Genomic DNA, 144179 nt, shown 5'->3' on the forward strand with positions numbered 1-144179 from the left:
AACAGTTTTCTTTTGGCAAAATGAAGATCATTTCTCATTTATTAAGTTCTGAAGTGATGGTGACAGCAGAAATTTGCTAAAAGTTGGGTACAATAATACTTTCTCTACTTCAGTACAGAGTATCAAGAGCATAGGATAGTGTGAAAGAGTAAAACTTTAACCACTACTTAGCATCTCAAAGTGAGTGATTATAATAGCAGGTTTTGTTTGCATTCAATGACTACAAATTATAAGTAATTAATAAATAATTATATTATGTTTATTCTGTTTCATTTTATAGCTACTCTCTATAACTTGTTCTAGCTTTTAATCTTCTTTCAGAAAGAAACCAGCTCCCAAAAGAAGTGGACACATATCTTTTTGGATTTTTGCTACCATCTTGTGTGAACTATTGTTTTGCCTGTGAAGAAAATTGTAGAACAAGGGAAGAACAAGAGTCTGACAAAACATCAAATTTCCTATAAACATAGTGAAAAAAATAGGCAAGAAGCTACAAGGGAAAAAAAGACCCAAACACCTTTGTCTAATTCTGTCTCTTTTTCCTAAGTCACAATATGTACTTATTATTTTCAAGGAACTCACAGAGCTCCTCAACCTCAGAATGCATTTCCAGGAAAAGCTCCTTAAAACCTCAAGCTGACCTGAAAGCTGAATACAAAAGGCAATCCAGAGTACTAAGAAAGAGAAGGTATTTCCAGCTTCTGTAATAGGTACAGAAGCTCTGCTGCTTTCTGGACATTTTATGCCTTACCAGATTGCCATCCAGCTGTTCCTGAGGACTTCCCCCAATATATTTTCACTGCATATACATGACATCTCATATGCCTGTCCATGCTTGGGGTATGTATACAGCAAACATTGCCAAAGGGTCAGGCAGTACACAACTCAATATGATTTGAGTTATCCTGCGGATTTTTCCCCCAGGATGAGTCTTATTCATCTATTTTGATTCCAGCATTTCCCAAATAACTTCTGTGCTTCATGCTTAGTCTCTACCTGGCCTGCGCCTGGCATTTCGATTATCCTGGTTACATTTTGATTAACAGGACTACATTGTGTTTTTGCTTCAGAAATTAGGCTAAATTTTCATGACTTCTCACTCCTAATAGTTTGTGGGAGATTACACTGAGATGTCACTTCTTTCCCATCAGCCTGAGCAGCCCTGTAAGGCACCTCCACATCACCATCCATGGATTGTCCCTTGGAGATTGACCATCAGCCGCCAAAGCCTTTTGCCCTACCTTGAGTTTTCTCTTTCTCTAACTTACAGCTCACACTGTAAAGGAAACTCTTAAGACCTGGACAAAAACAACTGTCCTCCCTGATGTTCCTGAGAGTGGTACAGCTGTTCTACAATTCTAAGAGAAATTCCTGTGGCCAGGTGAGAGAGGAGAAACCAGAGAGTAAAGTGTCACCTTACAGGGAAGGTACCATTTACCCTATCAGCTTCATGTTTCTAGAGTTAAATTCCATTTAACAAGGAAAGCCTTACGCAAAATAAGGAAGTCTTGTGGATTGACCCCCAACACAGCAGAGAGGCTGAGCAGGATGCTGCCAGTTCTCATGCTTCATTAACAAGCTTATTGTTTATACTCTGCTAAGGTACACCTCAACAATCCTGACTGTATGCCCTGGATTAGCCATGGAGCTGTCAGTAAATTAATCACAAGAGTGGAGTTTGCACAGGAGTAATAGAGAAGTTAATTTCATTACTACTCATTTTTTAATATTGATCACTCCTTGGGAAAGTAAATTCAACCAAAAAAATCATATTTCTGGAGGCCCGGCCAACATTTTAGTGACAAGAGTTTGTAAGATAGGGGGAAGGGGGGAGGGGGTCTGGGTTTCTTTTTTTTAAATGAGTTGACTATTATTATTAGATTATTCCGTGGTAACAGTTATACTGATTTACATCCTTTTGCAAGAGTAACCAGCAGGATGTGTAATCAGGAGGAAGAGTGTCTTGTGACACTTGCTTTTAATCATCCTTATAGGGCATGACTGAGCAAGTTATGACAAGCAGGCTGTCTTCTGGACAGTACTCCTCCAGGAAGAAATTGAAAGTTAAACTGAAAATACAGCTTGTGTTACTACTGAGTTATAAATGTATGCAAAGAGTCATTTCTAGCTCAATGCTTTAGTAGCTGACAAATTTCTTTTATGAGCAAGAACTGGCAAGAAGTATTGAGCAGGGAACCTGACAGAAGACAGGTGCTTAATCTGCCAGAAAAAAAAAAAATGAATCTAGTTTAATCCTTGTTATTTGTTTTACAAGCCGCAAAATGTTACATTGCAAAAGCCCAAGAGGGTAAACTGATCTCTTAGCAGTTGCCTAGTAAAGGTAGAAAATCTTCATCCATTCAATCTAGATAATCTATTCATTCAAATACCTTTCCAAGCTGACTACTCTAATATTCAACTTTCTCTTCATTTGGTAGGGAAAAACAATTAAAAAATCTCCATGTTACCATACATTTTGCATGTTTTTCTCCTGTGTGTTACTTGCTCTTTTGTTTGCCTCTACCAGACAGCCTGTGTTGGTTGTTCAGTGTGCTCAGCTTCCTAGCATGGTGTGCTCAGCTCAGAGGATAGTTTGCAGAGAGGAATGCCAATTAAAAGTACTTATTAAATAATAAAAAATCCAAAAACATTGAGCATTTTGACAACAGCCATGAAGTCAGTTTTTCAGGAAGCCTTCAGTTCCCTTAAAAATAGAATATTTAAACAAAGTCCACATACAATTTTATAGGACTGAGATTAGCAACTTAAGGCAGTTATCTTGCCAGTTCTCATCCTAAATCACAGTACTCAGCAGCTATGTATCTGATTTTTAGAGTAATACTAATATTACTTCATGTATTAATTTATTCATACATCATAATGTGCAGTAAATGCTAGGCTTCTGAGGCACAAGTCTTTGGAGAACTAAGGACATGTCACCTTCTCCTTAGTATTTTCTCTTGTGATAACCTGCAGCTGGAATGAGTAATTGTGAGAGCAAGAGGGAGGGGTCACACTAATGATAAAGAGGACAGCTCTCTGGGGAGGACAGAGACATTCTTTCCATGCCTCTGCTGGACAGTGCCTAGTGCAGTGTGCTTGCAGAGTCCCAGACCAAATTTCAAGCTGTGCACCTCGAGGGGAAGCCTGATTGCAACACCACAGCCTGCCTGCCTTGCAGAGCTCAGGAAGAACAGCTAGTGACAGACATTGGGAAGAGTAATCTGACCTACTAATGCACCTTACAGGACTCTAAATTATCTGCAATTGCAGAGGGGAATAAAGGATTTTGGATACTCCTGTGAACAAGTCAATAACAGTCTCTGCTCAATACATGGCATTGATCAAAAGAATGAATGTTAGGATGCAAACAGAGTGATGTTAAAAACAGTATTGAAAGTGAACACCATTGATGAAAATCAATGAGAGAGCTTCCTCTGAACCACTGTTCAGTGCTGACCATTTCTGGCAAACAGTTTACAAACAGACAACAAAAATGAAGAGATGCTTGGGTAAACATCAATTATGTAGTGAGTTAAATGACTGAGACAGTTCAGCTTTGAGAGGTACTATTTAGGGTGCCATGAATAATACATTCACTAAATTGAATGTATGGAGAGCTGGGGATTTCTAACAACCTGGTTCCAGTAGAAAATATGAATTGGTCAAAACAGAGGTATTCTGGCAGAATGTACCATTTCAAAAATAATTTCAAAGGAATTACAGCCAATGTTACTCCTTGTCAAGGACTTTTCTCCCTTTAGAAAACTGATTTGTTTCCTCCAAGTGGGCTATCTGAGATCCCAACTTTCTGTGGCAGATGTTTGTCACAGACCTCCTCGGACACAGAGCAAGTGATAATTTATCTTCAAGACTCCAGAGCAAATCCACTTTGTAGGGACAACCAAGAATTTAAAACTCAACATTTCCAGTGCTCTGGAAGCTCCAGATGCAATAACACCGGGCTCGTAGAAAGGCAGAAAATCCTAAATCTCCCCAAGTTGAATTGTTCTGGATTTCACGAGTATGAGCTGACCTCACAATACCCTCCATTTTTTATTTAGCATGCTCCTCTTCATAAATGAAACCAGAAGGCACACACAGAGGAATCCAAGAGGAACCAAAGTGTACAGGCACTGGGCCACCATCCTCCACAGTCTCTCCTGAGCAGCATTTCAGTTGGACAATGACAAAGTCATGGGGCTAATTTTTGGCAGAAGACCTCCACTGTGCCCTTCCACCTCCAGAGGTTATCCTGTACTCATTGCAGGTCATCCCTTCTCCTTATGAAAATGTTGCCCCACAAGTTGGACATTGCATCATATCCTAAACATGGTCAACTAAGTTGGATACCCTGTCTTAGGAAATAAATAGGTACAACAGGTGGGACTTCCACCTCATGAAGCAGTGTTGTCCTGCAAGTGTTTCTTCAATGCTTCCCACAATAATCTTTAACATGTTTTTACCAGGCACTGAAATGAAATTTCTGATGTCCTTCTTCTTGCCCTTTCTGAAAATCAGGACAACGTTCTCCAGCTTCCTGTCAGCTGGGACCTCTCCGGATTTCCAAGACTGCTTAAAATATCATCAGTCTTTCAGCTCAGGGCACTGAGACTTCCATCGTCTATCATCCATGTTGAAGACAGAGGTAAAGAATGCATTAAACACCTCTGCCTTGTCTCTGTCCCTATTTGTAAGACAGCCATCCTCATCTTATAATGGGATGATGTTATTTTTACGCTGCCCTTTGCCACTAATATATTTGCAAAAAACTCTCTTTTTATTGTGCCCCACAGTTCTGACCAGCTTCATCTCCAACTGAACTTTAGCCAAGTGATTTTTTTCCCCTACAGCAGCAAGCAGCATCTCTGTATTCTTCCCATGTCACCTGACCTGTCTTCCCCTGGGTATACACCTTCTTTTATTTCCAAATGAAATCTCTGTTCAGCCAAGCTGGCCTTCTGCCTCATATACTTGACTTATGACATTTGGGAATAGCCTGCTCCTGTGCTCTTAGGAGGTAGTTTAAAAAGTGAGCAGCACTGATGGATCTCTGAAAAATCATTTGCACCTGAAAAAACATTTTCCCAGGGGATTTCAGTCACTAATTCTCTGAGCAGGCTGAAGTCATTTCACCTCATGTCCAAGTCCAGGGCTGAAGTTTTGCTGGCACTTTTCCTCCTGTCAACAGAGATTTTAATCTTGATCACTTTGTGGTCGCTGTGGCCAAGACAGCCTCCAATCTTCACTTCTTTTACAAGATCCACTCTGTTGACAAGCGGTAGATGAAGAAGGGCATCTGCACCTTTCTGAGTCAGCTCCCTTAGGACTTGTTCCATAAAGTTGTCATCCAGGTGTTTTAGGAATCTTCTGGCCCAGAATGTGTTCCCAGCTAATTTCTGGCAAGTTGAAATCCTCCATAAGGACAAGGGCAGTTGCCTTGGAAGTGTTCCTTAGTTGCTCAAAGAATCATTGTTGGTGTCACTATCCCGGCTGGGAGGCCTATAGCAGACTTTCACACTGACATCCGCATTATTTATTTGCTCCTTGATTCTTACTCAGAGCATCTCAACTGTGCCATTGCCAACTGTGAGTTCAATACATTCTGTCCCATCTATTACATACAAAGCCACTCCCACCTCCTCTGCTCTCTCTAGGACATTTAACTATCTAACAGGGCACTTCAGTCACAGGATTCATCCCACCAGGTTTCAGTTATGCCAGTAATACCAAATCTCTGGGACTGAGTCAAAGCATCCCGGTTTTCTTCTTCATGTCCTGTGTATTACTGTAGAAACATATAATATGTGGTACACTATTGTCAACACCTCCTGAAGGTAGATTGAGGGATCCCATTAGAAGTGGCTTCCTTAAGCTCCTCAAGTTTTGACACACCATCCCATTGTTCATCACTTGGAAGCCTGGTTTTCTCTCTCTCCCTCCCAAGATAGCTTAAAGTCTACCAGCAAACTCCAGTGGGTCCTGTGTACACTTAAAAAAATGTATATATCCATATATATATATATATATATATATATATATACACACACATGCACATATATTTACACACACACATATTTATATATTTATATACACACATACATACATATGTATATATATACACACACAATCAGGAAGAAGTCTTTTCAGGACATTAGCTCTTTGCTACCATCTCCCTGGAGTTTACTTAGGAAAGGGGGTTTTCTGAAGACCAGTTCTGTTGAGAGGCACATCTCAAATTCTTCAGAGAAGCATGATATGACCTGGTAAGCAAAAACCTATTACCATTTTATGTAATATAAAAAGTGGCTACTAGTCTATTGAAGTAAATATTAGATGCTGCTATGTCTTGGCTTTTAAATAAAGATAGCATGTACCATCCTAGGGATTTTAAAATAGTGGCTTTAAAACAGCTTTTTTCAGCAAACCAAATGTTGGATCCATCATGTTAGAATAAAGGGAGGAGAGTCTGCTGTGAAACCCTGAGGTGTGTCACTTTAAAATAGTGCAGAGCACTCTAGGGCAAATAAAACAACAGTCAATCAATAGAGTTCATCTATTTTGGCTACTTATTTTACAGAAACTTCAGTTCAAGCCATGCTGGTAGTTTTTCTATTGCCTTAAATCAAACAGCAGGTATCTGTGGCCTGAAGTTTAGGAATGCTAAACATCTGCCAGTTTCCAGACTTGAAACATTGCAGCTGCCTTATCTGAAGGATATTTTACAGTTAGTGTATCAGGAATCTCAGTGCTATTGTTATGTGGCATTTTCACTATGAAATACATCATTATAATTTCACAAAATGTTAAACAGTTCCCTCTCAAAAGTTTTATTTTCATATTTTTCAATTCCTTATATTGGACAATAAAATACAGCAGCACACAATTCAGTTTTACTTTTTAATAGACTCAAGACTTCTCTTGACAGCTGGCAGTACCAGTGAGTAGTTCAGCAGTCCATTCATCCAAATTTACTGGCACTATTCTTGCTGACATGTGCTTTGGCCTATGAAAAAGACCTACAGATGTAAACATAATGGAATAAAACTAATAATCCCCCAAAAAGTAAATTCTGAATGTTAATGGTCTGGTAGTTATAAGCACAAACTATTAGAGACTTCTGTCTTCCCTTCATCATCAGATACTCCCAATGCCAAGCAGAACAAAGGTTTTGATTGGCACTGGACACACAAAAGAGCTGGTGCAAATCACATTTTACGTAACTTGCAACTGATTGTTGCATTTCCATAATTTATTGCTCCTTCTACAGTTCTCCAGTATATTTTCTCAGTTCGCAAATTTTTCTTTTGAAGTCTTGCAGCATTTCACATCCTCATCTATCTCCAAGAGAAATATCAATTTGACAGGCTGTAATGCATATTGCAATGAAAAGCTTGGAAGCCACTCTGTTGTGATCAATCAAGATATGTTTGAATCTAAGAATAACAGTAATTGTGTGGAAATCATAAGGATTACTGTGGGTTTTGTTAGAGTATGTTGTATTTGGTGCACATTCAGTGAGGATCTGTAATCTTCAAAAGGTGCCTTGAAGATTGTCCCAGGGGGCAGAATGAGTTGTGAAGACATAAGAAGCACATTCTATCCTTAAACTGGAAATCCATCAATAAACCTGGGACTCTGTGATCTTGGTAGTTTTTAAGAACCTTTATGATTCTAGGATCATGGATGAACAGCAACAACAAGGATACTAATCTCTGAAGACATTACTTTTGCCCAGGGAAAGAAAAAAGTGGCATAAACCCCCCAAAAGTGTATTTTGTGTCTGTTCTTAAACAAACGAAGGAGTTTTGGATGTCACCTTACCTTCTCAAATGACCCTATCAATTTAGTATCTAGTCTTGCCTAACAGCCTTTTCCTTAGGAAGTAAAAAAAGAAAAAAGGGAGCAGGATTTTAAGCATAATAGTAATGCTCTCAGGTGCCTCAAATCTTACATATCACAGGAGCATGTTTCTATCAGTATTTCCACTTGCAAAATGTCCCAAATATGAAAAGCAAAGGCATTTAAGAACATCTAAAATGTTTCCAGACTGGAAAGACTGAAGGAAACTCTCAGTCTGGGAACATCTTTTTCAAAGACTTCTCAGTTTCTCTGAGAAGAAGCTTGTGGTGAGAACTTCTCAGAACAGGAGATAACAGGAAACACCTTTTGGAAAACGGGTAGAATGAGAGAGAAGTAGGGTTATAACACCACTCTATATTATGAGGAAAAACAAAATGCTGTTTAGCAATTTTGGATTTAGGTTGTTGTAGTTCTCCCCCGAGCTGGCCATAAGAAGACTACTGTGGCCTTTTCTCTGAACGTAAACGTGTGCAGAACACCGCGGCGAGGCTCTACAAAGCCCTCGAGAGCAGGAACCCAGCGCACGCCGAGGAAGGGAACTGCAGGGCGTCGTTCAAATCCATTCCTGGGACTGCACCGCCCCCCGGTGGCCTCACACACAGTTAAAGAATTGACAGACCCGCTTGCTTTTTAAAAATAAATTTATGTATTTACATAACGTACTGCTGTACAAGGGAGCTTTTATCAGAAAATATCTCTATTAGGGGAAAAATGTAAAAATAATTAGTTTTAAACAATGTCTACAATTGCCAGGGACATTTTACTCCATTTATATTTCACAAAATAGCCAATGTTTTTCTTGTTCAGGTGCTAACTTGAGATGGACTTTCCTACCTTAATTAAGAAACAGAATATTTAAAATCTCAGTGCTTCTGAGATTAATGCTGGGAGTTAATGGCATTAGTTTAGCCATGCAGGTTTGTTAAGGAATGCAGGATCTCAGACTAGAAGCTTTGCAAACTTTTGTCAAAATAACAGGTGGTAGCACTGTTATTCTATTTACTAAGGAATATGATTCACCTAGATTAGATTTCTGATGTGCTTTTAGAAGCACCATCTGGAAAAACATTAGCATGTTTTTACATGTCTAGAGTGAAAGCAACAAATCACTTATTTCCCCTAGGCCTTCCAATTCAGCAGCAGATGATGGCCACACATACTTAATACCATGGCAAGTTCAACTCTGCTTTAGTGGCCTTCTGCTTCTGATCTTTGGCTCATTATCTCAGAGCTTATTTTCAACTGCTATAAGTGTAAATCAATGGCGAGGTCTGTCATGCAATGATTATGTGAAAGTGCAGAAATGCAAACAGTCTGCATAAAATGCTGAATATTCTGTTTCATTTGACTCCTCTCTGGGGCTTTAATGACAGAGAAAAGCAGAAAAGATGAAAAAGTATAACAGGGAAAGTGTCTGTTATCTGGAAAACAAATAGGTAATTGCATTATTTTAGAGAATCTTAGTGTCTTTGAAGCTGTTAAAGGGAAATCTTAATTAAGGATTTGATCACACAAAGCACTTGATCCCTAAATGTTCCTCTGTTTTCTGTCAAGAGCAGCTAACATCTCACAGGAACTGTAAATATCTTGCTGAGCTTTATATTTAATGTGCAATGCTTAGGTATTTTTTGTTATCTGTGAATTTCTTGGGTTGAGCAAGTGATGACTAAAAGAACAGTATTTGCAATTTCTCTTTAGGAAGCTCCAGTGAAATGAGTACTGAAGGTGTGATTCCACAAAAATTGAGGATCAGCCCAGTATTACCCTCATGGCCACATAATTTTCTTCCTGCATTTCCTTGTCTTTCTCTTGAGAGGAGCCTGACACTTAGCCCAACCATCTGCTGGGATATTAATATCTTAAGAAGCTAGATTTTTTTTTTTTTTTTGCCTTTTGCTTGTTGTGTTGGTTTTTCTGGGTGGGGAGGTGGGTTAAATTGTTATCAGGAGATGCCTTGTTCTTTATGATCCCAGTCAGGAAGGTGCTCAGATTCTATAAAGGACCTCTTAAGATCCTGATTTTTTGAGACCACACTAAAAAGAAAAGGAAGATAGTAGAGTTAACCATATGACCCTTCACATGCTGGGAGCCCCAAGCTGAATGGGCCTCTGACCACATCCCAGCACACCCTACAGATTCCATCCATGGGAAATTATCCCATTTTGGTCACTGGAACTCTTAGAAGAGTTTCCCAAAGAAGCCAGCTCTATTCCTCATTTCTACTGTCAAACAGAAAGGATGGCCATTTGAGAACTTGCTACACTGCTAAACAAAGCTGAGGTCCAGCAGGGAGTGTAATCACCTACACCAAGCAGGAGTTGCTGATTTTCTCCTGTGGTAAGGGATCTGTGTGGCACAAGCCAAGAGGCAGCACATGCAGCATAGCACAGCCTGAACTTACACATCCATATAGTTAACAATATGTTACTATAATTGTATATATGGTTAACAATATTAACCACTTGCACAAATTAAATATTGCAATCCTTTTTAACTGAATGCTAAAATCAAACCAGCATATCAACATTTGCCCATGTCCATTTATGGTCTTATCAAATACTCTAAATTGTGGAGACATTGGACAAATAGCAAATGTAAAATCTAAATTTCTTTTATGTTAAAAAAGGGAAATTAAAAGCCTTTATCAACAAATTAAAAAAATAACTTCATACAACAGCTCTCTGAATTGAGATTTTAAATTGCCTTGGCCAGACAACATGTGAAATGTGGCTGCAAGGCCCAATGTGCTACATTTTAGAACACCAGTGTCTAATTAGAGGTGGAGGGAACATTTCCAACACACCTACTCTTTGATTTTAAAAAGATGCTTCCTGTTTTTTACAATTTTACTTAGCTAAACCAGATCCTCTAGGTTTTTCTATTCTTCTCTCAGTTAAGAAAAGTGATGCATAACTGCATACATATCTATAATCAGTACAGCATGTTCTAATTTAAATTATTAAAAATTAATTTCCAAATAAAATAAAAATGACATCACTATTGAGATAATCAAGTAGGGCAGAGAAACATATGACTGCATTTCTCATAGAACAGCAGAACGATTTCAGCTAGAGGTACCCTGGAAGGTAACTGATCCAGCCTCATGTGATAAGCAGTCACAGAGGAAAAGGCTCCCAGGTGGCAAAATGCTTTCATTCTCCCAGTTACAGGTGCCATCGAGATAAATACTGGATCCCTAGTGTTACAGAAAGAAATTTGAAGGGCTCTCTTCAAAAATTGATTATGTCCTAAGAATGACCAAGGGTTAGGTAAATGCAAAAATCTGGAAAAAAACATCTGAGAAAGAGATACAAAGTCATGTATATGCAACACTTCAGTATGCAGTTTGTTTCCCCAGAAAGCAATACAAAAGTACCCTTCTTATCAGCCTTCCTCTCAGTCTTTATACAACTCTTCATATTTTAGTTTGAACCACACGCAAATACATATCTCAGTTAATTCTGAGAGTTTTCTTGTGAATTTCATTTGGTTCATAACATAGTTCTGCTACTCCGCTAAAATTGCAAAATCTCAAGATCAAATTCAGATTGAGTCCCCCCCCAAACATCTGGAAAACCAGCTAAACCATCTAGGAATCTGGCTTTTGTACCAGCAAAACACATTCTAGAATGCATTGCACTATTGCTGTTTACATTAAAAGTCCTCTGAAACTGCTAAGTATAACTGGTAGTATTTATTCGTATTAGGAATTATGCCTTAAAACATCTATCAAATAAAAGAGGGACTGACTCTGCTTAGGGATTCTTTTCTCTGTGAACTATTGCTATTCATCTATGGTGTAGAGCTGTAGTCTGCAAAAATAACTTCAACTGCCAAATTTTTATAGCAGATTAAACTTAGTGAATATAGATTTTTATATGTCACCATGTAGAGCATACTTTTAAGAATTTTTAACCAGTTTTGAAACACTAGAGTGTGCTTCCTTCCTGAATCTTCTTTTTGGAATCTGCAGTTTCTTCATGTTTGGATAGTCCAGTTGATAATTTCTTTATTTCCCTTTAGATGTTTCTTTTTCTCCCTTTTTATTCACTTGCATGTCTTCTTTACTCTGCTGTCAAAACAGATATACACAAAATTCTGTGCATAATTTCTTAGATTATAACTACTCGTATAACTAGTATGCTCCTTCAGAAACATTTTAAGTAAAATTTCAACATGACAACCAGATAAAGGTTCTAATCTCAGCTTTCAAGGCAGCTGTAAAATGTATGAAGCATCTTTAGGGAATCTTGCAAACATTTTATAACCTGAGTCCTTTCATGGATTCAGACCTCAGCTGGTTATTGTTCAGTCACTGCTGAAGTTCCCTGAACAATTCAACAGAAAAACAGATAGATCAAACTCACATGATCTCTGTTGTGTTTGTCTGGTGCTAGAATCCAAAACCTGCCTTTTGTAGCACTTTACTTTAGAGTACACATTTTGCTTTCATAGAAGTATTATTGTTAAAAAAATTAGAATTCACAAGTTATTCAGGCAAAGTTACATGACTGAAAAGAAATAAAACTATTAACTGCTCTTCCAGCTACTCAGCATTGATTAGAATCTTGCAGGTTTTGAATGAGGAATCATTACAAGCATTTTTACATTTTCTAGGTGGGCAGAGACATGCCAATTCTCCTAGAAAGGCTGAATTGTAACCATTTCTATCAGTTACCTGAGTGGTTATTTTAAATTTAGAGAATGGCTTTGCTTGCGGATTTCTTTTCCTCCAAGCTGGTGAATTAGAAGATCCTGAGGTATATTTGCCTGCAAGAAAAACATACACATTGTTTCCTAATTTCAGCCAAAATTACAGGAAATACTCCCTTTAGTCTGATATGTAAATTAAATATTACATTGGCTGAAGTTTCAGTGAATGCATCAGATGAGTCAGACATCGCATCTGAAATACAAGCTAGTATTAAAGACTCTCTCTAGAATTTTAAAGATAATTTACACTATTGTAGCATTTCCATGAGGCTCATGTGATCTTCCAAATGAGGAGATTCTGCTATGGACATCCTTGGTTTTAACAAAGGAAGTGTTCCTGGGCTGAAGACCTTCCCAAAGACATCAATAGCTTCTGTTTTATCCCTGCTTGTGAAAGCCTTATATACAAGGCTATATTATGTTTTTGTGCTAGACAGTTGATTGTGTCTCAGAATATGCTGCTTAATCACAAACCATTTTCTAAAAAAAAATTAAAAATTAATATTATTAACATTCTTCTTTTAATTTCATCTTAATGTGATTAAAGTTATTAATTTCACAATAATCCTACATTGTTAGTTTACACAATGTGTAAATATTACCACAGTTTTCTGTTTGTGTCCAAAATCTCCTATTAGGGTCAGGCTGATTCTTTTGTTTGGAGCCTTTCTGACTATAGGACTCAGGTACCGCTGGAAAGAAAGGCAGAAAAAAAATGTTAATGATTGTTCTTATGGCAAAATACGGATTCCCATTTTTTCAAAAACGTTTTATCCTTTTACAACCTCAGAATTTAATAAAATGCATTCTTCACATAAAGAATGTTCTCTCTATAGTCCCTATACCACCTTGTTCACATTTAACAAAAGCAAACATTCAAAGTAAAAAGAAAAAATACACAAATATTTGTCCTCAAGATAAAGCACTAATGCTGGAATTTGTTTCACTTTATTCACCTTAAAGTAGGCATTACCCTGTCCGAAGGAGATCCCTGTGAATAGAAATTAAGAGAGAGGTTCCTCAAAATGGAGAATGAACCCAGCTTAAGGGAAATGACTGAAACTGGCAAGACAAAATAATTTTTTTTTATTTCTGATTATTTAAATTATTTACCTCTAAATCTGTTGACAAAGTGACAAATGGAAAAACAAATTATGCAGAGAAACCATGGACACAGAAACTGAAAATTCAAATAAACTTCAAATGATGCACTAGATTGGGTGAGGCTATATATATATTAGCAAGATAAAAACAAAGCAAAAGGTATAATCAATCTAAAGCTGGATGCCAGAAAGAAAGATGCAAGGCTCAGAATCCCACCTGTAGGTTTCTTGTCAAATTAATGACATAGCATGTACCATCAAGAAGACAGCAGAGTAAGAGGAAGGAAAGTACCATCCTTCATAAACAGCAGAAAGAGTAGATTCAGTCCTCTGTCCAACACAATTAATGTGAAAAAAATCATACCAGTGTTAAACACAAAGATTTACACTGCATTTAAATTCATAACAGAAGTGTGAATAACACCCAAACCCTTGTTTATTCAAGACAAAAAATGATCCTAAATAATGAAAATTGAAAAGCAAATCATGACTTGAAAAGCAAGGCCATTCGTTCATACCCTACTGGGAAAAATAAGGTTCAACAGGAAACATTTCTTGAGACACAACTGAAATGCTACTTCAAAAAATACTTCTACTATAAGTACTCAGAATAAAATAAGGCCTTAACAGTGGAGTTTTCAAGGTTTATTAAATACTTGAAAAGAATAAGTCACGTAAAACATGCTGTAAAAAGTGGTATGCACTATATTTGTGCACCACCACTTCATTGCATCCATGAATTCCTGTTGTAAAGATGGCTCAATTATTGCTCACGAATATTCTGTCTGACAAACTGTAAACTTTATAAATCTTTACATTTCTGTCTATGGATATGGCTGAAATCTACTTGTGAAATTTATGCTTGATCAAATTTACTCATGCCTGTATTCAGGCATAAATAACTTATTTACCTGCAGGGACCCAATTGAATGCAGCACAACATAGACAGGCATTTTAAGAATTCTGTGCACACAAGAACCCACCTGTAGATCCACTGAATTTCGGTTTTTGAGTGACAGTCCGGTAGACTACATAAGCTGATCGTCGAGGTTCTGGAGAATTTAAATTAGTGTACCTTCCAGTCTCTCTCCCATATGGACTGGAAGAAGCAGTTTCATCATCCTTACTTTGACCCCTTTGTTGATAGCTTGGTTTTATTTTGGGGTCTGGAGTGTGAATTCCTAAAAGTGAAAGCACAACTAAAAAGGTTGTCCTATTATTCAAAATCTTACATAGTACAGGCAGCTGGAGACTGAACAAGATTTATAAAATGTTCTTTGTAGAGAGACCAATCCAAGCATAGGCTGTCCATATTTGACACTAAGAACAGAAATTTACTTGGTAGTGATAAATCATCTCACAGTTTAGTAAACAGAATTGAATAAGCTGATAATTTTTTCAAAATACCCTTTCCAGTTACTGCATTAGCTGAATTTCTTCGCTCCTCAGAAATCCTTTTATTTTCCTTTACTTCCTTACAGTGGTGGCTCTTCATCAGTTCAGTGTGGTTTGTTTCTGAGGGATTAAAATAACACGTACTCATTTTTTTAGAAAGCACAAAAATCTTCATAGCCAAAAATACTGTGGTGTTTTGAAAACAAAATCTCCTACTTCATAAATAGCTCCCTTTAGGTGGAACATGGTTTCACATGTAAATTATTTAAAAAGTGTCATTCCCCAGAAGGAAAGCAAAAGTGTCTATATTTCTTCTAGTAGAAGAAATCTTGAAGGCCAATTCAAAAATAACTCTAAATGCAAAATTCAGAACTTTTCTCTACACTGTATAGCTGGGGACCTCTGAAACACCCATGGCTGAGCCCATAGAGACCAGTCCAAGCACTTCAAAGGATGCTTGGCTGAACTGTGAATGACTTCTGCCTGTAGCATCTGGATACACCCAGGATATGTGCTGAGCATGAACACAATAAAATACTACAAATGATGGAGATAAATTTGCAACAGCGTTGGTTGCATAACTAAGCCCATTTCAAACTCCAAACAGAACTTCACAAGGAAAGTTGCATTGTGAAGTAACCACAGTGCTCTTCTCCTGGCTCTGCTACTCTTTGGGAAGATGGGGCTTTGTTCTTCCTTTTTCTCCTGCTAATGTAAATGAGCACTTTTGGTTCCTCTCAGGCCTTTCAGGCCAAAATGCAGCAGAAATGCTCTACTTGTACTTCAGTTTATGGGGTAGTTTAAAGACAAAAATCTGTCCTTTTTTTCCCTTTTATTCTAAAACTGCAAAGAAATAACTGAATAACAATCTACTCACAAGAACATATTCTACATTGACAAATATATTCTGGAACTCTCCCGTGGAAAGGATTAAACTTATTAAGGTATTTTGGTGTAGGTATTTTAGTTTGCTGTATGTGACTAGTTTTTGATAAACACACTTTATCACAAGTGTTATGCTCTTTCCTTAACTACATTTTACTAGTTATACTAAGTCCTGTGTTCTGTGAGATACTATCTACAATCAAATCTGTTTTACTTGTCTGAAGTGGAAAGTGCACAGCACTCCCCATGATCTAATGTGAGCATCAAAGACCTTAGTAACTCGGGGACTCATAATTGAATCTATCAGAGGATGCAAACTGGCAGAAAGAAGCAGAATTAAACCATAACATACAACAACTGCTGTCATCCTGCAGTGAAAGAAATCACACTGTTCATGCCAATTTCACTTCAGATTGGCTTTACACAAAATATATAATGTTCACCACACCTGCAGAGGAAAAAAGCCATCTAATCTAAAAATCTGCAAATATATAGTAATGAAGTACCTTTCACATTGGAATACTTTGATGTAATTGGTCCTTTTTCCCGAGGCAGTGTCTCAAATCTGTTCCCATCAACAAATGTGCTCCTCTGCATGACAGAACCACCACCTCCTGTAGGAAAGGAGTGTCACAAAGTTATCTGTACTCGAGAGCACCCTGAGAAACATGAAAAAAGCAGAGTCTGCTTCTTAAATGGCATGTTTTTAGCAGAAGTGAGTAGAAGCCAAATAGCTGATTTGGATAAGGCCCACAAAAATTAGAGAAAACAGTCTGCTAAACAGAGCTGTTAGATAGTCTCTTAAAAGCTTTAAATAAATATAATTGTTAACAGAGCGATTAATTAATTCAACAACTATTGAATTGTTGCTCAGTGGTAACTTTTTCTACAGACATAAAGAATATCTAAAAAGGAAGATACTTTTGTACATAAAGGTCACAGGAAAAGATGCAGAATGTGAGATACATTTCTATTGTGCAATAGTTCTGGAGCTAGAAGACGCATACCAGTTTGCTCCAAGCTAAAACAAGCAGCCCTAGCATGGTATTGCACTATTTTGCATTGCCAAACTAAGACGGAAAAAAGAATACTACAATTATTACTATTTTTATTATTAAAAAGCATTTATGAAAAAAATGGATTGAATACCACTAAGTATTAAGCAAATTCAAGGACAATGGGGCATTCTTCAAATTTAATGGCATGATTCAATTCTGAACTCAGTTGGTCAAAACACTGTGTCTTCTTTAAGGTCAACCAAGTTTATGCAGTGGGATCAGATCCTGTTAAAGTTGCAGGGATTGCAGCTTTGTTATTTTTCTGTTGGATAACTGAAAAACACAAAGCTTATTCATCTTAACTATGGATAGTCTTACAAAAGTAACAGTTTTTGAAAGCATTTTGACTTCAGTCACAGAATCACAGTCACAGAATATTCTGAGTTGGAAGGAACTCACAAGGATCATCAAGTCCCGCTCTTAAACAAATGGCCCATACAGGGATCAAATCTACATCCTTGGCATTACAAGCACCAGGCTATAACCAGCTTGTCAGCATCTCTATATTCGCTTTTTCATAACTCCACAGAACCCTTTCTTACCCAAAATAAACTGTAATCTGCATAAACAATTTTTTCCAGTGCAATCTTAAAATAAACATAATATATACTCATAAGCAATGTGTTTTATTGTTATAATTAATGATTCAGCATGAGAAGGAGTGTCTAGAACATAAAGAACATGTAACAACTCAAATGCAAAATGGGCAAGTTTAATGTATGCATATTTAGTTATTTTATTTACCACATGACGTTCAACAATGAGAATTTCATGATACAGTGTACCTCCATTGTCAAAGCGTTTATGATCTGTTCTGGGAATACTCTCTATTGATACTCTCCTGTCTGAATTCTCTTTTTCTTTTCTTGTATTATTAAATCTTGTAGGAATTGTGTTACCATCACCTGGAAAGGCAACAGAAAGAATGTTTAGTTGTGTGTAAGCACAGATAATGGCACTGACATTCTCTTCCTCCCACCCCTATGAGCCATTGATTATTTTAGTGCAATTTCTCTTAACATCTCATTTCATAACCTTCTTTCATTTTTATTATTAGAATCCTGTCTAGTGTAGCTGATATCTATCTTTCATGCTCTGTAAGAAAATATCATAATTCATAGACTAAAGAAGACTATGGCTCCAAAGTAAAGACCCAGCTATAAATTACCTGCTTATTCATGAGCTCTCACTACCCATGAATTATATTTATTAACCCTATCTAATTCCATTTATGGCTTTTTCAGGATGCATGTCATCATAGTACCTGAAGCCTCAGAGAACTCAACTGAAAAACTGTTTTGGGGAAACATATCTATCTTTTTCTCTTAATGTATCTAACAATAAATAAAGACAATTCTTAAAAGGCGTGTTCACACATTTATCACTGAGTCTCTCATCTATACACTAAATATATCTATGTATTTCTTAGAAATAATTTATCAAAACTATTTTAATAACAAACATTTCAAATGTAGAAATTATAAGGGAATAATAAACGAAAAACCATATGAACTGGGGTAAATGTTTATAAATTTGCATTCCTTTGACCTTAATTATGTTGGATAGTTGAGAATTCAAAACAAAATGTAACCCTTCTGTTCTTCTCTTTAAACAAGACAATTCAAGGAGATATTTAAATTTATTTATGGAAAAGTTTGATTTAACACTACATTTTGATATCAAGACACCCCATATAGCCAGCAGAGATCATGGAGCACCTCTGGAAAAGCAGCTCATCTCACCCTTTGGCACTGCCTGGTGATTCAATAAAAAGGAGATTCACTGGCGTTCCTGTGCCTCTCCATTTACACCAAGAGAGCCTAGATGAGAAATTTAAACTACATTCCTAAACTTAGGATGGTTAGACTACATACATCTTTATCATGAAATTATACTAAATACCTATGTTGTGTATGTCAGGAAAGTACAGACGGGGTTAACAGCCCATTTCTACCTTTTCCATCCACAATTGATGCAGGTCATCAGCACGAGTATGACTATATATATGGCAGAAAAGAATAAAGTATTTTTGGAATTTGCTGACAAGTGCAAATATGTTTTTTGTAATATTTTATTTTCACTAAATTTAAGAAGTGAGAAGGAAGTGTGAACTATGTAGTAGTTTCTCTCAGTTACAGCAATTTTAGAAGGGGCAAATACAGTCTAAAGAAATCAAAATACTTGCCTTTCTGCAAGTTTTGTTCAGTAGTTTCCAAGGGTAATAACTCATCTTGCCACGGTGAAGACACAGTTTTTGTCGATTGGTGTTTGTAAGGGTTCTGAATCCCATAATACTCTCCTACACATCCCAATAGGGAAAAAAAAAATCCCCAAAGTTTACTGTATTGGAAGCATTGTTTTTAAGGAAAGAATTATTAATTTCATATTTACCAGATTTATAGCATATATCCCTTATCGCTCTTTCCTCTTCAATATCTGTAACAGTCTTAGGCATCCAGTTAGAAACATCTGCAGGAAATATTTGCAAAAGATTACAAGATAACTACACAAAGACCTTCAATAATTCTTAATAATATAATATGATACTGACTTTAATTTTTGTCATTGGTTATTTTTGGTCTTGACTGCAGCTTATGCTTCTGGACTGAAAAATGATTACTTTATATTAGGTGTTTTCAAGTGCAATGGGGATTGCAGTTAAAACACATTTTAATAAGCAAATATTTGTCAATTCAAAAGGATTCAAAAATATCTCCAACAATCATTTTCAAAATAATCTTTCATTTATACCCACAAGGAAATCAGATTCAACATGTCACCAGAGAGTGCTTGTCACAAAACCTCTGCCCTGCACTATCCTGTACGGCCTGTCGGCAGAGCTGGTGAAGTGAGTGCTCCAGATCTCTCTCACTTAAGGCTATGAAGATTAGCAAAGTCCTACTTTCTATATTGTTTAAGTGGCATACTCAGGCTGAAACCAAGTCAGGAAACACTAACAGGCTGCTCTACTAGCCAACCTGATGGGAAGTGGAAAAGTGTAAAGTGGGTTGGGGCAGCACAGTAATTTGCTGAAGGCATGCATGAAAGGAGGTCATTCTCTCACTTTTTACTCTCCAGGAATGTGTCATTTGCTCCATCCCTATGAATCTCTTAGAGATAAGTGAGATACAGTCAATGGTTTAACTATACTAACATATATGGATATATACATATATATGTAAATATATCTATAAAAAGATTTAGTTTAACTAGTGAAGAGTTTTGCATCAATTCTCTTTGCTAGATTTAAGAATAAATTTGTCTAAAAAGTAAGACTGCCTACAGAGTTTGGTAAATCAGCTGAAAAAATTACTTAAGGTGAAGTCACACAACTATCTTTTGTAAAAAAACTTGTGACTTCACCTTCACTGACGAGTGCATACAGCTCTTCTTCAAAAATTTGTTTCCCAGAAACGAAGTACTCATAAGCTTGTAATTTCATCCCAAAATTTTGAAGAGTTTTTGATGGCCATTTGAATTGGATCACAGGAGTTAGAAAATACTGCCTTGCTCACATCTGGTGACTATCAGTTTCAACAATTTAAAGATTAGCTGAAAACTATTTCAAAAAACTTTTCAACAATTCTTTCCTAAAAATGTAATGGTAATTATAAAAAAATCAGTTTTGAAGTACATTGCAAGAGCTGACAAAACCCATTCAAATTGCTTATAAAAGAAAAAAACTGCTTACAGTTGTCTTCCTCATCATCCTCTTCATCATCCTCTTCATCATCCTCTTCATCACTGAGGTTTATAATCAGAGGAGGGTGAATTGGTACTAAAACATTCTCTTGATTTCTGAGTGAGTCCTGACGATGGGCTGGATGCAGAATACCTCCTTGGACATCCTGTTTCAATAGGGCATCTGCGGACAAGAACATTAGATTTCCTTTTTAGAAGGAAACTAAAGTATCACATCCAGGTTGACACCAGCTGGCATATTTCTGAAAACATTATCAGGATTGGGCATTATCTTGTGGAGAGGTTGTGGAGAGCACCTTCCAACTCCAGAAAGTATGAAAAACACAGGCACCAGCTCCTCTGAACAGACACGGGCACTGCTGAATACAGACTTTTGAAAAGAGGAACATTTTCATCACTGAGCTATTTTAAAAACTTGAAAACATGCTGTATCAATCTCTACAGCATCCATTTTGAAGAACTTAGCAATGCTAAGCATAGGATTGCTCATTTTAAATTTGAAGACTTTTTTCATATCAAACTAAATCTCAAATCTCATTACTAGGTAGAAAATGTAGATTTTGTGAGGGAATGTGAAGTTCATGAAAATAATTAACATTTAATCAGAAAAAAATCAGAAAATATATTATTTTCCTAAGGAATTTATCTCCACACATTATATTTTCAGCAAAATGGCTTTAGTACTGGGATAACACATTCCAAGAGCCAGGAAATACAATGGGCTAAAAAGAAAAATGATGAAAATTTACAAGTCTATGGGTATTTTTTAAATCTGACTGATTTGCAACCATAGTATTCTGTGCATTATATTAAAAATATTGAAGTTTGATCTATTTTCCAGTCTGAAAGTAAGTGTGGGCGTTTTTCTATTATTCCAGTTGTTTTTATTCTTATGTATCTCTTGCTTGACTATGAGCAGCATCTATATCATGTTAAACCTTTTCTTATAACATGACTGCAATTCAGATTAGTTGCATCTCATGTAAGAGATGTGTAAGATACAACACTAACTTGATGGAGCATTTTTTCACTGTTCAGAACAGGCTATTTTTAGCTCCAGGTAGAATAAGCCAAATCAAACATAAATTAGTTGAACAAGATTTTTAAGTATAAGAATAAACAAAAATTACACAAAACAAAACAAAATTAAATAAACCAAAATAAAATAAAATAAAATAAAATAAATAAAATAAATAAAATAAAAAGCAGGTTTAGTATTTGAAATGCTATTGTGGTATTGTGGCACACACAGGCTTTGAACGTGTATATATTTCAGTAGAAAGTAAAAGGATTTGGTCTGTTTTCTAGCTGTGATTGTCGGACGTGACTCTTACACAGGACATGCTTGCCCACACTGCCTTTAGGTACAGTCTCTGGCTTGCAGAACAGCCAAAAACATGCCTGTGCTGTGCAAGTGCTCCACATGCCCTGATGTGACAGGCTACATTTTCCTGGGGCAATTTCAGGAGCACCGGGTTTCATGGTGACTTGCTCTCCTCACTCCTGCTTCCAGCATCTGTCTGTTCTTTGCCCTGGGTCTTATCTTGTTTCCAGGCTCCAGCTGTCTACCAGGATTTCTGGTAGTTAAGAGCTCCCCTTAGAAATGGATGAGGGGAAAAAAACGAGCTTGTAATGGTGGAGTCTTCCACAAATAAGAGTGCTGCATCACACAATATTACTCTATTACTATTACACGTAACCAATGTTCAAGCCTGATATTTTTATTCAAAACAACAAACTGAAAATACGTCTGCACAAACAGCTCCATAATCTGATGTTATGTCTACAGGGGGCATCTCTTCCATACATGTTGTGCTCTATCAACAGATATGTGTCCCTACCAACCTCCTCCTCCCACCACACACTACTTTTATTTCTCTTAAATTATTACCTCCATACTAACCATCTGAACTACTAGAGAGATTTAATCTATCAGAAATTCAAGTTAAGCAACATTTTTATTCCATGGGTCTCAGCAACCTAAATGTGACTTCATCTTTTATATCCCTAATGGGTATGAAGATTCATAATACTACAGCTAAAATTATTCACGTGGCAATCTTATTCCTTTCTTTCCCTTAAACTTCCTGGGATATCAGATCATACCTGATTGATTCACCATGGTGCATTTCTTGACTTTACTATATATTACATAAGGAGGGACATTTTTTTCCTATTTCATTACTCTAATGAACAAATTGTTGAGAAAATATTTTTACTCACTGTTACTAGGTGGCAAATAAAGTCCATTTATATTACGGGGCTTTCTGTGAAAGAAGTCACAGCTTATCCTCCTACAGCCTACGGGCTCCGTCTCCCAGAAACAGGAGAACTTGCTGTAGCTTTGCTGCAGGAGAAAAGAGTTTTCAGGCGTTGTAAATATAACAATCAAAATGGAATAAATGGATTAGTACATGCTGTGTGAACAAAGGATTGAATATATGACAGTTCACACTACTATAAACACATAGACCAAGATTTTATGGGACCACATTCTTATAGTTTACAGCATTTCAAATTATCTTTTTATTACTTTTATCATAAGGTCTAGATAGCTCTAAAGTGATTGAGTTAGGTCAATTGTGTTTGGTGATGTAAAATTGTTTCTGGGATAGAATAGGGGTAAGACAGTCTAATTGGTTTACTGCAGACTTTTCATGAGCTGCTGGGAAGAAAAAAAGTCTCTTAAGTAATTTAAATGACATGTGACTAAGTTTACTTTTTTGTACAGTGGAAAAATCAGGTTAATCTCCAATGAAATGTGCTGTACAAGTGCAAATATTGCACTAGTACTGCCTGACTATTAAAGGACAAAAATCTATGGGAAAAGATGGGGCAAGAAACAAAACCCAGAAAGATTCCCAACAAAAACTGAAAAAAATGTGGGACTTCATGTTGGCACTGCTACTATTACACTGCTCACACGACAGTGTGAGCATCAGCTTCAGCTGTTTTTAAAGATGACAAACAAAAACCTAATGGGAATAATAGACTGTCTACATGGATTTGTTTAATTATTGTTTTTTTTACTCATACATATACTGCTGCTGTCCCTCTATTGATCAATGTGGCTCTAGCTAAAAAGTCTGCACAATATTACAGAGATAGTAAGTATTTTAAAAACATGAGTCACTTCTGTTAGTCATACATAAAATTACTGTTCCACATCTGTCTTGTCAGATTTCACAGTTTTTAGCATAATTTCTGATGATGAAACTCACTTATCCTTATAACCTGAGGTATCTTTCTCAAACATATAATAATCTTGTAATTCCCAAGAGGCAAGTGCTCACAAGCTTTACACTGAATATGTAAACTCAGGTTCATATCCTGCATGTGACTGGCATCCTACCTGAGAACTGTAAATGCCAGGTTGGGGGTTATTTCTGAATGAGTTTCTGAGTAATTTTTTAAATGAAAACAAGGCCATACTTGCAAATATTGGAATATTTGGAAGTAGGTTTCTCCCAGTCCAGACATTAACAGCTATGTCTAAGAGCAGCATCTCCAAAAACGTTTGGATTGTAGTCAGTACAATTGGGCCACCCCCTGAGACACAAAGCCCATCTCCCAGGCATTAACACCTAACTCCCTGACTCTTAAAATGGATGGAATAACCAAGATCCCTAAACCCATCCCTGGATTTTACCAGCTAGAATGTAAGTACTTCTTTGAATTAAAACTATCAGCAGTCAGGCAAATCATCTTATCTCGAAAGCAGTTTTCTTCCAAATGCCACACCTTCAGACGAAATAAAAGTCAGTGGATAGTGTAGCTAAAACAAGAAATAGTTGAATGAAGCATGTGGTACCTTCTCCATGTGGTTGAACTGTTGAACTGAACTGAGAGCAGTTGTTAGCCAGGATGGAATGTTACATTTTAACAGTTGCCAACTGCTCCTCCAGCTTGGGACATCAGCATCATGCTGCTACATGACCTGTCCAGGATGAACATCTTCCTTTCTCTCTACTGCATCCAGTAAAATATAGAATATCAGATTGTTACAAAGAGTCGTCCATTCTGGTGCTTTTTTAATATCAAATGGAATAAACCAATTTAGTGAAGCTTAAAGAATACCCAACCTCTTGCTGATGCAACTGTGGTCGTAAATCTTTGATACCACAGATACCACAGCCTGCTGGGCAACAACAGTCAGAGGGAGGAGTGAAAATATGTGTGTGAGAAAGAAACCTCGGACACCAAGGTCAGGGAAGAAGAAGGGGGAGAAGGTGTGCGGACACCAGGGCAGAGATTCCCCTGCAGCCCGTGATGAAGGTTATGGCGAGGCAGCTGTGCCCCTGCAGCCCATGATGACCCACGGTGCAGCAGAGATGGCCCTGCAGACAGTGGGGGCCCCAGCCAAGGCAGGTGGGTGCAGCCAAAGGAGGCTGTGACCCCATGAGGCGGCCGTGCTGGAGCAGCTTTCTGGCAGGACCTATAGACCCAGGCGTCTATAGGAGTCTACTCTCGCAGGAGCCGGCGCTGGGGAAAGCAGAACTGCCCCCGCTCGGGCCGGGCCGGGCCGGGCCAGCGGAACCTGGTGTCGGAGGCGGCCCCTCCCCGCGCAGCCGCAGCAGCAGCCGCAGCAGAGGCCGCGGCGGACTCCATTTTCCGTGGTGCAGCGCGGGCGGGCTGGCGCAGGCGCGGCGCGGGCGCGGGCGGCCGGGGCCATGAGGCGGAGGGGCGCGGTGCAGCGCAAGGTGCCGTGTCTGTTCGTCACCGAGGTGAAGGACGAGCCCTCGGCCAAGCGGGAGCGACAGGTGGCTGGGGCGGTACCGGGACGGGAGGACGGGGGGCAGGCAGGTGGGGCTGAGGCCCGTACCGAGCCCAGAAGAAATCACTGGGCCGAGGCTTGTAACAGCGGGCACCGTGTCAGAGCCCCCGGCCACAGCCGAGTGGCGAGAAGGTCGGCTGGGGATTTAAGGGATCCCCACGGGAGAGGATTGCATAGAGTTTTCCCACTGAAATGCAGGGGAGAAGGGCTGTCTAAGTGCCGTGTCAGCTCAGCCCCACGCTTTTCCAGGCAAGTGCATACAGGTGTTCGCCCTGATGCTGTGTTTGCTTTTTCTAAGTGAAGGCCACTCCAGCATGACAGCACAGGGAGTTTATGAAACCATCCTGCCATTCCCACCTGTGAGTCTCGCAGGAAGAAAAATGAGCTTGTAAGCATTTTTTTTTTAGTATGTTTATTTTTGTTTTGTTGTTTTTTCCCTTGGTTGTTGTATTCTTTTTGGAATGTTAGGCTTATGACAGAAGAAAAATGAGACTGTGAGATGCGGACAGATTGGGGCAGCACTCACCTGTCTAGCTGCAGACCTCCAGCTTGTGTTCCCTGATTTTAGTAACAGCTGTGTGGTGAACTTGAACACAGCTCTGGGTGACCTTCTCCCATTGCTGATAGGTTTCTGGATGAAAGAGCTGAAACGGTTGCCAAAACGGCTGTAACATAATTGTTCAACTCAGAGTTAAACCATCTCACTTATGGTAATGTAAGGTTACCTCTCTACACTGGTGATTCTACACAGAGAAAAACCTAACAGGGTATTAGTTCTGGAACTGGCACATGCTATTTTTGTTTGGTTGGTTTTTATTTTCTTTTTCTTTTTTTTTGTTGCTGCTTTGATTGAGTTTTTGTTTTGGTTTTTTGAAGTTCATTCAGGGATAAAACATGGTTAATGACTGGTAGGGAAGAAAGGGGTTGGTAGTGGTGGTAAAACCAATGGGAATGTTTTCTCACTACCCTGAAAATTTTAATGTCACCTTCATATATGCTGTTTGTTATGGGTTATAGTTATATAACTATAATGTGAAGCAGTTATGTCATGTAGCACAGGTTCTCATTTTATGAATTCCACATTCTGTTTCAAGACTTCTGCAGGACAAGGACTTGCTTTGTGTTTTGCTAGCAGAAAAAGTCCAGATTAAAAGACAAAGTTGACTGGGGAGAGAAGAGGGAGGTGTGATGATTATAGAGAAGAGGATTTGAATCCAAACACAACTGACTGCATGTTTGCAGTGAAGCTGTTAGAGAAGCTGTACAGAAGTCCTAGAAGTTGTACTAGGTGGCTGTTTAAGATCCACAGATCATGTATTTCTTAGCTCTTTTGAAGCACCAAAGAGTTTCTACATCACTTGATACTAAGCGTTTCTTACCAGGATGCTTTTGCCACCTTGCAAAAGCACACCTGCTCTGTGTATTGCACTAACACAGTGCTATTGACTTTCATCTCCAAACTGAAAGCTGGGGAAAGCTAATTGTGAGGAATTTCTGGTGCCACCCTAATGCAGGAAGGCAGATCTCAAAATTCTGTAGTGTTGGACTGGAACTCTTCCAGTGTATATGCCCTGTTTAAAGTGGAAAGCAAAGTCATCTCTACATAATAATCAAGAATGGGAAGGGAGAGACTTGACCAAGTTTGCCGTGTTTCTTCTGTCTTAGACTGCTTTGCAAACTATCAAGTTTTGAATAAACTATTAGAAATCAGCTCTCTAATATGTAATACTTATAGAGCTGGATTTATAGAGGCCAACTTTAAGGAACAAGAATCTGTATGAGAGCAAGGCAGTAACATAGCCACTTGTCTTCTTTTCAGCCATTTAAAGTTTTGGCAACTGACACTATAACTGGAAAGGCATTAGAGGCAGATGTACACAATGCAGTTCCTACTGAAAAGGTGGATGGAACCTGCTGTTATGTTACAACATATAAAGGTAATAAGGACAATCAATTTGCAGATTTCTCATGATGACTAGAACTCGTTTTACTTAGTTTTCACTTTTTTGTATGATTTATTTACAGCTGTTGTGAATTCAAGTGTCACTAAGCATCTTCACCACAAAGTAATAGCTACCATAGACATAGAAGGTGTTTCTAAAGTTGTTCTAGCATTTACTCTCTTAAATACATGAAGTATGATTTAAGTGAATATGAACATCCAGGAACTATTCCAGTTTTTAAACTTGCTGTTAGTAAGTAGTTCTTGCAAACTGGGTCATGTATAATAGAGTGTCCAATTTTATAGAAGTACAAAGGTTGGGAGGAAATGAGAAGACTGTGGTTCATTGACTTACTGGGTATTATACCTTCACCTACAGTTGTAAGGAAACTATATTATGCTAGGCAAGACTGTACATAGATTTGGAAATTCACATAGTGTACTTTGAATTTAAATAGTGGGTGGCTTTGCTTATAAAATTTCTCTAGTGGCAAATGGGAATTCCTATCTTGCCTGTTATGTACTTTCATTACTTGGATTTCAGTATTCCACAGGGTATAGTCACCTCATTAAAGTGCTGGTTTTATCTTTGGAAACTCCTAGGACAACCCTACCTATGGGCCAGATTGGATAGAAAACCCACCAAACAAGGTGAAAAAAGGTTTAAACGATTCTTGTATTCATTGGAAGATTGCAAAGGTTGGTGAAGATTTCTTTCCTTCCTTTTGACAATGTAAGTTATCCAGTTATCCAGTTAGAAAAACAACTAGTGAAATAATAATTTGTCCTGCTCCAGATTTTTTTACATCATCCTTTACATTGAAGAACTTTAAACTGGAATAGGTAGCTATTTTTTAATCTTAATTTTTGAACCTTTAAAGTTCTTAAAGGCCAAATGCATCTTGAACCTAATTGTAGACCACTTAAGTGTGACAGAGGTTGGTGTTTGTACAAAGTAACTGGGACTACTGTCTGTAAAACAAGGTTTAGATCAATGGTATTTTGATAATTGCACTGAAAGACAACTGAAGCAAAGTTGGTCAACAGTTTGCCAAAAACTAAATGTTGCATTTATATGTCTAGAATTTGTTTGGAATGTTGAAGAGGATTTCAAGCCTGTTCCAGATACCTGGATTCCAGCAAAGGACATAGAGTTCTCTAATGGCAATCCTTTGCCTGATGAAAATGGACATATGCCAGGTACCTATGATGCACCACAGGTAAAACTGGGAAATGTTGTTTGTGATTTTCTGAAGTGAATTAGAATTAGTTCCAGAGTTAAAAACAGTAGTCAGCATATTCAGAAAAAATAAAATTGGAATGTCATTCATTCACTATCCACAGAGGCTTTGTCCTTTTGACACGTGGAAATAATTGAAGTTTGCTGTACAAACCTTTGGCTGAAGGCATAATTGTCAGATTTGCATTCTTTTGAGATACAACAGTTTTTCTGATGTAGTTAACTGTAGGGTTTTTTAAATGCATGCAACAGGTTCTAGTATGCATTTAATAACTTCAGCTATTTACTTTAGTAAAATGTAGTGTTTTCTCACAGGTTGGGTGCCCGTGGAGAAGAACAGTAAGCAGTATTGCTGGCACTCATCTGTTGTAAATTATGAGGCTGGAATAGCACTGGTATTGAAACACCATGCTGACCCAGGGCTTCTGGAAATCAGTCCCGTGCCATTATCAGAAATTTTAGAACAAACATTGGAGCTTATTGGGACTAATATCAATGCAAATCCATATGGTAAGTTTATATGGTCTGTTCTTAAATACTTTTTTTTCTTGAGTGGTATTTTTGACTGAAATCAGTGCATTTTCTCTCTCTAAGATTTTTAAAAGAGTTTTCCAGTAGCAGCGTTCTTAGAAAGGAGAGAAAGGGCTGGCTGAAGGAACTCTCACCCAGAAATACTCACTTTAGAAAGCTGAGTTGTCATGGAACTAGTTATGGCTGTTAAACCTCAGTTACTATAAAAATGCATTGTTTTGTCTTTCAAAAAATATTTTGACTAGAAAAACTGTTGTAAATTTAGTAAAAATCTTTACTAGTATTTTAATAGTTAAGTATTTTCCTACTATTAAAATACTAACTAGTAAATTTTTTAAGTTTATTTCTTAGAGCTTTCACTTTTTTACATGCTCTGTTGATGAACTGAAGTAGAGAACTTTATTCAACCATTTTTTACAGCCCATAAAGTTTGTAAAAGTTGCAATTTTTAAATTACGAAATAGGAATATTTTTAAGGAAATGTAATTTAGGCTAAATTTTGGTTGTGCCTTCTTCCTTTAAAGGCCTTGTAATGAGAAACCAATTATGTATGAGCACAAGTGAGTTCTAACTTCTGTGCTTTGCTGTTAGGATAACTTATGAGGATGGATAGGAAAAATAGTCCTTACCTGGTCATAAGCATTTCCTCGGTATGTACAAGAATTGCAACAAAAATTCTAATAGCTCTGTTGTTAAATGAAGATTTATGTTAACATGAAAAGGCAATGCAGTTGTTAACAGTGCAGTTTTAAGTATTCATGAGAAGATATGCCAGGTTTTCCAGAACTAAAGTGTTTGTGAAGGGTTTAGCTTTATGGTGACTGAGGAGGTAACCACAAGGAAAAAAAAAAAGACAACTATATAAATTTGTGTCATGCTTATTTTATACAAAGGAGGAGGTTTTTGCAAATGTAAATTAAAATGTGAGGAGAGACAGCTGCATTTGGTGTTTAAAAATGTAATTAACTGTTCTGTTGAAGACAGGACAATGTCTGCAATAACAAAAGTGAGGAAACACAGTAACTAGGGTGAAGGTATGTTTCTTTAAATGCAGGATTAGGAAGCAAGAAGCACCCTGTACATCTTCTAGTCCCACATGGAGCGTTTGAAATAAAGAATCCACCTGCTTTGAAGCAAAATGACATACTGGCTTGGTTTGAAAGCTGCACAGAGGGTAAAGTTGAAGGAATTGTGTGGCACTGCCATGATGGGTGTTTAATCAAGGTAAGTTATGTGGATGGACATGTGGAAAGCACTGGAGTAATTCATAAAATGTGAAGTACTGTATTCATTTTTTGTCTTTTTTTCTAAATCTTCTCCAACAAATGATAGTAGAATTAGTAAAGCCACTGAAATAATATGATGACAGCATAACATAATGAACTTTTTCTTTCCCAACATGCTAATAAAGTAATTGAGAACATATTTTCTTGCTCTGTATAGAAATCATTAGTTTTAAAGCTTAAGTCTTGTATTTAAAAAATAAGTTCTTGTAATGTTGACTAAGAGAACAAGTATTATTAATGTGATTTTTGATTGATTAACAGGTTTGTATTAGTTCTGAACTGGAGGATGCCTTGGTTCTAGCTTGCCTTTTGCACTTACTTGTTCATGTTACAGAGATAAGTTATTAATGGTTTTAATTGCCCTGATGCAGAGGATCCTAGAATTCACAAACACCCACACACTTCCCACGCTGGGAATTGTTGCTCTACTTTATCAAAATGGCTGAACTGATCTTCTTTCCTTTTCTTTTAGCTCCATCGCCACCATCTTGGTTTACCTTGGCCACTTGCAGAGACGTACCTGAATTCTCAGCCTGTTGTAGTTTCTTTTAATAGAACTAAGTATGACTATGACTTTGAACCAAAGAGTTTGTTTCACCAATTTTCAGTGTTGGATGGGCAAAGATTTGACAGACTCAAAGATATCAAGTTTGATGCTTGAAATTATTTTTTTAAGTTAATTATTCTATGTCCTGCATTCCTCTTACTTGTGTCTATCACAGAAATCTTCATGAATGCTCTTCTAGCTTGGGCAACAGCCCAGGTACTACTGTATAATTTTGACTAATTTTAATAACGGAGATCTCACAGCCAGAGCAGAGATCCAGCTTCCAGCATGTTTATTTTATGAAAAATCCTTAACTTTTGTACCTATTCCTGGAATGGGAAACTGTTAGTATTAAGTGTAGGAAGCATGTTTTCTTCCACTGGCTGGTCCTAAAAGCTTTACTAAGGAATGCAATCAACTGGAAAGGTTACAGAGGTTGTGCTTCTACAAATGTAATTATTATGATACTATTATATGTAGGTTTGAGACTTACTTCAGGTGGGACCAGAATTAGTCCTAAAATTTGACTTGTTTTTATACTTGTAACAGTTTCTTATGGGGGAAAACTTCCTAATATAATTTAACTGTACATCTGCAGCATTATGCTATTATTTAAAAACCCAATAAATCTATATACTACACGCACTTGCACTATTTTGGGACAAAAAGAGTAATAGAAAATATGCTAGTTTTATTTTGGAGAGCCTGGTAAGTGGAGAGAGACATGACTTGGCTTAGTAATTCCCATTTACAACTGGGTCTCTATTAGGAAACTTCCTATTAAGTAAGATAAAGTGTATAAATAATAAAGGTGAGACTGAATGATCATTTGAGTTGGCTTTATTTCATCTCTGCTATAAAAGTATAAATACAGCAATATAAAATAAACAAAATGAAAAATCAACTATGTACAAAAATACCAGTGGTTTGGGTGAAATACTATAGCTTCATTTTCAGTTCTTTGTTCTTGCATTTTTCAACATTGAGGTAAAAATAAGCAGGGATGTAAGAACATACATCAAGCATACTGACCCCGAGTTCAGAGTTAAACATTATGGTTGCACAAGACAACAAGAGCAAATCACACATTCTTACTCATCTGGGACTTAGCATACTTAGTATGCTGACAGCTTAAAGGTTTATTAACTTTTAACAGAAGCCCAAGATTTCAATTTCACCTGACATCTTATTACCCAAATTAACTGTTCTAAATTAAAATATATTATTGCACAGGAGCTGAGAGAGATAAAACTCCTGTTTTGCCTGTTGTATATAAATACTGGCCTTTACCTGTTGAATAAGCCAATTCTGCACTCTTTAAGTGCATGCAAACTAACATAACTTTAACAGACTTGTATAATTCCAAGATAAACACAGATGAATTTATTTATTGCATCAATGATGAGGATACTGAACACTACCCTAATCTACAGAAATGTTACCTGGGCTATCTTCAATGCCAAACTCTGCATAAAGCTGCTTCAATCTCTCTTCTAAGATAATATTTTTTTTTACTTCTTCCTTGTAGTTATATTTTAGATCCTCCAGTTCTTCAAAAAAGGAAGGGTTATAGGTTTCTAGTTCTCTTCTCAGCTCTTTTGTCTCTTCCTATTGAAAAGAAGGAAGGAGAACCAGAAGTTTGTTAATACCACACAACACTTTGTTATGCCTTTTTTTTTTGAGGGATTATATGATAAGAGAAGAAGGATCTTGCTAGAAGCAAAAAACTACCCATAAACAGCACCCTCACTAAAAAAAAAATAGGCTTTGTAAAATGTTTAGAAAATGGCTTTGTCATTAAATATTAATTTAGCTATTAAACAACTCTTTCTAGCTAACTATGATTTTGCTTATTATCTTACCAAGGATGAATCCTTTCAGCTCACCTTTAATTGCTGTTTTTCAAGCTCTGAAACGTGCAGCTGTGACCGGAGGTCATCTAATTCTGTCGTTAGTTTTTCAGTTTTATCCTCTGCAGTTTCATTATGTCCTGCAAAAATAATGATTTTTTAATGAAATTTTAAGTAGTGAAAACCCATGGCACAAATAATTGTTTCAGTAATTCTGCATCTCCTGAAAGCTGAAACAGTTAAATAAAACCAACTGGGATTACCAAACATTGAAGTCACCTGGGCTTTTCTTGTACCAGTTAGGCAGTGGTGTTAAGTTCTTGTGATTGAATGCAGTAGCGCAGCGTCCAGTCTGTTAGCACACCTTTGAGAAATACAACACCCACACTTCCTCTGAATTAAATGGAGGAAGTTTGGAACAACCGTAAGGATCTTGTTGCATGTATTCGTAATTTCAATAGGGTTTTTTCCTCCAGTCCTATGGCAGCGTGCTGCCACATAGTGCTCTGCTTTTGCCGTGGGACTGATGCCTGCTACGTCCTCAATCGTTCACAGAGCAGGTAACAAGAAATAAACACTCATTCTCTAGCATCTTGGAACCCATAGCAAAAGGTGCAGCAAAGAGGATTTCAGTGAATGACTGAATAAAGCAAGTGGGGACAGGAGCTATACACTTCTTATTGTGAGGGGAAAATCATACAAGATTTACAGCCTCTTGCTCAATTATGGAGATTTTTACTGAAAATTCTCTTCAAATACCTTGTATATATATGTACTGAAAAATCCAGTACCTTAATCTAACTCAGTTCACGTGACTTCAGCACTGATCTACTTTAAATAATTCTGAAGATTTATTATCACTTTGCACACACAATTAAGTAAAAGTAGTTTTAGACCCTAAATACAAGAAGATCTTTATTTTTAGGTATTGAAAATTATTACCAGCTGCAGGACCTTCATTTTTAGAGGTGTGTCTTTTGTTCTTATAATTCTCCATCTGGTGCACTAGTTCTGCCTTTTCTTTCTCTAAACGATTATTAGTTAATCTGGAATATAAAGAAATTTAAGGGGTTTTTTTTTGTTATTAAAATATTTTAAAACATAAAATATTTAACTAAAAATTGCAGTGGCCATTTCCTGATCTTATTTCATGTATGTGGGCTGAGGTATTTAGTTAGTTTGGAAGTATGTTACCTTAAAAGCTGAAGCTCCTTGATTATATTTTGCTCTGTCTCCGCACCTTCAGGAAGATGTTTAAGATGCTCCATCTTAAAAGAAAAGAAAGTTTTACTCTTGAAAACAGTATCCGTGGCAATGCAATTCAGACACAGTTCTCTTGGATACAAGATTTAAAAAAGAATGAAAATAATACTAAGGATGTAACTGAACATTAAGCTATCAGAAAAAAGAAAATTGTTCATTTACAGTTTCCACATGCAAAGCTTAGTCTTGATAGCCTTTCCAAAGTTAGTAAAGATCATTGCTACGTGTTTCATTAAGGGTGAAGAAAAAAAGTATTTAGAAGTTAGATACACAAAAAAAGTTGAATACGTAGCTACACCAGTATACTGTATACATATGCTTAGGGAACTCATATGCCTCAATCATTGAAATGCTTTAAAAATATTACTGATGTGCTTATTGGCATACCTGGGTGTCCCAGTTAATTTTTGAAAGATTGTATGAAAACCCTGTGATTTTGCAATGACAACCCCAGTGAGGGTACACTGACTAGGGGTGACCTGCAATTAAATTAGAAGAGGTCCCTGACCAGAGAGGGAGGGAGCCTCTGAAAGAGATGCCTGGTAAAGATGCAGGAGCATAATAGTGGTTTAAAGATGCAATTATATACAGTTAATGAATGCAGTGGCAGTTCATGAACTTGCATGAGGCTACTGGCATTGAGAGGTTTTTGTTCTGTTCCTACCTAACATGGTAAGGATTTGGGTGATGTTTTTTTTTTTACACAACCAGGCCCCGGTTTTTGAGACTAGTTAACTTTGATGGCATCCCTTCATCAGTACTTGAGACATAAAAGAAACTGGAAAGCATGCTGCTCCCTGAGTAATACCATAAAATTAAAGACTTCTCTCTCTGTGTTAAACTTGCTGCTGGTATATACTTCATGTTAATAACAATGATGTAAGAAAAGGAAAAACAAGGAAAAATAACAAAGTAATTGTTTTACAGGAATCAATTCCAAGTTCTATTGATTGAACACATCTACCTTCTTACATTATATATATATATATATATATATATATATATATAAACACACATATATATATACACATATACATATATACACACATATATATACACATATACATATATATACATATATATATATGACTTCCCAAATTGGAAGTTTTGTATTTGATACCTTATACTGAGAAGGGCCAGTACAAGGTGTCTGGGGAAGAAAATCGTTTGCATATACATAAATGAGAAGATGGAAGCTGATGTAGGGGCAATTCTAGGACTGCACCTCTGTACTTAAAAGCCAAAATGTGATACATCTTTTCAAAGGTACCTTGAGTTTAAAATTCATCAACTCTTCCACATGTACAATAGTACTTATAAGACTTCTGTAGACTGCATGCAAGAGGCCAGACTCAAAACAGAAATGAGAATCCTGTTTAGGATAGTGAACTCAGTACTCTCCTGCCCCCCACCAAAAAAAAAACAAACTAGAGGGAATAGGGAAGTGTCTGCAGCAACCTCACTGCAGAACAAGCTGGAAAGATTTTAAGACCTTTTGAAGCATCCATCTAGAGGCTTTCATGTGATCGCTGAAACTGTAATAAAAAACCCTACAGAAGAACATAGTAGAAAAAGAATAGTTTTCATCAAACTGCAAGTCAAGAATATTTACTGATAATACGTGATAAACCTCATTAATTGGCTAAAATATGTGAATATAGCAACTATGAAAAAAAAAACCTGCAAAATAAAGGATTAGAGAAAAAACAAGTATTCTGCCACTACAGACATTACAAAGACAAATTAAGCATTCTATATTCAGAGTGATGTAGCTAAATTTTACTCACTTGTTCTTTCAGGTCTTGCAAATTTTTATCAGCTTTGTGTTCACGTTCTGTTGCTTCCTGAAGCAGCCGTTTAAGGTTAGCAATGCTTTGGGTTTTTTTAGCAATATCTATTTCCATTTCCTTCAACTTAGTTTCCTGCATTCTGGCAGCATTTTTATTTAGAAAAAATAAGAGCAAAAGTTTATACTTTTTATGCAGAAACAGAGATTAAAATATCTTTAGGAGAATAAATGCTGTAAAATACACCCTAAAATATGTTTGGGGTATTTGCTTTGAAATAACCACTGGCCTTATAAACAGTTTGCTGAAGGAAACATGAGAAACCCATCTTGAATCTTAGAATAAAGGCTTTTCTAGATATTACACTTCTGTAGTTCTCTGTTTCTACACTTTTTACTAAAAGAGGGCAGGAATATTTTTATGCTATTGCACATAAACCCCAAACACCTGCTGCTAAAAGGATCCATGTTACTGATGTAGGATGTACATACACCAGTTGGGTTTAACTTCAGTGTTGTGTCTTTGAAAGTATTTTTCTAATCATTTAGTAATTTATGGAAAATAATGTACTAAGAAAAGTGCTAACAAAGATGCAGAAGATGAAGACTCCAAGGCCAAAACTATTCTGCAGTAAACCGTTTAGAATATGAAATGTTGGAAGGTACCTCTAGAGGTCACGTAGCCCAGTTTCCCATCTGAATCCATCTGGATTTTTGGATAGCAATACACTGTCCAACAACCTGCTACCTGCCCAAGAGTCTTCTGAAGGGTCACTAGGGTGACACCCCTTGTCTGCCCTATGAAACACTGTTACCATGTATATGCACTGGTAGATGTGCTGGTGAGGTGGGTAGCATGTTGAAGTTCCCCAAGCAGCTCCTCTAGGTTAGTAAGGTCATTATGTTATTAACTTACTTTAAATTAATGTTAAAGTAAATGCAAACAGAAGGCTTTATTCACAGAAGTTGAAATAGGCAAATACAATTGAATATGACCATGTATTTTGTATCTCTCTCAACTAAATAGAACCGAGTAGAAATGTTTTTCAGAAGAGGTGAAGAACAAGAATAAATGTATGAATAGTGCTGAGCCAATGTGCCAGCTGTTAAGGGCCTACCATCTTCACTGCATCCTCATATCCTCTCTCTGCTGTGGCCATCAGCTACTTCTGTCCTGCAGTCAGTTTTGCCCTCCTTCCTTAGACAAATAATGGCTGTCATCTGGCCTTGCACAGAGACATTTTACCTCACTGGATAGCTCGGGGGAAGGTTAAAAAAACCCCAAATGACTTCTTGAAGTCTCAGTGAAGAAATGGCTCAGCAGTGTGTCAGAGTAGCGCTAGACTCCCCAAGGGATCCTGTGGGAGTGCAAGACCAGGAAGAGAGTAAAATCTTGGACGTCAACAGTGATCTGACTTAAGATGAAATTAGACAAGTCTCTCTCCTGTCCAGCTGATTTCCTGCCTAACAAGTTTACTGTCAGAGGTTCTGATTTTGTAGATACCTTCCATTTCCGTTTATTAGAGTACTTTGCAACACATCAACTTGTCTCACCCTGAAGTCATCCAAGAGTCCAGGACTAAGTATTTCTTACCTAAAATTTGCTCTCTGCCATCCTTATGCAGGACACGGGTTGTTTCATTTCTCTTAATAGCATAAGCATTGTATCATTTTTCTGTCCTTTTATTACATTCACAATTCCTACCTTGTTACAATGGACTTCCAGCTTCTGCTGTCAGCTCCATCAAGTTGGGTCTCAGCCAAATTTAGCTTCTTAATGGTTTCCTCCAGCTGTACATTTAACTTCTCATTTAATATCTCCAAGTTATTCTTCTCTATTCGTACCTTCTCTCCACTGTCAGCTTCCTATAGTTCAATAAAAGCAAAGCTCTATGGAATACTTAACCTCAAATGAAGCATGGAATTTTCTCAAATGATGGTGAGATAGGGTCAGTGCTGGTGTAAATGCGAACTGCATCCAACTACAAATTCCAAATTTGATCTTGGGCTAGTCCTTGGATATCTCCTCTCCACACATAGTGAAATAAATCTGTCATGGCAATATCTGTGTTATATCAACCATTACGAAAAATAAAAACCATATACTTAACCAGTGCCTAGTGAAAATAAAGGGATGCATAAAAATGATCATACCTTTTTCAGTTCTTTACGCAGTCTCTCATTTTCAGTAATGAGTTTTTCCATTCCTTTGGTTTTAGATTCATAACGCACACTCAGCTGGCCCTCCAGATCAAGTTTAATTTTTTCCATTTCAGACTAAAGATCAAACAGTTTATTAAAACACATTTACATTGCTTAGTAGAAGATTTCAATTTCCATTTTTAAAGAACAGAATAGTTACAGCTACTTAGCACAGTGAACATTTCATCACATAGTTAAATATATCCTTAAGGTACAAAATACCTGAAACAGTGCCGTATGTTATGCTAAAATGAAGTTCTGCCCTTCTGTTCTATATATTTCATATATTTCATATCTGGCATTTTCAAAACAGGCTTGCTACTCCACTTTGTTACTAACTTGCATATAAAATAAGTATTACCTAAACAGAGTTACTGGAGAAAAATCTGTACCTTTAGCCTCTCATTTTCCTGCTCGAGACCAAGTAATTTCTCATTAGAAGCCATAGCTGGAGTTTTTTTCAGTTCTTCGTTTTCTCTTTGGACTCTCTCTACAACCTTTTTCATCAAACCAATTGTTTTTTCCAGTTCTGGGACCGTCTTTCCACTTCTACCAGCCTACAGAGGAGCAAAGGAAAAAAGTAAAAATTGTTCACATTAACATTCTGAGATATTCCTAATCTTACTTTATTGCTTATTTTCCCATTGCAATTCATATTTATAGAATGAAAGATGCTTTATTTTGATACGACTTGAACCCTAGAATTTCTTGCTTACTTTCCTCTCCAAAACAACTAATCATTTATTAATCCCCCAAGTCAACAAATTAACTCTTTCATTTTCTATGTTACCCTGAAGAGCTGCAGTTAAGTCTCAAAATCTTCTGCACTTGTGAACTAAACTGAAACGTTAGGAAAATGAATCAAAGAAGTGTATATTTTATTTAGCTTTTCTTGTAGAAGAAATCCACAATCCAACAGACCACCCAACTGCTTAAATGCTAAAACTGTTGGGGGAAAATGGCTGGGAGCTTGAGGGAAGAAAAGAGGGCCCTTTTTTAGCAGTCCTTCTTCCACTGAATTAAAGTGACAGGAAGAACTATATATTAAAGCATAAGTAGATCTCCCTTTCCAAGGGCATATATTCTTCTCTCAAAATGATAAATAAATCACTGGGGGGAAATACTGTAATTTCTCTATTTTTCTTCTTTCACTACATTAATTAATGAGTTAGAAAATCTATTAGGGAGTCTTCAAATCTATGTATTTTCTCATCCCCTTTGTAGCAATTTCCTCAGCAATCATCATTTAAAAGATGCTGCTGATTCTAGTTCTGGGTCCATAAGGTACCTCATAAGGAAAAGAGGGAGGATTTTACTCCCAGGAGATCTACAGAAATGTATATAATAATCAAACTTCAGGAGTAAAAACTACTTATTTTTCTTCTCTAAAATAATTGGAGGGTTTAGGAGGTTTGTGTTGGTACACAGCAGAGTTAAATAAAAACCTGTCACAGCTTGCTGCCTGTGAATGGAGAAAGATGCAGAATTTGCTGTCTCCTCAGAACCTTTGTGTGAAACAGTTGTATAAACTGAATTTTCTTGTCAAAGAATACCACTGCATAAGAGAGACAGGTACACAAGCAGTTCATGCAAAGCATGAGTAAAAGAATGAAAAGCATCTGATCTTTTCCAGGTACCCCGAGGCAGAATTCATTCTCCTTGTATGCTGAGCTACAAAGAGCTACAAAGGCACTTAGGAGATTTATTACTTCAGTTTTCTTTAGAAGGTTGCACAAATAGTTGCTAAGTGAGCAGAGCAGACACACTGCTGAGTACTTTTTTCCTTTTAACTTTGGAAATATTGTTCTATTAAGGTAGCTGACAGTAGCTAGGGTAAAATTTAGCTGTGTCACCTTCCATAGTACAACAAACAAGAACTTTCACTAACAGTAACTTACCCTTTCTACATCTGCATTAAATAATTTACATAAACATATGATACAATTGTCACTATTATGGCTGTAACTGCTATTTATTGTACAAATATGCTTCTGAAGGTAACTAATCCAAATGACAAAATAAGGCCATGATAATGTACATATTTAATAGTTTAGTTCTAGTCCTAATGGTCCTGTTAATGTCATTAATTCATCACAGCATTTTGTCAGTAAAATAAACGATGTTTGGTTTTGGTTGATTCCAAATGATTTCGCTTCAATAAGACTTTGCTTTTTTTTGTATTTTGTTTTCATTTACTTATGATTAAAAATGCTGTTAGAATACTCACCCCTCTAATGCTGCCCAGCTTTCGTTCAGCTTCTGATTTCTCTTTTTTGAGAAGTTCACACATTTCTTTTAAGTCATCTACTTGGTTCTAAAAGCAAAACAAAACAAAACAAACAAAAAAAAAAACCCCAACAACAAAAAAACAACGTAGTAAACAACTTAGATCACAAATGGAGGTGAAAAACTGGTGAACAAAATTCCAGTGGTTTTACTTTGAGAAATTTAAGAGAAAGCAACTTCCTATCTCAATGACATTTTTCATTATTTCTACCAGCTATTCAACCTTCTCAGCTTCTGTAAAATCATGGAAAATTTACAGTATGTACAGAAAAAAAATCCACTTCTTTTTAAGCAGTTCTCTGAGCTGTGTGAGGGTAAAGGGGACTAAGGTAAGAAGATGTTACCTTTAGTCTTGGCAAATCTTTATTGGCCTGCTCTAGTTGGAATCTTAGCTCAATATTTTCAGAAGACAATCTTAAATTTTCCTTTAAAACTTCTTGTTCTCTTCGATACTGATCATTTGATCCTGTTCCTGATGTCTTGAGAAAAGAGGGGAAAAATTATTATGAAGAGTTAATATATTAATTCAATACAACTTTCAGTTGTAGCTGATTAAGAGCAATAGAGAACTAGTATTTTTCACAGAAATGAAACAAGAGAGTATTATTACCAGTTGTTGATCTAATCTAACACCTTCCCTTGCATTTCTTAAACTTGCTTAACCTTTAAGGGAAGTTTACAAATCAGTATAAACCAGTAAAAATTTCATCAAACCAAAATTACTTCTCAAACTCTTCTGTAGAAGTAAACCTCAAAGCTAAAGAAGCTAATGGATGAAGCAAGCTGTGACACTGTACATGGGAACAGCACCTAATTTTAAAGGCATAGTCTGATAGTTTTTAAGTAGTATATACATAAGAAATTTGAATTATGTCAAACGGACCAGAGAGCAAGTCAGGAACAGTAGTATGTAAATCTCAGTTAATCTGTTAGTTCCCAAAATCTTAAGTCTTTATTCATGGAAGATATGATTTCAACTATACAAAGATGGTTTTGCATACTTTATAGTGCCAATTGAAATCATAGCAATACAGTTAATTATAATGCCTGACTAGTAAAGAGTAAAACATTTTAATAATTTAATAATTAGTGGTTTTTAATTATGTAATTTGGGAATTAACTGTATGATTCATTACTTTATCACTAATTAGAAGAAACAAATATTTGCTTTATTAAAGTTTTTTTTTTTCCTTTTTTAGTGTAAATAAGAATATATCATAAGTCTCTTAAAGAATGAAGGACATCAATTTGCTCCATATATCTTTAGGCTTTTTTGTAAACTCTCTGGATCAAAATTTTAGAATTGACAGTAGTTTACTTATGAACTGACATGCATGTCTATCATCAAAGCATAAGGTTTTCTTTATGGACCATTTGGCAATTGCTTCAATATCCCTGCAGACCATGCATAGGAAAACACTGCTTTATCAAGATCAAACGATTCTATTTCTACATCATTTGTACTGAAGAAATGCTAGAGGGCCACTACAATATCAAACCTCGGGCATTTCACAAAATTCTGGGGTAGTTTCAACCCCTTCTGTACTGATTTGGTCATCTTCCTGTTTATTCTCTGAAGTGTGTTGATTAATTTCATTATTCTTATTTCTTTTCTCTGCTTCACAGTCATTAGCTTGATTAGGGGGTTCCCCGAAATCAGACTGATTGCAGCTCATTTTGTCAGTAGCAGGCTCTTCTACACATTCTTCTTCATCCACATTTGATTGCTTGAAGATTTCTTGCTTCCTCTCTTCTTCTCCACATTTCTCATTAACTTTTCCATTTTCAGGTTGGGTTATATTTTCTTCTTTTTCACTGCAGTTCTCTTTACCAGCTTCAGCTATCATTTTGGTTTTCAGTCCTTCCCTAGAATTATCTGTATCCTTGTATTGCTCACTGTCTTCAGGGTGCTGTTCAGGAGACACTTCTCTGCTTACATCTGCAGCAGCCTCCTGGCCTTCATTATGAATGATGCATGTTTGCATGTGTGTGTCCTCATCTACTTCACTGCCATCAGTAACTCTATTATTAGTCTGATATTTGATTTCATCCCTATTTGAAATAGATTTCTTGCGAAGGAAATTCAGATACTTTTGTTTACTGACAGTGATAGGAACAGACTTGGTCAGTTCAGTTTGGTCACATGTACTCTGAGTCAAGTTGAAGATAGAGTGAAGCATGAAAGAAAAGCAGAACACAGTAAAAGAAAACAGGAAATAAAGGAAACTAGAATGTACTGTTAAGTTTATTCTTGAAAGATTAAGAAAATGTAATAATGCAAAATTTGCAATATAATCAGCCTTGTAAAAATCAAAGCTCAATAAAAATACCTAATATAACTGAAATGAAGCTCAATATTTCCCCAAACTCTGTGCCTCTTACATTTTTAATCAATATATAATATAAAAGTAGTCTCTCAGTTGCAGACTCATATTTAAAAATACATTTTCCTTATCTCTCCACATATGCTAAGATGCTGAATATTCCAGCATCTACCTGTAGGACACAGAAACTTTAAGTTTTGGGGATTTGGTATTCTTTTGTGTTTGGTTTGTTGGGTTTTATAAAACCACTAAAAGCTGATTATTTAATATCCTGTTGTAGAATACTGTCATTTAAGTAAAATCAGCTAAGTGACATAGAATACCAAATAGAAAACAAATACTTTTCACAAGTAGTACTTTCCACATTCCAGGTAATATCGCCACATTGTTAACTTACCAAGGGTCTCAAAAATGTGTCTCTTGAACATTGTCTCTGCAATGCATGAAGCTTTTCCTGGAGATACTGATTTTTGAAGTGCAAATCTTCTACAACAGAGTCTCGTGGGATTGCTTGCAGTGTTCTACATCAAAAAATACATCAAGCCAAAACAAACTAATGGCTATTAACGCAGAAAAACATCCCTTAAGGTAATAGCACCATGAAATTCTCTATTTCTACACTGGATTTTCCCATTGTTTCTAAGCTAGTTATTCTAAATCAATGTTGGCCATATTTCAATTAATCCAAATGAATGGAAGATACTTGTTTTGGCAAAAGGAATCTGCTCTTTTCAGATGTGCACAGTTTCTATTACTCAAGTACATTATCCACTGTGATAGTGGATACTCCGGTTAAGAATACACTTCCTAACTCCACTTAGCAGTTCCAGTAACTTTCACCAACTCTAAACTGTAGTTAAATTTTTCACAATAGGAGCCATATATTTTTCGTACTATTTAGCTTTTTAGAAGAATGAGCCAATGCTGCATGTTCTCTGAACATGCACAACTGCTCCCAAATCCTTTTATTTTGCTCATCGCAGACTCCAAGAAGAAAATTCCTGTTTCTTTTTCTCCTTCTTGAATTATAGTTTGCCTATTAGGGGCCATCTCATTCCACATATTTGTTTACTAATTTAGATTTCTCACTTTTTATATTATTTTGAGAAGTCTCTCACCTCATGTGTGCAACTTCATTTTCTAACTCTAGATTCTGTTTTCTGAGTTCTTCCACTTCTTTTTCAGTTTCTGTGGCTCTTACTCCAACAACACGGTCAACAGTGACACCAGTAGTTTTCAGTTTCTTCTGTAGAGCAATTTTCTCTTTTTCAGTCCTGCAACATCCAGTAAATTTACATTTTAAAGCTTATTTGCTATCTTGCTTTCTTGAGGAGAAAATATTTTCTGTCTTAAAGAATCCACATTTGCATTTTATCTGCTCACTGAACCACACTCCCTCTTCTGTTTAATGAGGTTACTGTATAGACTGTAAAGCCTTACCAAAATCCCAACTCAAAGCCCAAAAAACCCAATGGACATTAAGTCAGTATCATGCATGTCATAAACCACTTGTTGGTCTTGCCGATGTTCTAGATGAAATTCAGGCAAGGCTTGATAAGAATAAAAGCCATTTTGAAGCAGTAATTTTCAAATCACTGAACTGTGATTTTCAAATTACAATTTAGTAACAGCTACAATCACCACCTCATCCTTTATCAGTAAAATATTGCCATTACTTCACTGAAGTAAGCATAACATCTGCAGAGGGTATGGACATATGGTTGTTTTCTGAAAAGGCTTCCAAATCATAATCCTAGAACTGTCATTACTGCAGTAACACTACGAGTATCCACTCTAGCAACCTGATTATTAAATACTACCACTGTGAGAAACAGCCTGTCTTCACAAAGCTGTCATTTGCTTTATGAGAATAATAGAATGCTGAAACAGGAAGCATAATAAAGGGCTAAAATTAATCTCAAGACACTTTATTTTAAGAAAGGTAATTGGCTTCCACAAGGGAAAGGACACTAGAGGAGTTAGTAGCCTGCTGCTTGAAACTTAACTAATCCTTTTAGTCTCAACAGCAATATCAAATTCTCATCATCAATCTTATAAACATAATAAACTGCAATAATTACTGTATGTCAAACATATCTGGATTTCCCCTATGTCATCACTTTGTAGCTGAATCAATTAAAACCAACTCACTTTGTATAAATTTCCTTCAATGTATTCAGCTGTTTGGAGAAAGCATCTGCTTCTTTTTCCTTTTCTTTTAGTTTGTTCCGCAATCCTTCCATTTTGATTTGCCATTTTTTACCCTCATCCCATCTAATTATTTCTTCCTTGGAGGTCTGTGAAGAACATAAATAGATTATGTATTTCCCTTTGATTTCTTCTCTTAAAGCAAAACAAGCAAACACTGGAAAACTAAGAATGATATATTCTTCATTCATCAATTTAAACTAGGAAGCCATAGCAGGCATGTATTATTTGTCATAGCTAAGTAGTAGGTTCAGTTGGATACACTGTTGTGATTGGTGGATAAAGCTAATCCAGTTGATTGCTCCTACCAAATTCTTCTTTAGCTTTTAATATTCATTTTACAAAAAAAGGAGTGAAGCATTTTATGAAATTAGGCGCTAGTGCAATGTGTCCTTTTATTTCAAATTACACAATATTTACAACAAAGTAGGTTTTTCATATGGCAATTTACAACAGATCTGTCTTCTACAACTCACCAGGGGCTTGGATGCCCCTGCTGCACAGCTTCTTCTCCTACAAGAAATGGAATCCCCACTTAAGAGTTAACAACTCAATAACTATAAATTACATACTGGTTAAAACCTGCACCTATATGATCACAAATGGCTACTGAAAAATCAGTCAATATTCCTATAAGAAATTTTTTTTGTTTAACCCCAAATTTTTGGGGGGTTTTCTTTGTTTATTTTTAGTTGGAATTTTTCCTTCTCTGGTTATTCCCTGTACTTCGTTTTCTGTTTCTGTTCTAAACAGTTACTGCTATGAAGTGATGGAATGAAAGGAAAATCTTGGAAAACAGGAAAAATGCATGACAAGAATGAAAAAAAAAAATACCTCTAGAAACAAAGCTACAGGTATTTAAAACATTTCAAATTAATTGAAAGCATAGGTGCAGTCCTAGAATAACACTTAACATCATACATAGTCTGACTCTCATTACACAAGTATGCTACAATACTCCAGTATACTTTATTGTTAATATGAAAAGCCACTAATTAGTTACTTACATAGTAACAAGGAAGAAACCAGCAAAAATCTTATAAATGAACACAACTCTAATCACTCAGAACTTCTTGTATGTGGAAATCACAATTATCAAGAATAATCATTTATAGAGGCATCATTCCTTTTAAGATTCACCCTTTTGCTCCTCAGTATTTTATGCTTTTACTATTGCATTGATTTCACAAAAGCACATTTGGCAGAACTTATGTAATCAAGTTCACCACTACCTAAAAAATCTTTATTTTCTAAGATTTTGTAGAATTAAACATCAATTAGAAAAAGGCAGGAAAACATTAAGATAACCCTACTAAGTAACAAGATCAGTAGCAAAGAGTATGAGAAACATGAGAAGATGCAGCCATGAAACCGCTTTTTTTCTGATCAAGTTTGGCTGTTAAGTTTTAGAAGAAATAGGGAGAGGTGAACATCCTTGGCCAAAGCTGATGAGCTCTTTCAAAGCCATGATATAAATATCACATACCTTCTCTTCTCTTAGACTCTTTTTTTCTGTTTCTTCACACTTTTTCTCAAGTTCACTTTCCAACTTTTTAATTTTTTTCTGTAGCACATCTATCAGATTGTGTTCATCAGCTTTGCTCTGAAAAATTACAAATTTTTGCAGCTTCAAGTTTAGTGACTACTGAGATTTTTTCCTCCAGTCAAAAAATAAGGATTTTAATTTCAAATTGGTCAAATTAGTTTAAAACCTAAACAATCTTTTTAAATTCTCTTTAAATTATTGTGGTATTGGAATGTAATTTTTCCCTCTGAACTGAATAATCATCTGCAAGTAGCTGAATTTTAAAAAATAGATGGATGATTCTTATGTAAATCCCTTACTTTTCTTCTAAAAGGGGAAATGAGGACAGCCAGGAAGAAGACAAAATACCATTTTTCCAAGAAGCTATGAAAGTGGTTATTCAACTCCTCAGACTCTTTCAAACATATTTCAAGAAGCACATAACTTTTTTTTAGCTGAGGCAAAGAAACAAGCTAGTAGCTTGTTTCCCAGCTGATGAGCAAAAAAAAAATATAAATTTAATCAAGTGTAAGATACTTAAATCTTTCATCTCCCCAAACCAACTCATCTATACAGAAAGCTGACCAAGATCAAACATAGTTTGAAAAGTCACTTCTACCTGAATGCTACTGCTTAGCCTCCTAATCCGGTTCTTCAGTTCTTCATTTTCTTTTTCTATTTCATTTTTTTCCTTCGATATTTTAGCAAAGGCTTTTTCTTTTTTCTGAAGCTCTTGGTTTAACCCATCTCTTTCATCAGTCAACGAAGTTTCCTTGTTTTTACTTATTTTAAGGTTATCTGTAAGTTTTGTAATCTGATTATTCAATTCCTCTATCTGTGTCTAGAAGAAAACAAAAAAGTCAGCAAAGGCCCCAAATCAGGTTGATCAACGTCACAACAAAGCAATACAATGACATTACCTGGTACTCACCGTAAGCCCCTTTGTTTCTCTGTCAACAATCTCCTGGACATTCATATAAGCCTCTTTTTGTGATGCAGCAGAAATAATTTGCTGTTCAGCATTGGCAGTCATTTCTGCTCGGAGTTCTAGAAGTGCTTTACTCAAAGCCTGAAAATAATTAATTCATTGTTTTTGTAAGCAAAGATGCTGCTACAAAACAAGAAAAGGCAATTGTATTTTACTTTGGCATATTATGCAGTTATATTGTACCTCCTCCTCTGCTATACAAAGAATTCTGAAGTATTACAGAAGATTTAGTATTTAAGTGACATAGAGATTAATTTTTGTTGACTAACTTTGTGCTGGTTCTCTTTTATGGCCAACTGGCTCTTCAGCTGTTCCACCAGGTTTTTCATTGTTGCTGTGGGTGCTCTATTATTTGCTTCTTTCTGGACTTCTAGTTCAGCTTTAACATTTGCTAATTCCTTCTCCTTCTGAGATAATATTTTCCTCAGTTCATTTGCTTCTTCTTTTATTTGTTCCATATCAACTGTGTGCTTTTCTTGAAGCCTAATTTAAAAAGGGCATTAATAGGGTACAGTGTAAGAATTAAGTTAGCAAACTCTAAATAAATCACAAAGAACACAGTATTTTATTTTTATTATTATTAAAGAAAAAGACACTTAGATTTGGAAACAGCAAAGAAAGACTGACTCAACAAGGGCAGCCCCCATTTAATAAGAGAATTACTCATGAAAGTCAGCAAAATTACATTACAGCATTGTTCATTTTCATACCTGGCCCTTACAGGTAAAGAAAGCATCACTTTTTTATTTCTTTTAAACATAGGTTAAATGTTCATGAGTTTAAACTTGTTCAGCAGCAAACCCAGACAGATGTGTCATGGGGAGAAAAATGACAGGACACAAGCCAGCAAGTAATACAGTAACTTAAAAAGAACTTTCTTTTTCACTAAATGGCACAAAGCTAACAACTAAACAGCATTTTTCCAAGCCACAGTATTAGCCCCAGTAAAGGGCAACAGATTAAAAATAATTTTAGATTGCCAATTATACTGATGTTTTTGAGATTTTTTTCAGCTAAAGTAAGCAAAAACATGTAGTTATTCCTGTAGCAGCAATACATAATCACTCCAATTGTGACTTATGTTAATAGTTTAAAAACTTACTGGGCTCTGATTGTCTCAAACTCATTGATTTTCAGTACAGTAATTTGTTTTTGTTTCTCCAAATCAGATGATGTTTTCTTTAATTTTCCAACAAGTGAAGCAAGAGAATTATCCTGTTCTGCTACAGTTTGCTCTAAGTGATGAAAATATTTGCTGTTGGATAGGGACATAGAAGTCTTTTTCCCTAATTCCTGTAAAACAAAACAAATGCAAGTGATAAAACATTTTCAGCTTTAAGCAAAAGATGAGCATTACTGATGCATTTTAAACTAATTCTTAAATATAATCAAGCATTAATAGCTTTATTTACTGAGATGTGATTCTTAATTCACACAGAAACAATTCAGGCTAATTTGAAAAGAGCTTTGTACATCTAATGATCAACAGAACACAGCAGAATACAGGCTTCACCTTATCATAAAGTGCAGAGATAAATTTTGAATTAAAATATAACTCTCTCCCCTAGAATTCTTCATAAATTAAAATGATATGCAAAATCTCATATATACTGAGGTGCTAATGATGTTTTTTTACACTTGACTTCTAATGCCTCTCACGTGAAATCTCTCAAAAACAATACAACAATTATATATCAATCAATTTCATTTTTCCTGTCATCAGCTATTACTAACTTTTGACTGCAAAACTGCTCTTTCTTTATTGCTATAAAGTAAAAAATATAGGAACAAGTTCACTAATTCTACAAATACACAACTCACCAAAGCAGTCTCTTTGAATTTATTAAGGGAATTGTCAGTGTACAAATCTAACTTCTGGTGTAGAACTCTTATGTCTTCCTCATGCTTCTTTGCTATTTCCTCTTGTTCCTGTTGAAAATAAAACTCTAGTGATGTACACTATCACAGAAAGTCATGGAACAGCAGTGCCTCCAAGTTATTTGCTCAATCATTGCTCAATATTACTGCCCAGATTTTCCTCTAATTTTGTAAGTTTTGAAAATGCTTTTTTTTTCTAGCTATAATCAGTGATTTTCTTTTTTCCTTTTTACACTACTGGGGGGAAAAATATCAACTCTTGCAGTTGTAAGCTATGTAGCAAGTACTACAATACAATACAACAATACAGAAGCTGGAGAACAAAACAGTTGGTGTTGGTCTTCACAAACTGTGACTATCAGTATGGACAGTAATAACGGTACCAGGTACATTTTGAGTGCAGATACGAAATCAGCCTTATACTTTGGACAATGGTGTGATCCCATGGATGGAATGCTAGCACACAGAGCACATCAGGCTCATTTTAAGACTGCATCTTCTGTTTTTTTTCCAAACGAAACCCCTTGATTTGTCCCAAAGGAAACAGCTACATGTGTAAACTAAAGCACACTAAGCGAATATGATAGAAAGCGTGCTTTGGAAATCTGTTTCTGATCCACACTAAAACCGCTGCATGTTTGAAGCACCTCTTTGACAAAACGTTTATGCTTTAAAATATGCTTTATGCATATAATATGTATTATGCTTAAATAATACAAAGTGTACTTAGACACACTGGTTATGCTTTTAAAATGCTTTAGTTTAAAATATACTTTAAGAAGAATGTTATCCATTAAGTGTATGTCTTTCTTTTACTTTCCAAATTCACTATCAGATGCAATCCAGAGATCTGCCACAAATACTGAAAAATCCCAAAGAAATATACAAAATATACTGAGATCACTTCAGCAGAATTTTAATTTTCTTCATGTCACACTGCTTTAATTCCTAGACAGACATTACATACATAACTTCTTGACTAAGGCAACCTACTATTCTAAAAAGCTGAAAAATTCTATATGAACTTTCCATACATAAAGTAAGCAACCGTTTCTGTTCTCTGTGATATCAGAAACTTTTATTTTAGATTTCACTAGCAATGAGAAAACAAAGAATCAACTAAAACAACTTCAAAATGGAAGAAATTTCAGAAGAATTTTAACTACCTCTCTTGCTTTAGCAAGCATATGTTGGTATCTTTTTAACACTTCCTCCTTTTGATTTAATCTTGCTTGCATATTTGCAATGGTTTGATGAGCAATTTTAATGGCATGATGGTACTCTGAGTAATCTTCTTGTTTGCTTAATTCAGCCATTATTTTCTCTTCTGATGTTGCAGGTAATCGAAGTCTTAATTCATTTATAACCTTTTCTCTTGATATAACATTTTGTTCAGCTTTCCACAGAGCGATCTCCTTTTCTTTTAATTTCTGTAACAAAAGGCAATTTCTGCATTTCCAGAATTCAAACACTGCAAAAAGATCTTACTTTTCAAGAAATGTACCAGAAAGATTTGTCTAAAGGTACTTATAAACACAAAATGCTTTGTACTGGGGTTCTGTCTGTATGGAATTACTACTACATCAGTATATACCAGAATATCACAACTGTGTCTTTATGTATTATTTGCTTGGCACAATACACTTAATGCTGTCCCACCAAATGAAGAAGCTGGTGTTTTACAAATTATTTAAGAGCTACAAAATACCTTCTTTAGCAGAGTAGCAATTTAACAACCCAAGATAAATGTATTTTGTAGCACTTGCTAAAATTAACTAGGAATAGTCAACTGAATTTTCTACAGCAAGAGGCATCTTACCCTACTAAATGGATGAGTAAAAACATTAGAAAATTCTCCTCTATGATTTGTTCCAATGGAAAAAATACTTCATTTTATTCATGGTGTGATTACATTATTTACATTTTCTGAGTGTTAAATATGTCTAAATGACATTTTAAAAAGGATATTTTTCATGAAAAGGAAAGTAAAAGAGCATGGAAACAAAAAAATTGTCACTTAAACTTATAATTTATACATTAAATTACCTCCTCCAGTGATCTGCAGGTTGCCCTAGTTTCCAGGATTGTTCGAGTATGTTCCTGAATCTTTCGTAAAGCAAACTCAAGTTGTTGTGGGATTGGCAAACTAGGGTCTGGAACTGAGCCTGTAGCCTCTTCTAACTGCACAGAAAGATTCATATTAATGAAATCTGACAGCTCTGAAAAACATGCTTATGTGTTTGCTTTTAGTGCACATACCTCTAAAGTTGTACTAAGTACTTCAGTTTGTTGATGATCATACTGGTCTAACTGGCGCTGAAGTTCTACTTCTCTCTGGTCCCAAGCCATTTGCCTTTCTTCATGAGTCTGTAACAAACGTTTGATAGAAGTAGTTTATTTATTGAAGGCAATGGGAATTTTATAGACAAATTCAACTGAAAAAACAGTAACCAAAATGTAAAACACTCAAACGGGCTATTAAAAAGGATTATGAAACCAAGATATAAATACCTGTGTTAAAAAGTTATTAGAAAGTCACTAGTAAAATAAGGAATAGGATATTTTTTCAATAGCATGCAGGAATACATACCTTGTTTTGCTGTACAATTTCTTCTTCCAGGTTACTGATTGTACATTCATATTCAGAAATTATATTATGCAAATACTTCACCTCTTCTTTTTGCTTGACTAATTCTCGACTGAGTTTAAGTTCCTGCAGATGGAGTTCCTCCATTTTCATGTGCCATTCAATTACCTTGCAATGAATAACACATATATTATAATTTACCACAGGCCAACTAGATGCGGCTTCACTCTTTGGCTTTGAGGCAGGATGGAACTTCTCAAACTAACTGGAAGACAGAAGTTCTGCCTTTTTATGCTCTTCACTTTTCTTGAGTGAGGAATCATGACAAGAGTGTGAAACTGCAAGGGGAATGACTGGTAAGTGCAGCAGCCAACTGGAGAGGCAACAGGTTCCCCTTACACTGACGAAAGTGCATTGCAAGCAGTTCTCAAATGACCCAAGTTATACCTTGGGTATCTATCCAGATTGAACAGAAGAAGTATGCAAGAAGTTTGGTTTGTATTTTCTAAAAGAGCAAGAGAATTCAAAACCATTAAAAAGCGCATGTATCCAAAAAATGCACATGTACATGGAAATAACAGACATACTTATGTCAAAATGCTCTAGAAAAATACTTGAAAACTGACTTAAAACTGAAACATGCCCAGAGCATTACAACTGTTGCTTACATGCAGACAACTTCACAACAGATACAATCATATTATATAACATACACTGATCTTGAAGAGAAGTGAGAAAGCCTTCTTAAGATTTCAGGGTGACATTGCTTATAGTTGCAAAATACACTTAAGCAGAATTACATGACCAGAGCAACATTTCTAACTATGCTGTCTAAATTACTGCCCCTGGATTTTTTTTGTAAAAAGACGTGGATCTGGAGCGAAGATTTCACTGCAATCTCATGGAACAAAACTTCAGAATGCTGCTCTGTATTTAATTTAATTATTTAATTGCATTCATAACTTAATTCAATTTAATATAGCCACATTTATAGTTAGCATCTAGCTCCTATGTGCCTTAATTGGGCACAAAAGATTACTGGTACATATAACTGCACTGACTTCTACAGAAAACAAAATATGATACCTGTCATATTACAACAGTGTATTTTGAAATCAGTAAATTTTACATTAAAACATGTATTTAGAGAACTAACTGAACTGAAACTTAACTTGAATGCAGATCGGATAAGCAAAGCCATTCAGTGCTATAAAATCACAAACCTTTTGAGCTCCTCTTGTATCCTTCAACGCACCTACTAATTCTTCTAAACTTTTCAGTTTCAACTCCAGCTCTGATGCTCTGTTTTCCGCATTTCGGCGCTCCTGCTGGGCATGCTGAACTTCTTCCAAGATCTTCAGTTTGTCATTCTGTAGCTGAATCATTGTTTTAGAGAACTTCTCTTGCTGTGCTAGAGGCAGAGCACCACTAAATTGTCGCCGCAAAGACTGAACCGTCTGTTGCAGATGTTTGGCTCTGTTTCTTCCTTCAAGTCGGGCAAAATATAAGGCTTGATCTCTCTCATCAAGCTTCTGCTCTAAACGTAGATTATGGATCTCCATCTTCTGTAGTTTCAATTTAAACTTCTCCAATTTGCTTACAGCAACAGATTCACTACCTTGAATGGCTATGATATCTTGATGCAGTTTTGCAATAATTGCTTTGTCATCTGACTGTGCCTAAGAACAAAATTGGTAGAACAAATTTATTTGTCATTTTAACACAGAATATGTTAACACAGTTTATATATAAACAAACGCTTTTTTTATGGATACGTATTATATATTGCATACATTTTACCCCACAGAGAAGAGTAAGAATCAGCCTCTAATAGGCTTTTATTTTTTCCACTATTGTTTCTACAGGCACATTTTAGAAGTATACCTTTTCAGATACTGATCTTAAAAATGGTCTCTTTCCAAAAATACCAGAAACTGAGGAAAAAATGTGCACCTTAGAAAATATGGTAAAAGCTGACACAAGTGGTAGATCTAAGGTCTCAAACCCTTCTATAACATGAAACCAAATTCCAATAAATTGTTTTAGCTAATAACAAAACAAAATAGTAAGCCTAATAGTAAACATTGCAAATATTCAATATTTACAAGTAATTTCTCGCATTGTAAAAAACGAAAAGACTTTCCTCAAGGAAAAATGAGTTTTTCCTTGACCATGTATAAATGATACAGGAATGTATCTAGTACAAAATAGTATCTAAACAACATGGAAAAAGGTCAGCATCTGTAATAGCTGCACAGCTAGAAATGGAATAAATGGAGAAGGAAATAATTAACATAATACAGAACTTTTGAAAGGGTATGGGCACTACAAGGACTAGCTTGCTAAGATTCTTCTGAAATACTTTTTCAGTCTCACTCCAAGGAAAGAAGACTCTAAACTGCAGTTTTAATAAAGACTGAATTTTACCTGATAATCTAAAATTTGCATTCTAAGATATTCCACTTCTTTATCTCTGTATTGCTGGCGTGCCTCCAGAGCTTCAACTTGTGTTTGTGCTACATCAGAGAGTTCTCTTAACCTTCCAGGAAAAACAAGAGTATTGTGTCACTTGAAACCACTGTATAACTTATTCAGTTTTTCTATGTAGAAGATACTAAGAACAGATACTTAGTATGTTTCCTCATACCAAAACATTTGGATTTCATTCTTTTCAGCACACTCTTCTCTACTACTTAAGAGATCTGGTTAAGAAAATTCTTCTGTATTGCCTCTCATCTTTTTCACAGGATATTACACAGAAGTTTGCTAGCAGTAACCTACTCCAGGAGAACAATGCCATGGGTTTTTTACCTGAACTAAGCATCTCTGTTTTCTATTACTGTCCTACTTCAGGATATAAATACTCAACATTTTTTACATGCTCAAAACGTTTCATTCTCAATTACCTTCTCTGCTTCCCCAAATCTAATAACTTATCTGCAGTGCCAAAAACCATTGCAAGTATCCCTATAGATTTTGCTGGTTTAGGCATATAACAGGATTACATTAATTAAGACAAACTCGAAGACAAATGTTCATATCAACATATCAAAAAAACCTTAGTTTTCCAATTTATGCAAAGTTAATCTTTTCTAAGTAAATGGAAAACCTTCCACCTACGGTACCTTAATCTTTGACATAGGAGTCTTTCAAAGAAAGAATTGCATTCCAATTAGTTCTATGAGATTTTCATACTCGGACTGGGGGTTGTGGCACAGAAACAAAATCAACCGTAATTAGTGTACAAATACTACTGTAAGTATCTAATTGCAAATTAACCTATCTATCCAGGCCAACACTTAATTCCTTGTTCAAATTAAAATGAAACAAATTGCATTCTTTATAGTCAGGAATTAAATGCTTCATTTTCAATGCCAAATTTGGCATGTAAATATCCTCAAAAAACCAGGCACTGAAAATTGGATGTATGTGATACAGAAGTCGTGCATTATGTAAGACTAGTATGCCTGAATTTTCACACATTTCTGAACATACTGAGTTCAAAGTTTGTAACTTCAAGACTTACTTTGATACTTCAATCTTGAGCTCCATCTCACGCTTCTCTAGGTCCATAATTTGTCGTCTATCTGCATCACTTACTGCCTTACTTACACTCTTTGACAGTTCATCTCTTAATTCCTGTTCCACTTTCTGTGCCTCAAGATTGATTTTGGTGAGCTTAAAAAAATCAAAACCAGAAACAAACAAACAAAATGGTATCCTAAGCACACAATTGCTCAAACTCTGCAATGAAATACCAGCACCAAAAGTATTTTTTCTTTTTCAGTCATTACAAAACATAGTTCAGCTGGAATGAGCTTGTGTTCAAAAGCCAGTTTCCCTTACTCTCTGCTTAAACATCTTTTTGTCTGCAGGATTCCATGCACATAGGAATGGATACACAATTTGGCACAGAAAAGGACTCTAAACTAAACATAGTTCTTTTTAGTGAATTTTCTTGAAACTATTACTGCTGTAACTTGCTCCAAAACTAAAATGAAAAAAAAAAAAAAAATTAAACGTAAACACTTCTGGAAATAAAAGTCTTACATATTTATATAGTGCCTTTTATATCAGCTTTGGTAACACAAATAGAGGTTATAAATGCCACGACTGACAATAATAATGTTCTATTATTCTTTCTAAAAAACTTTTCTTAATTATGTGATATTCTTTCAAACAGCCTGATTTTTCAAATGGATTATCAAATACCAAGTAACCAATATTTCAATTCGAACCAAAAATCATTAAATTAGATAATCTTAATCTTTCATAATCCTAACACAGATAAATACCAGGATTTAGTTAGTATATACAGTTGTGGCCCATTATTCTCATACCACTTCTTCTTAATAAAATAACTGATTTCCTAAACAAACAAAAAGAAGTCCAGGGTATCTTCACGTAACTGGAAAACTCAAAGTAGAATGCTGAAGTTGATTTATGACTTAAAAGGATATATAGTAGACTTCTAGTTACCAGTTCTTAAACTGGTATCACAACTTTCATGAATTACATCCGCACAATCTTGTTATCTCTTTCTCAAACAAAAAAAGCAATTATACCAGGTTAGGAGGTACTGACAACAGGAGTATAAGAAACAGAAAATCTATGTCCTGGAATTACAGAAATGGGGCAAAAAAAGGGATACAGAAGTACCAGTAAGAAAAAAAATGGCATTAGGAGCTCATCAACTCAGAATGAAGGAACACCATCAGATCTAAAAGTATCACAAGACAAATAATATATACAAAAAATAATATGAAAAACACGACAGAAGGGTGCATTACCTAAAGCATTTCTTATAGAAATAAAAGAACCATCCCATCAGAAAAGTCTTTAGCAATGCTGCTGCTGAGAAGCTTTATACACTTTCAGTTACTCCATGTCCCAGATTAAATCAAATCAAAACTATGGAACAAACTACTAAAACAGAGAAACAGGAAGTCACACAGCAGAAATCTAAAATAGTTGGACTACACTCTACCAAAGGACAAGAAGTGGAAATTAATACAATCTCTCAGCATTCCTACCAATTATTCTCTTTCTGCCCTCGTGCAAATCTGTGAATTCCTATAAATAAATTTATTGTAGAAACTATAATAAAGTCTCCTGCTACTAAAAAAAATTAAGTTTCTTTGAAAAATTAACCTACAAATAGTGTGGACAAAAAAATAGAAGACTGAAAGGACAGGAATACTAATAAGGTTCATCAGCTTTGATGTTACATGACTTCTAGTTCTTTATTACAGACAATGGGTGGCATAGGACACAGCCAGTCTGTAACAGAATCACAACACTATCATTTGTACAAGGGATGTAAAGTTCTAACCTTTTTATCAATAATTGGTAAATTATAAGGAAAAAAATCACAAGGAAAAGATCATATGGATAAGACAAAAGAAATAACATGGTCAGAACATACCTTTTTCTTGCCGTCTGCTAGCAAAACTAGGAAACTATCTGTCAAGATACTCATCATGTTTTATTATTAACTAACTTTTAAAATAAACTACTGACAAATTAATTAGTTTTATATTTACCAATGTCTTGCATATGCAAAACTGCAGCTCTTAAAGCCTGCAAAACTATTTTTTGTATCATAAGCTTATTTATACACTTATTTACTGACACAAATTGATATTATTGATATAAGAAATTTTTGAAAAGCTCAAAAATATGCTTTTAAGATGTGTAAAAATTAGGTTGTTAAATCTCAGAAGATTTACCTCAGCAAATTTTGTTTCCAGTTCAAAATTACGTTCTTCTATTTGCTTTACAGTGCACCTTAAATGTTCATACATTCGTTGTGAATGTTCTGCTCTCTGTCTTTCGTTTAGTTCCTTCATTTCCAACATTGTGATTTTCTTAGAAATGGACAAAATTTCACTGTTGGTTATTGCTTTTGTGGCTTTGTCCATGGCATTGTCACCCCCTACAAGAAAAAGTACTTAAATTAAGAAATACACAAACAGATTCAACTATAAAAATTATTTCCACCATGAAACCAAACATGAGTTTTGCTTTATCTGTGTAAAGTAAACTTTATCATAACATCTGTGCTACTTTTTTTTTTTTAATTGGAGGCATGGTTATCTTGCCTTTACTACATGTTTGAAAAGTATGTAATTTGAATAAAATACTACTATCAATTATGGATGCATGTATCTGCTACCGTGTTTATTGAGACAGATAACTATTTTCAATGCAGCCTTTCACCTTATGCTTAATACAACTGGCAAACCTTCAGGAAATTTAATTTAAAATCCGTAAAAGAAACAGGGTAAATGAGTTCTTCCTGAACAACTGGAATGAAATCTAAATAAAGAAACCCCAGCTATTAAGAAAGAATACTTTGTTACAAGGCATGAAACCAGCATAAAGACATTACTTTCTTAACAGCTTCTGAAACACTATGACTGACAATCAAGTTAAAACATATTAAGAAAAAAATTTCAGGTCATGTTGTGTTAAAGGCTTTTAAACCCCTGACCCAGTAACCCAAGAAAGTCAAGGAGGAAGAGTTTCCAGAGAAAAATACCAAACCTGGTTTTAGTCAAATGAAATGTACAAACAAAAAAAATCAGCACAAAAATGGAGATCGTTACTGAAAGACATAATGCAGTTATGATTTTTTAAATTTATATTTGTTATTTTAAGCCACATCAATTTTAAAATATTTAAAGTATTACTTTTGCACAGGATATACGATTTGGTGGTTTAATGTTGCAATATAACTTTCATACTTGCCCAGTTCAGTCATCTGCTCCCAAGCTTGTTCTACCGTGTGAAGTTTTTCTTTCGTGATCTCCAGTTCCTTATTCAATGAATTTATCTGTGCTTTCAAGGATTCATTCTCACGCTATATGACAAAAAAGTTGCAACGTAACAGCAAACTACTTAATTGTAGCAGAATTCATGTCTAGTATCTATGACATCTTTCAGATTAACAGACTTTACGTATGTGCAACCCATAACTGACATATATGGCAACAGAAGAGTAGATGTCTGTAAAGTGCATATGTTTTGTAAGTGCAAAAATGTTAGCCTTTGTCCTCTGTATATTACTGTCACAGCTAGTAATACTGTGAATATTTATTACCAGCGACTGTGATGCCTACAGCATCTAGAATTAGATGAGAAAATCTTTATCATACTAAGCACTTCATTAACAGTGGGAAAGAAGTACTTCTGGAGGATTACTTCATCCCACAAAGAAAACTTCACCTTGCATATAAATGCCTATTTGAGACAGATCACACATTTCTTTTAGTTCTTTTAAGTATCCAGTATGATGCCAAATGTTACTTTTGTAAATGCTCCTTCACTCCTCCAAATAGAAAAATAAATTTCCACATTAACCAATAAAATGAATTGAATGCTTCATATTAATTTTCAATTTTTAGTTTTCTGGACATGTTTTTAGTTGATAAATTATTCTCCAGCTCTATGAAGTTGCTGAAATAGGCAATGCAAATTTTCATACATGTAAAATTCCATTATATAGACATAGGAGTCCTTCACTCTTTATCACCCATGAAAAGCGTCTTGAGAAGAAACTCCCCTCTACTTCTGAATAAAAGTTCACAGGAGTAGTTAAATATTTACATTGCCTACAATATTTTGCAAGCACATTATAAAGGCTTCTTTTATGGAAGTAAAATTCCAATGCTTTACTCTTTTTAGAACCAAACATTTCATTCCTGTGAAAGCTAGGAATTAGTAAGAGCACAATACTTTCAGAGAAAGCTTTGAAAGTGTTTCCATTCATACTACTTTCCTTATGACTTCCAAAACTGAAGATGATAGCAAATATTCCTTCTGCCAGCCTTGTTCTAGTAATAAAAGAACTAAAAACAGTTTCTGAGAGAACATATCCAAAGCTTAAAGAGCAAACAAACAAAAAAAACCCAAAGAACCAAACCAAAATGCTTTTCTGCCCATTTTTTTCCCCTTAGGGTTAAAATATAACATAAACATTACCTCCATGTGTTCCATGTTTGTTGTCCGTTGCACAAGTAAATTATCTTTTTGTAACATCTCTCTGTATTTAGCAGTTAATGCATTGTACTGCTTATTGGCTACCTCTAGCTCAGACAATGGCACACTACCATCCAGCACTTTTTGCAGAGCTGCAATCTTAAAGCAAGCCATTTCCTGTGAAAATAATCAACACAATAAGTTACTAAGGTCAGCTAGAAATTTAAATAGAAAAATTACTCCACAAAAAGAGTAATACTTAATATAGTGCTTTAGATGTTAGTTTATTTCTCTAAATTACTGTTCATCTTTAAAAAACACCCACAATAAACGTTGACAAAACTCTGATATTTCAACTCTCTAGGTAATTTTATCAATAGCTGCCTCTCAAGGCACGGTCAAAAAATATCTTACTAAATTAATACAGGCCCCAGTAACCTGCAAGACCAAAAGGTAAGATTTGGTTTCATACAATGATCATAGAACCATAGGATGGTTTGGGTTGGAAGGGCACCTTGAAGACCATCTAGTTCCAAACCAGCCTGCCATGGCGGGGGACACCCTCTACTGGACCAGGTTGTTCAGAGCCCCAACCAGCCTGGCCTTGAATGCTTCTGGGGATGGGGCATCCAAAACTGCTCCAGGCAACCTGTGCCACTGCCTCACCACCCTCACAGCTAAGAATTTATTCCTAATATCTAATCTAAATCTACTCTCTTTGGGTTTGAAGCCAGTCCCCCTTGTCGTGTCACCATACACCCTCGTCAAAAGTCTTTCTATATATTTCTTGTAGGCTCCCTTCAGATACTGGAAGGTGAGATTTACCTCACTCAGAGGCTTCCTCGTTTCCAGTCTGAATAATCCCATTTCTCTCAGCCTTTCCTCATACCAGTCACACTGCTTTGGATGCAGCCCAGGGCACGTTTGGTTTTCTGGGCTGTGAGTGCCCATGGCTGGGTCATGTCCAGCCCCTCATCCACCTGCACCCCCAAGTCCTTCTCAGCAGGGCTGTTCTCCATCTGTTCATCCCCCAGCCTGGATTGGTACCAGGGGTTGCCTTGATCCAGGTGCAGCACCTTGCACTTGTTCTTGTTAAACCACATGAGATTCCCATGGACCCACTTCTTGAGTTTGTCCAGGTCACAGTACTTATATAAATAAGAAGAGTATTTCGATAAGATTTATAACAGCAATTAACAAGCTTTTAGGAAATGTATTCAAGAAACTAGTAATAACTCCATTTAGAAACAAAGGGTAGTTCCTTCCAAACTGTAAAAAGAAAAAGGTGTGCTATTGCTGCTACAAACTATACCTTGAATCGTTGCAAGTTTCCAATCTTCCCTGTAACTGCAGTCTCCATATGTGCTATTTCACCCTTTAGTTTCTCATTTTCTTTTCTGAGGTGCTGTTCCATTTCAAGTAAAGTGGTGCACTGCCTTGTTAGTGATTTTTCATTAACTCGTAAAACAGTTATTTTTCTATTATTTTCTGCAAGTAGTTTCTTTGTTTCATCGGGATCCATCTGAAGTGCATCGAGTAAATTCTGTAAAAACATTTTTTAACAAGACCCTTGTACAGAAATATGGTAAAGCATAACTACATACACAAGATTTCTTGTATATTTTTTAATCTAGCTGGAAAAAATTCTATTAATATGTCTGAAATAATTTATTTTTGCTAATAAAATATATACACAGACTCAACATATGCTTAAACATGCAATATTCTACAAAAAAGATGAATCTTCAAAACCAGAAGCTAAGTACACTTGACTAACTGGGTTTTTAATTAATGCTGACACTTTCAAAATTTAGAACAAGAATGGTTCTCTGCATTCACTGTCATCAGTTTCTTATTTATACAAAATTAAAAAATGCACTGTAACAACTTTCTAAACAAAACAGAAGTCCTGTGGTTCCAAACAAACCCTAATAACATCCTGCTTTGAAGACCAAACCTGTACTTGTCAAGTAACCACAGGATCCCCTCTATAGTAACATTTATGTGTTTGTGTGCACACAGGTGTTTGCATGCATGTGTAAATCCCAGGAGGGGCAGTGCTGGGGAGAGCAAACTACGGCACTTCAGGTCACAGAAGTCACATGAGCTTTAGCTTTGCTGTCACACACACCAGCTTGTCTAGGAGACAGGTAGTAGAAATAGGAGCTGTTAGAACTCAGCTGTCTAAACATACAGTTACTTTCAATGCCCTGTGGTATTGAATAATATTGAATATTCAATACCCTGTGTCTGTTTCTCTAAAAGAATGTATGTGGCTGACGTGCTTTCGGTTAAATTTTGCAAAGTTTGGAGCCCAAAGACAACCATAGCCATTTAAAACTGCACTATGTCTGTGCTTAGACACCTGCATCAATTCCAGGAACTTCTGAATACCACCAACAGTTTTCATATTGTAATGTTGAATTCAGACTTGGTGGAAGTAAACCAAAATAGGAAGATAAATTCTGTTTCCTTTTGTTTCTGAAACACTTACTCATATACAGTTATTCATTAATAGTTATATATAATAAGGTGCAACTGAAAGTAATAACCTTAACTCTTGGTGTAAACGAATGTGTTTTCCAAGGGCTTGTTTGCGTGCTCCTCATCCCAGCCAAACAGCTTGGGTAACAACTGCTGCTCAGAGAGCAGTGTGAGTGTAAATATGTGTGTGAACAAAATACCCAAGACTGCCTCAGAAGGCACCTGTTCAAAACTGATCATCTTAAAGAGAAAGACCACCATTAACCAAACCGAATAGCAACCATAAAACCAGAAACTTCAAATAAAGATGTTGTCACCTTGAAAACTGGCATAAAAAAAGCACAAAAACTTCTAACAGCAGGGGCAGAAAGGGTTATAATGCAGAAGTCATAAACTAGTTCAGCTTCAGATACTTCTCCACTGTCCCTGCATCTTCTGTGAATGATTCTTCCCTGCTGGACACCACACCTCAGCACCCCAGATAATGGTCTGGAGGTACTAAGTGCAGCTATTAGGGACCCACACCTCAGGTGTGTGATGTGACCTCCTGGGGTGGTTTCTCCCCAGTGCATGGATTAGCAGACTGCAGGAAGGCAAATGAGCACACACAACACTGGAGCACCCCCACGTGTGCACAGCACCCTGGGGCATGCACAAGAGGTGTGTGTGCACATTTTCCCTATTGAACAAACTAGAGTAGTGCGTTAAAACCTCTGTTCTATGTCTTAAAAGCTTTCAGAAAAATGAAAGTAACAAAATTACTTACAGAATATGCCTTTATTTTCATAGCATCTTGTTCTTTTTGCTCTTCTAGTTTTTTTATTTCCTCTTTAGTATTTTCAGATTCTTTTTGCCAGCTTTCCTTTTGACTAAAACAGTAATTAATTTAATTAATTTATTATAATGAAAAACCTGATTATTTTTAAAACTGTAACTTTAACAGCAATTCTGAAATATTGCAAACCAAGGTAGTTACTTTTAGCAGTAATATAGTTTGAAAAGCACATGATAAATTGTAGATGGGATTACTGAAAAACAATATCCTTTGTTTAGCCAACAACAAAGAGCCATAAATGATGAAAATACTCCTTCAGTGTCTTATTTGTTCTTCAAATGTATATTATAATGCATATATATATATGCGCCTTACTTTTCTACTTTTTTGCCTGCAAATCTTGCCTTCTATTTATTTTTATTTCAGATGGTAAAGGACATAACTTACTACCCTTGTTTTGTTATTTCAGTGAAAACCACACCCAAAACATAAAAAGATTCATCTTATTCAGCTTCACTTTGGCCCAAACTATTCTCCTCTATCCATTTGTATTTATTTATTTGGGAAAAGAAAAAACTATGATCTTTCATGTGTGTCTAATAACGAAGTTCCTATATACTATATGGCATAGTTTAGGCTTGTTTAAAAAATGGTTCATCAAGGGTATTTTAGAAGTGGTATTTTCTATCAAAGAGGTATCTAAGTTTCTTATATAATGGAGTAAAACGGAGGAGAATTAAAGAAAATTCTTTGAAAGTGACTTTTAATAGGATGCCATGTCAAAGAATCTCCTCCTGTAACTTCCATCTGTACCAGATTTAGAGAAGCCTTGAATCATCATTTTATCCCTGCCATTGGAGATATCTCACCTAGTAGTAAATGAGGCAGTATATTATAGCCTTCAATAAAAAGCTGTCTCTTTAATGCCTAAAAAAGAGACAACATTGTTTGGAAACCTTAATTGATTCAAAGAATAAACAGAAGTTTCTGAAATGTTAACCCTTATTCCAAAAGCCATCCAGGTGACTGTTCATTCTAATCCAGACAGTATCCAACTCATAGTTTGTTACTTGAAAAATCCAAATCATCATATTCATCCCTATGCCCCCAAAAGATTAAAACACTTTCTAATTTTTTTTTACCATAAGAATAATTTTATAGTGTTTACATTCACTGAAGCATATAAAAGAACTAGGAGACCAAAAGAAAAATCAACCACAAAACCCCAGCAACCTGAAGTTTTCAGAAATCTCTGACTGTATTTGGACAGCAGTTTGCTTTTTTCCCTCTCTTCCTCTCCACTCCCAAAAATCTATTAGAACCCATACTTGAAAGAAAAAGAAAATGAGGTTAAAGCGCCCATCATACCAGGTTCTTGTAAAACACAAAATATCAGATGCAGAAAGCAGAATGAAATCCTCATGATAAAATGTGCAACATGAGAAGAGTCCAGCAGAAGATGGTTTTGTAGGAGTTTTCTGAATCTTTACAGGACTAAAAAAAAATGCATGGAGTCCATATCCAAACATGGCAGCAGGTGGAATGGTGGCACTTATGAACACCAAAGAACTACTTCAACACAGCAGCAAATCTTGCTTCAAGACTGTTAAATACTTAGATAATTGAACTTTCATAATCCAGAAAAGAGAGCAATACCTTTGATATTCTTTATACAGCAAGCCTTGTTGATGACGAATTACTGCAAATTTTCGCTTGTAGTCCTCTACTGCATCTTCTAACTGTTTAAGTAACTTTTCTTTGTTTTCCAGTTCCTAATTATTATTTTCCAAATGAAAATACAGAAATTATTAATGTAGGTTTTAAACACAAAACTGGCAATTTAATCAAAATGGCAGTCCTTTGTGTTTTCATGATAGATGCTTTTGCCATGAACTGTGTGAACAACGAATATGAAGCTTTAGAAGCAACAGATGAAAAAAATCCAATGAGCTTCAGCATTCACATTAATTGGTGTGAAATAGAGCACAACTGCACTGCAGGTTACAGCCCTTGAAGTTCAAAACACTATGACCTGTAGCTAGCCCACAAAGAATACTAACTGAATGTCTGACTGGCAAGTGGCATTTTCTTCTCGGTCTCAAATACTCTTCTACTTCATAAGCAGAGTTGAAAAAATATTCTCCAATGAAATAAATTAAAAAAAAATATCAAAGACAGAAAAATATAAATTAATAATAATAATAAAAAGATAACTTTTTGTTTACTCCAACTCTGAAATAGTTCTTCATTACTACATGCCTGTTTGCTATGCTTCCCATGGGAATCACTGGAATCTTTTTCAATGTATTTATGCCTTTATTTACAATTGTTGATGCATTTTTGACAAATAATGGAATGAAAATTCATATAGTAAATTAATAGAGACCTTGGCTCTATAGGGAAAAACTGTTCAAGTAGGATTTGCACATGCAGACTCAGGTGTGGAATCCAGACAGCAGTAAGAGAGAATTTCTCATAGAAAGAGTGCAACTGTGGAATTAGAAGGAAGAGTGTGCAAATATTTAGATCAAAATTCAGATTTAGAACAAAAAAAATCTGAATTGCTGTCCAAAATTTAGTTAGCTATTACCTTTCAGGCTTACAGCACAATAAAATACTTACTTTAAATTACAGACTATCCCAAAGAGTTCAGTAGCTGTTAGAACACCAGTATAATTTCGGAGCGATCTCTCGTATCCATATATGGCACATTACTGGACTTTAGAGGAATTAGATACATGTTACAAATACTCTTTATATCAAGGAATATATGAGTTACCTGTGTAAGATGTATTAAATATTCATTCAGAGAATTAATTGTATTAACACTTGAAGGAGCCATTCCTTCTGGGAGATTCACTGTTTGGAAGACAATATTGGCACCTTCTGACTGATGTAGTAAGCAAATTTCATTTTTCATTTGTTCAATCTAAAGACAGAACACGAAACTATCAAAAAGAAGTACCTCTTGCTATTAGATTTTAAAAAGATCATGAAAAATATATTGCTACATCAGTTGTTACTAGCAACATAATTAATTTTCACTTATATTCTAAAACATTCTATTACTCCTTAAAACAGCCTTTTAAAAATGCTGTGATTTCATAAATCAATAAATACATAATTTAATTTATCAAATTACCCCAGAAATCAGGGCAAATGCACATACCATCACGGTTTTACACCCAATTGCTTAAACACAGTACATTCCTACTCCTTTAGTAAGATTAAGTTTGGGAAAGAATTATTGCAGTGGTTATTTGACAGTTTTTTCTAAACAGATCTTTGCCTTTTCATTTAATTTAAAAGATCTCTGGTTCTCTAACAGTATGTAAAGAGACTATTTTAGAAGATTAGTTTCTGGCAAAACTTTTTGCATCACCAAAGCTGTCATAACAGGCAAATTTAAACTTGGCTTCTTGTAAGACAGTATTTCATTCCTCATTCCTTCCCTGGAAGAACTATTCCACAGAATAAATTGTACAACTTGAAACAAGATATAGGACTTTACAGAACTACTCATCATTTCAAGCACTTTATTTCTGTTACATATTTATAAATAAGAATATAAGACTCCTGACATTGTTTTAGAAATAGATTTGTGAGCTTTTTTGGACACAGCTCTCCCCAGATGACAGGCATGCTTGGTGTTTAACAGGATGGAATATCACAAGGACAAAGTAATATTAAGAAGAATAAGATCTGAAGTTAAAAAGGACAAATTAGTAGGACCACTACATAAATTTCAGTAAGATTTGTACAATGACACTGTTCACACAAGCTAAATTCACTATCTTATAGATTGCATAGATTGCTCTAGATCATCAGAACAGCCACTTCTTAAAATAAAATTAAAAAAAGAGAGAAAATAAGAAAGTAGAAAATAAATTATATACCTTCTCATTGGCACTTGCCAGCTGATTAGACAAACTTGTTGCCTCCTTGTGAGTCTCTTTTAGCTCCTGTCTCAATTCCTCATTTCGTCCTGTAAGCTGGTCAACCTGGGCTTTTAAGTGCACACTAGCATCAAATATACCATCTGAATTCTTAGACTCCATTGCCTGATGCAGTAAACAGGATTTTTTTAACAAAACAAAGAAAAAGTATAGAAAAGTTTTAATTTTTTCAGAGTAAACTGGAACTCTCAAGTTTAGACTACAGGAAATTAGCAAAAAGCATGACATTTTAACCCTGTAAATCCTATAAAGGTAAATAATAATTCAGAAAGCAAGCTTACATGAACTAAGCGATCCAGACTAGGGATTATTAAGGCTGTTTCTCCTCCCTTCATACTAGAATCCTTCTGCATTTCCTTGATGGCTTGCAATATTTCTTTCATTCCTTGTTCAAGATGTTTATTCTCTTCTGATAACTCTTTCACTGTAATAAAAGTTGTAAATCTGTTAAAAAGCACTGAGAAAACGATTTAAGGTTTCCTAGGACATTTCATCATGATGCTTGTTGATTTGATAAATTAAAAGAATGTTCATATTATACACACATAGGCATAACCAATTATGAAATTAAAATCAAGAGCTGCTAGGAATATCTGGGAGGTGTATCTTACTGATGAAATATCAAGAAAAAATTAATTAAATGCTTAGTGGGAACACAATTGACTTCATTGAACCTTCCAGTCTTCAATGTTTACTTCACTTTAAATTTCTTTAGTAGCCTGACTTTCACCAGTTCAGAAACATGGCTATGTTGGAAAGGTCTGGATGTAACAAAGAGGTATCTTGGAATTGCCTGAATTCCTTCTGCAGAATGAGAAAAAAGGAGCATCTAAATTATGTGGCTGTCAAGGACGCTCGAGACTCCTACCACCTGTAGTTTCTCAATGAAATTCCAATTTCCAGCACAAAACAAGAAATCTGAAAACTATAAAAACCACAACAAACCTGTCAGGACATTCTCTGCATTCAAACCATATGGCTAATCATCCAGAACACCCAGGAGTGAACTGCAAAAACTTGAATTGTTTCACCAAGTCTATTTTGAAAATTCAAAAAGAATTCACCATCTCTGGGGGAAAAAAAATAAGCCTCTTGTCCAGAGAAATTAGAACTATTTTTATTTCTGAGTTTTCAAGCTGTGTACTTCAGCTAACATATATATATAAAGCCTTTACTAGGTCTGAATCAAGAAGGAAAAAGATGAGAGAGAAAATTTTAATGCACTTAGTGTGAATAAACTGTATGCTTCATGTATTATCACTGGTTTGGTAACACTATATGTGTATATTTACACATATATACAAAGATATACACTAATACAAACACAAGGTTTTTTTACAAATCAGATATTTATGATCAAAATTACAGAAACAGAACAACTAAATAAGCAAACTATCTACAGATACCTGATAATACCCCCTAGTTTTAAAAGAGGTTGCAACTTACATTTAGATTGAAACTTGGCCATTACAGTCCTGTTCTTCTCCAAATCCCTCTCTCTCTCACGTAATTCAGTTGCAAGATATTCATTCTAAAGAATGAAAAACAAAATAAAGTCTCTCCTAGACAAAAAAATATGCAGAATCTAATTTTAGCAGTTTAACATTTTAGTCCCAGACTTCTTGAAACTTGAAACATGCATTCATGAAAATTTCCCCATCTACATACTGATTTCTTGCCTAAATAGGACTGGAAGTGGATTCACTGGAGTAGTTACATGGGCCCACCATATAGGCTTAAAACCTATATGAAATGAAAAAGTATTTCTGTTTTTTTCAAGTGATCTGAATGCTCACATATGCCAGAAGTTCTTAGTAGATTTCCCACTGCCTTTCTGTTTTCAACTATATTGTTCTCTGTCTTCAGAATTTCAGTTGGTGCTATTCTATCTACGTGTTTCTCCATTCCACGTTACATGAGCTGCTAGGATGTATATACAAAAAATACAGAATATTCACTAGTCTTCTAAAAATATCATAAATTATTCATTCTGGGATTTTTAAAAGCAGTTAATAAAAGCCCCTAGATATGTATTTTTAAAAATATTTACAAAATATGTGGCTTTAATTTCTGAAAGAGAAATACAAGAAATGTTCATAAACTTGCTTGTTCATAAACTTACGAACCCACCTTTGCTTCCATTTCAGCTATGTCATGTCTGCTCAAGAAATCCAGCTTCCTCATATTCTTTCCCTTCTCTTCAGTAAAGCTATCAGTCATCTGCATATTATCAGCATCCAATCCTAAGTGCAAGCAGATGTACAAGTAATAAATTATTAGGAAATTTTAACTGATCTCAAATCAAAAGAATACACTCCATTTATTATATCTGAGTTCCAGTTTTCTGCCTTTCTATCTGGTCATTATCGTACCCTGAGTGGCATGGAATTGAAATTTTAAAAATTTTGAAACACATGAATGAAGTAGATTTACTGGAAATTTTGGGGAGATCATCCTACACCTATTGCAAAGCAATGACAGAAGGCTCAATGATGCATTACAAGTCATCACAACTCAAAAAATACGGGGCTATAGTATCAGGAAATCCAAAACCACTTGCCTCTTCCTACAGATACAATGCAATGTATTTAGCCTTTTAATTCAAACAGATGAGTAAATATAGTTACACGTATTATAAACAGAATGCTTATGCCTAAGTATAAACAGAATGGTTTTGAAAGGACAGTTTATATTAAAAACATCCTACCTGTTGTTGCAACTCTTCTTCCTTTCTCCTGAGCCAACTTACGAATGTGTTTTTTCAGTTCAATTCTTTCCTCTTCTAGTCTTTCAATCTGCATGTTAGTATTCATAAATCAGCATTCCATTTTGTTTAAATGCACTTTCATTATGCAACTCTTACACAAAAATAGGATTTATCACCTACCTCTTGCAAAAGAATCTGGTTTTCAGCTCTAAATTGCTGCTGCTTCAGTGCTTTGCTGTTTCTGAATTCATTTAAATCAATCATTGCCTTTGGCTCAAGACCTAAAACAAAGTATATCCCAGTTATTCATTAAGGCTGAACATTTATGTTAATTAATGCAGTTAGTTTATGTAAGAACATAATTACAGAAGCAGAGTTAAAAAATAATTTGTTGATAGTTGAATGTATTTCATCTATAAAAATATATAACTATCTATATAACATAAATACACATCCTGCACTCCATGTATTAAGAGCAGAAGAAAGCTTAATTTTATCTCAGCTACTCAAAACCCAAAATGCAATAAAGTGGTACCTAAATATAACTTTATTGACATTTAAATTCTTCTATGTAAAAAGAAGCCTATCTGAAGTTTTTTTCTGTGGGTTTCATCTAGCATTACAACTTCAGGATGCTGTGGCTTCCAAATACCACATTATGATGTTTATTAGGCAGTGTGTGGCCGAAGAGGAATCAAAACCAAAAGAGAGTAGAGAACCAATTCTCCTTTCTTCAGTCAAAGGAACCTGTAAGCCAAGTTCATTCATGCAGTTTGTCCAAACTAATTCAAACTACTTGGAAATATTAGCAGAATATAATAAATTATTTCCAGTGATTTGGTATAATAAAAAAATTCCATTATAGAATCCCATTTCAATTTTTACAACAAATAATTGAACATGTACTGGATCTAACATACCTAAGCGCTCTCTGAGTTCTTCATTTTCATCAAGAAAGTCATTTATTTTAAGTTCAAGTTTATTGACTTCCTTAATTAATGACTCAATCTCATGTTCTCGTATTTTGACTTGCTTTCTTAAATCTTTGATTTCAGCAACAGCTTCTTCCAAACCATATATTCCCTGTAAAAACCCCACGGGAAGTAAGAATAAAACAACCAACAGAAGACTTGCTAAATAGATCACAAATCTTTCTTTCATCATTACACACACAAGAAAAAATGCTTTTTAACCTCTACCACTCCTCTGCACTATGCTTAGTGAAAAAAGCTACTGAATAAAAGGCAGATCCTATAAATCTCTCCTTGGCTACAGAAGAGGCTGCATATTTCAAAAGTGAGTCTCCAACTACATGATCCTTTGAAGAGTCATCTTGTGAGCACTCAATTACTGTACAACAGGGAAGGCAAGAAGGAAGGGGAAGGGCATCAAAGCAATTTATTTAATTTTAAATTAGAACAATTAAATAAACAAGGGAAGGCAAAACACTCTCCTAAAAATATGATTAATACCCTCTGCACTGTGACAAACTGTTTACCAGTTCATAGTCTCTCATTCTTTTCAATGTCTCAACAAGCTCTTTGTCTTTTTCTCTAGCATGTGCTTCTGCCAGTTCTGCTGATTTCTCCGCCTCCATAGTTCTCTCTTCTAGCACTTTTAACTTTTCTTGCATATCGCCAGTTTGGTTCTGCTGAGGAAGAGATGAGTGACCTGGAAAGAAAAACCTTGGAGTTTATCATTCAACTAGGAACTCTTGCTATCTGCCATTAATCAAGTCAGAGAAACTTCAGAAAACATTGTAAAGATTTTTATTCCCTGCTTATTTTAGTTAGGAAATTAAAAGACACCACATATAAGAGGCTGGGTTTTCTTACCCCCAAAATTTCCTTCAAACAATATTTATCGTGAGGGCACAGAAGGGACATCAGAATTTATTTGGAATTGCATGCTATTACTCCTTTTCAGTTCTTGATGGAGCTGAGACCTCGCATGTTATGCTCTAACTTTTACACATCAGGTATAGTTTTATTACCCATAAAGCCCACTGAGGTAATGTGGATAAAATTAAACTCTACATGAATGTTTAATAAAATAAAATTAAGAAAAATTATTAGAGACTAAAAATTACTCAAATACTGCAATTTTGTTTCCTGTATTTCTAAAAAAAATAAAGAATGCACAGTAAATGTGTGGTTTCTGATTTTCCTGATTTTGACATTAACACAAAATAGTCATGTTACCTTTATCTTTTTGGAGATCATATTTTAATTTCTCAATAATGAATGCATTTTTCTCCATTTCTTTGGTATATTGTTCAACTTGCTCAGTGAGCAATCTTATCTGAGCATCTCGCTCTTGCACACCCTATGCATGCAAAAAAAAGAAACTCCATTAAAGGATCCTTCTTGACTGACAGGCAAACTACCAATACAGAACACCACATCAGAAATGAAGAAATTGCACATAGCTAATGCAAAACAATTTACATAACATCAATTATACTATACTTACAACAGAGAGTTCAGATATTATCTAGAAGTTTGGTATATAAATGCAAAGCAGGAAAAATAAAAAAGAAAGTGAAAACAAGGCACTCAAACACAGAAGAATAAGCAGCACTTTAGTATAAGGATGTTAAATGGAAACAGTATTCTCAGAGCTGGCCAATGTTACATGAAAAGTTTCAGATGATACAGGTTCTTGCAGCTTCCTCATAAACAATTGCCATTTGGAACTGAGAGATACAAGTTCAAGACTGCAAGTCCTAACAATCAATCATACATGACAGGTGAACTGCAGAAAGCCTTTCAACAAGCCTTCTAACTTTTAAAAATTTGTATTCTATCTTGTTTTGGATGTATATACATTCATAGTTACACACAGACTGTGGAAATGACTTGTATGTATACTATCCTATTTCTGTACATGAACTTCAGAAACAACATAGAAAGCTTAATGTTATTTTTTTCTGTGATGAATAAGAAAGGTGGTAAAAGATTAAAAAGAGTCTTAAAAAAAAACTTAGAGGCATTAAAAGTAATAAAATGTAAAATAGTAATAATGTAATAATAAAAACGTAAAAATCTCAAGGCCCTTACTTTATACCAATGTTCTGAAAAACAACTTCCAGGATGTCTTACAAATATAATCATATTTGAAACCTAAAAGTACAGAGCTTAGCAAAGTTGTAAAATCCTAGATATACCCCTTTAGAATATAAACATATATTGAAGGTTGAGTAAAAAACCTGAGCAGCAACTTGATTTTATTTTTAAATGTATACTTAAAATACATGCTTATTTACACAAAACATTTTAAAATTAGATGCTAATAATGCTCCCTCCTTCCCCCAACCCCTTTCAGCTTTTTTCCTCTTCTGATACCCGAGACTGACTTGTACTTCAGGGTGTTTTTCTCTTGAGAAGCTGTCACTAGGATCGGAAGACTGCATAAATATATCTCACAGTGCTCAGTTTACAAGAACCCAAAATGCAACATAAATGTCACTAAACCTTTACTTAAAAAAACTTGAAGCAAGGCAGGAAATCATCCTGGAATCAGAGAGTATGTTTTCCATAGAAAAGAAGAAATCAGAAAAAGAAAAAAGAAAAAATCAGAACGTATGCTTTCCTTTTTGTTCTTTTAAGAAAGTGAAGACATTCAAAATCATTAAGAACTAAGTAATTTTATGTGAAAATAAGAGATACACAAATTCAGCTAGCTCTATCATACAATGAACCAGAGTTAATCAGATGAGACAAATGAACACAGAAAATTAAATACTAGGTAGGACTCCATAACTAACAAATTTAGTGGACAAAAGCTAAGCCATGTTTTAGAAACACTACTTAATCGTTAGAAAATATAAATATGAAAGTGACAGAGCCAGCTACCAAGAGCTCAGGTCACACATACATACATAAAGAGAAGTTTCCTTTGTATACTGTCTATTAAGCTAACTTTGAAGTGGAATGAATCGACCTGTCTCATAATTCTCAAAATTAATACAAGTTATTTTGTATTTGCAAACTATGAAAGACTAAATATATATTTGGTCAATAGCATATTTAGTTAATGGTGATTTCTATGTGTGCAGTGTCTGACATGAACTGTACCTGCTGAAGGGACAGTATACTGTTTCTGTCTACATCAAGTTGGACCATTTTCATTTTCTCTTCCAAGTTAAATAGCATTTGCTGATACTCTAGGATTTCATCATCTTTTGAAGCTAAGATTTTCTGGAAAGAAGATAAAATGCCATCAGAACACTTGAGGTAATTCCTAAAAAGGATTTTTAAAGTACTAAAATATACCTTCCATTCTTCAACTTTTTCATTTACAGCTGCCATGAGCGGATCATCTTCCTCATTCTTTGCTTTCAGCTGGTCTGAAAGATCCTGAACCTAGACATGCCATTTGGATGAACATCACATTACAAAAAGGTCTGGGCCAACAAGTATGTATGTACAAACACCCTGTATCAAGTACATAGCATTTAACAGATTAGTATTACAACAGCAAAGGAATGATTTTGAGAACAGTGCATGGCTAACATTCTATAAAAAAAAAATATTGTGATCCACAGTCAAATTTTAAAATCTGTACCACATTTAAAGATCACACTACTTTTAAAGAACATCACTTCAGAGGAGTGTGTGGTTTTAACTGCATTGACAGAAGGTTTTAACTTCAGCTAAAATACAAAAGCAGAGTAGAAACCTAAAAAAAATTTATACTAAATAATGAGTCATTTCTTACTTGGAATTTGTACCGATCTTTCTCTTTTCTTAACTCATCCATAATAATATCAGACTGTTGAACAATTAGTTTCATTTTGCTATATTCATCAGTCATCTTCTCCATTTCTTGCACTGATTCCTCAAGGTTTTTCCTCATTTCTTGGTTTTGAATCTCTAACTTCTCATTAGCTTCAGTCAAATTCTACAGAAATAAAGAAAAAACTGCTTTTAGAAAGTGGCCATCTTACACGAAATTAGCACAGAACAGAGTATTTCCCCTCTTTGTTATCAATTTCAACAAATCCAAACAGCAAACAAGACATAGCTCTCTCCCTGTCGGTAACTTCATTACTTCTGCCAAATTCATAGATGCAGACTGTATGTATGACAGAACCCTGTCATATTATATTATGAATTCCCTTACTCCACATGACTTTACCTGTAAATTGACATTGTGTCATGAAAGACACTACAGTGAGTAAAACTCCAATAGCTACTAGATGGAATGCACAGATTTCTACCTGAATTTCATCCAAATATTGGACAAGCTCAGAGCTTCTTTTGGACAGCTGTGATGTGTAATCAGAAACCTCTCCTCTTCGTAATGGAATTGCTTCTTTTTGAGAATCTATTTGCCTCTGATAGTCAACCACATCCTGACGCAATTGTTCATTCTGCACAAAAAGCAATCCAAACTTAAATCCATTTCTAAGAGTCAAAGTTGTATTTCTAGTGAGCTAACACAAAGAGCTAAGACACGCAAAACCCATCCAAATTCCTACAGTGTGCTTTTAAAAGTCTTAGAAACCTCACCTTTTTCTTTATGCGCTTTTTCTTCATATTAAAAAGGAGAAAACAAGTCCAAGAGAACAAAGCATGAAAAATATTAGACATTAGCTTTGATTTTGGAAGCCTAAATTTTGATCAATATAGAGACAAAATAAAACAGCTTTCGTTATACCTCTGCATGCATATACATACATAAACACACATATATAGAAGGGTATTTTGACAAATGATTATCAAGTTTTTACCCCAGGACAACAATTAAACAAATCTACTTGGCAATAATATTTAAGTAAAATGCTAAAAATTCAAAACCCAAAATACAGGCCAAGCTAATGGACAGTAGGAATATTCAAACTGAAATGTAGAGACTTCCTGACCTTAATTAATTATGTTTTATTGGAGAAGATGTACTACACATTTACTCTGCACTAGTAAACAGGAAATGTTCCAAAATTAAACTTCACACCAAAAATTTTAAATACAGAAATATACTAATATATTTATTTAAAAAGTCAAAAATACAGTAAGCCAGCAATAAGTTTTGCTAACCTCTCTTTTGAATCTGATGTTTTCATTTTCAGCATCTTCAATTCGAAGAGCAAGCTACAAGACAGAAAACCTTTATATGCATCACTGACACCACAATGAACTCCAGAAACGAAAATAAAAAGAAAACGAATGCACAGCAACCCTATTTCATCAGTGGTTTCTTTTTTCCTTTTTCTTTTTTAAATTTCAGATGCTTTTTTCAGAACATCAACTTTACCAAATATTTGACAGAACAGCTTCTAGAGATTTCAAGCTAAAGTCCTTCTTACCTGTTCATTCACTTTCTTCTCTTTTTCCAACTCTTTTTCTGTATCTGTTAACTGCCTCTCTTTCTGTTCCAATTGTTTTTCCAGTTGGCGGATCTCATCACGCAAAAAACGAGTATCACGACCACCAGCAGATTTTTGTGCCATCTTATGAGCATTAAACCAGCATTATAAATATAGTAGAAATTCAAAGTAGAAAGAACTAAAAAACCCAAAGCAGATACTAAAACTAAAATAAATGTATAAATATAAATAAATATATATATATTTACATATCACATATATAAAATAAACGCATTTCAAGTATACAGAAAGTCAAGTAATTATTCACCCAAGACTGGTGCATATTCAGAAAAAAATAAAAAGCATTGCTACAATGTAGGGCTATTTCATCACTCCACAAGCCTAAATGCTAGTTTAAAATAAAATAATTAAAAGCCCTCACCAGAGCATTCTATGCACTAACAAAATTCTAAAACATACCTCTAGTTCTTTTTGAAGTTTCATCAGCTTGGTTTTAAAATTATTCTCTGTTAAAATAGAACAGATACAGTGAATTACGCAGTAAGGTAAAAAAAAAAACACATAAAACAACAATGGTTAACCTTAGATGTTAAATATTTGGCTTCATTGAAGCAATTGACTTTAGAACAGCTGGTATTTTGTTCAGTTCTCTAAACCTTAAAAAAGCCACAAAACAGCAAGACCAAAAACCTAAAATACCTGTTTAACAAATCATTTAGGAACAGCATATAAAAGCTTGCTTACCACATTTGGCTTGCTCTTCCCCAGCTTTTTCAACTTCTTCTAGTGCCAGTTCTACCTCTTGAGTTTTCATCTGAGAAAAGAAGCATAGCAAGGAAAGGAGAAATATTTACTACAACCATAAATTAAAAGATTGATCCATAGACTTCATGTCTAAAACATATTTATTTTGAGAAATTTATTTGCATTTTCCATCTACACAATGATGTTAGATGTTATATATAATATCTATGTTATTCCAATTCACTTCACTTCCCAGTACTAAATTCCAACAGCTACACAAGAAGGTACTCTGGTGCAAGCACACATTTAGCATCTAAATTACCTGAGAAGTAAGCAGTATTTTCAGGAACAGGGGAAAAAAATAATAATGATGCTTCCATTTAAACATAAAAAACAAGTGCATCTGCAGTATTGAAGAAAGTAAGCCTTAATACAAACCTTCAGTAGCGATTGAGTAATTTTAAAAAGGTGTATCACTTTTTCTGGAGTTTCAGTTTTTAAGTCTTTCCCGTCAACCTAAGGAAAGAGACAAAAGTAGTTTTACCCTAATATCAATGAAATCCACCAAATAAATCTATAATGTAAGTGAAGGACCGGTGAGAGTTTAGGGAATATAACAAAACCCTCATGTTCCCATTTTCTCAAGTACCTTGAACGTGATATCCAGCAATCTATCTGCTAGTTCCTCTTCATGAGGCAGAGTATCTGGATCAACTTTCATGAGCTTCTTCCAATCTAAAATGGGTGCCATACTGAAGGTATGACTTTTTTTTTTTTTCCTGGAACAAAGATTAAAATAACAGTTATCAGGCATTATCTCAGTGCAAACCAATTTTATGTCAAATGATTTAATGAAGGCTGGCCAGTGAACACACAAAATGATTATAATAACTAACACTGATTAACACTCTATTCACATTTAGATCTATTGCATACCAGGAGGTTATAACAAAACTGTTAAAAATTTCTGTTAAAAATTACACCATGTATACTCAGTGAATTCTTAAAACTATTAGTGAAGACCAGGACACACATGAAACCTGTATTTTAACTTCCATGTCCTTTCTTTCCTCCCCATCTCTTAATGTGGTATTTTTATGCCAACGAACAAACACAAAAATAATTATTTCTAATATTTCGAACACAACCAACATCTTCTTTAGTTTGATACTGTGAGCACTGACTTCTTGACATTGTATTAAACATAATTTCTTTTTTATTAGAGTGCTTGAAATGACAAAGGACATTAATCAACCAGGAAAATAAGAAAAATCTCATCAGAAAGTGGTGAAGTCTTCTTCTACTGCTTACCTACTGGTTCCTGTGGGCCACAATGATTTCTCACATACCGAAAAATCAATGCAGTATCTGAAAAAGGCAGAAGGGATTTGAAATCTTGGATTATTCTGCTCTTTTGAGCTATCGCTAGACTTTCTGAATAATATTTCAAAAAGTGAATTCTGTTAAGTTTAGAACAGAACATTTATTAATCTACATATTGCCTTAAATTATGAATATAGGTAAAATGGTTAAGAAAAATTAAGAAAGAAATAAAGCTAGCTACAATAGTAAATGCAGTATTATTCCAAAAAATAATGACACAGCAGGGATATGTAATTTACAGGAAAAAAAACCAAAACAATCTCAATCAATAACTTCAGCAATGCTGTATGCTGAGCACAATATTTTAAGATCTGATCCTCATTCAGCAGTTTAAAGACTCAACAACCGAAAACTCCTTCCTTAATAAAAGGCTGAAACTGGTATTACTTTCCAAAACCAATACGCCTAAGTATTCTGAAAGAAGAGCTGTCAGACTCAGAAATACAGCTGTATGCTTAAGGGAAGATAAAAATGAGCTTCATCTTTTCAGAATATGTGAACTACTTGAAAGGTCCCCTGTATTTACTATATTTCTTCAATGTCTGCTAAACATAAAATACGCATTACACTCAATCCATGACTTCACAGGGATGACAGCTTCTATACATTATTGCTTTTCTGTTTCATTGTAATGGCAAAGGACAGTACAAGGAGAATACTGATACTTCGACTTACTCAGTTAATTGAATACCACTTGATTTCAGCAATATACTTGTCCAAGGATGCAAGCTCTTAAACATATTCATTTTTTCTTAAACAATGAGATGTAAAACTTAGGAGTTTTAAATGCTCAACAATCAAAACTATTCTGAAAGCAAATACACAAACCTACTACTCTCAATCCTTTCCTGCCTTCCATCTCGCATTTATCTTTTTCCCTTAACGTACAAAATAATGTCCTAAGAAAATATCAGTCCTTAAATTTTATCCAAAAGGAGAGATATCTGTACATAAACAACTGAATCCAACTTGTTGGGAGACCAGCTATAGTAAGGTAGGGGGGCACAACCTATGCACAGTGTAAATCACTTCCCTGAGTTGTCTGTCATTAGTGCCAAACCAGAACAGTTCCACAGTACATAAATACTGTGAGAGAATTTATTTCATTGAAGAGTTTTTCATCATTTTGCTCATCCATTGTCCTCAGCTAAAACCAGTGGCTCTAGTAAACAGATGATCCATGTGGTGAGATGCAGAGCTCCGTGGGTCTACAAAATGTGTGGAATAGATGGAAATTTGGTATTAGTTACAACAAGATTTTCTGGACTTACTCGGGGAATCAAACTTACCCAAAATGGCCAGATGTAAAGTTCAGCAGACCCAGACAGAAAAGGAAGTCTGGGGGTTATGTTCAAGTACTACCAGAACAATGCCTTGGTTTCTATTTGGGAAACCACGCAGAGGCAGCCAGGCTCTCATGGTGATGATACCTCACCATCACAGTGAGATCAAGCACCCCTAGGAAGAGCTGCTGTTTTCCCAAGGAGTGTATAAAATGGGCAGCAGAGTCACCTGCATTCCAGGGGGACTTAATACAAGAAGCACCACAATCACGCGGGAGATGTGCTCTGCTAATTCCGTATTTGTTTACATCGGGTGATCCAGTTTCAAGCATTTTGACTTTCAAATTGCATTTACCCGACGTAGCTCTACGAAGCGCAAGATCTTAATTACAAAGCCCCAATCGAGAGAGATTCTTTGCAGGGTTCCTATTCTCTCCTGTCCGGCATATCCCAGCCACAGAATGCAGTGACTGCCCAGGATCCCTCCACGATGCTGCTGACACAATTTTGTCCCCGTTTCATTCCAGCTCTCCCGAGGGAACAAATCGCTTTATTTTGCAGCCGCCTTCCCCGCGAGGCGCGGCGGCGGCAGCAGCCGACAGCAGGCACACAGCGGGACGCGCCTCCCCGGCCCAGCCGCAGCCGCCACCAGCCCGGGCCGCTCCTGCCGGGGGCAGCTTTCGGTCTCCTCGCCCGGCGCACCCCCCGCCCCGTGGCCTCACCGCTCCCGGAGGATGACGGTGCCCGCTGCCAGGCGACGCCATCAGACTCCCCCGCGAACCCGGATACTCGTGGACGCAGGGAATGTCAGCGCTCCCGTGGCACCCGCAGACAAGCCCAACGGCGCCGAGCGGACTCTCCCAGTCCGGAGGGGGAGCCAGGCGGACAGGGCGCGATCCCGTCCTGTCCCTGTACCCCGAAGGCGCCGCTTGGCCAGGGTAACAACCCCGAACACCACCCCCGCCACCGGGCGAGCTCCCCAGGACTACAGCTCCCGGCATGCCTCTGGGCCGGCCGCACCGCCCACCATTTTCCCGACAGCCTCTGGGGTCTGCGCGCGTGCGCCGTGTGCGGCGGCGGCGGAGCGCGCGGTGGGTGGCGGCTCCGGTGGTGGGGCCGCGGCCCCGGTGCGTGTGCCGGCCTCAGGTAGGGTGGGTACGGCGCGCTGCCGCCGCCGCGCCCCCGCGACGGGCCTTGCCGGGGGTGGGGTAGAGGGAGAGAGCAAGGAAGGAGAGGGTCCGGTGTCGCTGCTGCCCCCGGGAGTTTCGGTCCGCTGGCCGTGCCTGCCGTGCCGCGTCGGTGCGGCGCGGCCTCGACCCCTGCCTCCGCTGCTCGAGCGGTGTGCGGCACCGCGCCCTGACTCGGCGCCTCCGCCGCCCGGCCTGCCCTTCCTTACCTTGCCTGCCTCGCCCCAGGGCTGTGGGCGACTTGCCGGTTCCTGGCCCGCCGGCGGGAGGGCTGCGGGACTGTCCGGGTACGTGTGTGCTTTGGGGGTAGGTAGGGAACAGTGGGGGCCAGAAGGCACGGGAAAAGTCACACCTATAAACTCCTCGAATCTATTGGGTACTGCTGGCCAGCAAGTCTGAGTTTTGGTAGTGGTCTGATAGCCGAGAAGGTTTGGTGTCCTGTGTTTTAGTTAAATGGGTGGGAAGACATCTTCTCGAATAAAAAAAAAAACATAAACTACTAACGGTTCCAGGAGTATTTATCTATTTGTATTTGTTTATTCAACAGCTGTGGAGACCTGAAGTGGATTTATTTTGTTTTGATGGTAAGAGAAAAGTTATTATAACATTATCTTTGTCCTTTTTTCCTTTTGTCCTTTTTTGGATCAATAATTGTTTTCAATTTTTTTGCTATTTTTTGATCAGTGTTGATATTAAATGAAGACTGACAAGATGCCTTTCATTCCTTATAGTTATGCAGCTTGTTCCAGTCACACCACAATTCCAAAGACTTCTATATCTCAGCCAGGGGTTGATTTATTATAGTTCTATATTAAGTGCAAAAAGCAAACTGTGGTTAGGGAAGGGAAGGAGACTGGGTTATATTTAATGAATGGGTAATGTTACTAAAAATAAAGTTATTGTGGTTAAGTGTAAAACAATGATTTCTGAGTAACAGGGACTTTTATAGGTGTTTGAAGTGACAAAGAAAATAATGGCACCTTAGCCACTAACTAAGCCTTTAGGAAATGAATCTTTCTGTGGCAGATGCTAGAATGCTTCTGTATAGGAGCTTTTTTTTTAATCATCATCATCTTAACAAGCTGTTAATGCCAGTATAGCTATTTAATGTTCTTTATTTGTGTCAGCATTTTTGAGTGCTCTGTTGCAGAATCAGCAGAAAACATGTTGTTATACTTACTGGCAGCGAAGCCATATCTGGGTTTTAATTGTGTAATGCAGCTGGTGAAGACCACTGGTGCAGAAGTAAAAGGTATTTGGATTTGAGGTGGGCATGGAAACTCCAAATTTTTTTTAAAAAGTAAAACAAATTGAAGTATTAACCCTACACAAAATAAGAAAACATTTAAAATACAGCAGGACTTTGACCAAGTAAATTAGTTTTTCTTGTGTTTTGTATCACCTCACGTGATGAACTTTGTGTAAGTGAATCTTTTAGTGGGAATAAGTAGTTATAGTTCTGGAGCCAAGAAATCATTTCAGCTCCATAGTGAATAGTTTGACCTACTCTTGATAGGAGAGTTAGGTATACATGTTAAATTGCAGCTTTGATAACAGTGTGCCCTTGCAAAGACCTAATAGAAAAACTGCACTGTGAAAAGCCTAATTGAATGTTATTTAAAGAACACAAGAAATCATCTGCAGACCCAGCATACTAAGTAAGGACAGAGTAGCACAGTCTAAAGGCTGTGTTTTCAGCATCTACCTCACAAGTAGCTTTTGTTAGTTTACTCTTTGGAGTAAACAAGCACACAGTTTCTGCTGTTACATTTCTGAAACACTGAGAGCTGTGATAAGTGTTATTTTAGAGACACTGTTTTTGCTCAAGTGAGGTCACAAAAGATGTTTTAAGTAGTTTCTCTAACGTTACTGTTTGAATGTAGCAAAAATCCCTAAAGGTTTGACATTGACATGTGAGATTCTATTACTGATTTAAGTTATGAAGTACAAGGTAGACCTGTGCGGTTTGTATTTCATCTGACTTGCACCAGTTGCATTGAAGAAATTGAAACTAAACCACCAGCTAAACCAGTATCTCCATATCACCCATTTTAAATTGTTACATTTTGGTCCTTGTTTGTACCAGAGTAACCTAAAATGTCCTGAGTGTTAGTTCAGCTGCTTGTTCTTTCCCCATGGGAGATCTTTCATCTGGCCTGCAACACGTGTTCTTTGTATCAGAGCTGCCAGTGCTCTTGTAGTTAATTGTTCAGAGCCATACGAAGAGAAGGCTGGAGGCCATTACCTTGCTGTGTAGTGAAGAGTATTTCCCTATAGTCCCGTGCCTCTTGATCTGGTAGTGCAAACCTTGCAAAAGGTAGTTTTCACAATACAACTTTTGTTATATTTATCCTATATTAGGATCTCAGCAAGGTGAAAGGGGAATCCAGGCTTGTTTTGTATTATTTTGTCTCTCATATTCCCAAATGCTTCTTGCCTTCTAGATCAGATTTGAGCCAAATCATTTAAATCTGAGCTGTGCATCTAAGTTGTTTCATATTGGAGTTTTACCTTGGAGTGGGATTTTTAAGAGTAGGCAAAGTTCATGACTGTGTTGTAAAGACAAAACAGAAACAAAATTGTGATCTCTCTCTGCCAGTAAGCACTTGCAATAAATCAGCAGAATCAGTTTAACTCTAAACAGAGGTTGGCAAGTAGACAGTACAAATTAGGACATTAGTAGAGCCTCAGAAGCTGAATTAAAATGCTATTTTTAAGTGACTGTGCTACTCGTTTGTATATATCTCTGCAGATATTCATCAGTTCAGCTACCATCTCTTAGATGAGCAAGTTGTTCACCTGTTTAAAAATAAAAATAACCCTCGGAGTGGTTTTAACAGCTCTTCATTTTCTTCCAACTTTGATAATTTGATGGTTTTCTGTGTTAACTGTGAACAGTGTTCTAAACAGTTCAAAACCTTCAGTGATTAATAAAGTTTGTCTCTAGAGTAAATAAATCTCCATTATTGCCTGATTATTTTTTTAATAAATTGGCTTAACACATTGTTATTGACGCCTTTCAATCCATGAAAGTGCCATTACTCAGTAGAAGAAAAAAAATTTAAATGTATGTTTAAGTTACTAGAGTTTGCTAGTTAGATGTGTCAAATGGACAAGAACATATTTGTTCCTGCAAGGGTCTTTTAATGTAAGGTGGCAGATAGATAGCTAATTATGGAGTGATAAATAGCCTTTGCATTTTAGTTTTCAGGATTGCAACTGTATTCTTGACAAGATACATGCTTGCCAATTTTTTCCAAATTCTAATGGACAGAAAATGGCTTTTGCACTCCCAAATTTCCCAACTTAAGATGCTCTTAGAACATAATTATGCATTTTTTATTTGTGACAGAGGTTTTCTCATGCAGACTACTGCATCTTGGAGCATGTGGTGTGCTAAACCATCTGTAGCATCATGGATTTAGCAGTGATTGTTGAGAAATATTTTATTTTCTTACCTTTTAGAGGTCCTTTGGCTCTTGGTGGTTGTTACTTGCTTTTTTGTCAGTGCATTTTTTCAGTTTGTGGGACTTTCTTACATTTTACTCTGTTATTCTTGAACAGTGGATGAACTATTAGAGGGATCTCAAGAAGCTGGAAGAGGAAAACTATGGGCCTGATGAGCCAAATGGGCTTGAGAGTTCTGGTTCTATTCTGTCCTTTCCACTTAATGTCTCTGTACAAATGTGAAAATGGTGCAGTGCAAAGTGCAGATTTCTGTGCCAAACAGACTAAGGAATTTAGTCCAATGATAGGCTGTTTTGCGCAGCCTGGTTTTTGGGTTTTTTTGGTTTTTTTTTTTTTTTTACAGTTGATTCTCATGACTACTGTGCAGTTTCTGACTCCCGAGACTTACCTTGCTGTTTATTGTTTTCAGCTGTATATTCTTCATTATATGGTCAGATATTATTGTAAATTAAAGCATCCAACAGAAGTCTTTGTAATAAGCTATGTGAAGTACATGTCTGTCCTGATTTCATCCAGTCAAATGGTAGCTCTGTGGCTGTGCCCTAGACCACGAGGTGGCAGTCATAGTGGCAGTCATACAGCCCAAGGAGTGGTTAAGGTATCTGAGACGCAGTCTTAGCAGCTGTGAACGTAGCCGATGGGTGAGATGAAATGTAACTTGAGGGATAGTCGGTCTGTTTGCATGTTTAGGACTAGACAGTGATGTGGTTCTCCCTTGCAGCAAGTCTGTTTTAACAAAGAAGTTGTTAGGCACTGTTTTGCAGCTGTGTATCAAGTGCATCCATCTCTGGGAGTGAAGTACTGGCACTTGCAAGACATACTTGGGTTGATCGAGGTGTCAATTGGGTAAGAAGGACAATATATCCACTCACATGAGCCCAGTCATACCAAGTTTTCAGCAGCCTCTTGCACATTTGAGATTTTCAAGGTTCTCAGTGTTCTGTACTCCTTAGATGGCTTCTTACTTTCCAACATCATACTGATAATAGATTAGCTGGCATGGAAGCGGTTTTGGTTGCCAAGAAGCAGTTGCTGTTTTCCCCTGAGTAAACTGGGAGGCATGCTTTTGCCTGGCTTACCAAATACAGATGATCTTTTATAAACCTCTGCTTTAGTTCTGCATTCTCAGCATTTTGATGATCATTGCAGGTTTGGAGCTTGGAGTGTGAGGGTGGACCCATCTACAGTAACAGATAGGACATAGTAGTTCTGATGGCAAAACTTCCTCAAAATCTGCATTGTTATGCTAACATAAAGGACTGCAATTTTTTTTCCATACTTATGCTTTAAGTTACCAAGAGCATTAAAAGTACACTGTAATCAGACCAGGTGGAAGAAAGTAATATTCTTAACTCTGTGTATCTTTACAGTACATTTCAGGAAAATAAAACCTTAGAATGCCGGAATGCAAATCAGAAGTAGTAAAGTAGCTGTGCTACAGTTTTGTGCAATCTACAGGTTATACGTGGCCTTACATTTCCCATTTTTCTCTCTGTGCTTAGCCTGGAAGCAGAATGCTTGAATATGGGGGCTTTAGCAGATTTCCATTATGCCTCTAGGTCTCTCACTACGTTTGCAAGACCTAGTTCTTCAGCACACAACTGAAATTTGAGAGGGGTATGGTGTGTTTCTTTAGAGATTACCAAGTTTGGTGCAGTTCAAGCAGTATGTTGTGTGACTTGCTGCTAAAACCAGAACCGGGCATGTTGTTGTGTATATTCGTTGCTTACAGTAAATTTAGGATTCAGGATTGCCTGGAGTGTCCGTGATTCAAATACTTATCTTGAAAGACAAAGTATAGATAGCCATGTATTTGCATGTAGTTGTAATTGTATCTGTGATTGAAATGTGTATGTATATAAAAGAGAAGGTGAATTGCAATAAAAAAATAAATGTTAAATGTGAATATTTTTAGAGTTCTCTGGAAAGTTTCTCTGATGGTGGGCTAGCCACTTAAACATGAAATTTGGATTTATCTAATATCTGAATTTATTTATGCTTAAGAGTTCCCTTTCATTCAGATGAAAACAGTATTTCCCCTATGGCTGGCATGTAGGTAAGTGGAGCTCTGTCAAGGGAGCAGCATGGTCAGTTGTGGTGTGTGAAGTTCTGATTGGAAGGAATACTAGAAATTCAAAGCAAAATGAAGGACTTGTGAAAGTAGCAGAATCACCTAGGATTAAGGGAGAGGTAAAGTAGATGTTCTGATATATTTTTGATGTGTGTAAAAGTGGAAACCTACTATAAGTTGAAAGGGCTAATAATTAAGGCTGGTTAAGCTTTTCATTTTGATTAGATGCAATACTTTGAATTTGCAATATTTTGCAATTTTGGATTTTTGCTAGTTAGGTAACAGTAGCTGTTACTGAATAAGTGTTATTAAAGAATTAGAAGTCACCAAAACCCTACTGACCTCACAATGCGTTTTCTTAAAGGTTGAATTTAAATTAACTTACAGTTGGTTCAGTGGTAATGTTACTATATCACAGTATTTAAAATAATAAAAGACTTGTATGTTGGAAAATCCTGATATGTTTATTTTAGATCCTTTTCAGGTGTCACTGCTTTTCAGTAGAATTAGTGAACTTCAAGAAGTAGGAAGTGCACTGTTAAGAGGCTTTCAAAAAAAAGGAATTTCAAATTCTGGCAGGGTAGAAGCATGTTTCATATCCACCTTCTTTGAAGGGGGAACTAAAAAGTGGTGAGTTCAGTTTCAGAAGTAGGCTGTCATTTCATGTATTCCTGCAGCATGCTTTATTTTCTTTTTTAATAAGATTTCTCTGGCTGCCAAGAACAGCATAGATATGTTCAGTTGTAAACTTAAGCTTACTTTTAAAGTACTGGGATCAAGCCCATGGCAGGGAAATTGGAACTGGATGATCTTTAAGGCCCCTTCCAAACCATTGTATGACTCTATGAAAAAGATGTAGCAGCATCCTTCAGCATTGTGGTGGGGTCTTTTTGCTTATTTTTGTTAATTACAAAGGTGGTGGCAGCTTTTCAAAAAAAGGTTTTCTTGGTTGAAGTAACATCAATAGCCAGTGCTCCAAGTACTACAAAAGTAAAACAACCCTTTAACTGCTATTATGTGAGGAACACCAAGTGGTTTGGTTTGATTTCTTCAAACTGTCTGTGTCCTGGTTTTTAGTTTAGCTGCACCTGCATCTTGTTGCACATGTACCCCGCTATTCCTTTGCCACTAGTTGTGGTGATGAGTGATTGTCATGCTCTCAGGTCCACAATGCAAACCACAAACAAGATCACCTATCTAGATCTCTGTGGCCTGTTTTTAGAGTTCAAGAAGCATTTGGACAACACTCAGGCACATGGTGTGATTCTTGGAATTATCCTGTGCAGGCCAGAAGTTGGACTCTATGAGTCCCTTCCAGCTTAGCATGTTATATGATAAAACTGAACAAAATTTTTAAAAAGCCCAGAAGACAAAAGGAAAAAAAAACCTCCCCAGGATTTCAGGGTTTAGGACAATGAAGTAGATTGTAGCTTTCAAATAGCTCATCAGCTTTAATAAACATAAGGCTGCAGTCATTATGTATTTATGGATCCGAGTTATCGGGCTAATATTAGCTGCTCAGTGTCCATACAGATGCTTCCTCTCTTGGGGAAAATGCTCCTGTTCAGTCATGTCCACTTTCTCAAAATGAAGTCAGTGTTTAAGTCTGTGGCTTTTCAGTATCTTCAGTCCCAGTAGTTGGCAGTGGTCTATGCATTGCCAACCAGTGTCAGAAGAAATGATCTGTAGTTACCTTCTTATTCTTCCAAGGCAGACCAGTATTTTTGGACAACTCCAATACACAGTAATTTCACCTTTTGATCAGGTCACCCATGCAATATTTTGTAAATAATTATAAAAGTGCTGATTAATGATTTCTAGGGCTTAGGAAGTTTATGCAAGATGAGAGAAAACAGTATAAGATAAAGTTAATTTTGGGTTTTTTGCATGCTATTTTTTAGATATTCGTCTCATGAACAATCAGTGACATCAGAGCAATTGGCACAATTGAGGGAAAAAAAATGACCTTTTCATGAACTTCTACAAAGAATGCGAATGAGCCTACTTGTGACCTTCAATGGTAAGTTTAACTTTTTATTATTATTATTATTAATGTCCTAAACCTGTCATTGAACCCCTCTATTTATGAAGTTCTACAAGTTCCTTTTTTTTTATCAGAATTTTTGAAGTTTGGTTTAGTTTTAATAGCTTTTGAAATATTTTGAGAAACACCTTTAAACCTAAACCCCATAAGTAATTGACACGCTTTCTGCCTCTGCTAACTTAAAATTTTGCGTACGTTAAATTACTCAGGATTCCAGAGAATTTATTTCTCATAGTTTATTAGTTTCCAGCACTCACTTGAACTGCATAGCTGTCTGGCAAAAACTACACCACAGTTTATTATTGATACTTTTTTTTTCTTTCCCCCAAGTAAATCATGAAAAGTAGCAGTGTCCACCTTTTATAAGGCTTTTTAATGGTAAGGTATTTTAATGAGAGTATTTACTCTAAACACTAAACCATGTTACATGTGTGACTTGAGGAAACTTTTCTATCTTAACTGATTTTTAGGTATGGAGTGTCATTTACTTCTAAAGTATTTGATGTCTTAATTTGACTTTCTTTATCGAGTTCATTAAGTAAAACTACTCAAGTTTCTCTACATATATTTCAGCTTTTGTCCATGAATCCTCCTAGAGAAGATGGCTGACGTAAGCCTGAAGGAAGCAGCACTAATAGTTGGCGTGGTGGCAGCTTGCTACTGGAACAGTCTCTTTTGTGGGTTTGTTTTTGATGATGTTTCAGCAATTTTGGACAACAAAGATTTGCATCCTACTACTCCACTGAGAAATCTGTTTCAGAATGACTTCTGGGGTACTCCAATGTCTGAGGTAAATGGTTCGTGAAACATTTTAAAACATTTAGGAAGTTGAAAAAGACCTTGCAGAGTGTTTTTGCACTTCTTTTTCCTAGTGTGGTTTTAACAGAATAGCTTGGATTTGGTGGAATTTGGTGGTAGTGTTTTGTACAGTAATATCAGTAACACACGTAGCTTGTATTCTTTGTTCAATAAAAGCACTGGTAAGAAAATGAAGTTGTACTGACAGCACACAGATGCAAGATGTCATCTCCTGTGTAATCGCAATATCAAAATTTAACAACTCTGACCAATTTATTTTGTCCTGCAAAAGTTAGATATTGACATACAAGGGTATCTATTTCTAAATGCAGTCTGGAAGGAAAGTTAACATTGAAACAACAAAGCTTGGAATTAGGATACTGAATTTTTTCATCTTTTTAAGTTTGTATGTGTGTATATGTATAGATATAGATATTAATTCAGGGTTTCTGATTTGTAGCCCCATATAGAGTGCCTATGTGTTATCTGAAAAGCTACATTGGCATTGAAGCTCTTGATAAACATTGTTAAATAGCAAAGGCTAAAGGTTTTTTATATAGTTTTAAAAGTCACACATGATGTTATTGCTGAGCAAATGAATAAAAATTCTCTCCCATTCATACATTCTCTGCTTATCAAGGCATTGCACTTTATAATCTTTTCTTATGTTCATAACCTACAGGGTTAGTTCCTTGTGACATAATATTTGCTAGCTCTACAAATAGACTCCGATACATAATTTTCATGTAACCCTGTAACCAAAGCTTCCACTTGCCATTTAATTGTGTATTTATTGAGGGTTAAGTAGGTTCCTACATTCCCATAGTAAAGTTTTAAGTAGTGCTTTTTAATATTTTTATACCTAAAGGAAATCCTTAACCATGTCTAGTGGAAAAAGCCTTTTTGGGTTTTTTTGTTTGTTTGTTTGTTTGTTTTTGTTTTTGTTTTTTTTTGGTGGGGGGGTGGGGTGGGAGGGCTACTAATTTTTATATCTTTGTTTTAAAGGTAGCTGGCCTGACAGTAGAAGGGGATTCATGTACGGATAGGTGTTTAGAAAAGTATTTTGTAAGTTAGTGGTAGCTAATTGATTTACTCATTTTCTTCCAGGAGAGGAGTCATAAATCCTATCGTCCCCTCACAGTTCTAACATTTCGTTTAAACTACTTGTTCAGCGAGTTAAATGCAGTTTCGTACCACTTTCTGAATCTGGTCTTTCATGTGGTGGTTTGCATAGTCTTCCTCAAGGTCTGTAAGCTCTTCCTGGACAACAGGAGCAGCATAGTTGCATCCTTGCTCTTTGCAGTGCACCCAATACATACTGAAGCGGTACGTACAGCTGTGATGTGCTTAATTCGTTCAAGATGTGTTAATTAAACTTAAATTTCATGGTGTTTGTGTCTGCTTGTATGTGTATATATATGTGTGTGTATATATATGTGTTTATATACGTATATCACTCCAGAAAACATGATTTTACTCATACTTACTCTTCCCTTTGCAGTGAGTGGTGGAAGTGACAAACTTTCATGCTCAGAGTTGTTTTGCATTACATGCAGCTGCTGGAAAATAATTCAAGAAACATGAATTTAGTTACTAAATAATTTAAGCCTCTATGCATGCTGGCTTTTATGACTTCAGTTTACGTAGACATTTGTGTTCTGTGATGATTCATCCAGTATCCTATTTTACAATTACTGTGAATGACTCTTAATTAATTTCCAGAATCCCTTGTGGCTAATCACCATGTCTGTTCTGTCTACTTTGTTTTATGTCCATGTGTCTGTCTCAGCAGGACTTTCTCTAGGTTTAGTCGTTGCTATGCTATAGCCAGCTTATTTCCAATTCTGTTTGAACCTTCCACTTTTCTAACATATAGTGTGTAAGGAAGAAATATTTTCTCTCCTCTTTTCTTTGATTCTAAAGGAATTCTTCACTACTATTATAAAGCTTTATTTGTACAAGTTTTCTGCTGGTATACTTTTTAATGGCCAACCAGGCTCACAGTGTTGTGGAGGAAATGAAGTCATGTGATCAGCATCCATTAGATTTATTTCTGCCAGAAAATCTGATAACGCAGATTTGTTGTGTTTTCTGCTGTTATTTCTACTCCCCTTCAGTTTGCTTTTCTGGATTTGAGGGCAGGAGGTGATACCACTTTATTGTGTGGAACTTTTGGGTTTTTTTTGTTTGGGAAGGGGGAGTAGAGTCATTCAATTTTAATAAAATAAGAGGGGTATGCTCTTACTTTGTAGTAATTTTTTTGGTCCTGATTTGTTGGGTAAAGAGTTTGCATCTCTCTCATTCACTAATAGTACAGGTCCTTGAAGCAATAGTTAAGAAGCCTGCATCCATGTATTTTGAGCAAATTTTACAGGAATTGAGTTGATATAGTTGACTTTTAATTGAGCTACTAATATGTCATTGCAAGAAGTTAATGAAATGTTTAAAATACAAAAGTTAGGCACCTAAAAGTTCCTGCTTATTCCAAAGCACAAACCCCCATAAAAACTTTGATAAAATATGGGTTAAAAAATAAAATTCTTTATTTCATTTAGTTTTCTTGTTCTTTGAAAAAACATGCTTTAAATTGCTAAATTTGGCTTTGCCTCCTCTTTGTAGGAAATGTGATAGGATCTTTGCAGGAGTGTTAGCATGTTGCCAGTGACTTAAATTAGTGGCTCGCAGGTTAGATCAACCGGTGTAATTTTATCGCTTTCAGTCTAAATTTCAGTGATTCTTTATTATGTCTGAGCTTTCAGATTCTGTCCAAAATAAGTAGCACAGATGCTTTTAGTACTGCGCATCAGAGTTAGTAGAAGTACCGTACAACCTAGAGCCCGCTGTGTAACAAAAGCTAATGGTGAGAGAGAGGCCATGTTAAAGTTGGTTGCTCTGAAGCGGTTTGGCAAAGGCTGTGTAAGGCCTGGCGTCGGCCACGTGTGGGCGCTGTAACACAGGGATCGCTCCAACCTGGTGCTGGCTGGAAACTCTGCCAAACTGCAACTCGAGTTCAATCCCCCTGCTGTTGTACTTAGGTACTCAGTGAAGAGTCAGATAAGGGCTCGGTTTCTTCTTACCCTACCTTTTTTAGTGTGTGAAAGAAGGACAAGTGGCAGTTTGCTTATGCAGAAAAAGGGAGGTAATAATGAGATTTATGTTAGGACTAGGGATTTTTGTATCTTTTATAATTGAAAGGTATCTGGTCTTAATTCCTTCAAATTCATCTCCTACTTGTTAGTCACCTGCACAAGAGTTTGAAACAGCAGGTACAATGCATAAATATTTCAACCCTTTGCCTTTCTTACAATAAACAGGCTTTTCCTGGAAAAGTTATCAGAGCAGGGTAAGTAGAAGATAATTTTCTGTTTGAGTTCAGAAAGAAGCTAAGCTCTTGCAGTGGTAATATTTTTCTGAGGAAGAAGTTGTTAGGAAATGGGCTGAATTAACAGCATCATAGTTTTCATTTGTCCTTGTCTTTACAATTCCAGTTCAGTCTTCCTAGCTACTTTGCTACTGTTCTGGACAGAAGTATGTAAATCACCTTTATAACTACAGGATGTCAACTAACCTTGTGAGTGCTGGAATTTTCTCTCTTAAGTCACGTTTGTATCCAGAAATAGAACCTCTCCGTCGGCAGTCAACTGTGTAGGCACCAACATGCTTTATTAATGTTCTCTTTCAACTGCTCTAGAGATAAAGTTCTTTTTAATGTATTAATGCTAGATAATTTTGGAATCTAGACCAGGAATCTTTGAAACGTCTTAAGATATTTTGGAAACAAATGCTTAGACGGTCTTCAAAATATCAACACAAACTATCGTGTCTTACCAGTTGTGAACCATGCTTTGTGCGTGATTCAGTGAATCATTTGGTAAACATACAGTAGTCCCAAGAGAAGTACTGAAGTATGATTTCAGACTCAGATTAGAATGTTTTTCTTTACATGTGACCTTGGATACTGAGTTACTTTCTCAATCATGCTTGGCCAAGAATGTACTAGTAATAAAACTTTCTAGTTGGGTCTGGATGGTAAAAAGTCAGTTTTCAGCATCGTCATAGTTAAATTGTGAGCTTTACCATCTGCCTCAGGACAGCATGCTGTTTTTCAGCCATGTTATTTGTAAACATTTGTTAGCAATCAGAGGTGTTGCAGAGGAGAAGAAGCGAGGAAGACTGGTAGTCCTAGAAGGTGCTATAGTCATCACAGTGACTACTGCAATAGCCATGAGCATAATGACCTGTCTTCCATATCAGGTTGTTGGTTTCATCTAAGTGTTTTTGAAGGCAATTCTTGAAATGGGAGTGAGGCTGTATTTCTTTGGGGATTCTGAAGCAACCCTAAATATGTGTTTTAATGCTTCTCTGAATTTCATGAAATTCACTCTTCTCTGTCTCACCAACAAACAAGAGGTTGCCATTGAACACTGAGGCAGAAATGCTGAGTACCTCAGCCTTCTCCTTGTCCATTGTTACCAGTTTTTCAGCTGTTGGTGCGGGGAGGTACACCTCTGACATTCCCTTTCTGATGAACCTACCTGTAGAAACCTTCCTTATTATTCTTTATGTCCCTTGCCGTGTTCAGTTCCAGCTTTGTCTTGGCCTCTCTTATCCCATCTCTGCACAACTGGGCTTTGTCCCGTGTTACTCTTCCCAGGTTACCTGTCCTTGTTTTTGCTGCCTGGGTAGTTGCTTCTTTCACTTTAGTTTGACCACAATTTCTCTACTCAGCAACACTGACCTCTTGCTTTCTTTACCCAGTTTCCTGCTCCTGGGAGATTGGTGACTCCTGTGCTCTATGGAGTACTTCCTTAAAGATTTGCTAGCTTTATATAATAACAAGTATCTATTAACATATTAATAGCATACTTAGATAACTAAAAAAAGAAAACCCTCAACAAATACTATCTTAAAATATAAAATAATAATAAATATTTAATAATAATTAAGGTTTTTCTTCTTTTATTTTTCAGGTAACTGGAGTTGTGGGCAGAGCAGAGCTTTTATCATCTATTTTTTTCCTAGCTGCTTTTTTGTCATATACGAAGTCAAAAGGGCCAGACAATACCATAGGTAAATAATTGACAAATAGATTAATTTCTTTATCAGTGATAGAAACACTCTTAAAACCATAATAGAGGTATACTGGTTATTCAGCAAGTGTGTACCAAAGCCCCTTCAGAACCAAGATACCCATGTAATACTACTTTCCAATATAAATTGCATTTTTTTTCCCCCAAGACTTAAGCATTTATTTAATTAGTTTTATAATGCGTACCCTAGGGGATCCTTGCACTGAGTTTTATTTTTGCAATGTAAGTGGAATTTAAGTGTGCTGAGGTACCTCAGGTGTTCAGTCACAAGTAAGCTGCAAAGTTTCAGAGCAAATGAAGGAGGCTTTCCTCTTTGCCAGAGTCAGATTGACATAGTGAGAAGTTATGACTCTATATGAAGTATTCCATTTGAAAAAGTGCTTTGGTGGTTTAGGAAATACTGAGATATTTTGTTTTACTTAAAAATTAGTCTTTTATCTTTCATTTATTTTAATTTAAGGGAGGCACTTTTAAAATTGATGCATGTATATTATTTTCTGTAGAGTAAAATTCATCATCTTTCATAAGAGATTACATATTAAACAAGTTTACAGAATGTGGCATATTCAAACATGAGGAGCCCAAACCTTCACTTCTTAGGTTAATTTACTTTATTAAATGTTTGTGTTTTTTTGTAAGATGGAATATTTTCAGTAACATCTTTATTTGCAGTGTGGACTCCAATTGCAGTGACTGTATTTCTAGTAGCTGTTGCAACACTGTGTAAAGAACAAGGAATAACTGTGGTGGGGATATGCTGTGTGTATGAAGTCTTTATTGCTCAAGGGGTAAGCTGTTGAAAAATAAAGTGGATTTCTGTATGAGACATCAAGTACTTTGAAGCATCATATTTCAGCATTGATCTTTCTCAGTTCAGGTCTACTCAATAGTTGTTACATTTTTCAGATTTTTTTGAGTGAGTTCATGTTTGACAGTACATGGTGAGGGTATAAAACGACTTCTACGTTGTCATTTGCATGCCATGCAGAGATGTTAGTAAAATATTCAGTATATGCTTGACAAGTCTTAATGGAAGCCTATGGTTTTAGCTTGCTGAGATTTGCAAATCCTAATATGTAACAATCTTGATTGAAGTTCGAGGTACATAAAGGTGGGGGATTATTTGTTTTTAATCACTGTAGTAAAAATAGAGAATATATTATATACAAATTCATCATTTTCTATTGAGTAACCAGGTGTTTTAGAGTAATCCTATTTAAATAAGTAATATTCTTAAGAAATTTGTTGTTCTAAGAATACTGCTATGATTAATTTTAAGCATTGATAAGCCTTTAAATTAATAGTAACTTTTCCTTAAAGAAACAAGATTTTCCTGCAATTAAATAATTCTTAACTTTTAAACAATCAAAATAAGTGTCATTTAAAATGTAGCATTGCACATTTTAAGAACATTTAATAGTTATTTCATAATTACATGCAGGAAAATTTTGCAAAAAATGCACCAATAAAAGGTGAAAGATTGTCTATCCTGGTGACATATAATCAAGGCCAAAATACCAAAATCATATAGATGTCTTTGTAACTATTGCTTTTTCAGGTCTAGTGAATTAAAATACAATTTTCTAGCTGGATTTTTAAGGAAATCACCAGTATGTCACTGGTTTTCAGCCCAGTCTTCCTTTTTTTGAGAAACTTTTGATCTTATCTTCAATTTCACTAAATTTTAACAAGATTGTGTAAGTCAGTTGAGTAAGAAAGATAAAATGCAAGTTGAGGCTTCTTCTGAAAGCACAGGTGTCACATGAATTTAGAGTTTTACCAGTCCTCAAAAACCTTTCAGTTTCTCTAGTTTAGTCAACCAGTATAAGTGAAGCAATAAATCATCACCAGCAGAAGTCGTGAAGACAAAGGGAAAGAGGTACACAGAGAAGAAATTAGCTTATGTAATGGGAAACTGTGCAAGATCATGATGTTCGTGAGGCAAGTAGTGATGACTTACTGCTGTAGAGGCATAAAATAGAGAGCCAGGGCTAATCAGGAAGTGAATAGTATTTCTGTCATTTGTAAGGAATTTTGTTTATAGGGCAAATTTTCAGAGGGGCTGATAATTCTGAAAATAGTGATTTTTCTTCTTGAGAGTTTATTTTATGGTTTTGATTGATCTGTTCAAGCCTCTGAAGATGGTACAATTTTTTGAGCTGTTAGCACAAAATAGCTACAGGTGTACAGGTTCAGTTATGATAGTGTTAGCAAGACTACTTGAATAATTTATTAGAGACCTTATTTTGGGGACCTTTCATGAAGGCACTAAGGAGTTGTAACTGAATTAAGTAACTATTGGGAGCAGATGTTTGGAGACAACCAAGGAAAAAGGTATTAGGTAGCTCATATTTATATGAGAGAGTAATGAGTACCCTGTCTGATTATAAACAATTTTTTAATTTGCAGTACACTTTCCCAGCATTACTGGACACAGCTATACAGATTCTTCGAGGGAAGGGCAGTATTCCCTTCTCTATGCTCCAAACACTGTTGAAGCTCATAGTCCTAATGTTCAGTACACTCCTGCTTGTAGTTGTCAGAGTCCAGGTTATCCAGTCTCAGCTTCCAGTCTTTACAAGGTATTAGTAAAGTGCTTTTTATTTACTATTGTTTATAAATAAGGTGTGGCTTAATGAAGTCGGAATTAAATGGCCAAAAATATATGAACTTAGTGTTACTCATGTATTTTAATATTATTCCATGTCTGTACAGGATGGCAGTTTTTGTAAAATTGCTGAATGATACATTTCAGCAGCTGTTGACTAAAGTGTCCAAAATATTGAGGTATGTGAGCAGGCAGTCATTTAAAAAGTTTACAGTTGATAGTTTATCTTAGGAATTCAGAAATTAAATGTCTTATTGCTTAAGTATTTTAATTGACTCTGTATTTGAACCTTGGCTGAATTCTCCAAACCTCTTAAATCTTTCCTCTTCTACATACAGAATATATTTTACATTTTAGGTATGTACTATGCAGAAAACATGGTTGTCTTGAAGATAAGTGTGTATCAATGACATTAAGATTGAAAAGCTTAATTTATCTTAAATGTGAGCAATGTAGAAATACAAGGATCTAATACTGTCTCTGAAAAAATGAGACAAACTATTAAAAACATGAGCAAGGACTGCTGAACTGAACTTGAGGTGTAAATCATTCTGTTTCTGGTTCTTCAAACTTACATTGATTATATCCCAAAACATTTTCATAAACATGTAGGAGGCTCTGTCCCTCTTTTCAGTGAATCATTGTACATGGTTTGACACCTGACAAATGCAAGAAGATTAGGATATTTTACATGTCTATAATGAGTACTTGTAGCTATAGCTCTAAAGTTGTCCACAGAGTGAACCAAGACCATATCTTTCTTCACTAAAAGCTCTTTTTTACTCCTTTCTTTTGCTTTAGGTTTGATAACCCAGCTGCTGTTAGTCCATCCCCAGCAAGACAGCTGACTTTCAACTACCTCCTCCCTGTAAATGCTTGGCTTCTTCTCAATCCTTCAGAATTATGCTGTGACTGGACAATGGGAACTATTCCTCTTGTGGAGTCTTTGTTAGATGTCAGAAATGTTGCCACTCTTACCTTCTTTTGTTTTCTGGGATCTTTAATGGTCTTCAGTCTCCGATACCCTGGGGATTCCTCCAAGACAGTATTGATGGTACGAACGATGCGCTGTTTTTGTCCTTTTGTTAAGAGTAAGTGGCTCAGGATGTATGGCCACATGTGTGATCTGCTGTGACCCAGAGATACTACGTGCATCTCTTTTTGTTCCAAAATGAACATATAAGACAATTGTCTAGCAATGAAACTGCTAAATTGACATTAAGTATGTGATTCTGCCAGAGGTGAGGGTAAATATGCCCCTTGTTATGTATTTGCAAACTGTATTGCAGCCTTTCTCAGATATTCAGAGCTCAACTGGTACATGGGGGCTTTCAATAGAATTTAAATTGTTTCAAGGACCAGAATGCATTTTCATCCTGCAAGCTGTCTACTTTATTTAAAAGTCAGTAGTCGTGATGGGTATTCAGCAAGAGATTTGATTTTCTTTCTCATAGGTGTAAAAGAAAGGACATATTTTTGCATTTAGGAATAAGGTTTCCACTTTTGTTACTGTTATGTTTTTCTTCTGTGAGTTGTTTCCATATTATGAAAAGCTAATTTTGTCAAGCTGTAAGATCAGCTCCTCTCTGTCTATGCATTATTATATATGATCTTAAAACTGAGGTGGATTAACAGAAAATAATATTTTGGAAGAAATGGAAAGGATCACAGAGCTGGTATTTTTGAAAAAAAGCAGTCATCAATTATAGATTCCATTGCAAATTTTTACAAGCTGAATGATAACCTGATACCATACTTTTTTATTAGTTCAGTGGTGCAGTTATGTGTACAACAAACCTGCACGCATTTATCTTAGTCTACTTCAGAAATAATGTATTTTTTAGTATGTTAATCAGCTAACAAAAGTTTCAGATGGGTGGAAATATTTATGCATAACCTAAGATTTACATAGTTCTTTGTTAAGCAGCTGGCAAATTTTGATCCACTTCTAAAAGACCTAGCATTATAGTTCTGACTCATATGTTTTTTCTTGTCTTGTCCCTGGAGTGAGGCAATATATTTCACTAGAAAACCAGTGAAAATGGTGTCTGATATTGCTGACGAAATCTCTTGTCCTGAATTTGAAAATAGTGTATAAAGAGAAGAAATTTAGATAGCTTACTGATATCATAAATGTGCAAGGTGGCATGCTTGGAAAATGAGTTTTACAGCACTTCCAATACACAAAGGAGTAGTTGCATTTTCCTCCTTATGTAAGCTGAGGCATAAGTTTTTCTCCACTTCACTGTTAGTAGGAAAAGTATATATGGGGAGCAGTTCACTTTTTTTTATAGGACAGCTCCTGAATTTTAAGGCTGTTTATTTCCCTGCATGTTTGTATATTCCCTACCTGGTGAAGCTCACAAGAGGAAAGGGTTAATGGGTTTGTCAGGATACATTGATGGAAGTCAGGTTTTGTTTGAGGGTATATTTTTTATGTGTTTTATTATCCCAAGTGCCTTTTATAGGAAGGATTTTCTGAGACCATTTCCTCTAGCATGCAAGCCTCAATGTCATCACCTGACACCATTTAGTCCTGGTTTAATGCAAGTTGTTTTCCTTTAATCTGTGCCTATGTTGTATGTGCAACTTTCAATATGATACTGATTTTCTTCAGCATTGAAGTGCCTGGAAACTAATTTTGTAGGAAACGGGAATGCAGTATTTTATATTAAATATTAATTGTTATGTACTGCAAAAATGAAACAATACAATAGGCCAAAGCCTGTTGCTGCATTCCATAAGCCATTAATAGCCCCAAGTAATCAATGTATTCTGTATATTGTGAGACTCGGTTGTGTTTTTGATTTCATGGAGCTTAAGGAAGCAGCTGAGCTGTGTTAATGTACGTATTCTTGAAATATCCTTGAAATACAAGATAAAGTCTTACTTGAAGTTTTGCATCAGTGTTGTGTTTTTATATATGTAATCCTAGGTTGATTTTCAAACTGGATTATTTAACTGTTTTAGCATGGAGGAGGCAGTTAATGTCATGCTTAAAACTAGACATGTAGTTGTACTGAAGGTTTCTAGTAAGTTCCCCTTCAAAGAAGTATTACATTTCTGTAGGTTTGTTTTTGTGGGGTCTTTTTTGGTAACTTGGAGGCCAGATATTTTTAAATTATTACTCATGTCTTTTCTGAAACCAGAGATTGAAAAGCTGCTACTTAACAGTCATCAGGACTTAAAGCAACTGGTCATGTCCACTTTCTTTGCAGCAGATGGATTTATTTGTCTCTTAATAAACACAATTTTTGATAAGAAGTCAGTCCCCAGCCTAAGAACTAGTGCAGTTCTTAAGTTCATTGTAATTTCCGTTAGGGTGCTCTTAGCACTCTGCATAAAAACAGATACTTATTCAGTGACTGGTTCTGTTATTCATGTTTCTTACAGAAACACAAAACAGTCTCTATTTTACTGTAAAAAGTAGTTGTTTTATGCCTCAAATAAGCTGATACAAGTTTTTAATTGTTAGGTAATGTCCAAGATTCTTAGGCTGTTTTGTTTCTGTATCTGGAACTCTTATTAAAACATTGTCTTGAATTTAATTAATAGTTCAATCGTATTGATTTGTCCTCTTTTTGTAGTATAGAAAAGCAAATAGACTTTCAAGCCCTTAAATAAGTAATAGAATCATTTGCAAGTTACTTGCCATATTCAGTGATCTCAGTGTAAAACAGATCTGAATATTTAAAACACAAAAGACCAAATATCTACTATGTATATTTGGTTCTATGGGATTATATTTTTCATTTGTAACGTTTTTCTTGTGCAGTTTGTCATTGCCAGTATCTTGATTATTTACATTATTTGTATTTCCTTTCTAGGCACTCTGCTTAATAGTGCTGCCGTTCATTCCTGCGTCAAACCTGTTTTTTCCTGTTGGATTTGTAGTAGCAGAACGGGTGTTATATGTTCCTAGCATGGGATTCTGCATTTTAGTAGCACACGGATGGAAGAAATTATCAAATAAAAGGTAAATTTATACTGATAAAAGCCCTAATGGGAAAGCTTGCATAGCCATAAATAAGGTTATTTTATATGAAAATAAGAGATGAGTATAAATCAAAACTGGTTTAACTTTATTCAAAGTTGATTACTGACTGAAGTGTATACAATGCATGTGTGACAGCAAATTAAAGTTTGTGAAAATTGAATCGGTAAAAGATGAAATTTTCAGAAATTCTATACTAGGAATTCATCTCAGGGCCATTCAGTATTTGTTAAACAGAAGACTTCTTTGGTTAACAATTTCTCCTTAAAAATTATGCTCTTAAAGCATGTTTTGCACACGCTTTTGTGTTTTCTGATATCTTCTGCATTTCTCTGGTCATACCTCCCACTGACATGGATGCTTTACCCTTCTTTAGCCCAGTGGCATCCTAATGCCAGTTAGACAAATGAAAGGGCAGCAGTTTGCAGTCTCTGTTGTTTGCTGTTGTTAGAAATGAGGCTTTGCAATACAATTTACACTCACCTGATGCTGCTGAAGCTGACAGCAGCTGGGTAATGAGAAATTAGTGGGAGTGTGGATTTCTCACAAATCACACTATGAGGCAGTAAAAATAGAAGTGATGTTAAAGAAAGCAAGGAACCAGGAGAGGATGGCTGGGAAAAAAAATTAGGCAGCTATTGTCATTAACTACAAAAATATTGGAAATCAGTTCTGTAAAATGAGAAAGAAAAGGCTCCTTGCTTTAGAAATATGTGGACAGAAAAAGACTTTCTTAAAAGGCTGATGGGCACACAGATTACTGTATATGCCAGTTCTCATTGATCGCTTTGGAAGTGTTGTAGAATTATTCTCTTAATTTTACAGTTCCACTTTTTTAGTATTTTTAAAACCAAACATGGTAGTCAAAACATGCATTTTTTATCATAGAAGCGGGGGGGGGAGGGGGGGGGCGGAAAATTTGCAGTTTTTAGTAAACTTCTGTGAAATAGGTACCAGAGTGAACAACTGTTCCATAAGTCAAGTGTAAGAAACAGATATTAAGGATGAACACCTGTATGTCCACTCAAGAAGGAGGTTTTGGGGTTTTTTTTTAAACAAATTATATTCATAATTGTGGGAAGGTTATTGAATGTTTGACATCTTTTTCATAATTGAATTACAATCCAAAAAACCGAATTATCAGCATGTTAAAGTGCATGTTTTATATCTGTCGTGTTTAAATTCCAGAATAATAAAAACCGCACAAAATGAAGATGATTCCTGACAAACTTGTCACAGAGAGTGGTATTTGCCCCAGTTTGCCACTTTGAAAATAAAATTGCTAATTTCTTCTGCTTAGATGTTAGAGTGGCACTAGGATTGCAATTGCTTGTCAAAGATTGGGTAGTCTTCATAGATCTCTCCATGAACGTGTGTTCTGCAGTGTGGGATAGATTGGTGATGTGTGCAGTAAAGAATGTGTGTGAAATTATCTGATGTGGAATAAAAGTATGATCTGATTTTTTTTTTAGTTGATTTTTTCATTTTCTAGAATTTTGTATAGTGTTTTGGAGAGCCTCACTTTTTTGGCATCATATTTACTGTCCTAAATTACAGATAAGTTTTAAGAGAAGTATAATTTCTCTAAACATTCTACACAAATTACTGTTATGTGAATTGCGCTTGTTCTTATTAAGGGAGTTGCATGGGCATAGCAACAAAAGAAGGTAAACAAAATTAGTTTGAAATTAAACATTATTTCCTTTCAAGCTCTGGAGTGTGTAAATGTGGTCCTTTGTTTGCCTTTTAGCATATGAGATACTTTTACTAATAATCAGAATTGTTGGTGTGCTTACAACAAGTCTTTGTTTGTTTTATTTAATAGCGTGCTAAGAAAACTTTCTTGGGTTTGTTTGGCTGCGGTGCTGTTCACTCATGCCTTAAAAACACTGCACAGAAACTGGGATTGGGAGTCGGAGTACACTTTATTTATGTCTGCTTTAAAGGTACTGTATTCTGTTTAGAAAGGATAATAGGAAGTTCTTGTTGCTGTTCTTAAGAGGCTGCAGTGGAAGATGATAAAAATGGACAGAAATGATGCCTTGTTTTGGCACGTTAATTTCTGTATTGAGAGTATCGGCATCTAATTAGTTGCTTTTGAAAATGCTTTAAAAGCAGTGTGATGCACACATAGAAATTCATATGCAGAAAATATATGATAGTTTTTCTTGTGTCAAAACAGTTGAATTTATTCTCTTGTCTGGGAGAGAGCAGGATATGTTTCAGTACAAAAGTCTTCAAAAAGTTTGATGCATAAAATTATTTATTGTAAGTTCATGTGGTGTGCTAAGGCAGTTTGCAAAATATCCCATAACAGTTACAATGAATTTTAAGATGTTTGGTATTTCTAGGGGCAAATGACTAAAACAAATTGATCTTGCACAACAAGATCAATGTAATCATTCTGTATGTAGTGTTTTGTTATCCTTTCCATATAGAAGCTTGATGAAATTTATTGTTTGCAGAACATTTTTGCCTTAAGATATTGTTAAGAGAAACTCAGTTGTTAATTAATTTCAGCTTAATAGCTTATGCTTTGGTATCTTTTTCTGGTCTTAGGTAAACAAGAACAACGCAAAACTATGGAACAATGTGGGGCATGCGCTAGAAAATGAAAAAAATTTTGAAAGAGCTCTGCAGTTTTTCATACAGGCCACACAAGTGCAACCAGGTAAAGCTTTGACTAGTTGCCATCTCTGCACTCTTGGTATTTCAGTATACTTAGCTTACTTAACAGTTTCTCAATGGACTGTTTTGCTTCAACTGAACATCAAATAGTGTCATATAGTAATTTAATTATCTGGGGTTTTTGGAGATAAACTAAAAATGTTCTCCACAAAAGGTTTCTAGCTGTAAAAAGCTGCAAATGCTTTCAAGACTGTTCCTTGTACAATGTTCTTTATGAATTAGCTTCAGCTGTGATTTCTTATGGAGTCTAAATACTGTTTTGCTTTTTTATTCAAAACCAAGGAAGTGTGTAAGAAAATAAAAAATCTAGATAATATCAACATGCACATTTAATCCATTTTACATATTGTTGCAAAAGAAGTTCTAGGTAGTACTAGATTAATAAATAACCTTCAATTTATATGCCTCTATTATAGCAAGAAATTAGATACAGGGAAGTATGGTTTCCCACATAATTTTATAATCCCTCTTTAGTTCACGGTTAAATTATTAGCATCATAATTAAGATGAAAAAATTACAGAATTGCTTTCTTCTTTTGGAAATGGAATTTCTATCAGATACCTGTACTTCACACTGCTTTGAATGCAGAGGTGTTTAATTTCATGATACTCAGTGCATGGAAATCTTTTAAATTTCATTCTTGTCTTTATTAAGATGATATTGGTGCCCACATGAATGTAGGAAGAACTTACAAGAACCTAAACAAAACTAAAGAAGCTGAAGAATCATATATGATTGCTAAATCATTGATGCCACAGGTAATTGGTAACTTTATTTTATCTACCACCCTAGGACAAAACCTTTATTTGTGATACTTTGTATTTTTCTTGTGGTTCTGTGTGGCTGCATACTTGAAAGTTTATCAGTGTTCTTTTAAAAGCTATCTGTGGAAAAAAATAGGCTGTATACACTCATGGCTGTTAAAAAAATGTTAGCTTGGAACTCCCCCCCCGTAACTGTTTCAATTTAGTTTTTATACTGCTGTGTGGTGGTTTGATTCTTTTTTTTTTCCTGAAGTTGAGGTTTTGAGAGAAAGCAGCAGCCAAAACTTAGTTTCTAGTCACAATTGGTTTATTTTCACTTACAGTTAATAAATTGATGTTGACTGAGTTTCTGAGCCCTTCAAAGAAGGCTTAAATACAGCCTTATTGGAGTTTGGAGAAGGTAGCCACAGCAGCAACAAAAAAAGTTTGCCTGAGCATAATTTTATGAACATGTGTTTTGTTACCTTTCCTATTTGTTAAGTTATATTTATAGCTAGGAAATTTTACTTGTTCAAACTCTTCAGAGAAAAAGAGTAGTATTTTGAAGAATGTGTGAAGCTAATAAAAGCTGTGGTGAAAAAGACTGGCAACAAAAATGAGCAGCCCTTTGAGTAGAAGCATGGCATTTAAAAGTTTATTCAGTGAAACAGTATGAGGATTCTAAATGGATAAAGTATAAGCAGTACAGTAGTAGCAATGTCAAAGCATTTTCTCTATCAGTTGGCAAATCATTGGCTGCAAAATCTTACTTACACTTTTCTTAGGCTGAAGGGTTATAAAAAAGGAATTAAAATGTCTGACAGAATGTCAGTTTAGGCCTTAGGAAATATTTTTGTCTGACTGGGGAAAGCTTTGCAAGAGCTGTTTTGTTTCCAATTGCTATCTACATGAGCTAAATTAAGTAGTAGCAGAGCTTAATTAACTGGTATCTTAAATATTGTCCAAGTTATCTATGTTTTCATAGACATAAAGAATAAAAAATATTCTGCTTATATGATTTTTTCTGGAAAATAATTACTGCTCTTTGTCATTATTAAGACCCTACATACTAATGTCCAGTAGTACCCTAAAATAAATGTGGCAGAGTGAAAAGGATTTCTATACTGATCATCTTTCATATTTTTGCTCATCTGTGTTTGTTACATATATTCTTTTTGACAGATTATTCCAGGGAAAAAGTATGCAGCAAGAGTTGCTCCTAATCATCTAAATGTTTATATCAATCTTGCAAACTTAATTCGAGCCAATGAATCTCGCCTCGAGGAAGCAGATCAGTTGTATCGACAAGCAATTAGTATGAGGCCAGATTTCAAGCAGGCTTACATCAGCAGGTATATTTCCTTATTTTAGAGATCTGTATTCTTGAATAAACTTAGTGTTTTGTATTTGCAGTATTATGAAGAGCTTTAGTTTGCACAGTTCAATTAGCTGCTGAAGTTGTTTTGTTTCCAAGTGAGAAGTTGATGATTTGGGACAATAATCAGTTATTCATTGCAAGTCCTGTTCTTTTAAATTCCTGCTTCAAATGACATATTTCCATGTAGGTTCTGTCCTCAAACATTGTATAGGACACTTCTTTTAGATTTCATTATGAATCTCTAACTCAAATTTCTAACCTCATACTTTAGTTTTGAACTAAAAAGCTTTTTTTTAGTGTGAATCATGGAGCTTTCTTTATAGTTTTTGTTAAAGATGGTCCAGAAAATGCAAGTCCTTCTGATTTAGTTGACATTAACTGCATTTTAGGTAAGAGTAATGTGGCTGTGTGTGTTGAGGCTTCTGTCCACTATTTTGTTTGTTGTGATTCCCACTGGGACTTAGGGATGTTCAACGATGCTGTAACTACAGCTTTGCAGTGTAATTACAGAGCCAAATCAAGCTCCCTTGATCACCTCTTTTTTTGTTCTTGTCCTGTTTATGCATTTGTTCTATACAGGTTTTTAAGAACTGAAAGCTTTAGGAATAGAATGTAGAAGAGGGTCTTGTATTGCTTTGTGCTTAAAACTAACAAAAAAACCCCACTGTTGTCCAACATCTACTGTCTGTGGGAAGGCAAGCTTTAAAAAAAACTTGTCAATTTTCATCTGGTTAACAATAAAAGTCTGGTTCTTCAACAGGGGAGAATTACTTTTAAAAATGAACAAACCTCTGAAAGCTAAGGAAGCTTACCTTAGAGCTCTAGAACTAGACAGAACCAATGCAGACCTGTGGTACAACCTGGCAATTGTTTACATTGAACTGAAAGATCCAACTGAAGCCCTGAAGAATTTCAACCGAGCACTGGAGCTCAACCCGACGCATAAACTGGCATTATTCAACTCAGCACTGCTAATGCAGGAATCTGGTACGTTAATTGTCCCTTCTATGCATATTGCATATTTGCTTTTATAGGATCCATACTATTAAAATTTTTTTTTAGTATCTCTTTTGTTTTTGGAAAGGAGAAGTACATAGCATCATCAAAAAAGAAACTATTTGTTTCAGCTTTGTAATTTGTAGCGTATGGCATTTGTGCCACATGTACATACACCTTAGCTGATCAGCATCTTTAATACAAGTGCTATTTTACAGTACAATATATTACACCTATAAAGAATAGTGTTACTCAAACATCTTCAAAATGGTGCCTTATATAACCTTTAAGGATAATACTTAGTAAAATATGTTAAATACCTGGTTTGTATTTATAGTGATTGATTTAATTATTGACTCAAAAATCTAGCTTGAGTCTCTGGGCTTAAATCCAGCTCTAGAAATATGAACGTTCTCATAAGTTTTTCTGTGATACTGCTAATTAGGATGAATTCAGTTGGATTTTCATTAGGTTTTTTTTTTTCATATGTATAGCTCTGTGGGTAAGGGTGAGCCCTTAGTGAATTAAGGCTGTTAAAAGAGTATTTGGCAAGTGAACTGCTAAGATTTGTTTCCTTTTTGTTGAGATGGTAAACTGCTCCTAAGAGTTGGACAGTGGATTGTCTTGCCACAGTGCATCTTTCACAGTTCTAATTCTCCAAAGTATCTGATCTTTTTGCAAGGCCATTGTTTGAAACTTGTTTCTAGTTCAATCTCTCTCTCAACAATGTTTTCTCTATTCCATGGCCTTCCTCAGAGTTTGCACACAGATGTACAAGACTATGTGAGCTTTCAGTCAGGCTTTGAGAATCCTTTACAAATCCATTTTTCACACCTAAGAAAGATAAAACAGAGTTGATTGAAGCTGAGGACACTTGATAATTTTCTATCTCTTCTCACATTGTAAGTTAGGTAGTTCAAGACATGTTTCGTTCCTTATCTGTAGAATTACAAGCAGTGTCAAACAAGCAGAAGGATTAACTATTTAGTACTCACTTATTCATACTAGAAGGTGCAACATTGTTTCTGGGAGAAAGAGGGCAGATGAAAGCAGTTGCCCTATCCTTCAGTAAGTCTGTGTCTGGAATTCATTACTAAAATATGTTCACTGTATTATTTAGTAAAATGGCACAGACCACAAGCTTGCCTAGTGAATCCTGGTATTGTCAGATAAAATTGGTTTACTAAGTCTTTTTTAAAACTTTGATGCAAATTAAAATATAGGAGTTACAGGTTTTATTGTTCTGGTGTTAGAATATATCTTAGCCTGGCTACATTAGAAGTCACCCTATGTGCTCTGTGTTTAAACTCTTTCAATCTGTCTTTAATATAATGAGAACTTCCACTCAAAGTTCGCCTCTGTAAGGTCTGGTTTGTCAGAACTAATGTCTGCTCTGCATTCCATTCGTTCAACTGTGCATGAAAATAATTCCTCTTAAGCTTGTGGAGACATCTTTTGTATCTGTTATGTCAAACCTAAATATCATTCAACAGCTGATAGAATAATGATGCTGACTTTGGCTAGAAGTCAACTGCATGTAGTCTCATCTATAAAGAAGGCAGATAACATTTTCTGTTACACAGCCATGATAAAAAGTAGCAATTTAAACCCTTTCCCTTTTACAGTTGCATTTTAATTTTTAAATGATCACCATTTTACAGTCTAAAAATCCTTCAGAATAAATGTTTCAGGAAATATCTTGGGAATTAAATGCATTTTCTGTCACTTAGGTGATGCTCGACTTAGACCTGAAGCTAAACAAAGACTGCTACATTATGTGAAAGAAGAACCTCAAGATTCAAACGGATACTTCAATTTGGGTATGCTAGCAATGGATGACAAAAAAGATACAGAAGCAGAGGCATGGATGAAGAAAGCTATAAGGTTACAACCAAACTTCCGAAGTGCTTTGTTCAATTTAGCCCTGCTTTATTCTCAGACAGGAAAAGAATTGATGGCTTTGCCTGTCTTGGAAGACCTACTGAGATATTACCCTGATCATACCAAAGGTCTGATTTTGAAAGGAGATATCCTTATGAACCAAAAGAAGGATATTGTTGGAGCAAAAATGTGTTTTGAAAAAATTTTGGAACTGGATCCCAACAATGTACAAGGAAAACATAATCTTTGTGTGGTTTATTTTGAAGAAAAAGATTTAATAAAGGCAGAAAAATGTCTGGTTGAAACACTAGCATTGGCACCTCATGAAGAGTACATTCAGCGTCATCTAAACATAGTTAGAAGTAAAATTGCATCACTTGGTGCTGTGGAACAGTCATCACTTCCATCAGATGGGACTGCAGCTACGGAAGCGAAAAAAAAATTCCAGAATTTGAAAGAGGCAAGAAGTGAGAAGACAACGACCCAATCAACAGTTGTTAATAAAGAGCACTCAAAAAATAAGAAACCAACAGAGAAAAGCAGTGTAGAAAAAGAGACTCCAAAAAAATCTACAAAAGAAATCAAAGACATTGAGAAAAAGAGAGTTGCAGCATTGAAAAGACTAGAAGAAATTGAACGTATATTAAATGGTGAATAGTCTTTACTATGTCATGAAATAATATGGGAAGAATACTATTTTTAATTATTGTTTAATTTGTAAGCCAACTGGAAAGTGTTCTCAGTGCTTTGAAAATAGAAATAATGTTGATTGCATATCACTTATCAGGCAGCAAAAGGCATTACAATGCTCTCTGTGAGAAAACCACCACTTTTAAATATGATGGAGGGATGGGTGGGAATTGAAGGATAAAAGGTTGAGAAAAATCTTCAATGCAGAATCCTTAATAGTGAGGAAATGGCACTCATAAAAGTTGGTAGTCAGGGATATTAAGTAATGCTACTTTCAAAGACTCAGTGGAAGAGCTGAATGGTGAATTTCTGGGATAAGCCAGACACCCCTTTCCCCCAACAAATCCATTTGTGTTGTTATTACCTACGTTTCGGTTTGCACATCAGCTGAAATTTTTCTAGACCACTACTGTACAAGAAGAAGTTTTTCTTTGCATTATTTGTTTCCAGAACTTAACAAAGTCATCAAAATGCCACTGGATGTAGTATAGGAGGATGCAACAACACACTAAAATTTTCAGTTGCATTCTAAATATGGAATGATAGTTCTTAGGTGTTCTCTATTTGCAATACTAATGGTTTGTACTCTTTTATCCGGTAGGAAATCTTACTGTGCTCTTAAGATCTTTAGACTCTGCTTTTTTCTTTTAAAGGAAATGTGTGGGGTTTCTTTTACTGTCAGTCATCTGATTGTTTTTTAAAAATTGTATTAAAAAGGGTGGTTTCTTCCCTAGTTCATTGAATGCTGATAAATGCACTTTGGTACAGTAACCAGTATGCTATGCAGTAGTCCATTTTGTTGACTTTGTATCAATGGCTGTGGATTGACTCCTTGGTGTAGTAAATTCTTCTTTGTTTATAGCAATCTGGTTTTATTATTTCTGTAACTGCAACAGTATTTCTATTCTCATGACTTTTTACAACACTAATATAAGCAATGTTTGCTCAAGGCAGTGTGATAATAATTAAATCACTTAATTTAGTCATGTTTAACACAATGCAATGTAGGTAGTATCCTTTCAAATTCTAAGTTCTGTTGTTTTGATACTTTGTCTTGGGTATGTGGTTTTTATTAAATATTTATTTTGACTACTGAAATATTCCCATTTACACTTTTTCACTAGTGCATCATTTTAATTTCTTACAGGAAGCAAAAATCTTTGCAATTTCAGTATTGCTTTTATCCTTGTGCAATGAATATATTTTTGTTTAAATATGCTACCGATTACCTAAACCTGAAGTTTTCCTTAATTCTCAGAAAGAAAACAAGTGTAAGAGCTGAGTTGAGTCATAATTTTCACTGCTCATTAAATCTAACTCTTGCTCTTTACGTTTTGTCTTATTTCATGATGTGGAAGTATTCCTTAACACCATTCAAACTTAATCCTTTCCGTACCTGCTCAACTTTCTGCCTCAGGCAGTAATCCAGCTGTAAGATGTAATAATTATCTCTGTGGGAGAGATCTTAAATGGGTAAAGGACTTCTTTGAAAAGACCTTTATTATGTGTCATTCTTAATGTTAGCATAACAGTTGCTTGCATGGTAATAACTGGGGAGGGGGGGGGGAAGTGTGTTTAAAAAAACATGATTTACAAGCAGCTGACAGGAACAAGTATATGGTGTGCAGCTATTCATCATACAAAAGAATATTTAAGTTGTAAAAAAGTGCTCACAGGAATCTGTTGACCACACCTTGAAAATCAATTGTCTGTGAATAACTCAGATACTTGCACCAAAAATAGCAAGTATGTTGACTTTTATAGAAACTTTTACTTCCATATTAAGTCTTCCTCCAAGTCTTTGCTTTACAAAATGATTAGCCATTGTTCTGGGGAAGATGAAGGAACATTCATTTGAAAATGGCAGGAACTAGGTAGTATGAAAAGGTATTCTGATAGAGAAGGTCAGGATTCTCCTTTCTTCTACATGAAGAGCTCCTATTATTGCCAATGTCACACACCATTTTTACTTGCTGTGTAAATTGAAGAGGGGAGTAAAGACACAGTCTCAGTCTCTGCATCTGAGCCTCTGTCATGTCTCATCTTGACCATCAAAGGAGCAGTTTAGGTACTGGCAAGAACTGTTGGATTTATTGGTGCTAAGAAGTGCCATCAGGTTTAACTAAAATCATCAGATGGATATAATCTGAAGGTTGCTGGATGTCTTCCAGTATGTTCTCAAGTTCTAGTCCCCCTTTGTCTCTCAAAGAAATGTTAGTAAAAACAAGTATTCTGACTAACAAATTGTGTTTATCCTGTTAAGATGGCTCAGCCATTTAAAAGTTAGGCTTTCACAAGAAAAATTCAGTAAATTGAAGTAACAGAGCTTGTGGAAATCTATGAAAATAGCATTTGCACATGGGAAAACTATCCAAAAAAAAGAATAAATTTAGCTTTTTCTGCTTGCAGGTAGAACAGAATAATCTACAGGTATTTTTCCCCTTCCAGTTCAACCTGTCTTCTCTTTATTGTCATCATCATTGTGCGAAACACCATAAATATCATCCCTTTTCAGAATTCCCTAATTTCACTAAACGTGCAAGAAGTAGGAATTCGTAAGAATGGAACAGGCATACTAAAATAATTTGTAGCTCTCTCATCGTACACTGCACTTCCTGTGGTTGCTGAGAAAAAAGGAATGGATGTCTTATATCATCTTTGCATCCATACACAAAATTTTTCCAACTTATACAGAGTAAGCATCTTGAGTATTGCATGTATTTGTGCATGTGACTTCAGTACAGATGCATGCATTTGTCGGATTTTTTTGGATCTTTTGCAGCTGCATGTGTACATAGATTCATAAACATATGGATATGCATGCATATAGTTGCATACTTGGACACCTAGAGGTTGTGCAGTTGCAGAGGGACGTTGTGCAGTTGCAGAGGGACAATGTGCAGTTGTAGACTAACCTTTGAATATACAATCTTTTTGTCTGTTTTGTACATGAAACCTCCTGAGACTGAATTGCAAGTATTATTTTCAAAATATTCTTTGCATTACAGCCAGTTAAAAACATGATCAGTCACTTCTTGCTTCTATTTTGTCTGTTTCTTATCAGCTGGCAGGAAAGTAGTCTAGTATTATGAGGATTAAGAAAATTTTCCTACCAACAGGCACATACAAAGTGTTTCAGATTGGACTGGAAGGGATTAAGTGGGACAGAAATCTTTTCAAGGTGCAGTGCAGTTTGTACTTTGATTAGGCAGTGCTGAAAGCCAAGCTAGAGTAAATGTACAGGAAGATTGCTGTGAAGGGACAGCCTGGGGATCAGCAACCTCATGTTGAATGGCACTTTAGAGCAAAGCACTGGCCTATGAGAGGAGGCAATATTCTGGAAGAGGAGTAAGCACTCAAAAAGCAACAACTCCTGAAATATTTTGGCACTTTGTATGCAGGTTGTCCTGCTCAACATCTCAGCAGCTTTTCTTTTCTCAGCTGTTGTGCACTCCAAGCCCAGGCAGGCAGCTCTTCAGGGAGCTGCTGCTTTGTTGTCAGAGGATGCTCTTGCATGACCTAGCTGTGCCTTGTGGTTCACATACCTGCTTCAGGGGTGTGGACCTAAATGGGTTAAAAATGCAGGCATCTGTGCCTTCCTGAAGTTTCTTATGGAAAGACCTCAATGAAGATCAAAACAATTCTGGGAAATTTTCAGCCTGTCCCAGTCTCTTACAAACTTTGCATTGTGCAAAAGCTCCAGCAAGAGTCCTGGTTTGGGTGAGTGTACATGGCTGGGCTTTCCTTGCAAGTTGTATAATTCACTTCTGCCTGGTACAATGGCTGGAATTGCAGCAGAACTTCTTCCACCCATCCTTCGCCTCACTTTCCTTCCATACAAAAATACAGCACTCTGTGCAATATTTCAACTACTGCAAGAACCTGTCTCCCAAACCTCCAACAGAGCTTATAAAAATGTAAGACTTTCCTTCTTGAAATCAAAATAACAGCTTAGTATTTTACAAATATTACAGTGCTACTTTTTGTTTTAAACTGTCTTGGATAGATATGACATTTTTATGGCTCTGAGCAATTGCTAGTAGAGTTAATAGTCTTAGAAAAACTTTAAAACTGCTTTTTATGGTCTAGTGCCTGTCCACCACTATATCCTTTGCAAACAGCCAGAGGAAATCACATACACATATCAACTAACAGAAAGCAGCAAAGACAAAACCAAACCAAAACAGGAAAGGGGGGGGGGGGGGGAGGAGAAGCACAACCAAGCAAATCAGAGAACTCTATGCATAGTTATCCTGGTTTGGGAACAACATAATAAACTGTAATTGTCCTGGGCTAGGAAAACCTCCCAGAAAAACTCATTTAACATTTTCTGGTGCAGTCATAGTTTAAAAGATTGCTGGAAAGTGAACTGGACTTTATGGATTCCATTGTCTGTCAACTAAGGAGTTCTGTCTAGAAAAAAATTAGTATCATGTTATTACTCCAGCATAATGCAATCAACGGTTAGCTGCTACATCTTTACAAGTATAAGAAAGACACTACCAAATAAAAGGGAGTAAAAAAAATCCTTGTTCAGCTTGTGTCTTCACCAGTGCTTACAGAACTGTAAACGTCTTTTGCTAATATCCATACAGAGGCACTAACAATTACAACAAATTTAGAGGTCACCTGTTTGCATGGGTGATCTCAGTCTTCTGTGGTTATGGACAGAAACCAAGAAATTAAAAGCTTGACTTGGTGGGGTGTTGTATGCAAGACTACACCTTAGCATTGTGGAAAAATGTATATATACTTGCCAAAATTTTAGTTACTCATAGATCACTCTAGCAGGCAATTTGGAGTATTTGATACAGTTTTGCCGGGTGATAAAATTTACAGGATTTATATGAGGCTGTGAATTCTGTAACTGTAGTGAATGTGAAGCCTATAAGGACTCCACATAGTATTCTAAGCATTGGAATAAAGCTCTGGAATAAAGCATTGGAAAAAAGCACGTTGTTCAGATATCCTACGCCTATTTAGCATATATGCTTGTTCCTTACGTGTAATTATCAGAGTATTGTCTTTTTAAATAGGCATGGCAAAGTATTTTTAATTACATGAGTATTCATCTACTCACAATGAGAGTAGGTGGAGGAGGAAAATACAACAATTGCAGGATGTCTTACCAAAAGTAGAAGTCATAAATCATGCTTTTTAAAATATCATCTAGAACGTGCGCTCACCTTGATTTCATTTGCAGTTGTTAACCCAGCTCTACACTTCAGCTGTACGTGAGCATCACTGGAGCACAATCTGTAGCAGCGACTCTCCAGTACCGAGAGCTGGAAGGAGATCGTGACAATGGGAGCTCACAGAATGGGGGATTAGTTGCTAAAGCTCCTCAGCCTCAAGCCAAATAATCAAGCTTGTTTGGTTTTTTGGGTGCACTGCTTGTTTCATCTACAAGAATATCAGACCTTATGGGTGGTTATCTCAGTTTGCAGGATACAGTAATTCTTTTCTCTGTTGATAAAAGAAGCATAAGGGGAGCTTCTGAGCACAATTCTACCCCTTGAACAAATTTTAAACAGGTCTGGAATGCTGGGTTTTCTTCAATTCTATGCATATATATTTATCAATTTTCCAGTATAAATAAACTACAAACAAATAAAAAGAATTGAAAGAAACGTGACAGCTTAAATCTCATGAAATTCAAAATACTGGGTAAAAACATAAAAGAAGCTGAATTTTGTACTACTTTAGATGTATTTATATGAGAGGGTTTTCATGAAGATGCAGTATGATCTGTAACCCTGACTATTATTTATAATTCACAGTGTATTTCTCCCCCTTACTTGGGTGAATATAGTCAAAGTTTTAGTACAAATATTTAGGTTTAAATTTGCCATTCCAAAAATAATCCTTCAGATAGTACAATAGGTATTGTATAGGAGCTGATTTGCATGGTAAGTATAATTTTGTTTAGGGTGTTTTTTTTCCTTCTGATGAATGCCCATGAAAAAGTATGTATTTGGCAAAAAAAATACATGTTTTACAAAAGATAAAAGCACTACTGAAATTACAAAGATGCATAAAGACTTTTCAAATATTTTCCAATTATCTGCAGTGGTTTATCTTGTGCTAAAAGGAATCCTTCTTTCCATTGACTTCCTTTATATTTTGATTATTTTACTGACTGTAAGACCTTTTCCCCCAAATGACAACTTTTTTGAAGATTGTGAGTATAAAACTGACTGATGATCTTTCAGCTTACAAACACAAAACATACTGTGACTAGAAAAGCAAAACTACAGAAAACAGAAAGCAACTGAAATCCAAGAAAGCAAATACGGAGGCTTAGTTTAAAAATCAGTAACAAAATGACAAACACTGTTATCTTAGGCTATTTTGTGTCTGGGTGTCTAAAGAGCCTTCTGGCTTGTGAGGAAATAAACTTTTAACTCATCAATTACTGGTAATCTCAGCTTCAGAGTCTAAAAGCTGTGTCGTTTGGCTGGTTTTAGTATTTACGCTGTTCCTTCTTCAGCTCTAGATGAACTTGCATAATGGGATTGGGGGTGAGATCGAATTTCAGTAGTACAGTCTCTGTATTGTTTTTAATGTCTTTAGGTTCTCTTTCCTTTCTTCTCTTGTCTTTTTTTTTTTTTGTTTTGTTTTTGTGGCAGTGGTACTTTCTCACACTGCCAGTGTTCCAGTACAGAGGGCTGAAAAGAGGAGCTAACTGAAGGGTTCAAGTCCTTTTATATATATAACTAATAATAGTCTCCAGTGTTTCGCTCTTTGCTTTTGATTAAATACATATGAATATATGTATTTTTATACGTAAATAAGTTTCATATATAAGTCTTTGCTAAAAAAAGTGGAACATGTTTATTTCAACATTCACTATGAAAAGTGTTCCTTTTGCATTATTATTCAAAACTTTCATTGTTGTCCTTGGAACAGCAATGTAGAAAAATACCTCAGGAACTGATGACCAAGTAACCCATTGTGAGGCAGCTACATAAATCACACAAGTGATCAGCTAAAAGTAGAGACAACAATAAATCAGTATAGCTGTATAATACGTAGAACATAACACCATGTGGCTGATTTTTGCTGTTGTGTATTATGGTTGTATTTCTTTTGCTCGTGATCTAGCAGGGTTTTGAGAAAGAAGGTGGGAGTTTCTGCTTCCAAGGGCAGCAAATGTTCAAACTGTTGTTATCTGCTGTTCATTATCACTTCAGAGGTGAAGGCTGCTATCTTTGTACTTCACCTCTTGGTAAGTATCTCATTAAAATGTTAAACAGAGGGTTCATTCAACCGGCTAAACTAGAACATGATTTACAGAAGATCGTGATTGTATCAATCTATGGATGAGGACAAAATTAGCCAGAATTGTTCTGTATTTTTGTCCTGCATTCGTCTATTTACAGAATGTTTTCCTCACAGTCCTGGTAGCAACTTTTGTATACCTTAGGCCACTAACTATAAATCTTAAAGCAACAATCCAACCCATGTTCTCCATGTTGCAGGATTAATTGCAGTGCTCTAAATAACACCACTGTAAGATGTGGCCTCTGACCTGAGAAACTTATCATCATGGAAGAATGTGATGATCTAAACTAGGAAATAAATAAAAATGGCATTTTTATTATATATTTGGGACTAGCAAAAAGTCATCTCATGTCTTACAAAGCTTCTTAGTTCTATTGAAATATGAAAGTCTTCATGATATTGTTTGTTAACCTTACTCCAAGCCTGTGATTTTCTTTTGAAGAATTTGTTGCTGTTCTGCAACTGCATAATTAAAGAAAAAAACACTAATTTGCTTTTAAATGTTACAGTCAAATTCCATATCAAAGTTTTTTAGTTTTAATTCAAGATGATTATGCATAGATCCTGAAGCTCATGTACATACAACAGCACCAAACAGTGAAACTGTTGTGAAGATCGTGTTTGGAATACTGCAGATACAACATGACTGGTAAGGCTTAAGAGGAATAAACGAAATAAAAGATTTTTGCGCACAAAGGTATCACCAGTGAGTCAAGACATGTACACTCCATTGATCACTGGATGCTTGAGCATACGCTAGATTAACATCATTTCCACTTTTTCGAAATATTTGCTTTCAGATACTGAAAGTGGGTTACACAGACCGTGGATTCATTTGGTGTGGCCGTCTGAGAAGGAATTCTGCAGTGTATCCAAAGGGGCCAGGGGCTGTAACGTGATGTGTGAAGAGAGGCTGAAGCAGCTGATTCATTTTTGCCTAAAGAGACAGGACTTACAGGGGCTTCTTGCTGCCATCTTCAGCTCTGGGACAGTATTCCCACTTGCAGGTGATCCTGCTGTCCAGAGGCTTGGCACCCCCTTGGCATATTGCTTTCTTCAGGCTTTCTTCAGCAGTCACGCCCCAGTGAGGACAGGACTCTGCTGGTCAACCACTTCAGCAGAGCCAGAGTGAGACATTTTGCATGACAGATACCACTGGGGCTAACTCCTGACATATGTGTTAGAATTCAAAAATGTAGAGAGAAAGATAACAGCAACTAAATTAATGCAGAGACATTGCAAAGTCATGCATTACTTCTGCAAGGATTTTCCAGGGAAGAATCATGCATGGTTTTTGATAGAGAACGGAGTATTTGTGAGGTTATGCCTGTAAAAAAACCCAGCACTTCAAAACTGGGCTTTCATGAAAAAAAAATACAAAAATTAAAAAAAAAAAAAAAGGGATTTATTTAAAATTAAATGGAATTAAATGGCTGTAATCCATGTCTGGATCTACAAAAAGCAGATTTTATGCACAGATATACTAAGATAATTCAATGTACCACAGAAAAAGGTGGAAGTAAAGCTCTCAATTTATGTAGATTGAAATGCTATTTTTTGGCCAATTTAACAGATGAATAGAACACTTGATTCAATCTTTCTGAAATTCAGCTCAGGAGAAACTAATAGCTAAACTTCAAATGACAAGAATTACAGGAATTACTGGAGGATTGATAAAAGCTTTCCAACAGTGAGAGAGCAGCAGACAGTTCTTCAATATCTGGTAGCACAGTAGTTGCTAGCAATGTTCCTAAAATAACTTGGCACTAAACTTCTTTAATAATGCAGACATGACTTTAATAAAACAGTCATGACTGTGGTAGAAAAACAGTAAAAATACTGATTGTATTTGTTGATGATACAACTATGCAAGCATTGTCAATACAGGGTATGTTCTTGTATAAAAATTACTTATTTCAACTGGATTAATAGAAATCAGATTAAATTTAATAGCAGATAATATAAAGTGATGCAGCCTTCCCCTAAATGGTGGGTCATCACAACCCTGCTACTGGTATCCCACTTCTGTTGAAAGCTAGAATTTAGCAAAGAAGTAAGGTGGAAATGTACTTGGCTGTCCTACATAAAGGCAGGATTACAAATTAGTGAATTCATTTATCCAGAAAATTATATGACTGTGTTGAAAAGGCAACTCCAGTAGAAACCAAGACACTGGTGATACTTATCTGAAATACTTTTTTAGTTTTGATTGCCTATGTCCAAGATCAATAAATTAAAACTAAAATAGTTACACAAAATCTCTGCTGGATGGGTAAGTAAAGCAGGAGGAATGTCTTCTGCAAAGAACCAGAGCTTGTTATCTGAGGCTAAACAAGTCAAAAGGGCATGTCTTTGTTAAGATATTCAGTAGGAGAGTTAAAACTCAAAGAAATATTGCCATTTAGGCTAAAAGCCAATGTTTGTACAAGAACAAAAAGGGAGAAAACAATTATAAATACACTCAAACTGGAAATGAGGCAAAAGACCCGGTCTGCTGGAACAATATATTTTGGGACTATCTTTGAAGGAGAATGGTGGGGGAGGAAAAAAAGTTATTTTAAGCTAACGCTATGAACAGTTTTGAAAGTGAATTCATTAAATGCTACCTGTAATAATAAAGAAGTAAGTTTTGTGATCCAGGAAGTTTATTCTAATTTTGTGCTTCTTTAAAGCACTCTAAGCTAAGAAATGATAGGAATTTGCATCCCATCCTCTGTTTATTTTAAAGCATATGTTCAAATTGGAGGTACTCTTGTGAAAGCAACAATGCCTATTGCAAACTGATGTATTTGACATGTGAAATCATTCTGCACAGAGCAATACAGAAATAGATCACATTAAAATGTCTTGTTTCAGTGGTTATAATTTTACTGAAATCTTAATGTAGCAATGAAAAGTTGTCTAAACTTGCATGCTTATTTTCTTCTGGAATTATTTTGCCATCTTACTCCTTTGTACTGAGATACTCTCACTGCAGGTTAAATAAATGACCTTTTAAGGAGCCGAGTCAATGATGTTAAGACAAATCCCTTGATGTACAAGTCCACAGCTGTGTGTGCCAAGTTACTGGTGCAATTCTTGGAGTAGTACATGAAGTTAACTGAAAATATGCAGTAGAATTAATTTTTTTGAAGATGCAAATAATTGCTTTTTTATATGTATTGAAGATAGTAGTGAAAGCCTTGCAAAACATGGGAGTATTTATCTATTAATCCAGCAGGTAGGGCAGAATATGCAGTTCTCTGCATTCCTTTTTTTGCTTCCATCCCCTCTACCTGGTACACCAGTTTGCTACAAACATTTATATAATGAAAGGTATTTATTCTAAATAATAACAATAATAATAACAATAATAATATGAATATGATGATGGGAAGCTGGTTGTAAATTAAAAAAAATAAAATATATTATTAGTACTGGATTATATTCTTGTTTTTAAATATAATATATGGTTCTGACTTTATAGGTATATAAAAAGTAAATTACAGGCACAGAATTGTTTCCCAGAAACATTTTAACTAATTAAGGTAAAAGTAATTACAATGCAATAGTAGAACTTACTGTATTCTGTAATTCAATAAATATGGGAAAAAATGGTTTCTGAAGTAATTTGTTAAATTTCAAAACCAAAATACACAGAAGAAGAAAAAGAGCAGTGAAAACAAGTCTAAATTCAGAAGCCAGGAATGATAATCCTGAAGAGCATAGATAATTTATCCTCAAATACAAAATGTTGTAGCTAATTTAAAATAATCTTCCTGAGAAGCAGAAGTTTAATCTAAAACCTAGGATTGTGTCCCAATATTCATCCCTCTGTGCTTTCTTGGTGTATAAATACCTATTTTCCAGAGTTCACCTCCCTCTGGGCACTGGTCCCTCTGTGTCTCTACCTGCTGTGCTAGAGCCAAATCCTTATGTGTCTGTGGTCTGTAAAGAGGGTGCAGGCACTTTATCATCCATCCCTATTCAACAAACTCTTAAAAGTAAATACAGCTTCATTTCAGGTTTATATTACACAAAACCAGTTAACTAGACAGTTAATTTAACAATCCAAAGAGGCTTTTTTGTGTGTTTTTACTATATTATGGCTGTTACCACTTCTTTCCTCCCTTAAGGATCATATTCTTCTCTTACCTGCAATCTTTCCAGAAAGTCTTGGCTACCTTCAAAACCTTTATTTCCTAGAAGATGTATGGTTTCACCTGTTTCTGAACAATTTTGTACCTTTATGTGCTAGACCGGTGAGATGCTTAAATGTCTGGAGGGAGGCAAGGTTGAAGTTCCAGTCCTCAGTGACCCTGCTCTGCTGCCCTGCAGAGGTTTCCTCATGCACAGACTTCAACAGCACCCTCAGCTCCTGCTTGTTGAGATCTTGTGGGGTGAAGCTTCTGTCAGTACATGCCTGTGTGTTTCCAAGCCATTGGAGGCACCCAGGTGCTCAGTTCTCAGCCTTCAGAAGGTGGAAACACGTGAGCTCATGTTCCTGTGGACCCTTACTCCCTTGGCCATCCTTAAAATGCATTGGCAAGATTCAGCTTTGCCCATACATAAGTCATAAAAATAAATTTAATCTTTTTTTTTGGTGGTTTTTTTTTTTTTTTTTTGGTGTGTGTGTGTGTGTGTCTAGCAACTGTTAGTACAGGTTTGCTTTGTATGCCGAATTTTGGGGTGTAAAGATAGCCTCTTGATTTGACACTGGCATCAGTCTGCAGAGGGGCTACATTCTAAGGCAAATTTCTCATACTCTCTGCCTGAGAATATTCCATTGAGAGCAGCAGGGATTAAGTTTATTTCCTCGTTAGGACACAAACTCTCAGGAGTCAGCAATCCCCCTGACACTGGACCTATTCACATTGCATCTGAGAACTTGAGTCATCTTTCACACTGCTTTATCTCATCTTTATTGAAAATGACAGCTTTGGTTTATTTTAATTCTCTCCTGTATTCACTGAGGAGAGCTTGTTTGTGTGGATTTTTTCTGGCTAGAATGATGTGCTTTTGCAGAGGGAAAAAAAGTAATCTTTAAACAATCTAATACAAAACTATAAGGATTTTGCTTTTTAGATATCTCTGAGTTCTGACCTACAACAATTAAGTGTTTAATTATTCAGCTTTGAACTCAGAGCCCAGATATGTCTCATAGATGAAAAGAATATTGATTAGATTTTTCCCAAATGTGGGATAAATTAGGCTAGCTGTGGAAAAAGCGTTTCCTCCTCCTCCTGTCACTTCTATTCCAGAGTAGGTTTTTTTGTTTGTTTTGTTTCTTTTCCAATTTTCTTTTTGGGAAAACTGTCTGTTTAAATCAAGTTATCTCATAATGTAGAAGACATACTCAATTAATCCAGGAAAAAATTGATCCAATTTGAGAAGAAGATCTTGCGTTCTTCTATAATTATTAAAGAACATATTAGGGGGTGAAAGAGATGTATTAGATATCACAACCATTATCACTGAGCACATTTTATTAAGGTTAGCATCAACGTGAAATGTTAAAGGTAATACAAGGATAATGATAATTGGGCAAATAATTACCAGGCAAAAGCAATTCTCATTAATCTGTTCAATCATTTTACTTCCAAAATATCATTGGAGTGTAATTCAAAAGGAGTATGTTGAAAAACCCATGGGGGTATGGAAGAGGAACAATCATACATATATACATATATGTGTATATGCAATATTTATATGTACCTACATATAGTATTGGTATATAATATTGTCTACTAGAGATTACGTAATGTATGTGTACTTAAAAGTTTTCTGGCTGTTTTACCACATAGTTATTCATACATTTTAATGAGTTTCTTAGGAGAGTCTATGCCTGTATGCTATTTTTCATAGCTCTACTAGTTTATCATTTCCTTCTTTTTTTAAAGACAAAATCAGATCCCATGGGGGTTGAAATTTTCAGAAAGATTTGTATTGGCTACATGGACAAGCTATTGTTTGACTGAAATAGGAAATCTAGTGAGACCAAAGAAATTTTTTGCAGCGTATTCACTGCATCTTAATTGATTGTGCCCATGTCTTCATTCCACAGTAAATCAAAGGAATGTAACACTAGGCTGAAGGTGGCAGCTTTCAATCATCTAACATATTACAGATTCATAGCCTGCCTTTTCCTCACAGTACGGGAATGAAAGCAAATAAAAGTATTGGTTACAGTATTGTCAGCCTGCCATATCACTGAAATTAGTAAGTAAATAAACTAGGAAAAAATATTGTCCTAATAATTCAGTAAAAGTTTTGTGCAAGATATTACTTTGATTAAGTGTAATTTTGTATAATGAATGTGGAATTTTCACTGTATTCCCTATTCAAAAAGTATTTCCAAAAAGATTTCTTAAGTCATAATCATAGCTATCCCCACAGATTTTTTTTTTTTTTTTTGCTATGTAAACACATTGACAACATTCAAAATGGAAATTGTACTTTTACTTACACTTTGCTTGCTCTTTTATTCCTCTTGAGTAATTACATTTGGAAATAATAGCAAAGTAGAATAACTCCTTTAATAATAGAAATTTTTACATATATTTTCAGGTAACCTGTGTAGGTATATCACACAGAGAGATAAGTGAAATCAGATGAGGAAGAAAACTGTGTGGGACCTAGAGCAAGAGGGCTTGAAAGAAAAGGAGGTCCTGGGGTTAAATATCTTTCATAACTCTCACATGCATATAAACTGCTCTGCTCTTAAATCATTGTGTTTGTTCATATTTTTTAATCTCTATTGAATTGCACACATGGAAAAGCACATAAACTCCCAAGAAACTCATGGGGGTTTATTACACTCTGACTATGCAGGTAGCTGAGCACTACAGTGAGCAATGAATTCATATAACTTTGATGTAAAATCCTGCTTAAAGATAATATTTGTAATGAGATTTTAAAAACATTGGTGGTGTGGTAGAGGGAATATAATTTTGGTAAGGCTAATCACAAATTCTGTAGAACTGTACTTCAGGTTGTGGGATCTTTGATGACAGCAATATTTAAAAAAGGAAAATATTTATAAAGCCTTTAATTATATATATACAGTTTTCTGTGTATTAGAAGGTGCACGTCAGAAATCAAACCTAACAGACTGGAAATCTGAGGTATAGTTTTCAAAGCAACCTGAAAGATGAATCCTGAAAATCTGGTGATTAATAATTTGTTGCAGTTAGTCTGTTAATAATTAATGCTGCTAATAGTAGGTATTTAACAGAATGCTAAATGTTAAACTCCTCAGAGTATCTTAATCTTAATAAACATATCCTTATGTTTATTTGGCCTTACTGGATATTCGGCTTTTGTTTTGCATTTGTAGAGGTCAGCACTTCTGATTGTATACCAGACCATTTTTCTATTAGGTCTGTAAGATCTCAAGTTGTCAGAATAAACTCTAGGCTTTTTTTTTTTTTTTTTAATGATCAGAGGAAAACACTGAAGATCTGACCTTTGATTTTCTTTATTATTTCCATTTTTATATGACTAAAATAAAAATTGGTAGCTTTTAAGGTCAAAAATATATTTAAAAAATTAGTATGAAATACTGCCCTCCATGAAAATTTTGATGGATTCTTTTCCCAGTAGACTTATCCTTGAAATGCTGGCTAGTGAACTGAATGAAGTCCAAATTGTCTATGTATTCTGAGCAGAACTGAATTCCATGTACATATATTGTGTATGCAACTTGCAGTGAACACTTTAAAACTTGTACAAAAAATGAAGCTGTTGTGAGTTTTGCTTCAATGAAATTTCAGAGTTAGGATTTTTTGACTCACAATGAAGCTAAGGATCAAATAATCAAATTCCAAAGAAATCTCTGAAGTGTCAATAACCACTGGTCTTCCTGGGTGGTAGCGATGTATGTTTCTATCTCAGAGAACAGATACAATGCATCTATTCTAAAGGCAGGTTTTAAAATACTCTGTTTTGAACCCAAGACACCAACATTCTTACTGGACCACTGCCATCAAACAAGAACTGGCAGATAATCTTAGGAAAGAATAATTTAGGAAAAACAATAAATAAAAATAAATAATCTCAATTGTAACAAATAACCCCCTTTAAAATAGATATTTGTATATAAGTTGCTTAATAATTACTCTCATGCTTCACCAAATATATTATTAAAATGGGAGTTAATTATATCAAGGGTCATAGGAAAATAATTTATGCTATTCTTAAGAGTCATATTTGAATGATTCGACAGTATCATGGATAATAAATATTCATAAATAAAGCATTGTTAAAAAAGCAAATTTATAGAGCTTTATTGTGTATTGCTCAAATGAATTTTGAAGATTCAATTCCGGGCAATGTTGACACAGCAGTCTCTTTGGGATACGGAAAATCTGCCAGGATGTTTGGTGGATGAGCAGCAGGTTGGGAAAAGCTGCACTGCTGGAAGAAGCATGGCCACCAATCTTGTAATGACCTGGTAATGGGCCTTGTGAGTAATCTTGTAAGTGACCTCGTAAATTAGATCTTCTTAGGAGATTTGCTAATTCTCTTAGCAGTGAGGTAGCCAAGAACAGAGGAGGACAGTCAGGGCCAGAATCTTCCAATTTACTGGAAAGTACTTTCAAAAAGTAAACAAATTCTGTCAAAGCAGGATCCATTGTGTGTTTGTTGTATGTGTGAATATTTTTTGTCTTCATTGTGAGATAGCCTTTAGTTATAAATCTGAATTCTAAAGGTACTTTGACTGAAGCATGGTTTGAAGGCACAAGTGCTTCCCAGTGCACGCAAGTTCTCAGTGAAGGCACTCAGGTTCTCACTGCTGTGCAGTAAAACATTCACGACTGAAATAATTTACATGATATCTTGGTAATGTCCAGCCCACCTTCTGATTGCAGATGAAAATACTTATTGTCTTTGTAAAAGGTTTATTAGTTTGGGTTACATTCTACTTTCTTCTTCTACAGCTTCTTCTACAGCCTCTTCGTCTGGAAAAACCCAAAATCAGTAAGTTGGAGTTACACTGAATTGGGCCATTTGCAAGGTTTACCTAGAAATCAGTGTTAAGGATGCTGTGAGTATACATGTGTGTATGTATATATATATATATATATATATACACAGTGCAGTGACTCATTGTGACCCAAATCTGGGGGAAAAAAAACCAAAACATTTAAATAAAAGAAGAAGGAAAAAAGCTAGTAAAAATTAAGAAATGTTTGGGACATTTTTCCATTTCAAAAATTAGGGTTAAATGGATAAAGAAATTCCTGTCTGTGAATGTAGGTAAAAAACTGATGCATTACTTCTCTTGTTCTGTTTATGATATTTTGATTTTAGTGGTCAGAAATTATGGCCCAGTTTCTTCTGAAATAAACACTTAGTTCTTTGACTGAGTCAAAGATCAAGGCATTTAGCAGTATTTGATTATCCCTCTCTTCAAATCGATGTTATTACATTCATTTACAAGTATTTAAGTATAAAACTTTGTGTAATGTAAGCCTGATACCTCTTTTACATGAAAATTAGTGGCTGTTGTACAAATATAGGAAGATACTTAGGTATTCTAATTAATTATCACTAAGAAAGAGATAAACAAAGAAAGACTATAACATTTTTTATGTTAAAACATATTTATTTTTTGGTCCAAAGGAAGTTTTTACTAACATTACCTCCCAACAGAATTACAAGAACACCAATTAAACAAATGCAGCTAGAACATTAAGGATAATTTACTAAATCCCCCTGCAAAGCAAAACAAAACCAAAAAAAAAAAAAAAAAGAGAAATGAAGTAGAGGCTTTTCTATTAAGAAAACTGAAGTCAAGAATACACTAAAGCTTATTCTGATTACAGTTTTGAAAACTGAAAAACATTGAAGGCTATCATCTGTGTACAACTAAGTCGAGAAACCTCTTCCATCTTTGGTGAGACCTCAGAGAAAGATGAATAATTAATCTGGTTTTGCTTCCTGATTTCCAGTTTTCTGTACTGCACAATTTTTTCTCATGCTCTTTCAGTACTGAGATTAGTTTTCATTAGCAAGCTATAAGCAGTAGCAAAACAACAGAAAGGAAGAAAGAAGCCATGGTACAGTACCAAAAATCAACTTTTAGTTTAATGGAGCAACTGGAACATACTAAATTTACTGAGACTTACTTATTAGTCACACAGTGTTCAGCTTAGTACTGTTACAGAGATACAAATTATAATTTTTCTGTCAATAATTGTTAAATAAGACTAATAAGTTAGCCTTTCATGAGCCAACCTTTTAATTGCTGCACTTAGGCAAGATTTTCTATAAGTCATGGAAAAAATAAACATTGGTCTTCTCTTTTTTGTAGGAGAACAGATTAATTATTGTTCTAACATGCTGAAACTGTCGGAATATCTCTGTAAATTGGAAAATAACTAAGAATTTTTGGAAGTTTTCTTCTGTGTTCTAATTTTATTGCATTTATTTTTAAAATTATAATTTTTATAACTTTTTGCAACTTTTTGCAACTTTTTAAAAATTATTTTTATTAGTAGGGTAGCTATTTTTAAGAGCTGTGTGTAGCTTACTTGTCTTTGTGCTGCATCTCTTAAATCTGTGTAGGTGAGGCGCTTTATTTGTTTGATTTTTGGTTGTTTGTTTTGTTTTTTTTTTTTTTATGGCCTACCTTCTCTTTTCCTGTAGGCTATGCATTAGTACTAATTTGGGGAACAAAATTATCTGGTGTTCATCAGCAAAATGTCTCTTTCCATGGCACTTTCTGATAAGTGACTGGCGAGGCAGACATGAGAGGAAGCTGTACCCATATGCAGCAGAGCGATGCTGTTTGTAACAGAAAATCTGGCTCATACTGCGCTTTTACAGGAAACACTCAGAGCATGACAAGATTTGTTTTGATTCATCTCCCAACAGATGTGAAATCCCAAGGTTTGCAGATGAAGCTCTTTTCTTTTTTGATAAATATTTATCTTTTGAGTCACTTTAGGCCATGAATTTCTACCCTTTTTCAGTGGAAATTCAGAAATTATAGAACTTCAGTTTCATTCTTCAAAAGATTTATATGAATTTGAAAAATCTCCATTTCTTTGGCTGTCCTTATCCTATCTGAGCTTCTGGATAGAGCAACCTTTCTTTTAACTAACTTTTTTTTTTTTTTTTTTTGTGAGATCCAAGGTCTTAGTTGAGCAACTTGAGGTGTTTCCAGATCTTGCTTTTTCTACAAATTCTGCATGTGGCATATTTAATTTAATTCTGTTTCTGTCTTACATGTTTTGGTCTGTTTTAATACCCAGAAGTACTTTTCAATATCTTTGAACTTTTATTTATTTTAATGTATTTGGGTTTTGGGCACTGAACAAAGTATACTAAACATCAGAAGTCATCCATCTGGATTTCTACTCTGTTCTCTGTGTTCTGTACAGTTTCAATTCTGTGCAGTTTTAAAACTTTTACAACATATATTAGGCCTATTGATTATTATTGACTGAAGATAATAATTTCTACTTCAAATAGACAGTGAGTTTGATAGACTTTTGAGAATAAGGTGACCTTCCTGCACAGTCCATTAAATCATTAAATACGTAATTCATATTTATGCTAAACAGAATCAGAATATAGTATTTACATTTATTACAAAGCATATCCTAATGTTCTATGAACAGAGTTTGTGCTCTGACTTAAATACAGACCAGAAGTTCTAACTGAGAACCCTTAAGTTAATAACAATAGCAGTAATTATGCATTTCATCCACTTATTTTTTGTGGTTTGTACATATGTCAAATCTGTCTTACTGTTCTAAAAAGTTTAGATAGAGTTTAGGCAACTTTCTCAATGCCATGTACTCTGTGTGATAATATTGGTTGAGTTGTGGTGGTTCAGCTGGTCAGTACATTCACTTACCATAAACTAGACCAATGCTTCCTTCTAGGGAATGCATCAATATTTCACCATAAGCAGTCAGTGGAAAGGGGATGAGAAATCACATTTCACAATCAGCTGTCAGTAAGAAGTCCAATAATGCCACACATTATTGCCAAATTGTGTTAAGACTGTTAGGATAAGTTAGTTTCTAGGAAATTTTAAAGAAATGCAGTATTGCAAAACTAACCAATTTATCTGAATTTTATATTCTAAAGGAAACAGAAATTTATCTGATTCTTAAAAAGGTCATTGAAGAGTGCTTATTTTAGAAAATGATTAATTAATCCTGAATAAAATAATAAAGGAGTAATCTGCTGCATGGTTCTAATGAGAGCTACTTCCTGCAGGCCACAATTTCAGAAGGTGCATAAAAACCCTCACTAAGCATAAACTGGGCCAAAGGCTGGCACTGCAGCTGCATGACGAACAAGGCTTCACATTAATAATTTTGTTCACTAAGAAAATATGGGGACTTCAGTACTTCCAATATGTTGAGATTAAATTCTTACAGCAGACTGCAGTGGGCTTGCACAGAGTGACCTTCCAGAGATGAGCAGATTGACAACAGAGATGAGACTGCTTTGCATGGCATGTTAATTATGCAGTTGATGGTCGTTTCTTATTTTTAGAAAATGAAAGATAAACTTTGCTTTTCAATGCTTTGAAATTAAAAAAAAAAAAGAGGTTTATATTTCTGGTCTTAAACACTGTATTTTATTAAATCAACAACACAGTTTCTTATTTTAGGGCCCTGTGATTTTATTTTTCCTTTTATTTCCTATGTATTTTACCTTATTCTTGCCTGCTGCTCCTCTCTGTAAATATTGATGACTTGATGTGTTGGAAAAAACAAGTAATCATATGAAATATAATGTATTTAATCAGAATTGCATCTGATGAACTTGTTAAAAAAATCCTCAGAATTGCATCTGATGAACTTGTTAAAAAAATCCTATGCTGTAACTTAATAATTCTTTTAAAAAATGGAATATATGTTTTTCTGAACAGTATTCTGAATTAATTTAAAATTATAGGACTATCACATAGGTTCTGTTCTCCTGAACATAGAGAAGATATATGACTATTTTGGAAAAGCTGCACTCTGACATACTCATTTATTGACACAAAAGAAATCATAGGTAGCTCTGCAGACAAGAGGAAGAACAAGACTTTAAATTACATTTTTGGAATTCAAGTGCCAGCTTAATGAATATTTTGAGAACAGAATAAACGGAAATAATATGGAAGAGATGTAAGAAAAAATTATTTTCAGGAGTTTTAGTAATTTTTAATGAAACAACATTATTTGAAAATCCTCTACAAACCCATACCCACTTTATTTATTATTGGGTAAATTTTAAGAAAAGACATCAATTATTGTTTCTGACACTACTAAATTTTTTATCTCTTGCCCTCAGAGGCCTTTATTAAGCTTTTTAACAAAATATGCACTGTCCTTTATAATAACAAATGTTTCTGCATGAAGACACATTACAGTTCTTTTGTTTGTGTATTTTCCAGGAAAAGAAAAATTAAGACTTTGTTTTTAAAAAAACAAGACTTAAGAATTATTGAAAACCAAAAGTTATATGATTCTATGAAATGAAGAATTTGTAAACCTAAAGATTCATCACTGTTTTTCATATAGGTGTTACTGTAAAAGATTTTACTGAGGATTAGATGGATGAAAATGCTCAGCCATGACAGTCAAAGGCAGAGTGCATTAACCCTGCTACTGGAAGCTTTATCTTTTCTCCTTCAAAATATTTGGTTTTTAAATGACCTTTGCCTAAGAATTACAATTTGATCCTCTTCTTAGAAAACCTTAATTAAATTTAATTAATATTTAATTAAATAAATGACAATTTATTACTTGTATTAACCTGTAGTTATTTGTTGTACTGTCTTATAATTTGGTTGCTGGGTCAGTCTTTAAACAAAATTAGAGCTCTGTTTCACTCAGAAAAAAACAGACAAATAAACCAGAACTTAATATGACAGCCATGTTTTTGCAGTAGTGTTACTAAGTAGAAGAACTAGCATTAATGATCAGCAGGTCATGTCAGGTAACTCTCCCCTTCTTCTCTTCTCTTCTGAGTACTTGCCTGGAATAATGTGTCCAGGTCTCAGGCCTGCGGCATAAGGAGGACATGGAACAGTTGGAGCAAGTGCAGAGGGCCATGGAGATGAGCAGAGGGCTGGAGCACCTCTCCTGCAAAGACAGGCTGAGAGAGCTGGGGTTCTTCAGTCTGGAGAAGCCATGGATGCCCCATTCTTCACAGTGTTTGAGGCCAGGTAGGATGGGGATTTGAGTAACCTGGTCTAATGGAAGGTGTCCCTGCCCATGGCAGAGGGGTTGGAAATACATTACATTTAAGGTCTTTTTCAATCCAAGCCATCCTAGGATCCCGTGAACTGCTGCATGTTACTGATGTTTGGGTTTATTAATGGGAAGCCGATATGAGAAGTGGATCTGGTATGTTTTGAACATGAGAAGCAATGCACAGGTGAGATATGTCAAAACAATTCAATCTTCTAGTCTAAAGTATATCAGACAGCTGTCATTTGAGAAGGTATCAAAGCCTGCATTTCACCTGAATGAGGCAAAATTTGGTGGATAAACGTTATTGTTCAGTGTCTCTGTTTGAGTTTCGAAGTCAACAGTTGTCCAAATTTCACTTCAAGAAAAGTAATTTTCCCCTCAATGTTCTGTGCTAAGAACATACAACTACAAGTGAAGCTGCCATGCTTGTAACCTGTCATCAAGCCACGGACCATTCTGTGATTCATCACTCTTTGATTATGCCAAATATAACACTAATTGTCTTTCACAGAGTTGTCTAGAAGCTGTGTTAGCATAATCCCATTACTGACAACAGGAAAGGACATATTTTCAGAGAATAGAGAATAGACTACTTGCAGAAATTGAAACATTTCTAATTATTTCCCCTTTAAAGAACAAATTTCTACATATGGAACAACTGAAAAGCAAGTATAGCTCTCATGTAAAAATTAATCCAAATAATTGAGATGGTAGGACTTCTCTTTTGAAAATACAAGCAGATATGCCATGGCTACATTACTTATACAGAAGCAGTTACACAGGTAAGTGTGTGTATATGTGAATGTATTTGTTAGGTGCAATAGCAGACCAACAAGCAATTTAAAAATATCAGAATTAAATGCAGGTTTTAATATTTCCAGAAGTTAATTAAAATCTTGCCAAGATTTTTTTCTTTGATGTTCTATATATTATTGTTCTGTAAAAATGGATACTTTTGATAAGCTTCCTAGAATTGTCTGACATCTTTAAAGACACATTTAGTGTAGTCAGTACCTTGTTCTCTGTTCTAAAAGTTAACATTGCCTTTGTTCTTTAAACACAAAACATGTCCTTATTGTCACTTCCAATTTCAATTTAAGATGGTCAGAGAATTAAAACTGTTTGAATTCTCAGACAAGTAGGTCTTCCATGTCTAACTGCATTAAAGGGTCATCTTTACCTTACATTTTGTCCACCTATATGTAGTTCTGTTCATAGATCATCATTAGGTTGCAAAGGGATGCTCTTAAAATTTTGGAAAAATTGGAAATAAATTTGCCTTCACAATATTATGTCAGCCCCCTTTTGTACCTTACAGTTTTAATTCTATCTTTAGCCATTAAGACATGCTTACAATTAACTTTACAAATACTTCTTTACCTTTTCCATAATCATTCACTCAGGCAAAAAAAAGACGGAGATGAAACAGAAGGTGAAAGAGAAGATAGTTGAGCTGGAATTTGTCTGGGATATTCGAGTTAATTCACACACTTATTTCATACTTTAGCCATATACTTAACAGTTATTTTAAAATGTGTTCAATTTCTAAAGAGCTTAAGGCTAAGTAAGAACTAAATCAGCATATGTATATAGATATATAAACATATATATGCATACATGTTATTATTCTCTTGAGTAAAACCTTTTCTCCTAGTGAAGCATAATCTGGTTTTAGATATACATGTATATATTTATACGTATAGAAATATCTCACCCTCTATAGAAATATATGTATGTGTATATATTTACATGTGCGTATGAATGTTTGGGAACTGTGAAAATTGATACAGGAACTTTTTTTTTAAGAACAAAGGAGTAATTTATGTGAATCATAGCATGCTAAGACTTAAACATCAACACTGATTTTATTGGAAGTTGCAAGAGATGTTCAACAGATCATGGCTGTCCAACTGAAAGAGGCAGCTTTATTTTTGACTATCACGTAACACTGACTGAGTTTACAAAGTTTCAGTTAACTCAGTAGAAGACACTAATGATTTGAGTATGACTTGGCAAAACCAAGGAGTACTCACCAAGGCTTATGGAAGACAAAATCATGACTTTGATCTGACCAGGTACAAATACCTTCAAGGTAGGACCCTTGTTTGTGAATTAACAGAGAATACCCTAGCTGAGATCTGAAGTGACTAGACATTCAGTTGCTGGGTTGTGCCAAAATGTATTGGGTTTATGAGACAAGATTTGGTGGTGGGGGAGCTGCAAGGGTGCATCTGTGAGAAGATGTCAGAAGCTGCTCCCACACTGGGCAGAGCCAGATGCAGCCAGCTGTCCAAAGCTGATCCAGTCAGTGATGCAGGGAACAACTTTGTGATAGTGTTTCCAAGAGGAAGTAAAAACATGCTGCAACATCAGATAAAAGAAAAAAAAAAAGTGAAAATATTTGAGAGAAACAGCCCTGCAGACAGCAAGGTCACTATGGATGGAGGAGAAGGAGGAGGTGCTCCAGGTGCCAGAGCAGAGATTCCCCTGCAGTCCATGGTAAATGCCATGGTGAGGCAGCTGTGCCCCTGCAGTCCATGGAGGTCCACTGTGGAGTAGATATCCACCCACCACACCTTTATATAGACAATCTCTCCCAGAGAGGCTTAGTTTCCCGTTTTTATTTTTCTTGGCATCTGGCACTGTAGACAAATTTAGACGGGGAGGATTTCTGCAAGACTTGGAACTAATTCCTAAAATAAAAAATAAAGTATTCAAACTATGAAAATCATAATTAGTGAATGAATACAGCAGCTTGAGTTATTGGTATATTTAAAGATTAAAACAATAGAAGCTGAAATATGCACATTCCTCCTAAAGGAGCATGTGAAATATGTACATTGGTAAATAACATGTTTAAAGAGTTATATTATAGTGCAAAGGAAATGAGCTGCTGTTACTGGACTGACCATATACCAAGGTTTATGCTATTGTCAGAAGGATAGCCTCACTATGGATTCAGAGGACCAGAAAAATTAAGTAGTTTAAAAATGTCTCCCAGAGAAGAGAGAAACCCTTAATAAAGACCAAAGGGATCTGGAAGGAATTAAGACAGGACATGTATTGATCACAGCACAGCTGAGATCACCAACAGCGTGTCCGCCTCTACGGATGAGGAGACTGTTTTCCCTTGTCTGACTCTACTGCTTATCTGCCTATAGAAGCCTTTCATGTTGCTCTTCATGCCCCTTACCAGATTCAGCTCCTGATAGGCATTTTTTAACACCATCTCTGCACAACTGGACAGTGTTTTCATATTATTTTTGTGTGATGTGATCCTGCTTCTATTTCTTGTGTGTCTGCTTTTCAAGCTGGAATTTTTAAAGGTCACTTGGATATCTATGAAAACCTTCTGTCCCCCGTACATGATTTCTTACTCATCAAGATCGATATTTTTTGGTCCTGTAGGACATAATCCCTGAAAATCACCAGCTCTTTCTTATGGAGCACTCTTCACTACAGGACAGTTTTCCAGAAGAGCCTTCCAAACAGAATCCTATGCAGGCCAAAGAAGGCAAAAGTTCACTGGAGTGGTTTGCTTGACAGCTTCAAGATAACAACTCCTCAGTTACTTTAAGAAAATTTGGCCTTCCCTGCTCACCAGTTAACATACAGCACTAAGCATTCTTGGTTGGTGGTGAAAGGAGGCTGCAAGCTTTTATAGTCTCTCTCTGCATGCCACATTTCATTTTTTGTCCCGTCTTTCAGTAGTGTATTCATCCTTAAAACTAGAAATGTTGAGGGAACTTTGTCCTTTATATATATACCAAACTGTGAGTAAATAAAGCAAATATGTATAAACAGGCTTGAATTCACTAAATTTATTCATTTATTTTAATTATTTTCCTTCTATTATATAAGCAATAAATGATGTGCTTCAGTTTTTGGTTTTTTCAACCATGCCATATTCTTAGGGGTCTATTGAGAGATTTGGGGATGATTTAGGCAGTTTACAAAGAAATATAGGTTTAGATTTGTAGCTGTTAGTTCTTACATCCCAGTGTCATAGGCTGACAAAGAAAATATTCAGACTAATAAAATGCATACTGAAAAAGAACTCCGTCAGACACAGAGCCATATTTAGCATGGTTGCTATGGAAGAGCACAGATTAACACGCTATTAGCCCCTGACATAATACTCAAGAACTGGGAATTAAATAAGAAAAAAAAAAGAAACGGACAGATAAGACTTCAATTACTTATATAATATTGTGTTTCAGAAGAAAAGTGCAGGTGCTAAAGATGGTAGGAGTCAATGACTGCCAGACATTGGAACATTAAGGTGCTGTTATACATCCAGTCTAGTTCAACTCATAATGGATAGGATTTGCTGCCATGTTGCTTTCCTATGTTCAGTTGGTAAGGAAAAAGTACGTTTATTCTGCACTTTTTCCTGGAAGGAAACATCACTTTTAGACATGTAAATAGCAAGCCATGGTACTGTTATAAGAAATTACTTTTTCCATCTCTCAGCAATACTTAGAACAAGTTTTTCAAGTCCAAAAGGCAGAATAAGGTATGTCAGAAGCTAACTGAGCAATTTCAGAAGGCCTTGAAACTCTCTATAACATAAGAGATGTTGTTGGTGCTATGCTGCTCTGGCAAGTGAAGATGTGGTGTTACAAACAATATTTATAGCAGCTTCACTTTGAAGACAGGATGTCTGGGAAAGACAGTATTGCAGACATTGGTGTTTTATTAAAACAGCTCTCAGGAGATAAATGAAACAGAACTGTGTCATATTTAATTAAGTCACTACCCCTGTGCTAGATCTTTGGGTTTGGTTACAGGTGTGGTACAGTGGGCCTGCCCCTATTCAAACAGCAATTGCTGGTATAAGTACTGGGAGACTTTCTCAGCAATGTATTTTTGTCAATAAATCTGCACTTCTTCATTGCCCATGTTAAAACTGAGTTCCTGGTAAAGAAAAAGTAAAAGCATATTCGTATTATATATTAGGAAAAAGATTTGCCTGAACAATTGTTTCTCTTTAAGTAGATGATCCATAATGTAAAGAAAATATCATAAGAATGTGGCAACTGCATAATCTGAGCATATATGGTAGGTCTCTATCGGTTGTTTTCTGTTCACATATTGCCTATTACTTTCAAAATTTAGATAAGCTGTATTCCAGTTGATTATTTGGAGAGAAGAGGTCAGCTTTTATACTGTTAGATATTTGAATGATATTCTTTTCTCTTTTGCCTTAAATTATGGATGTATATAATGCATCAACTAGAAACACTGATACTCCTTGGACGTCTTGGACACATCACTAGACCTTTCACATTAGGGATGTTGTGACATTGCCCCCTCCTCCCCCTCCCTCCCCCAGACTGCTACATGGTCACCTGAATTTGTCACTCCTTTATTTGTAGGGAAAAAAAATTATTATGGTAAAAAAGACTGCAGCTGTGTAATTTTTCCAAGTACACTCAGGAGGAATTATTTTATAAATGTTCATTCAAACTGGTTTCGGTATGATGCTGCTCCTCCTCCTATCTCTTCACTTGGAGAGAAGCAGGAAGAGACTTCTGTTGCATTTGTGTCAGGAAACAATGAATAGAGGATGTCTTCAATAATAGAGGTTTATTTTAGTACAAAAAAGTCAGACATAACAGCAAGATATGCATGTATATGACACTTCAGAACATATTTCTTACTACATAATACTTTTCTTGTGGTGTATACCCTCAGGGATCATCTGTTAAAGTCACCCCTCACTTTGGTTTACTTTTTAGTCAGAACTAGCTATGTTCAATCCCTATATTATCAACTTCTGTCCACATGAGCTTTTCTCCTGCTTTGTAAGAGGTCTTTGGGACAAATTGTTAAATCATGTGTTGAGAACCTGGAATGATCAGTATGACCAAGTAGCTACTTTGAAGCGATGAATGCTGAAATTTAGTTAGCAAGATTTGCAATAAACATCTTTTAAGTAGTTAATACAAAAAAAAAAAAAATTCAAAGACAGAGGACATATTAATCTTGATACTTGAAGCATTTCATTTCTTCTATCTTATATTTATGGGTTTGGCATTCCGTTTGAATTTGTTTGGATTTCTTAGAAATATTTGTAATTTTTGTTGGGCAAACAAACACTTGTTGGCAAATTATGTAAGGATAAATGCTGTACTGACAACGCAGTTTTCAGGTTGTCTGAGCGGTATCTAGGTGATCTCTTGTCAAAGATGATATCTCAGAATGTTTTTGTAGGACTTTAACAGTTAAGGTTTAGATAGCATTAGCAGTAACGAGCTTTTTCATGCTAATTCTAGTTTACAAAAGGAGTTTACTGCCTTTCCAAGTTGTTTTGCAATCAAACTAACAAATCTGAAAGTTATAAACATTTATTTCTGGCAGGAAAACATGTCAGTGCTAAATAAGTGCTATTAGGGTCAGTTCTGGAGACTAGCTAGATCTTCAGCTAGAGATTGTAGTACTTTTCAATAAATCTGGAGAGCCCAATGGCAGAAAACTTTGATAATTTAATTTGCAAGATTCCTGTCAAAGTTCAAAAGAGAAAAGTCAACAGACTAAAGAATTTATATACAGAATAGATATGTATCTAATAGTTAGTGTTCCACATACAAATATATAATATATATGCTCACACAAATATATTTATGTGCAATGCTCATAATGCATTGCCTATGTTGACTATGTATTTGCACACATATTTATAAGTATTTTATATATTATATATATATATATCACATACACATAATACACATGCACACACATATGTATAATGCCTAATGTTTTCTTTGAAAAGAAATAAATGCAAGGCATGAACTGCAATCTCGCTTTAATTAAGTTGGTTAATTTCTCCTTTTGGCTAAAAATGAAGGTGTAATTTGAAACAATTGGATGTGTGCAGAGCCCCAGATATTCAGTAAGTTGTAGCTCATTAGGAGGCCTGGGTGGTAGGGGAAATGAAAGCCATGGGTGCTTCCCCAGTGCAGCAGTTCCCCAAGAAACCCCAGATTATGGGTTTCCTTCCCCTCCCTATTTTAAGCCATTTATTTCTGCTCCTGAAAAACAGTTTCATTCCTCTGTCACTTCTTGAGACACTAATCTGTTTTGTATTAACTGGGAGAAAGACATTGTACGAGATACGAGGCAAACCATGAAAAGCAATACCGTACTTGTGCCTGGTTGCCTATGGTTGTGTGTTAGGGGGATCTACTGTCTACACAAATCCCATAGTTTTGTATCACCACAGATTCTAGACCATCCTAGCTTAATATAAGCAAGAATAAAGATTCATGGAAACACAGCTATTGTCTGTCTTTCAGACTACTGGAAAAATGGGCAATATTTCTTGCAAAGTACAGCTCAATACTCTGCATTTCAGCATATCTCTCTGAGTGTAAATGACAGGAGCTGAGTGCCTTGCACAGCCTGAAGCAGTGTGTTTGATTTTGTACCATGCTGGCACTTACCTGACAGAATACTCTTGTTTTTTTGTGTAATACTTTTATATTTTGTTTGTGTGCTTGCTTTTCTTTCTATAAATCTCTCCTGTCCATATTCCTGAAAGGAGTATCTTTGGAAAGGAGTAACTGAAGCATGTCTAACTGCCCCAACATACTATGAGACACATTGCATTCACAAACTGGAACACACCAAGCTACCATAATTCAAGTGAACATAAAAAAGCCCTGATTGCAGCACTTGCATATGGCACCTGATCATTATTGTTTTCTGACATGCCTGATTTAGACTGTCACACTCTCTTGCACTGAATTCTTACACTTTTCCAGTCTATCTGAATAACCAGGTCAACTACGGACAGGAGAGAAAAATTTTAGATAAAATACTTGTATGTCTACATATTTGTTAAAGAATTAAAAATTTCCATATAGTAGATGTGAATGTTCACAGCTGCACTTTAATGCATGTATGATTGAGAAATGTTAAAGTTTGGTGAGCTCATACAATGAGAAAACACTGGAAAATAACAACGTTTTCCCTTTCTCTGCCCTTGGCTGTGTGTTTCCACTTCCCGTCTTGTGTTGGCTCAAATTGCTGTGCAGCCACGTGCTGCTCCCCTTCCCTGGTGACTGGTGACAGTGCTTTGCTGGTGTGGAAGTTTTCTGAATGAATAGAGAAGAGGGAGCTATTATTAATGCATGAATTTGGAAACTGCACGCACATTGCAATATTCTAAATCTTACTGCATGGAGCTGTGATTTTTTGGTTGGTCTAATTTGATAGTACAATCAAAATGAAAAAAAAAAAAAAGAGTTATATAATAGTAACACAATGCTACCATTCACAGTCCAAATGGATATGGGAAAGTCCCTGTAATCCAGCTACATACACACACACACACGCACACGCACAATTGTATTCTCTACTTACTTTCTCTGGTGTTGTGTTCACTCTTCAGACTCCTTCAAGGTGGTTAAGGTTGTGGGACAATCTTTCTCAGGCAGAGGAGATAGGAAAGGGTGCTAGCAAGTCGTCTATGTCCCCACTTTGACACCAGCAAGAGTTTGATGCTTCTGGGGAAAGTAGAGGAGTTCTTTTACCTTCCTTTTCACTTGTACTTATGTTTGTTCATTTTCTCAATGACTTTGCAAGTATTTCCTTAACTTGTTCTCAGTTACTTTCATAATTCCACTTGCTTGTTTTTCTGTAGTCTTTGTAAGTCTGAACAGGTTTAACAGGATTTTATGTCTGTAGTGACCAGTGACTGACCATTGTGATTTCTGTTTAGTTCAGTGTCCCTGGTACCACTCTGTGTTTATACTCTTGTCTGCCTTATGTTTATAGACAATTCAATCTACAAATAATAATTACTTTTTGTCACCATAAACAAAAGCTAATATAACAAATCTAACTTCTAGGTAATAGGCATCATAGCTACAATAAACAAATCAGTTTAGGCCACAGGCTTGCCCAGGCACATTTGGAGCTCCTACACTGCCAGGTTAAAACCAAGCCAAAGTGTGTTTTAAATCGTAATGGCAAAATGTCATATATGCAGCACTAAAAAAGCTCTGCCTCGCTCATAGCTTCTCCACCCAGGCCTGTCCAAGTCAGGAAATCCTGATGATTCTGTGTTCTGTATAGTGTACCATGTTGTGTGCCCCCCATCCATGAGAAAATATTGTTCTTGACCTCATGGGAATGGAAGATAAGACCCTGGGACTTGTCTCCCAAACCACCAGTAGCCCTTGGCTGTGCCAGTGCTCTGAGAGCATCAACAAAAGCCACGTCAGGACAATGATGAATATGGCAGGGCTGAAGAATCCAGGTGTCATACTTACAAGTTTTCTGCCTGAAACCTCTTGAGATTTATCTCTGCCAGTGCAATTCTACCTGTCAGGTGCTTCTGCAATTGTAGATGTCCATGTCCTCCCACATTAGTGCGCATTATGAATCCTTTTAACCAGGTATTATAATCGAATTCTTCATTCTTGGGGATAAATAGGGTTGTGAATTCTGCTGTGGGCATAGGAAACAAAAACTGCCTTCTAATGGTTTCAAAATGGTTTCAATGCTTTTGTACTTCTAGGTACTTCTCTCTCTCTTTTTTTTTTTTTTTAAGTAAATTAGTAATCTGAGAGGTCTTGGCCCAGTGGTGTTTTCTTGCTTATTTCCCTCTTCTTTGTAGATACACATCAGCACAACCCCATCCAATCATACCTTATGTCCACAGCAGTCACATTCCTGTGATTCTACAGTTTCTTTGAAAGAACTTGTGACAGGGATTTCTATTCAAGTTAGGAATTATCAACTTACAGCATACTCATAAAACACAGCAAAAACTTGAACAATTCTGTTTCTCCTGTGGCATTTACCTAACATAGAAAGATTTATCTCTTCAAATATGTTATAAAATGGTGTTTTGAGCCCACATCTTGTAGTCAGCTCTGTTAGGGGTAGCAACCCATGTTAAAGTCTAGTGATTTCAAAGGATTGACATATGACTTCTGCAAACCAAAAATAAACCCATTTTCATTGTCTATTCAATATTACAACTGTTTGCATTTCAGTTTAGGAAAATTAAGAAGAAAAACAGAGAAAATCCTATAGATTTTTTTACAACACACTAAGTTCACATAAAACTCAGAACTTGCCATTGCTCAGGACTTGGAATGGCTCTGTATTTCATCTTGGGTAGTTAAATATATATTTTATATGGAAAGAAAATTACTGATAGAGGAAGAAGCACTCTGAGTGATGAGTGGAAAGTGATTATTTACAATGCTGCAATTTGATACATCTTGTTCAGGCTGTAGATGAAAGATTTTAATGTGAGAAAGGTAAGATAATATTTACCTGCAGTTACTCATATGCCTGCTCCTCCCTTTACTGAAAGACTGGAAGAATGCAAGCTGTAATGAATCTTTTCTGTACTTCCTTTCTTGGTGGATCTGCAAAAAACCCTCTGAAAAATCAATATAATGTATGGCTTGTAGACATGGCCCATGACATTTAAGGCAGTAATTTAATTCTGAGAATTTTTAAAATTTTTTCTATGTCAAGAAATAAATCTCAAAGAAAGTTTTGGCTTTTCTGTCTGTAATGCCATCAGTATGCAGAGTTTCTCAGAGAAATGCAGAGAGTCAGAGAGCAGAAAACGATACTATCATTTCTATCAGGATGGCATCCCAGGGGCATCCAAGAATAGAGCTCCATTGTGCTAAGCAGTATAGAAACACAATAGCTGATATTTTGTGCCCTGAAAAGGATGCCAGGAATTCCTGATCAGACCTAAGTGTCTGATCAGGACAACCTCAGAGTTGTAGGGTGTGTCCTCCTGAAAAAGGGAAGCAGTAGGCAGAACTTCTAGCTCAAGTCCCAGAAGTGGTGGTGCATCTATGGAGAGCAGGATTACCCCCGGCAAAATTCTGAACCTTGATCTATGTCTCATTAAATATTTCAGCCCATTGTTGAGGCAAGGTTCAGGGCCAAATATGGTACCAAGCTGTATGGCTTTGAGAACAGAACACGAAGCATAAAATCTTGATTAATTAAATAACTTGAAGTATTTAAAAGAAGATGCAAGGGAAATTACTAAAAAGAGTATGAAAAGGTTGTCTTATCAAAGAGCATGAGAACAAAGTCAGTCCATGACAAAAGTCTTCCCTGAGCTGTGGAGACAATTCCATTCTTTCAGGAGCCTTTCGATGATGTCCAGTTCTTATTCACAGTACCATATTCTTGCCCCTTGTGCTCTTCATTTGTAGGATATAGTTAAGAGCCATTTCAGCTATGTTAGAGTAAGAAACATCTGCTGTAACTGTGTGCCAGCATTACCAGGGTTGGCTCTCTAACTGAATTTTAATTAGACATTACCTTAGCAAACATGCTGTGCTTGTCAGCATTATGCAAAAAGGGAATCATCTCAGGTCTTTCTGTAATAGATCAACCCTTTGGTTTGAGAAAATTAAAGCAAAAAATTCCTAAGTGAATATATATTCTTGCAAAAGCAACCATATGCTTTTTGAAAACATTTTTAATAATGGGTAGTAAATAGAAAAAAGATGCACTGCCTGTTGCTTATTTTATGAGGCTTACTTGATCTTTCATTTCTCTTTTTAAATCTTGCTAAAATTGATTAATCAACTATATTTTCTGCTACAATTTTTTTAAAACTGATTTAATGATTTTTTTCCTAATATAGGCTATTTTTTCGCAGTGCATTTGATTTTGCAGATATAATTTCAGGTATATGATGGAGATGGCATATTTATCTCTTGCTAATACTTTATCAATATCTTTTGAACTTACTCTGTAATTGCAACCAAATTTGTCAGAGCAGTAGAGCTATCAAAATTAAACCAGACTCTACAAGCTTTGTAAAAAAATTGAAGTTAGGCAGAGGAGAGATATATTTTTCTTTCCTTTTTAGGAAAGGTTTCTGAAGGAGAGCCAAGGAAGGGTTTTACTATGCTCTGATGTGCTCTTGCACACAAGGAAAAAGGAAATCAGTGCAGCACACCACCATTCTTACAGTAATAGTCCAATGGGATGTGCATGGCCAGTGGTCACTGCCCATAATCCAAAGCTAAGAGGGAGACACAGTGGAGGAGTTGGGGCTCCTGCAGAACGGCTCATGTGCAGAGCTGGCTACTTCTCATGCTGGGGTAACACTGACTTATGTGTCACAAGTCGTATAGGAATAAGGTTTTGTAGGTCATTAACCCACTGGACAGGGTTCAGTCCACAAATCCTTGTCTCCTACTGCAGTCCCTCAATTCTATATTTGCTAATGTACAATGTTTATTGCATTTGCTACTACTGCTACTGCAAAAACAAGTGAGCAAATAAACAAAACCCATAGACTTTCCACTGGAGGCAACATGACCAATTTATCAAAACTTTATTTCTGAGCAGTAATACCAGTTAAATGCAATATTATCTAAATCTCTGCTCTAACAAGCTCTAACAAGTAGATCCCAGTTGTTGAATTGCTGCATTACTATTCTGCTTGTCATTAAAAGTGAAGGATAAATCCATACTGGAACTAACAGTGAGTTGCCATCTATACCTGTCAAATCCTTATGCTTCAAGTAAAAATCTCACATATCAATGATATCCACTTTATTTTTTAATTTAGTAAATAAGTCAAAATCAGTACCTTGCAACAATAACAGCAAGAGAAAAAAATCTAATAATTTTGTGTCTGGGATAAAAATTGTCCCTTAACTGTTACATTTTAATTGGCTTTTTTTTGGCTGCATAGGACTGAACCAAAAATGTTATGATCTCAGTAGTTTTTAACAAAGGGGGTTTATGCAGAAATTGATTTAAATTATCATTTTTACTAGCAACAAATTCTGAGTAAATTTTTTATCTTCATACTTCCTCATTATATGTTTCCTAGGTTATATATCTTTCTCTCTAGTTAACTTCAATTTTTATTCCTGACTTGGAATTTGTTTCAATAAATACAGAGATTCACTCTATGGTTCTGTGATTTTTGGATGCATTATTTTCATTAGAGTTTCTACATATGGATCCTATTTCTTTGTGCATTTTAAATGTTTTCTGTCTGTACTGTAAAACTATTTGCTGCAAGTTAAAAGATGCCATTTTTTCAGATTATCATTGTTGTTTCCATGGAGTTTTAAAACTCACTTATCCCACAAAAGACTAGAAAATTATAACCAAGCAAACATAAAAAAAAATAGATAAATAAAATAAAAATACCCCTGAAGTGTCTGGGAAAGAACAAAAAAAACACAACACTGAATTTAGAGCGGGGTCAGAAGTCAGTACTGCTCTTATTTTGTTTTCAAGATCAGGTAGGAGAAATCTTATTCTTTAATACAAAGACATTGTCTGAAAACATTGATAAAAATATTTTCAAAAATAATTTATTTACAGAACCCATTTTGTAAATAATCTCTGCTAACCTCAGCCACAATAAGATTGCACAAAATAAATGGAAATTACATCCCAGATTTTTCTTTTTCTTACAATGGCTCTGGTTTGCCTTTGTGCATTTTCAGCTGCTACTTTATATGGGGCTT

General features: G+C 35.7%; 3 protein-coding genes across 15 annotated transcripts; 2 read left to right on the plus strand and 1 right to left on the minus strand.

The window, feature by feature from the left end:
• Positions 1-22978: 22978 nt before the first annotated feature.
• CEP290 (centrosomal protein 290) lies at positions 22979-80476 on the minus strand. 11 transcript variants are annotated; one of them, XM_062492060.1, is made up of 57 exons: positions 80299-80476; positions 78222-78278; positions 77560-77689; positions 77349-77426; positions 76911-76980; positions 76626-76672; positions 76146-76289; positions 75877-75930; positions 75352-75372; positions 75060-75212; positions 74558-74740; positions 74113-74202; positions 73915-74037; positions 72040-72163; positions 71337-71509; positions 70759-70921; positions 70019-70119; positions 69839-69926; positions 69262-69374; positions 68578-68662; positions 67413-67555; positions 67072-67236; positions 65955-66104; positions 64832-64947; positions 63167-63269; positions 61229-61459; positions 59920-60093; positions 58687-58798; positions 57666-57871; positions 55463-55614; positions 54364-54475; positions 53160-53615; positions 51940-52104; positions 51609-51716; positions 51396-51530; positions 50516-50779; positions 49293-49400; positions 48574-48764; positions 47741-47954; positions 47415-47552; positions 47103-47324; positions 46445-46561; positions 44902-45047; positions 43869-44024; positions 43148-43271; positions 41926-42576; positions 40771-40905; positions 40368-40454; positions 38533-38697; positions 38093-38215; positions 37644-37804; positions 35940-36081; positions 34084-34157; positions 33832-33935; positions 32926-33029; positions 32482-32647; positions 22979-23066 (listed from the first exon to the last, which is right to left on the minus strand). In XM_062492060.1, exons 3-57 carry the CDS (start codon positions 77659-77661, stop codon positions 23014-23016), a joined length of 8085 nt encoding a protein of 2694 aa, XP_062348044.1. In that variant the 5' UTR covers positions 77662-77689; positions 78222-78278; positions 80299-80476; the 3' UTR covers positions 22979-23013. The 11 variants fall into 11 exon arrangements, 10 of the variants coding, with proteins under 10 accessions (XP_062348044.1, XP_062348040.1, XP_062348041.1 ...); XM_062492056.1 differs by lacking the exons at positions 78222-78278; positions 80299-80476 and having other exon boundaries at positions 77560-77959; XM_062492057.1 differs by lacking the exons at positions 75352-75372; positions 78222-78278; positions 80299-80476 and having other exon boundaries at positions 77560-77958.
• Positions 25390-31860, plus strand: RLIG1 (RNA 5'-phosphate and 3'-OH ligase 1). Its single transcript, XM_062492067.1, has 7 exons — positions 25390-25479; positions 27313-27430; positions 28039-28134; positions 28519-28635; positions 28991-29185; positions 30261-30430; positions 30965-31860. The coding sequence occupies exons 1-7, from the start codon at positions 25390-25392 to the stop codon at positions 31151-31153; spliced, it is 975 nt and encodes a 324-aa protein (XP_062348051.1). The 3' UTR covers positions 31154-31860.
• A 208-nt stretch (positions 80477-80684) lies between the features above and the next one.
• TMTC3 (transmembrane O-mannosyltransferase targeting cadherins 3) lies at positions 80685-110078 on the plus strand. Of its 3 annotated transcripts, none has more exons than XM_062492069.1 (16): positions 80685-80722; positions 81311-81347; positions 88204-88322; positions 88920-89136; positions 90252-90470; positions 94115-94214; positions 94907-95022; positions 96644-96816; positions 97644-97896; positions 100670-100818; positions 102662-102782; positions 103396-103507; positions 104180-104283; positions 105451-105620; positions 106407-106633; positions 108373-110078. In XM_062492069.1, exons 4-16 carry the CDS (start codon positions 88948-88950, stop codon positions 109179-109181), a joined length of 2742 nt encoding a protein of 913 aa, XP_062348053.1. In that variant the 5' UTR covers positions 80685-80722; positions 81311-81347; positions 88204-88322; positions 88920-88947; the 3' UTR covers positions 109182-110078. The 3 variants fall into 3 exon arrangements, with proteins under 3 accessions (XP_062348053.1, XP_062348054.1, XP_062348052.1); XM_062492070.1 differs by lacking the exon at positions 80685-80722 and adding an exon at positions 81028-81050; XM_062492068.1 differs by lacking the exon at positions 80685-80722 and having other exon boundaries at positions 81072-81347.
• The last annotated feature ends 34101 nt before the right edge of the window (positions 110079-144179 follow it).

Source organism: Cinclus cinclus, chromosome 4, assembly GCF_963662255.1.
Source record: "Cinclus cinclus chromosome 4, bCinCin1.1, whole genome shotgun sequence".
Lineage (NCBI taxonomy): Eukaryota > Metazoa > Chordata > Aves > Passeriformes > Cinclidae > Cinclus > Cinclus cinclus.

Bases quoted from the DNA above. Each gene is read 5' to 3' on its own strand.
- TMTC3 (XM_062492069.1), top strand. From the start codon at position 88,948: ATGGCTGACGTAAGCCTGAAGGAAGCAGCACTAATAGTTGGCGTGGTG. The intron at 95,023-96,643 runs GTAAGCTGTTGA...TTTAATTTGCAG, and splicing joins AAGTCTTTATTGCTCAAGGG to TACACTTTCCCAGCATTACT. The intron at 102,783-103,395 runs GTACTGTATTCT...TTCTGGTCTTAG, and splicing joins TATTTATGTCTGCTTTAAAG to GTAAACAAGAACAACGCAAA.
- RLIG1 (XM_062492067.1), top strand. From the start codon at position 25,390: ATGAGGCGGAGGGGCGCGGTGCAGCGCAAGGTGCCGTGTCTGTTCGTC. The intron at 27,431-28,038 runs GTAATAAGGACA...GGAAACTCCTAG, and splicing joins TTATGTTACAACATATAAAG to GACAACCCTACCTATGGGCC. The intron at 29,186-30,260 runs GTAAGTTTATAT...CTTTAAATGCAG, and splicing joins TATCAATGCAAATCCATATG to GATTAGGAAGCAAGAAGCAC.
- CEP290 (XM_062492056.1), bottom strand. From the start codon at position 77,724: ATGCCTGATAACTGTTATTTTAATCTTTGTTCCAGGAAAAAAAAAAAA. The intron at 64,948-65,954 runs GTAACTCATATA...AATAATAATTAG, and splicing joins ATTTAATACATCTTACACAG to GAACTGGAAAACAAAGAAAA. The intron at 58,799-59,919 runs GTAATGTTTATG...TTTGTCATATAG, and splicing joins CAAACATGGAACACATGGAG to CGTGAGAATGAATCCTTGAA.